The sequence below is a fragment of the Arvicola amphibius genome, chromosome 10 (genome assembly GCF_903992535.2).
Source record: "Arvicola amphibius chromosome 10, mArvAmp1.2, whole genome shotgun sequence".
NCBI lineage: Eukaryota > Metazoa > Chordata > Mammalia > Rodentia > Cricetidae > Arvicola > Arvicola amphibius.
Genome location: NC_052056.1, coordinates 78,121,614 through 78,265,792, shown reverse-complemented (window position 1 = coordinate 78,265,792; position 144,179 = coordinate 78,121,614). Strand labels below are relative to the sequence as shown.

At 47.0% G+C, this 144,179-nt stretch overlaps 1 protein-coding gene across 2 annotated transcripts; it reads left to right on the top strand.

Annotated features, from left to right (window-relative positions):
- Window positions 1-33,087: 33,087 nt before the first annotated feature.
- Window positions 33,088-121,481, top strand: Galnt9 (polypeptide N-acetylgalactosaminyltransferase 9). Of its 2 annotated transcripts, XM_042055881.1 has the most exons (11): window positions 33,088-33,328; window positions 79,660-79,840; window positions 89,176-89,342; window positions 90,741-90,915; window positions 94,144-94,341; window positions 102,349-102,466; window positions 114,080-114,265; window positions 115,827-115,964; window positions 118,267-118,362; window positions 119,428-119,595; window positions 120,605-121,481. In XM_042055881.1, exons 1-11 carry the CDS (start codon window positions 33,088-33,090, stop codon window positions 120,749-120,751), a joined length of 1,815 nt encoding a protein of 604 aa, XP_041911815.1. In that variant the 3' UTR covers window positions 120,752-121,481. The 2 variants fall into 2 exon arrangements, with proteins under 2 accessions (XP_041911815.1, XP_038201078.1); XM_038345150.1 differs by lacking the exons at window positions 33,088-33,328; window positions 79,660-79,840; window positions 89,176-89,342 and adding an exon at window positions 91,599-91,779 and having other exon boundaries at window positions 90,786-90,915.
- Window positions 121,482-144,179: the final 22,698 nt, after the last annotated feature.

The following is a 144,179-nucleotide window of genomic DNA, read 5'->3' as shown; positions in this document are numbered from 1 at the left end:
TATTGCCAGGTCAGAAGAGCATTTGATTTCAGTGAAGGCTGTGTTGGTGCTGGGTGGGCACTGGTTTCCATAGTGTGACTGTTCAGGCGGATGTTTGGGACAGTGTAGCAGACTTGAAAGTGATCTGATTACTGAGAGGGAGTACATTGAAGGGAAAGGCCATATGTTGAGTATCGACAGCAGGTCACAGTGAAGAATAAGCCATGTGGCTTTGTTTGGAGGTAAAAATCACACTACATACACATTTATGTAAGTGTGTGTGTGCACACGCTTATGTCTGTAAGGCCAGGAAAGAAATACCATAGGCAGCCAGCCACTGGTGATGCATGCCTTTAATCCCAGCAGTCGGGAGGCAGAGGCAGGCAGATTTTTGTAAGTTCTAGGCCAGCCTGGCCTACAGAGTGAGTCCCAGGACAGACTCCAAAGTTAAAGTTACATAGAGAAACTCAAAAAACCACACATGAATGCGAACACACACACACACACACACACACACACACACAGAGTACCTTGAAGAAAACATTCTTGGGAATAGCCATAAGTCATCACAACTAAATACAATCAATTACCCAAAGCCCACAACCCCCAAGACACCGTGAAGGATTTTCCTCTCTCACACTACCTGTGTGGACAGAGGGTCAGGAGGGATGTGATAGGTGGTTCCCTCTGGAGTCTCAGTCAGGGTATGGCTGGGGTGCTGTTGATTATGATAATCAAGCATTTCACAGGGCTGCTAAAGAAGCATCACTTCCTTGTCATGTGTACATCTCCACGGAGCTGCCTCTTGTTTTTGCTTGATCAGTTGCCCTATGATAGATGTACAGCCCCTGGTGGAGTTGGTCAGATGGATGGCTCACAAAATGCTAGACCACAACTCTGGTCAGTAAAATCCTTGCAGATTCCTGGTACTCTTTGAGAAAACTGTACCCCTCACTCTGAGTCAGATACCACTCCTGGCTCTGTAGAACCACAGTGTGATCCTCAGGGTCTCCTAGCAGGCTGGAACCCAGAGAAGGGTTATTGCTTTAGCTAAAATCCAAAGGACATTGGGAACTTCTGGTGGAGCGCTGAGACCTTATGATCTGGGCTATGTCCCTGGAGTGGAACCCGAGAGAATGCTTGGCTGCCAGGAACATAACTGCCAGGGTCTTCCAAGTTCTGTTCTTTAGGCAGGAGATTGGGGTGTGTTCGGAATATTCGACATCCTGCACCATGAACTAGAAGACAAGGCAAGCCTATTGTTGCTCCTTAGCTCATGGTGCTAGGCTTACATTACCAGGGCCACATGCTTTTGCTGTCTCTGACACTGGAGGCCTCTTCTCCAGAGTAACACACTCACTGGAGGTGGCTCTTCATCAGTCCTGCTGAGCAGCCTTTGGCAGGCTGCCTGGGAGCATCTACTGAACCAATGGCTTTAGTTTTAATTGAATGTGAAAATGTATTTCACCACAGAATAACTGTTATTATTTCGTGCCTGAATTTTGAGTAAAGTAAAAATAAAACTTCCCAGCACCAGCTTGACTGCAATCATGAATCTCGCCCCTGTTCCCCACATAGTGAGTTGTGTATTCACGGAGTGGTCACACTAATGGCTACAGGGCTGTGATTATATTGGTAATTGGATACATAGATTAGCTGTTTCTTTTGTGTGTAGGACTGCTCAGCTGATAGTGTTTGCCTAGCATGCATGAAGCTCTGGCTTTGACTCCTAGCATCATTTGGTGGTTCATGTAATCTGAGCACTCTGAGCATGGATGAAGAAGGAAGAGAAGTTCTGGGTAGGATTGGTGACCTGGCTCAGTGGATAAAGGAACTTAGCATTAGTGTGATCCCTGGAAAGAGGAGGACACACACTCCCTCAAGTTGTCCCTGACTTCCAGAGGAATACTGTGATATGTATATTCTACCTCCTAACAAATAAATAAATGTAATAAATGCAAAACCTTGCTCAACATTATCAGAAATTTTCAGGCCAGCCTAAGCTACATGAGACCCTTCTTCAAGAACAAAATAACTGGATACCTATAATTCCTGTACTCTTGAGGCAGAGACAGATGGCTTTATGTGAGTTCAAGGTCAGACGGGTATACACAGTGCGTTCCAGCACAGCCAGTGCTACATACTGTGATCCTGTCTCAACATGCAAAAAAAAAAATGAAGCAAATACAAATAAACAGAAAAAAAAATCAAGGTCATCTTCATCTACATAGAGATTTTGAGGCCAGCCTGGGCTACATAAAACTATCTCAAAAACAACAACAACAAAAATCAACTGTAGAGCTATACGACCCTGAACATGCCCAGTCTCATCTGACCTCAGGAACTAAGCAGGGCAGTACTTGGATGGGAGACTGACTGGGAATACTCAGTGCTGTGGACCTTAAAACAACAAACAACAATAACAACGAAAGGCCTGGAGAGATGGTTCCGTGGTTAAGAGTGCTTACCGCTCTTCCCGAGGACCCCAGTTCAGTTCCGAATATCCCTATCAGGTGGCTTACCACCTGGAACTTCAACTCCAAAGAATCTGATGCCCTCTTCTGGCCTCCAGAGATCCCCTTAGACCTCACACGTGGCATTCACTCACACATGAAGAATTAGTAGAACACACCTTTAATATCAGCACCTGAGAGGCTGAGGCAGGTGGAGCTCTCAGAATTCAAGGCTAGCCTGGTCTATGCATTGAGACCCTGTCTAAAAAAATAAGGGTCAGAGAGATGGCTCTGCAGGTAACAGGACTTAGGACCTGATACTCAGCATGCACATGGCAGCTCATAACTGTCTATAATTCTGTTTTCAAGGGATTCAGTACTATATTTTTTGGTTTCCACTGGCACCAGACACACACATTGTGCACATTCATATATGCAGAAAAAGATACATGCAACAGATAAAAATAAATCTTGAGTGAGGCGGTGGTGTCACATGTTTTAATCCCAGCACCTGGGGGGAAAAGGCAGGTAGATCTCTGAGTCTGAGGCCAGTTTGGTCTACAGAGTGAGTTCTAGAATAGCCAGGACTACACAGAGAAACCCTATCTAGAAAAAAAAAAAAACCCAAAATAATAAATCTTGGATGGTGTAAGAACTACATGTGCAAATGCATGCATAGGTGTGAAGATGAGTGTGGATAAGTGTGTATATGCAAGTATGTGTAAGAGCATTCTCTGCATGTGTGTATGAGCATGCATTTGTGCACATAAGCATGTATATGCATATGCATATCTGTATGCACATGCTGCACATGTTTGTGTATGTATGCATGTGTGTGCAGGTACCCACTCATGTAGTGGATATGCATTGACTGAAGCTCGCTCTTTAGCCCTGCTTACTCAAGATAGGGGAAACCCACAGCATGCTGAACATATGGGCTCTGGCTTGGCCTTCTGCTGCTGCAGAGGGTAGAATCTGGATGTGCTGGACATGCAGAGAAGGTGACTGGAAGATGGTTAACATCCACTGGAAGCATCTTCAGTTCTGGCCTTTTCGAGACAGTGTGACTAGGATGGTGTGGCTGGATACACCAGAAGGCTTCCTCAGAATTGTGGATCACTGTCATCCTGCCTGGTGGCCTTCTGTGGATTTTCCCTTCCTCCTTTCCATCACTGGGCTGTGTCTAGCAGAGCAGCTCAGGAGTTGTGGAGATGGTTGCTCGTTGCTGAGGCAACCAGGTCTACTGGGCTCCTTGACCTACCAAATGGCTCAACCAATTCTGGGGATCCACAGGCAGCAAGTGAGTGGAACTGGCCAGGCAGCCCAAACTCAGACAGAGTGACAGGGCTATAGAAATGGACCCCATCCCAGAAATAAACCCAGTTCATAGGTGATGTGAATATGGGCCACCGGAGCACTGGATGCTGCCTCAGGAAAAACTTTGAGGGCATAAACTTCCTGTCTCAGAAGCTGCATTCAGAACCCTTGGAGAAAGTAGCTAATCTATTCCTATAGCTCTAGGACAGTCAGTTGGGTTTTTGTTCCAGTGGAGAGTGTACAGGAATATTTGTGATTTTATACCCAGTCTGAATCAATGGTTGTTACCTAACAAGTAGAGTTTGTGCCTCTCAACTGTCTAGTTGCTCTGTGAAGGTGACGCTGCCTCATAGCATGACATGGGTAAATTTTCTTCCTCATCCCTTTTCAGGAGTGACCAGTGCTTCTGGCTAATGCTTTGGGAACCCATGAGATCCCTGCCCAAAGTGCTGGTGGCCTTTTCTCCAGCAGAGCTGCTTTGTTGCTCGGCAGGCAGCAACTGGGGATGTTCACACACCATTAAGGGTCAAGGCCCTGCTCACAGCCTCTGATCACTGTGTAAGCTGTGTACCTTGCATGCTTTTTTATTATTGGCCATTTTGGTGAGAGAGGGTACTCTACAGTGACTTTCAGAATGCCACAGAGAGTGCTAGAGAGATGGCTTAGTGGTTAAGGGAAAACTTGGCCCAGGCTCTCTGAAACTGTGGGCCAGCTCAGAAGCTCTCCCTTTTACATTGCTTCTCTAAGGCATTTGGTCACAGCAATAGAAAGTTAATCCATTGTACACATACAGAGGAAAAGAGAATGTTCTCTGAACCAAGTACTGGCACCATCATGCTACCAGAACAGGCAAGAAATCTGGAAACAGGTAGCTATGAGGTATCAGCCAGGAGAAAGGCATCATCTGGATGACATTGGCTAAGCTCCTCAGTCTTGATGTGCCTGACGTTCACACTACCCCTGAGCACCAGTGTACCCCTTTTCCCTGATTTTGCTCTTCCTAGTTGGGGTGTCTCTCCAAAGCTACTGAATGAGCCCTGACTATTGGAGAGACCATTCTTTTAAAATATTTTTAGAGTTATTTTTATTTTATGTGCATAAGCATAGATGTCTTGCCTCTGTGTGTGTGCCACAAGCATGCCTGGTGCTCCTCAAGTTCAGAAAAGGGTGTCAGATCCTTTAGAACTGGAGTTACCAATGGTTGTAAGCCACTGAGGGCCTTCACTGAGCGATTGATCTCTCTAGCCCCACAGACACAATTCTAATTAAAGCAAGTACATTTCTGAGAGGAAGATGCAGAGGCTTAGGGTTTCATGATTAATGCTGACCTAGCAAGCAAAATTCTGGCTGCCTAACTGTGTCTCTGTCCTACTGGAGGGTGGTAGACTGTAGCTCCATTCTGGGCTGTGGAAAGCCCTTTCCCAAAGCCATGGAGTGGCTGAGGCCACCCCGAAGTGCCAGTGAACTGAAGGAGATGGGAGGGCCTTCCTTCTTCAAGAAGCATCCTTGGAGCCTGTCTACAGCTGGACACTTTACTGAAGTCACCTTAGCAGAACTGGCCTCCAAGTATTAAGGTTGAGTTCTTTGTGGGCTGCTCTAACAAGAATCTGTCACCTGGAAAAGACCAGGAAGGCTGAGCCAGATATGTTCAGGATATGTTCTGGGGCCCAGCAGGGTGCTGAGAGGCAAAATATTCTGAGAAAATGTGAAGTTCCTTTTTCTTTAAATGAAGCGGATTAAGAGGAAGCAGGACTTGGCCACCATCTGTTGGTCCCATTTGCAGTGAGTGCCTACAGAGGAGCTCTGTCTGTTGCAGCCAGAGGAGAGGCAGGCTTAAGCTTGGGTACAGCCTCTCCATTTCTGCCTCAGATAGTCAGAAGTCTGCCATCTTCATGCTGCTCAACCAAGGGGTAGGAATCTAAGGCCAGGCGAGTAGGTGACCCACTTCCCTCCTCACGAACTGATTGAGGACCTCCTGAGATCCCCATCCCCATATCTCCACCCTCACCTCCATGGAGAGTTGCCATTGCTGGAAACCAGGCTTTCTCTGTAGGTTCTGGATTACTTGGAACTTCTAAGTATTTGGCATGAAGCCTGAGTAACTGGGGTATGTTGGTCAAGGTATGGAATTAGGGCTATCTTCTGTGAATCGTGATTGATGGATCTAAGGGAGTTGATCTCATTTGAGATTAAGTTCAGCTGTACCAAATAGAAACCCAAGTACAATAACTTAAACAAATGTGGGACAGACAGGCAATGTGGGGCTCAAAGGGCTGAGGGAGGTTGTTAACAAGAACTCAGACTTGCTTCCTGGGTCACTATCTTTAGACTTTAGACTTCATTGCTAAAAAATGTCTGCCACACCCTTACTGACAAAATCAAAATTCAAAATCGAAAGAAGAAAAAGGAAGCAATTTCTATGTCAGGACAAAGCTTTCCCAGAAATTCCCCCAAGATGTTTTCTTTCATGCCTTGGGGCTCAGACTCTGATGCATAATCTCATTTCAGGACACCAGGTAAATGTCATTATTTACGGTTGAACCATAGAAGCACAAAACATCAGACTAAGTTGGATTGTGTGAGGAGATGGAGACAGATTCAGTAGACAGCTGATGACTGACAGATCCAGGAGTTTTGTCTTGGTGCACAGAGCAGGAACCCTGCCATCTGCAAGAGGGAGCAGGTAGGTAGGAGACATAGCGTGAGGGGCTTGGGTACGGAATGGACAGTTGAGGTTGGTTTTAAAAAGTACCATAGTTTGTCTGTAGAGAGGAAACAGCAGAAAGCACAGTGGCCCCACTATTAACCCTCCGTGTGAGAAGAGATGCCACCATTGGTGGGCTACTAGTGAGTGATGTGTTGTTATGGGCCAAAGTTGATGTTCTCACAAGAACCACAGAAGGGCTGCTCTGTGTCATGTGCTGGGTGGTAGACAGACACATGGTGAAATGTATCTGCCATCATGTACCCTAGGTCAACTCGCAGCTCTAAAGCCAATGCTGGTTTTTTAGCCTTGCAAAGTCCAAGCTTTATTGTGCCCATCTTATTCAATGAAGCCCTGAGATGCTTATTACCTGGGTGCTAAGCAGTGATCGAGGAGCCATGCAGGAGTGAAGTGCAGTTCTGATAGGTCATCAGCAGGATCCGAGGACAGCTGGAGCAGGCAGCCTAGGAGCCTCGACCATAGAGAGGGGCCAGCCAGGGTTTCTTCTCGGTGTGACTCCTGCCTCCCCATGAGGACAGGCTTGCTGAGTGAACATGGAGCCAGTGAACTTTGTCTGTAATGAGTACACGCAGTCCAGGTGTAATTACTCATAATTTTGAATTTACCTTGCAATTTGCAGGAGCATCTTAGGTGGGTGCATTGTCTCTTGCTTACTGCAGAAACTGAGCCCTTGGAGGCTGTGTGTGGTACCCTTGTGTGAGGCATATGGTGCCAGCAGCTGATTGTCCAACCATCTGGGCCACTCTCTAAAATACCACTGGGATGAGGAGTTCTAGACAGTAGCCCTGCTGGGCCCTGTCTCAAAGGTCACCAGACTGAATTTGCCACTGGTTCCTGATGTCATGTGATCAGTCCAAGAGGACAGCCATGTTTGCAGAGAAAATTGCCAAGTTGTCTGTTGGAGGTAGAAGGACCATGGAAAAAGCCTCTGCAGCTGTTACATGAGAATATAGGATACATGGACTACAGTGAAGGTCTAACAGGACCACCCTCCAGAGTATGCAGGCTCCAGAACTCTCTGCTAGGGGGATCTGGTGTCTGCCCTGAGATGATCTTGAAGAGGATAGATGGATGAGTGGTCGGGATAGTAGAAGACTACATGGTACCTTCTTCAAGATGTGACCCACTAAATATCACAAATGACTTGTCTCCAAATCCAGAAATCCACATGGAAGACCGAGAAGGCAGTATGTGCCAGCACCTAGCCTGGCAACTTGTATTCTAGATGGTGCTGGTTTCCCCACCCCTGTGCTGAGCCCAAGCCCTGCCTGGCACATTTCTAGGCTTGTTTCTCCAGCACCAGTCTCTTCTCTAAGGTTCAGGATTAGCAGATCCCTGTGGCAGAACACATTTTGGCTTCTTTTCATTCCCTTTTCCGCCTCCTGCTCTTTCTCTCCCTCTCTCTTCTCCACCTCTCTTTCTTTTTCTCTTTCTTTTTCATGAGACAGCTCTCATACAGTTGAGGCTGTCCTCAAACTTTCTATAGCTGAAGACGATCTTAAACTACCTGTCTCCACTTTCTGAGTGCTTAGGTTACCGGTATGCAATACCACTCCTGGTTTATGCTATCCTAGGGATCACACTCAGATTTTATATACGATAGGTGTGCTGACATCTTGGAACTGGTCTCAGGCAGCTGGGTGGTCAGATGAAAGGATGAAGTCTGTAATAGTTTATCAGGTCCAGACAGGAGATGAGAGCTAAAAATCACATCCTTATTACTGCCACTTTATGGGCTGGCACTATGGGACAGTCCAAAGGTACAGTTTCATGGTGTGGCTCAGGCAACAAACTCATGGCAATCCTCCTGCCTCAACCTCCTATGTGCTGGGATCACAGGCATGAGCCACCATATTTAGCACTATGCTTTGCTAATTGATTTTCCTATTTTATTTTTAATTCCCAGAAATGCAGTTTATACAGAATCTTCCATGTAGTCTTTCTGTGTCGTAAAATTTAAATACAGAGATCTCCATGCATAGCTGTATCCAGGTGCTTCGATCACATTTGTTTGTTTGTTTGTTTTTTGAGACAAGGTTTCTCTGTAGCTTTCGAGGCTGTCCTGGAACTAGCTCTTGTAGACCAGGCTGGCCTCGAACTCACAGAGATCCGCTTACCCCTGCCTCCTGAGTGCTGGGATTAAAAGCGTGTGCCACCACCGCCCGGCCTCAATCTCATTTTAAGGCTCTCCTTCTCCTTCCTTCACCTTTGTCTTCTTTGTCCTGTTTCACCCACAAGCTGGATCTCCATGAGCTGACCGCCAGGGAACCCTCTTTTCAATAGCTAGAGCAAAAATCTGGTACTTGAACACCATCTTGCCTTGCTTGAACCTGCTCCCTTCCTGAGTCAGTCTGTGGAGTAGGGTAGAATGTGTTAGCTGGCCAGAATGGAAGCATATGGGTGCTGGGAGTTCAGGTGACTCCTGGAGATTTAGGGGAGGGAAACACTGTGTTTTGGGTAGATAATGGAAGCAAGTATCTAACACACCAACTAAACTCAGTGCCTTGGTGAGGGACAAGAAAAGAAACCCAGGAAGTTCACTTGGGGCTTCTCTTCCTGTTTTCCCCTCGGAGAAAGGAAGAGTCTGCCCAGTGTCCTCCCTATACAGATCCTCCCGAGCCTAGGCTTCTGCTTCTGGAGTGTTAACAGTGTTCAAGTGAGTCCCTGAGGGTGCCCTCAGCACCGTAGCTTCCCCCACCTCATCCTTCAGACCAAGTACTGAATAAAAGAACTGGAGGACAAGGAGGCAGGGTTTCTCCTTCATGAGCATGCTCATTAGGACCCGCTGCCCCGTCCTCTGTCTTTGAAAGGGAAGGTCAACAGCATGAATAGTCAAAGCTCAAAGATAATGAGAACAGCTGAGCTGCTTTGTCCTGGTGAAGGACCAGTGTCTGACATCCTTCCTTTCCCCCTAGGTCAGGCCTCCAAAATTACCCATAAGTAGCAGAGACAGCTATGATGAGGACCCAACTTCAGAATCCAACTTCAGAAGGGGACACTTCTAGGTAGCAGTGTCTGAGGTGGGTAAGAGGGACCGCACACGTTGTGCCCTCCCTCCATTTTGGTGTGCCTATGCTTTGGACAGATGTCTTTTCTCCAGGGCTTTTTGACCATTGGGAAGATAGCAATCAAATAAGGATGCCCATATTGCTATGGACATTGGTAAGTGTTACTCAAGACCATTTGGAAAAGAATAAGGGTCCTGATACATTCTGGGAGTAAGAGAGGCTGAGATGTACAAGATCAGCAGTTAGCTGATGGAAGGGAACTTCAGGGGAGTGCAGAATGCTGAGGAACATGGTGTACAAAGGCCTGAAAATGAGAGGAGGCTAGAGGACAGAAGTGCGAAGTGAGAAGGGAAGAGTGACGTGAGTGAGCTGGGAGAGGCCACAGGGGCAGGATGCATAACTTTTGGCAATACCAGTCTGTTCTACAAGCAGTCTGACAGGTGTCTCACAGTATCACTAGATACTGATAGGTGTCTCCCAGGGCAAATAGCTTCTCAGAGCAAGGGCAGTAGATCTGGGGGAGAACATGGGAGCCTGCTCTCATCCATGATAGCTGAGTGATAGCAGAAACACTAGACCTGTTTCTACCCATGATGGTTAGGTAAGCACTGGGCCTGTGCCCATCTGTTATATCTAGGTGAATATACTGGGCCTGCTTCCATCCATGATAGCTGGCCTCATGGATATCTTAGGGGATTCTGGACCCCTAGAAGATCTGTTGTCCAACACCAAAAGAGACAACTCCTAGGGGACTCACTAGTGAGATCTGCCATTTGGAGAGATTTGGAGCTGATGAGGGACTTGCTGAGACCTGGAGGTGGACCCTTTCCAGTGGCTACATGCCTGAGGGCTGCCTGCCCCTTTGGTGCCCTTTGAAGACAGAAGACATGTCACCTTGGCAAGAGAAATGATCACAAACAACTCCAGTAGGCTGAGGTGCTAAGAGTGGGCTGCTAGGACAGAGGCTCCACTGTGTGGAGAAGATGAGACCTGTGTAGGCTTAATGGTGCCCTAACAATTAGGCTCTCTGCAGGCTGGGGCATCTTCATCTGAGATGGCCATGTGACTGTTTGGAGTCTGGAGTGTTAGTCAGTGCTAACAGGGTCTGTCTCTGTTTTGTATATGACTGGCCTTTCTCTGGCCAGTGTGACCTTTTGGTTTTTGTTTTTTGGGGCAGGGTTTCTTTGTGTAGTGCTGGCCGTCCTGTGACTCACTCTGTAGATCAGGCTGGCCTTGAACTCAGAGATCTGCCTGCCTCTGCCTTCCAAGTGCTGGGATTAAAGGTGTATGCCATCTTTGCCCAACTCAGTGTGACCTCTCTAATCAGAATAGTTTTTATCTTTCATAAAACAGGCCTGTTCTTTTGGTTCTTGCTGCTTAGAGACACCAGGTTCTCATGTAGCCCCGATTTCCTGACACGGGAAGTGATCTTTGATTACCCTGACCCAAAAGAGGCCAACCAGAGTTGTGGGGTCTCTGAACTTGGAACCAGAGGACTGAAAGACAACATAGCCATACCCAAACCACTGGTCTTAGTAGCCCCATAGCCATTCATCCGAGAGTATCAGCTGGCTTGCCTTCCCTGCTCCATACCTGTCTCTCTCATGTACAGCAAGTGCTGGATGTTCTCCTCCAGAGATCTTATTCCCATTACAAGAGAGATTGACAAGGGTCCCCCATTTTGTACAGCCCACATTGGGGTCTACCACTATCTGGAGTGGGTACAGAAAGAATACAAGATACAAACATGCATGGAGTATAAGTCATGGAAGAAGAAGGTGAGGATGAGGTTGGCAGAGGGAGAGAATATCAAGATATCTGATGGAGAGCAGAGCTTACAGGGTCCCTGTTCTCAGTACCATCCTATGTCACTAAAGCTAGGATCTTCATTATACATTAGATTTCTATTGCAGCCCACAGACAGTGCAGACACTTGGGGACAGAGGACCAGTTAGTGCTCAGGCTTCCCTGCAGGAGCTGAAGACTCACTCTTTAGGTTCCCAGGGCTCACGACTCTAAGACACAAGTGTCACATCCCAGATCTCACCCAGCTTGTCTGCAGAGTCCCAGAAGATACAGGAAGTTTAGAGGGTACCCTTAATGGGACAATGCACCTGATCCTTTTTTTCCTGCATCTGCTGAGGCCTTCCCATCATGCCAGGCAGCAGTGACCCACCTTTCAGAGAGAGGTTCCTCCCTTTCTGGAGTCTCTAGGCTTCCTGCCTCGGTGGGGAAAGGGCTTGGAAAGCCTTTTTTATTTTTCCTTTCTGGTTTGTTTTTAAAGCACAGAGAGCAAGCTGTTCTGCGCCACTGGAACATATGAGAGGAAGCGCAGTTTCCCACACACACTTGCTTCCCATCTCAGACCCCAAGACTGAGAAGTTTTAGAATGTAAACACTGCAGATACAGCAGAGTGCCAGATGATGAAGGGCTAGAGCCAGCTCCTGGAGGCTGGAACATACATGCAGGGCTGGGAGCTCCTTGTCTCTCTCCTGCCTCTGCCTGTTCACATGTCCCTGGGGTTCAGTCATCTGTCTGCCCTGTGGTCTTCCACCACATAGTAACTTGCTCCAGCAAGCACATGAACCTCTGGGGAACACTACAGTGACATCCAGACTGTAGCAGACACTATGGGAACTAGCTACATTTTCTTTCTTTCTTTTTTTTTTCAAGACAGGGTTTCTCTGCAGCTTTTTTTAGAGCCTGTCCTGGACCTAGCTCTTGTAGACCAGGCTGGCCTCGAACTCACAGAGATCCGCCTGCCTCTGCCTCCCGAGTGCTGGGATTAAAGGCGTGCGCCACCACCGCCCGGCTGGGAACTAGCTACATTTTCTAAAGCTACATTTCACATTTATAACATAAAATTGATGAAACATTGACTGTCAGTGGGAAAATGATCACTACTGGTTAGTAGTGGCCCTTGAGGCCATTGGTGCAAGTGAGATGAAGGGATGCAAAGGCCTGGTGGATTCCCGTGGCTAGGTTAAGGGATCTATCCATCCACATTCTGCTTGCACAGGAAGGGTTGCTCTCGAGCATGGGGAAGTTGCTTTCTGAGACATAGATAAGGGGAGATGCTCTGGGTAAATGGGCGGTGTCAGACCCAGCTGTGAGCAGCTTCGGCTTTTCATAGTGTTCTTGCTGCAAGGGGTCATTGGAAGAGGCTGTTGGTGGAGGGCAGGAGGGCAGAGCCAGCTACAGGGCTCTACAGATGCTGAGTTCACTGAATTTCTCTCTCAGATTGGCTTTCTCTACAAATGGGAACCCTGCTCCATGTAGCCCTGCCTCAGAGCTCCTAGAATATTCTCAGAGGGGCTCATCATTGCTTCTATGGTGGACTCAAAAAGGGAGAGCTCTGGTTGGCCTGGCAGAGAAATCAGTGTGGGTTGCTAGAATGCAAAGAGGTGCTACCAAGGGCACTTCTGGGACATCCCCGCGCCCCCCAGCCAGGCCATGTCTCCCCTGCATAGAAGCCCATGTCACTCACTGCTCCTGTCACTGTGGAGATACCAGTGAAGAGGACCCTCTTTGCCTGGGGACACATCCTCTTCCACACTGTGTCAGAGGCCAGGACTCATTGTCCTTTGTTCTGGACAGTTCTGACTCCTGCTTTTTAGGCAGAGCCAAAAAAGCAGCCTTGGTGGAGGGAGCTGGGCAGGGAAAGTGCGGCAGAGTCCCTGCAGAGTCTGGTGGATCCCAACTATAGCTCAGGAACAGGGTCCTGGTGACTACATACTGAGCAGCCATGGCCTGGAGCATGGCAGTTCCCCTTGGGGACTCAGAGTAAAAAGTCAGTTTCTGGCTGTCTCATCTTATCTCCGGGCCCATCCTGCAGAGGAGGGGAGTATTCAGGAAGACCTGTCTTATTCATCTCTTCTGACTGCCTTCCTCCCCCATGTTGGGAAGGCAGGGCAGGAAGCATTTGGACCAGCGTGCTGGAAAAGAGAAGCATGTAATGTTGGCAGGAAGTGAGGGGCTTTAAATCCATCCACTTGAGAAATGTGCCTTTGAGAAGGAGCATATGGCTAAACTGAATTGAGGGCACCCGTTTTTGAGATCCCTTCCACCAGTAGCCCGATCTAGGGCTGGGGCCTGGAGATAGCATAGAGGAGTGTGACAAGGGCAATAGGTTGAAAGTTTTGCCAGGCTCCTGGTGTGTTCGAGGCAGTGGTGGTTCTGGCTTCTGGATTTGGGAACTAGAAATATGACCCTTTGGGTCAGGGGGCTCTTACCCATCCATGACTGGACAGGAAGCTCACCTAACCATTCACAGTGTCTGTAGGCCAATTTGTCTTTGGTGCCAGAAATTATCCAGAAGCTGCTATGATGATATCTGTCCCACTCTGTTTGGGAGATTGTGGCACTATGTGAGGAAGACTGTGACAAGTGCCCTTGAGATACCTGTGCAGCTCAGTGTTCTGTGTAGATTGAACACATAGGAGACAGATCCAAATAAAGTAAGACTGCCATGAGAAGGAGCCCAGGGTTGGGACTGGAGCTTCCATGTCCAGCAAAACACAAGTACAATCTAGTCCTCCGACCACAGAAAAGATGTTAAACTGCCATAGCCATGTCTAGCCCATGGTCAGCTGGAAGGGGCTCAGAGTATGTTCATATAATGAATGAGAGGTAGACTGTCCTTGGTATTCTGAGGTCCAGTGAGGAGCAACACTCCAAGGTAGGAACAACCTGGAGATAGAAAGAGAATAAGGAGCCATGTGTACGTTGAGTGTGTGTGTGTGTGTGTGTGCGTGTGTGTGTGTGTGTGTGTGTGTGTGTGTGTGTGTATGAATGCATCACCTCTCCCCATTTCCCTCCAGACTTCCCTGTGTCAGCTTTCACTGAAGAGACACCAAGCAGCTAAGGATCAGTTGAGACAGTGGAATGCCAGGCACCAGGGAGAAGTTCCTTCCAGTGGGCTGTTAACAGATGGAAAGAGCAGACATAGGACTGGATAAAGGGATCCTGAAGCAGTGGGGTGTGTGACTTGCCTAGACTGGACGCCTTCTATTTCTAGAATATTTTTCCATTGGATATTTTAATCACAAGCTCCTTTAATTAGTTAAGAAGCTATGAGTCAAACCTGGGGTCTTGGGTTTGATAAGTGCTGGAAGGAACCTCAGAGTCAGCACAGGACACCCCAAGACCAAGTTCTCAGCACAAAAGAGATGTATTTGCTCCAGAGGTAGAAGGCAGGGATAATGGACAAAGACAGGATAGATGAGGAAGGAGAAGGGGGAGGGAACAAGGGAGAGGGGAGAAGAGGAGTAAGGGGGGGCAGAAGGAGTGTTTGTCCTAGGTGGAGGGGACAAAGGATTGCTTCTGGATAGAGAGGAGACAGAGTGGCCCATAGGCAAGTGGCAGTTTATAAAGGTAAAGGGGATCCTATGTTAGGATGAGTAGTTTAATTTTAATTGGGCATGTTAATTAGGTGAGCCAAAGGTGGCTTCTGATTGCTGGACTTTAATACTTTAATAACTGGACCTTGGTAGTCAGTCTCAGGAGGAAGAAGTGTCCAAATACGGGAATAGACTTTGGGGACTAGCAACTTTTAGCAAGGCAGAGGGAATGGGGGAGAAAGATAAGCTTGTCGTTCTGCAGGCTCAAGAATATAGTACTAGCTCAATCACTTTCCATTTATATTCTGCCTCTTAAAATTCCTACCACCTTAATGCCCCCTTAGATTGGGGACCAAGCTTCCAGAACATGAGGTTTGAGGTAATGGAGCTGTATGAGGGGGATTCTGAGTGCTTATGGGAAAACTCCAAGAAACCAAGACAAGAGTTTTGTGACTTACTTTTTTTTTCAAAAATACAAAATGGTTGGGTGGTGGTGGTGCACACCTTTACTCCCAGCACTCATGAGGCAGAGGCAGGTGGATCTCTGTGAGTTCAAGACCAGCCTGGTCTACAAGAACTAGTTCCAGGACAGGCTCCAAAGCTACAGAGAAACCTTGTCTCAAAAAAACCCCCCAAAATCCCAAAACACAAAATGTTTCTTGGATTATGCTTTTGTGCCTCTCCCAGTATAGCAGATAGGAGTGAGTTTACTTCAGATTATTCATTACAACTGGCTATTGTTGTATGTTCATATACCTCTATGGAAAACATATTTTAGTCACATGTTGCTTGTCAGCCATGTGCAGCTTGCCCTGTGATTGTACATGTTATTCACGTGACTCCTTTTAACCCTCAAAGAATAAATTGTCTGATGCTTTGAATAAAGTGGACTATTGCATGAGACTTTAGTTTACCTCATTTATCAGCTACATACCCCCAGGTCCCACCACCTCAGTAAACATGGAGCACTCATGGAAACTGTAGTCAAACCACAACGCTGCTCAGTATATGCTGGGGAAGAGTGTCAGGCAGGACTTCTTGGCAGCAGAGCAGGAGTTGGAATGAGACCACAAAAGATTCAGGAGCCTGGAGGATTTGTTTGCCCAGAACACAAACAAGGAGCCCATGGCTCTTCAGATGCATTCCTGAGCAGCAGGCCCTAGGAATGGGACTAGACGTCTGAATAGACTGGTTGCTGTCAGGCTTGCGTCTCAAGGGACCAATGACTAGTCCCAGACTAAGTCCAGGAGACACTCTTCACTTATATCAAAATCTCAAAGGTTAGGTCTACTGGAGAGATAGGTGCCCAAACAATAGAGACTATAAGTCATTCTATTTTCAATAATTCCAATCACAGGGCTAGGTTGATGGACAGGCAAAGACCAGGCATTTGAGCATCCTCTTCTTCCCCATTCCAAAGAGGCTGTTAGGCTGACACAGCTTGTGCCTTAGCTGATAGAGGTGAAAACATTCATTTCACTTCAGGGAGAAGAGATTGAAAGTTAACAGGTTTTCAAGTGCTGCAGAAGTCAGCTTGGTGGGGACTTTCTCAGAAAAGTCTTCCACAGAGGATGAATGTGCCAAGACTCTTTTGACTGTACATGGCAGAGCTCAGCCAAACACATCAGAGCAAGTCCTTTGGTTGTACAGCCGCCTCAGGCACAGCTACCACAGGCTAGAATGCCTCCCAAGATCTCAACTGTCTCCTGCTACTCGCTCCTTCATCCAGCTTTCTATTGCTAGGGAATGCATACCCAGGAACTCTTTACTCATATTCCACATGGTCTACAAAACTAATGGTAAAAGGGTACATTTGGCAACTTCTAAAAAAGGCCAGGAAATAAGTCATGGCCTGACTTGGGCCATGGACTTTCCAAAAGCCAATACTTGGGCAAGGGCTGGGAAGAACTATGTTAATTGGCTGTGATGCATATATCATTCTTGGAACTGGGAATTGTTTATCGTTACCTCTACCAATGGGTTTAAAGAAATCTTATAGTTCAAGAAGAGGGGGATGAAGGGGTGTGGTTGATCGGTAGTTAGAATTAACCAGACCAGCTTAATATAATAGATTCAGGTTTAATAAAATGGAAAAAGGGAACTTACACAACCAGAGTTCCAGCAAACCAGGAGCGCAGGGAACAAAGAGACCAAGGCTAGTGCACCTGGATCTTTTTTTTTTTTTTTTTTTTTTGGTTTTTCGAGACAGGGTTTCTCTGTGGCTTTGGAGCCTGTCCTGGAACTAGCTCTTGTAGACCAGGCTGGTCTCGAACTCACAGAGATCCGCCTGCCTCTGCCTCCTGAGTGCTGGGATTAAAGGCGTGCGCCACCACCGCCTGGCTGCACCTGGATCTTTTATCTGTTTTTCTTGGCCTCAGGGGGACACAGCCTAAACAGAATGTGATTGGCTGAACTTCCCCATCATCTCCCCCTTTTGTCTAAACAAGATTGAACCAAACCCAATACAACTAAATACAGTAGGAACAGATACCAAATATAAAATTACAAACAACAAACAATATTAAGCAAGAAACATATAACAAAAGTTTTACTAAGCATTCTATTTCAAGGAGTCTAAATAATGTATTGAAATTAAGTTCAGCAAAATCATGAGAAGGATAACTACAATTATCTAATCTTCTACTCCATCAAAGATCTGAGAAGGGAAATAATATTACTTGAGCAACCAGGAAGTACAAACGAGAAACTTCCAAAATGTGCAACAAATGACAGAGACAACTGACTACCTGGGCAATCACCCAAAGTCTCATTTGCAATGTTGAGGCGACCAACTTTGGCTAAGGCCTAACATAACTGACATACCATTTTCAAAGGCAAGGAACTTTTTAGAACTATCTTACCCTGTCTTGGCAAGATAAGACAATCCTGTTTTTTTAAAATATTTATTTATTTATTTTGTATACAATATTCTGTCTGTGTGTATGTCTGCAGGCCAGAAGAGGTCACCAGATGGTTGTGAGCCACCATGTGGTTGCCGAGAATTGAACTCAGGACCTTTGGAAGAGCAGGCAATGCTCTTAACCACTGAGCCATCTCTCCAGCCCCCGACAATCCTGTTTTTATCCATTTATGGATACTCTGTATCACTGTCAGTGGTTGAGGTACGGGCTTTTCTTTGCCCAAAGGCCAGTTCTGCCAAGAAGAAGACAAGCTCCAAGTGGAGTGTCTTTGGTGCTCAACATTCTCTCGGGAGTAGAGCAGTGTTGCCAGGAGTGATTGTGTCTCACTAGCATGGAACTCTAGGTTAGATTAAAGACCATTTTCTACAGCTCTTTGAAGAGGTTGAAGATTATACTATCTATACTAAATATAATGTCTATGTATCTAAAGAACCTGATTAGCCTAAATATAAATATGACAAACATATATGACTATTGATTTATTATTCTCGATACTTATCTAACTTAAATACTAAGAGAATAAACAACTGTGCAATAAATGAGGACAATGACCTCCAAATGTAAACAATGTATATCATTACATAAATCTTAATCAGAGGTAGACATGTATACTGCAATATGGTAAATATATGTATATATATCAATACAATATATATATATATATCAATACAATATATAACAAATGTTTTAAACAGAGGTATAAGCATACTCATATACAATATCAATATACAAGAATCAATACCAATATAATTTTCTAAAAACAATAACTCACAAATACCAATATATTTTTGTCCCATCACCAATTAAGATGATGGGGAAGTTCAGCTAACCACATTCTAGTGCACATAGATCCAGGTGCACTAGCCTTGGTCTCTTTGTTCCCTGCACTCCTGGTTCGCTGGAACCCTGGTTGTGTAAGTTTCCTTTTTTTCCTTTTTATTAAAGCTGAATCTATTATATCAAGCTGGTCTGGTTAATTCTAACTACCGATCAACCACGCCCCTTCACTTGGTGCCCAACGTGGGGTCTTTAGAGCCCTTTAAGGCTCTAGATACGCTATTTCCCATGCTGTACTGCACTGCGGATTTGGGCTTTTCCCTGTTCACTCGCCCCTTCAGGGGAAAATGAATGCTTGCTAGCCAAATAATAGAGGTGACTTGAGTATAAGAAATGGCACAGGGGCTGGAGAGATGGCTCAGAGATTAAGAACACTAGCTAGACTTCCAGAAGTCCTGAGTTCAATTCCCAGCAACCACATGGTGGTTCACAACTGTAACCCCCGCTTGGCGGGTTAGCTATTCAGGGTCCTCTGAAGGGGCGCTAACCTGCAAGACATGATCTGGAGAGAATAAGGAAACCAAGCAAGATTCTATTGTCAAGGTCTCCGTTTATTGGGGTGAAAGTTACAGTTTATATACCCTTGAATGGGGTGGAGGTAGGTAGGCAGGAACTCTGCCGGGGTAACTGAAGGTCATTAGCCAGCACCTGGAGTAAGCCGAAGCATGTGATCTATTAATATTGGAGTAAGGGGCGGTTCAGTTAACAGACGTGGTCCATTAGCATTGGAGTAAGGGGTGGGTTCCATTAACAGATAGCTCTCAAGATAGTTGGGGTGAGGGGTGGGTTCTCCGTAAACATCCTTAGGGCAGTGACCTCTGCTATCCCTGTAAGGATGATGGTCCCTGACAAATCTATCCTTTAGGAAAATGGTCCCTGACACACAACCACCTACAATGAGATCTGGTGCCCTCTTCTGTCATGCAGGCACACATGCAGGCAGAACACTGTATACATAACAAACAAACAAACAAACCTACCTTAAAAATGGCATGGTCATTCTTTCTCAGCTAGATACACTGGCAACCTGGACACAGTGTGTGATCAAGTATCAATATCTTCAAAACTGTGCCAGCTTGACATTATTACCAACAGGTTTCAAACCTGCCTCCACTCCATCCACCTCTTCATGCCTCAACTCTGATCCAAACGTGTTACTATGGACTGACAATACTAGATATATTGAGGGGACTCTTATGGAGCCAGAGTTACCCAAATCAACCTGATGTAAGGAAAACTCCATTGTGTAGATGTGAGGATAATCATAATGATGATGATGACATGATTATGGTGATGAAAACACTACAGTGAAAAAGACCTAGTGTGGTGGCGCACGTCTTTAATCCCAGCACTTGGGAGGCAGAGGCAGGCAGATCTCTGTGAGTTCAAATCCTGGCCATCCTGATCTACAGAGTGGGGATAGTGAGTTATAGGACAACCAGGGCTATTAGGTAGGGCGGCTGTGTCTCAAAAACACAACACCGGAAATGAACGGAAAAAAAGAAAAAGAAATGACAGTGACAATAACAATGGTGATGGTGATCATGATGATGCTTGTGGTAATGGTAGTGAGATGGTGGGACCCATAGTAATGGAGGTTATGGAGATGACGGTGATAATGGCCATATGGTAATGACAGTGATGGTGGTGATGATAATGATTCTTCTGAAGATACTGATAATGGTTACATCACACTGTTACCAACCAGCCTAGGAGATTTGAAGATAAGTCAAGGGACCTCTACAAATACTACCCAAATTTGACCAAATGGTAGGGAGGAAAATAAATGGCCAAAGTGGGCTGAATAGGAGTTGTTGCAAGCTGAATTTGCACAAAGTTCTTTTAGAAGCAGCACCACTTGCTCAGGCCCACTTTGCCATATTACTGAACACTCACAGGAAAAACCAGAGATATTTTAGATGGGAATATACAAATATTAGGGCTAGGGAGATGACTTATTCAGTAAAGTGCTTGCCACAAAGGTCTGAGGACCGGGATTTGAATCCCCAGCAAGTCATGGTGTCACAAATTTGTAACCCCAGCACTGGGGAGACATACAGATTTCTGCGGCTCATTGGTAATCTGTTCTAGCAAGTTGGTGAGTACTGGGTACAAGGAGAGACACTGTCTCAAAGTATACGTGAAGAGTAATAGAGGAAGATACTTTATGTTGACCTCTGCCCTCTAGCTGTTTGCGCACACATGTGCAAATATACATGCATGTACATGATAAATACAATGTAAAAACACAAAAATGTTTTTTAGATATTGACAATTGACTTTTTAAAGAAGTGTTGATGGGCAGAAGGTTTGTCTTCTGGGAACAGTAGAACACTTTCTTTGTGATAAATGGGGTAATGGACAGACAGACTGAAAGCAGGGGCCCTTGAGATTCCCTCATTGTGAGTTCCTAGAAGTCCAGTCAAGATTTCAACCTCCAGCTGCTCCAAACCCTACCTCCTCAAATACATGTACCCATGTTTCCAAGCCTGGAGAATTCTGGGTCTTGGGGCACTATCTTGGAGAATGCAGGTGGGGGTTATTGAGATGGTAAGAAAGACCCCAACGGAAGAGAGACCCAGAGGGGATGGGGGTAACAGGACTGGGGAAGGCACTTCTTCCTCTCAGGGCCTGGCTCTGTGGGAATCGCAGCAGCCCTGCTGTGCAAAGTGTTTGATATTCAAATTAAAATGGTACTTGTTTGGGAAAACTCAGCTCCACAGAAGACTTTAATTGGTGCCTATGGGAACATTTACACTTATGGAAAATTAATGAAAACTTTGTGGCTGCATTTAAATAGAAATCTTGGGAATTTTACCACGAGCAGCAGGCACTCTGACATCCCATTTCTATACCTTCAAGAGAACAATGAAGGAGACAGAGCCACAGGCTGGCTCTCCATTGCTAGGCCCTGTAGGGAGTAAAATGCCCCCTTTTGGGCCTTGGTTATGGAATTCTGAGGCAGAACATGAAGCCAACAGGAGGGCTGGAAGGAGGAGTTTGTTCACACTCTGACCAACAGTAATAATGGCTGGCATCCGCTGAGGCCCATGTAGCAAGATGCTGTTATTCCTGATTGCATATGCTAATTCTGAAGTTCTCACATCAATCATCAATTAAGAAAATGCCCAAAGGCTAATCTGCTGGGGGGAACTCTTTAGTTGAGATTCCCTCTTCCCCAGTGACTTTGTGTCAAGATAACAAAAAACTAACCAGCACAGGCTATGCTCTAAAAAATGCTTCATCAGTTTCATTGCTTTGTGAATGAATATACAGTGTATGTAGACAAACTAAGATGGTTATGATAGCACTAGGTGATGTAATAATCATAGGTCCACTGCTATGTATGTAATTTGCTGTTGGCTGAAACATTTGTTTTTGGTACAACAAATGACTGAAACACACACATAGACTTGTGCATGGTACAACATACTCTATATATGCATAACAAGTCACACACAGTCACATATACACACATGCATGCAAAAAGACACAATTGCCAGTATATACACATGAAAACATACACATATAGGTATGCTCACATGTAGGAATACACAAACTCAGATACACATTCTAATATTAAGTTGGGGGCCTCACCTCAGGCCCTGGTATTCATCCTTGGGGTGCCAATGGAGCACCAATGGAGCAAAAAGCTCCATCTCAGCCGGGAGTTGCCTTGGGCCAGACTCTACCTCCAGGAAAGCCTGCCAAACGCTGACCCCTACCCAGGGAGGGTCAGGACCACTCCCACAGGCTATTTAGGCTTGCACTGGAAAAAAGAACACATGGTTTCAGGTTTTGTGGGTTTTGCATGTGCTCTCCCTCTCTGTCTTCCTCTCACCACGCTCCTGGTCACCTGAGAGCACTGCATTCATTAAATGTGGGCATTTTTGATTTGGTCTAATCTGTTCTAATTGAAGTTATTTTGCGTCAGCGGAGAGGGTCTTCTTAACACACATGAAAATGCATACGTGCAGGCACACACAAATAAATATACATACAGGTACACACACATTCAAGTTCACTTATGCCAACTCACCTATTCAGGCGCACAGTGTTGGAAAATGCACATGTGGGCACACCATATATGCAGGAGTACACATGCAAACATATATACATGAGTGTGCCTGCACATATGCCCCTGTATAAATGTGTGCCTATATGTATATTACTATATAAATGTATTCCTTCACTTTTGTGATTGTATGTATATTCTTTCATATACACACACATAGTGTGGGCTTATGTGCATGAGCAAGACAATGGAATGAAAATGCCTAGTACTACAGAACTGGACAGGGAGCCCCACTGCAATCATAAAGCTGTCTTCTGTCCATTGTGGAGCAATCAGCTGGGGTGTTCTGCATAGGAATGAACCATGGTGGAGTGTTCCTTAGAGCCGTTGGTGCCGCATGGCCAGGTAAGGAGGTTGCTGGTCCCTTTCCTGCCACCACATGTCCTGTTCTCTCAGGGTTCTCTGTTTCCTGCTCTGTGGGCACCCTAACCCGTCAGACATATGATGCCAAAAAGAAGCTGACCAGCCTGTCTGAACCTGCGTGTTATAATCAGTGCCCAGAAAGGTCATGCCTGCTCTAGGCCTTCCACTTTCTGTGGAAAGCGGCTGTGTCTGACTTTTTTTTAAATCTCATTTTGTCTTTTCAAGTCTGGTCTTTGTTCCCCTCAGATGATGCACTGTACCCACCCATAAACCTGGTTTCCACTCTAGTTGCTCAGGTCATTAGTTTCTGTTACCTGCTGTTGAAGGTCTTGGCAGGCTAAAGGCTCCTATACCTGTTATGCCCAAATCCGTGGGTACCCACAAAAGCCAACAAAGGAGACCAAGTCCCATATGTAAAAACAAAGAGCCTTTATTTTAATCAAGTTTGCAAACTCGGTCTCTCCACATGTCCAACATACTGGAATATCCAGAGAGCTCCGAGCTCAATTAGAATTGGGTTTTTATAGTAGTAAACGTGGGGGTGAGAAGTCTCTGAGGTTCAGGACCCCTGATTGGCTGACATTTGTCTAGGGGTGTCCTGGTGAAGTACTGGCAGGTGTTTTTATCTACAGTGCTTGGAATGCCAGGAATTTCCTTTGAATGGTCTGCTCTCGGGTGGGGGTCGGGTAATCTCGGCCTGCCAGGCATTGTCTCAGGGTAAACTATTGAGACTCCAGACTCCATTTATATTTATAGATGGCCAGAGTCCCAGGTGATAATGATTGGAAGTAAAGAACTTCCTTTCTTAGCTTTCATGGCTGGCCCCCACAAACCCAGGGAGTGGGCCTTGCCTTCCAGCCCTCTGATTGAGATTTTATAGGTTCCTCCCTCTGATGCTGTGACTTCTATAGACCAGGGATAGAGGCAGCAAGAATGCAAATATACTTTAAGATCATCCATGTTCAAGTCTTGGTCTTGAGCTTTTAGCATTATCAGGGAGATGAAGGAAACATTGGGACTCAGATCTTTGCTTCTTTTCTTTTTAAAAATAATCTATTCTTATTTTATGTGCTTTGGTGTTTTGCCTGTATGCATGTCAGTGCAAGGGTGTTAAGTCTTGGAGTTACAGACAGTTGTTAGCTGCAATATGGGTACTGGAAATTGAATCTGGGTCCTCTGGAAGAGTAGTCAGTGCTCTTAATGCTGAGCCATCTCTCCAACCCCCCCCCCTTTTTTTTTATTTTTCTATGCTGCTCTCTGCCTGCTACAAGGTGAGCAACCTCCTCTGTCCTGCTCTCCTACCATGGTGTGCTGCTCTCCACTGGTCCAAAGCAACTCGGCAAAGTAGCCATGGAATGAAATCTCTGAAATCATGAGCCAAGCCGACCTTTCTTCCTTGTATGTTATTTGTCCCAGGAATTGTCACAGTAGTAGAAGCTGATATTAGCACACGTGTTCTTCTGTCTGGGTACAGTGAGCCCAATCAGCCTGTAGGAGGAGGGTGCAGCATCTCAACTAAGGTTAGATAGTTCCAGAGGCATCAACAAAGCCACTCACTAAACACAGAAGGACCCTTGACAGTCACTTTAGCAAAGCCACATGTTCCCTTCATGCCTCTAATGTTGTCTGAGTGACTCTTCTTACCCAGTACAGCTGTAGGGTAAGCTGGCATGTAACTCAAGAGAACCATTATTTTCCTGTGGGGTCCCTTGGTGTTGAGAGGTGACCAAGGTGGCTGTGGGGTCTGACCACCAACAGACTGCCTCCTTTCCTGTGGGGCTCCTCTTCTGGGATCCCATGCTCCTAGGCATCTAAGAAAGAACGCTGGAGGCAACAGATCCCATGAGGCCAACAGCAGTCTCATGAGCAATTTCCTTTGATAAAGTTGTTAAGAAAATTATATGTAGTACTGAAATTATATAACTGTTATTATGAGTTGTTTAAAAATTATTTGGATTTAATTGATCAATTAGATTAAATTATATAGTAGTGAAAGCTGGCAAAGCTCCAGGCCAGCACTGGTGGAATTTGAACAGCACACAGTCCTGGTACAGGCGCCTGATATCAAGCATAATTTTTTTAGATTAAAAAAATTTTATTTATATGCCCATCCACGAGTGCATATGAATGCAGATACCTGTGGAGGCCAGAAGCATGTTGGAAGTCCTACCACTCAAGTTAGAGGCAGAGGTGTTGTGAGCCACCCATTGTCAGAGCTAGGTACTGATTTGAACTCTGGTCCTCTGCAAGAGTAGCAGGTTCTCTTAACCACTGTGCAATCCCTCCATCCTCTACATTAAAAAAATGAGATTGTGACATCTTAGTCTAATGGTTTGCAGCAGAGAACCAGGTGAGGTGGCTGTGACATTGGTTCATGAATCCTGGAGAGGACATGTATGACTGGGCCCATTCTGGTGTCTGCTTAGGATGCTGACTTACATGGTGATTGGTGGGAAGGGTGTTCCCAGCCTCGCCCACAATCTACTTTTGCTCACATTCTACCTATTCTTTCCAGTCAGGTTAGTGTATCTCACAGGTGACCAAGCCATAAAATACCAGAAAGCAGGGAAGGTTTAAGACAAAAGAAAACAGTCTCCTTGTGTTTTTATTTATGAGTAGAGCAACTTTACAAATAATGGCCCAGAGGGTTGGAGCACATCAGAGAATATATGTAAGTCACTTCAACAGAGCCTCAGCATATGAAAACCCAGATTAGCCCATTCCAATATAAATGTGGCCGGAGGGCTCATGTGTCTTCAAGGGTTTGTGCTGTGTCCTTATGTGTAGCTAAGGGCATATCAAGCCAAGGTGGGACCCTGGGTAGGTCTAGTCTTACCTCCAGTGCACCAATTTGGTCCCATCAAGCCCCACTGGGTAGCAGATATAGGAAACACAGAAATGGGGCTGGAGAGACAATTCAGGAGTTATGAGCACTTGCTACTTTTTCAGAGAACCTGAATTCAGTTCCCAACACCCTTGTCATGCTGCCTATAATTCTAGCTTTAGGAGATTCCATGTTCTCTTCTGTCTTCTCTGGGTACGTACACACATAGATGCATTAATGCACAAATAAAATAAATATGTATTTTTACTTTTTAATTAATTTTTTCCCACTTCCTCCCCTCCTCCCACTTCTCTCCTGTTCTCTCCCACTCCCTTCCCCTCCCCTTCCAGTCCTGAGAGAGGGCAAGGTACCCTGCCCTGTCCCCTCCATCCAGGCTTAGGAAGGTATGCATCCAAATAGAATAGGATCCCAAAAAGCCAGTACATGCAGTAGAGACAAATCCCAGTGCCATTATCATTGGCTTCTCAGTCTGGCCCAATTTTCAGCCACATTCAGAGGATCCAGTTTGATCCCATGCTAGTTCAGTCCCAGTCCAGCAGGATTTGGTGAGCTCCCATTAGCTCAGGCACACTGTCTCAGTGGGTGGACCAAACCCTCGTGGTTTTGACTTCCTTGCTCATATTCTCCCTCCTTCTGCTCTTCAACTGGACCTTGGGAGCTCAGTCTAGTGCTCCGATGTCGGTCTCTGTCTCTACCTCCATCTGTTGCCGGACAAGGTTCTATAGTGATATTCAAGATAGTCATCAGTCTGATTATGGGACAAGGCCAGTTCAGGAACCCTCTCCTCCACTGCCCAGAGTCCTAGCTGGGGACATCCCTGTGGACACCTGGGAACCCCTCTAGAGCCAAGCCTATTGCCAACCCCAAAATGGCTCCCTTAATTAAGATATCTCCTTCCCTGCTCCCATATCCGTCCTTCCTCCATCTCAACGATCCCATTCCCCCAAGCTCTCCCCAATCCTCCCCTTCTCCCTTCTCTCTCCTCCTCCCTTTCCCCCTACCCTACCCCCACTTCCATGCTTCCAACTTTTGCCTGAAGATCTTGTCTGCTTCCAATTTCCAGGAGGATCTATATGTTTTTCTTTGGGTTCACCTTATTACTTAGCTTCTCTAGGATCATGAACTATAGTTTCAATGTTCTTTGTTTATGGCTAGAATCTACTAATGAGTGAGTACAAACCATGTTCATATTTTGGGGGCATTTTTTACTTTTTAAAGACAAGGTCTTACTATGTAGTTCTGGCTGGTCTGGAACCAGACTTGCCTTGGACTCACAGAGATCCATCTGTCTCTGCCTTCCAAGTGCTGGGACTAAAGACATGTGCCACCACACACAGTATATAAAATAAATCTTTAAAAAGGTTTTCCTTTGATGGCACAAAAAACCTCTGATTTTCCCCCTAAAAATAGTTCATAGTATGAAGATAGTTTAGGAAAGGGATATCCTCCATTATCTTGTGGTTGATACGACACGTGAAGCCACCCCATTTCTCCCTATCCCCCTTTCCTTCCTCATTTTTTAAATTCCTCCCTCCTTTACTCCTTTTCTTTATTTTCCCCTCTATTCTTTCCCTTCCTTCCTTCCACACAGGTTCTCATGTAGCTTGAGCTGTCTTCAGACTCACTATGTAGCCCATGTATGCAGATGGTCTGGTAGTCTGGTGACCCTTTATCCCAGGGAAGGGTCAGCATCCATGACACAATCCTGTTTCTACACAAATGCCAGAATCACTGTCAGGGCACAGTTGATCACCTGGTCCCTGGCCTGTCCCTTAGTTCCTAATAAGGGGCAAGGTACAGGGATGTGATTCCTCTATCCCCATTGTGAAACACAGGCCTTAGGTTTCTACTCCCTCAATTGTTCCTAGGAAGATACCCAGCCTCTTTGAGAGCTACAAAGACACAGTAAATTGATTATGAAATTCAAAGACTTGTACTTCTCTATACACAGACATGTTGCACACAGTGAGTGCCGAGTGCCTCAGGGGCTGGAATCTAGTGCTGGAGAGCAGCCCTAGATGGTGAACAATAGTACCTGGGTCCTTCAAGTGCAGAGAAAGATGCTGACTTTCAGGGCCAGTCTCCATGAACTTCACAGGAAGCTACCAACTCTAGAATGCTATAGCTGAGCCATGTGGATGTAGACAGTGAGAGAATCCTGTGATCCTTATGTGAAGATGTTAGCCAGAAATTCCTATTCTCCAAAGTTCCTTCTCCCAGACACCCCTGATCCCTGATGCCCTGGCATGACAGCAGAGCTCTGAAGTGGGCATGCTGTCTCAGGCACTCGCTACCCACTCAAAGAGCAAGTCAAGGACACACCGAGGCAGGTGCTGCTGCTCCAAGCCAGCTGATTTATGAAGAATGCATAAATGTGATTCGGGACGAGCTTGCTCCTAGGTACTAAATAAAATGAAAAGACGGCACCGGGTGCAGTGTCTAAGAGCACCACACATATGCAGTCCAGCTATGAATCTTCCTTACGATAGCTGTGCTTTGTGGCTTATCTTTGGGGAGTTCTGTGAAGAAACCAGGGTTGAAAAGATTACCACCAGGAGGGGAGATGGAGGGAGGCAATGTGAATATCATTGTGCAGACAGAGAAAGATGGCCTGTGAGAGCCAGCTTAGCCTGTTGCTACTCTGCTATTCTCAGTGTCCCAATACGGCCCAGCCTAGGCAGTGGGCCTTATAATCCTTGCAAAGTCCATGAAAGTCCTTCTCTGATGCCTGGGGAGATCTCAGAAGAAAGATTCCCTCCCTCTACCTTCCACCTTCTGCTGACATTCTGGCTAAATTGGATTTGGAGTTAGTAAGGTAGATTTTATTAGTAAACAGCAGAAACTAAGCCCAAACTGGATTAATCAAAAGAGGAAATATATTGATTTATATAAAACCAGAAGTTGTATGATGAGTGGAGAGCTCTAGGCATATCTGGGTCCAGGAGCTGAAGTGATGGGGGAAGGGTCCTTAGGTGTGTGTCTGTGTGGGGGTATTCTCAGAATCCTCAGGAGTCATCTCTGTCATGCCCATAAGATGATTGATCTGGTGGAAACACAGGCTCCTTCAAGCCTCTGGTATGGTCTTTTCATCAACCTGCCATATGTGACCCTGGTTTGTGTATTTCTGTCTAATGACACATTTTTAGTACCTATTAGCTATTCTGATATGCTAATATACTAATGAATATCAGTACTGACCTCAAGCCTGAGTGTATGGCTACTCTAATAGCAGAAGGGGGTCCCTGGGACGCATAAGTTGTCTTTCTATATATGGTCAGCCCACCTGACTAGGTTTTGCAACCACCTACACACCACAGGTACAGAGTGCTGACACACATCCCCATCTGAATTAGCCAAGGCCCCCTCTGCGTTTTGAATCCACCCACAGGCCTAGAACACTGCTTTCCTGATGGAGGACTCTCATTGGTTAATAAAGAAACTGCCTTGGCTTTTTGATAGGGCAGGATTTAGATAGGTGGAATAGACAGAACAGAATGCTGGGAAGAAGGGAAGTTAGTGAGATGCCATACCTCTCCTCTCTGAGACAGATGCCATGAAGCCAGCTACCAGGTCAGACATGATGAATCTTTCCTGGTAAGCCACTATCTTGTGGTGCTACACACATTACTAAATATGGGTTAAAGCAAGATGTGAGAATTAGCTAATAAGAGGCTGAAACTAATGGGCCAGGCAGTGTTTAAATGAATACAGTTTGTGTTTTGTTATTTCGGGTGTAAAGCTAGATGTGCGGGAGCCGGGCGGGATAAAAGCAGGCCTGCCCGCCTCCTCACTGCACTTTTCCATGGCCCATGTAGGTTGGCCTGTGAGTGTTTTGGTGTAATTCTCAGTGGAGTTAGTAGCTTCCTTCCCATCTCAGCCTCTCTTGGGAGAAAGGGCAGCTTTGTAGGGAAGGATAAAGGGTTTCTCTGGGTGTGGCTCAGCTGTGACAGGGGCTGTGGCAAATGAGGAACTCAGCCTCACCTGAGTTGCACACAATCCTCCATGACCCATGTGACATCTGGCCTAAGTCGGGGGGCTCAGCTTATGTTTGCACATTTCCTGGCAAACCTCAGTAAAATACCACCATAGCAAGCACAAGCCAGTGGGAAACTTGGTGGGAGTGGCCCCAAGGCGCCCCAATAGTGTTGATCTTTAAGTCTAGAGATAGTCACATGGAATATAGGCTTGTAAACACCTGTGGAAGAACTGACAGAAGTAGACTACATTCCCATGTTAGCTCTGGTCTGTCATAGGTGTGGTGTGGGCAAATTGAGTGGGAACTCTTTGCTCTCCATGACCTACAAGAGCTGAGCTAGTGGCTCAGCTTCTGTGTGTGGCTCAGCAGAGAGCTGGCCTGCCAAGAGGTATCCAGTGCAAAATTGTGGGAGATGTCTGAGGCCAAGCACTCCACAGTGCCCCAACTCCCTGAGGATGACCCCACTGTCTCTCTAAGTACACCCTGAACTCCTACTGTCCTTTTCCCTGCAGCCTGTGCCCAAAGAGTGACTGTTGGGATTCTCCAGGTGATGTCTCCATGTGCAATAGTCACTGTGGCCCACAGAGACTTGGGAACTCAGGAAGCATTGCTTACTGAGTCAAGGCTACCAAGGACAGAGTTGGTATCATGGGAGACAGTGGAAGAGGGCACTGGGGAACAAGTGCATTTTCAGGCATTATGTCTCAAACAGGTCTCCCTGCACCCCAACAGTGCTGTCTTTGCATGCCCTGTGACCCCAGGCTGCATTCCACACTAAGCACTCAGCGTCTCTTCCAAAGTCAACCAACCCAGGCAGGCCCTTCCAACTAGTCTTTTACCTCCAGATTCTATATGCTCACACTGTCAATGGAATTCAGCCAAACACTGACTCAGGACCTGCTGTTCGGCATTTACACGAACAGCATTCCTATCACTTTCTATAAACATATAATGAAATGTTTTTGATTTTTTTAGTTGAATATCAGTGGCTAATAAATTTGATTCTGGAGCCAAGTTGTCTGGGCTTAAATCCAGACCAAGGATTCCCTGCCAGCATGACCTTGGGCACAGATCCATCTCCTTGGATCCTCAGTTTTCTCTGGTGGAAAGTTAGACTACACCATTTCTACCCCATTCAGTTACTGTTAGAAATAGCCTTTCAGTAGCCTTCCAGCTCCGAACAGCGCCTATACGCAGAGCTGGGTGAGTTCTGCTCTGTGGTTCAAAGGCTGCCCTTGTAAACTTGTAAATAACCAGACCCTGGTGTGTTACACACAAAACAACACATTACGTCAAATAAGGGACATGGGGTGACAATTTATGAAAAAGACCAGTGTCTGTGAGTCACTCTGAAGTGTGAGGTGTGTTGGGCTCCATCTTGGTAGGCATGATCTTTACAGTGAGTGACTGTGGAGTGCTGGCCTCAGTCCTAGGGTTTGGGCCTTCCTGTGACAGGAAGGAAGCAGTGTCACTTTCATCACTGCTACTGCCATGAAGAGGTAGAATGTCTCCAAGTTACACAGGGTGTGTTGGCCTGTGGAAAAGACAGTGTGGAGGAAAGAGCCGGAACCAGGACCCAGAGCCTCTGTCCATTCCCCCTGAATGTGGACACTCACACACAGAAGACACAACACACACATACATACACAGAAACTGCACACACATGAACACATAGGTGAGTACACACATATCACATACACATTACACATAAACATAATCATAAGGACACAGCATGTGCATGCACATATATATACACAATGCAGACACATCACATATTACTTGTGTGCATATACACCATGAAGACACCACATATATGCACAAACATGTGCAATACATAGAGATATGTTATAACCCTTTGTTCATGTGCACATTCACAAAGGAGACTCATGAACAAAGAAACACGTATACACAAACACAAGTACACATACATGAACACATATGCATGCCTATGCACAAACAAAGGTGCATACATAGACACATGGGCACATGCACACACAGCAGACATATAAACATGCATGCACATACATGAATATATGCACACACAACAGATACATTCATACACAAATACTCATATGCAGAACCAAGAGCTACAAAGTCCCAGAGGCCTTGTCTTTCTATGGGAAAGACCCACCACAAAGTTAAGTTCGTAATAAATGCTCCAGCATTTATTCATTCAGTAAATATTTGCTAAGCACCAGCTACGTGTCAGAAATCTTTTCAGGCATTGTCGATACAGTGGTAACCAAGCATACAGGAGCTCGCATTCTGTGACCCCGGTTAACAACCCATGCTGTGTGATTTCTGTCATCTCTCCTCTGATTCCAGTGGTCTTATCTACAGCTGCCTGTTTGGGGCTAAATTAGAGATGGAAAGGCAGGTGTTTGTTGTTGTTTTTCTTCTGGCCGAGGGTGCACCTGAGCTCTGAGGACTTGGGAAGCCTAGTCAAGATTTGTTTTCTTTTATTTGGTCCTGATGTTGCAATAGGATTGCTCCGTTTCCAGCCTCTTCCTTTCTTATCCCTGGTACCAGAGGAAGGCGGCCAATCAGATTAGGTTTGGCCGTAGGCAAATCAAGGTGGCTCTGACTCACTCCGTTGCGCACAAAGACACCCCACCACACCCCAGTGTGCACCCACAGCACAGTCCTGACCAGCGTTCCCTAAGGTTCTGTGTCACTAGGGGTCAAGAGTGTGTTTTATCCCCTGAGATAAGTCCGGGGTGTGGAAGGAGGTCCGAGGTTCTGCGTGGTGCGACGCTCTGAGCCTCGCTCCTGGCGGGCCTATCCTGGCCAGGGGTGGCGCGCGGGATCGGTTTGGGATGGCGGGCGGGGCTGCATGTTGATGAGCGCAGGCCGCGTCACTGCGCACCGGCGCCGTGGTTTCGGGGCGCGCAGGGGCCGGGCGCGCAGGAGCCAGCGGGGCGCGCAGGAGCGAGCGGGGCGCGCAGGAGAGGGACGCAGCAGCCAAGGCCTCGCGCCGCCTCCTGGCCCAGGAAGCTCCTGGGGGGCGGGCCCTGCTGACTACGCGGGCGGTGCCCCGAGCCCGCAGCCCCGGGAGGTTTCTGCGCGCTGGAGAAGAAGGTCGGGTCGCGGCAGCCTTGTGCGTGGAGCCCGCGTGGCGGTGCTGAAGGAACAGCTCCTGGCCTTCCCCGGCCCATGGTCCCCTTCGCGGCCGGTCGCGCTCAGGCTCGTGCGGCCCCGGAGCCCTGGGGATGCCCGGAGGGTGAGGCGGCCCGGTCTGAGCCGCGCTCATGGCGGTGGCCAGGAAGATCAAAACTTTGCTGACGGTCAACATCCTGGTGTTCGTGGGCATCATTCTCTTCTCTGTGTACTGCCGCCTTCAGGATCGTTCAGAGGCGCTGGTGCAGGTCGTGCGAGGCACGGACCGCCGGATGCGCAATCGGCTCTCCAAAGCGAGTGCTCTGGCCGACCGCGAGGCCATCCTGCAGCGCTTGGACCATTTGGAGGAGGTGGTCTATAATCAGCTGAATGGTGAGCCACGGGTACCCCGGGATGGAGGGGAGGCAGGGTCCTGTGTCAGAACATTACTGTGTCCAGGAGTGGCTGCTCACACCCATCCCACAGTATCTTCCAGGGTCCAGGGTAGAAGCTACTCTTGGTCCTGAGGAGGGAATGCAGGAGGTAAAAGGGAGCCTTGGAGGCCTTCATTGACAGAGGGCAGTGATAGAGTGACTACACTACCCACTCATCCTGTGGAACCGCCCCCTGCCTCTCCCACAATGACTCCAAACTTACTACCCAAGAGAAGTTGAACTTCTCAAGGAAGAGGCTCCAAGGAGCTGCCAGGAGGGCAGTGAGGGGCTCAGGCAATGCCTAGATCCACAGTGAGACATCCAAACAGTGACCAAGGGTACCTTACAAAGCTGTGAGGGTGGAGGTGACACTTGGGTTTACAGCAAGGACCCAGGGAATCTTTCCAAACTGTGGTTTTAGGTTGGTTCCCTCTTCCGTCCCTGAAGAAATGGCAGGAGGGGTGACTGCTGCTTCTCTACAGTGGCTGATGCCACCTTCCTCACTGCAGGGCCCAGAGGGTTTCCACCCACTGAAGTTGTGACCTCTAGCCTGGATAGCCCTCATTCAAGGATGCTCAGGGAACCTGCAGAAAGTTTTGTTGTGGGAGAAGTGTAAGACACCACTGGTGCTGTGTGGACAGATAGAGTCAAGTGTCTGGCAGGGATGTGTAGGAGCTAAGTGCTCACATGGACTGAAGTCAGTGCCTGGGAACCTCTGAGGCATGAAAGTGTCTGCTTCTGGAAGCATGAAAGTGTCTGCTTCTGGTGGCTGGCCTCTTTGCTTTTCTATGAGGAAAGGGGGAACTCAGCTGGGGCACTGTAGATGGGTGTCGCTGTTGGGACTAAACTAATTAGATGTTGGGTACAAGAAAATGCACCATCTTTGTCCCCAAGGACAGTTCTGTTAGGTTTCTGGAAAGAGACAGTTGGTACAAGCCTGCAGCTCCAGCAGGCTTCTCCTATTTTGTGTGGTTCTTGGCAGAAGCAGCCCCAGCAGACCTTTTTCTGCAAGTGCTAGGAACTGGCTTCAATAGGCAGTGCCTACTGGGCATCATCTTCAACAGGGCTCAGGTCATAGTTGCCTGTTTGCTGTGAAAGGTGTCACCTGGGAACTCCCTAGAGAACTGGATTCCAGGCATATCTCTGAGCACAACCTAGAGGGACCAGGTGCCATCTGGGGATATAGACAGCTCATGCATCCTCATGATAATGAAGCCCCAACTTCCCAAGGGCTTTTTCACCACCCACAGAACTTCTGGAACTCACGGCAGTCCTTGCCAGCTCTGTGGCTTCTCAGTCAGCCATTCAGCTGAAGGTACAGTGGAAAAAAGTTGAGTTGGAGCGGTAGCTTGGCCACACCGGCAGTGTGATTCATCTTCTGGAAGACGCTGGGCCCTGTAATAGCACGGAGCTTTATTGAAGTGTATTTGCCAGGGTGTTATGGTCTGTTTTATGGGGTGAACCAGAGGATTATATAAAAACATTGGCACCATTTGAGCTTGTGTAACAGCATGCTGGCGAGTCAGCCTCATGAGCTGTTTCTGTCTCCAGATCCCCAAGGACAAGAGGGGCCAGTATTTGGAGGAAGAAAACGTCAGGACCCTCAATGAACTTTCTTGACATTGACGTGGGCAGAATGAGTTCCTCCCTCTGGCCTCTTTCCTCCTTGCTCCTCGGCTCCTGCCAGCTTTTTCCTGCCTCTCTTCCCCTTTTATTTGCCTGTCATTTGTGCCTCTCCCTCTACCCTCAGTAAATCCCTTCCCTTTTCTCCTTGTCTCCTCCAGTTTCCCTTTCTCCTCTCTGTGCTGAGACAGCCTTGCCTTCCTTTCTGACTCCTGCTTAACAGAGTCTAAACCCAGTCGTCACTCAGTATTTGTCCTTGGAAATAAGCAAAACCCAAATTTAACATTGGTCTCAGGTGGGTGCCTTGCCGGTGGGGGAAACACAGGGTTTTCAGGGATTGTCTGTTTAAGTAAAGTCGTTTAGGCATCCTATTCCCCTCCTGGCTTGATTCAAAGTCTCTGATTGGAGGCATGGAGGAGAGCCATGAGCGCTTCCTGGAGGAGGCAGGTTGCTCTCCCTGTTGCGGCTTGTTTTATTTTAGATCCTAGAGATGTGGGCTTGATCCCCAAGGGTTTCTATCTGGAACTTACCTCAGATGCAGCTAAACACTAAGAGGGAGCAATTGCTTATTACATCTGCTCAGGCTGTCCCTTTGAACTCTCTCCTGGCTGGGGAGAGGACGAGAAGAGGGAATCCTGGGGAGTGAGGGATGTCTTCCTTTGAGCCAGGAGGCACACGAAGGTGCTTTGATATGGCAGGTATCTCCTCATTTTCTTTGGCCCCATGACCTCATGGCATGTCTTATTCACCCTGACAAAACACCCCTGTGTGGTGCAGACTCAGGCTCATAGGACTGGGAAGCATTTTGGGAGAAAGGGTGCATGGACTCTCTTATATGTGCTTGAGAATTGCTTCTAAATCCAGAACTCAATATAAGAAAAAATGTTTATGGGAAAAACTCATCCTCCGAATACCTTAAAGCCCAGTGCCCATGGGTGCATGAGCAGCTAGCTGGTCTAGGCTCTCAGGAGCAGTAAATTTGAAATCCTCCAGGCTTGGTGCTGCTTCCAATCTGATGCCAGGATTCAACCCTTTTCCCCTAGTGATTGGGGGGTGGGAGCTCAGGCTTTTGTGTTTTCTGGGTTTGCCCCTCTATGAGCTGGTGAAGCCCCAGTGGAGTGAAGGAACGGCCCTCTACTCTGCTTCTGGGAGGGAACCATGTGGCCCAGCATCTCACACCCTGTGTGTGGGGCTGGGCTCTGCCCTGAATTTAGAGGTGGTCCCCTTTCCCTATGTGTCTGGTGACCTGAGGAGGAAAGCAGCATGGAAGGTGGTTGCTCTTGAGGGGTCATTGCTAAAATCAGAGCACATGTGCTTGTTAATTCCCTCTGATTTGTGCTGCCCCAGGCCATGTGTTCACCATGCCTTACAGTTGGAAACATTCAAAGCTGTGGTTGGCCTTATGGTTAGGACAGAGAAACTAGGAGCCAGGAAGTGGAATGACTTGCCAGGGTTGTATAGGAAATTGGTGGCAGTGGCTGCTTGGAAAAAGAACAGGACCTACATTTCTGGTACTACCACAAATACACATTAAAAATGAACCAGAAGATTGTAGTGTGGGCCCCAGAGGCTGGCCCTGGCAATCCTGGCACAGATGGTGTCTGTTTCCTTTGTAAACACTTGCTTGCCCTGCTTGGTAACACTGATCTAGTTCTCCAGACTAAGTGCTGCCTGCCACTTCCACTGCCCCCTACTCCCCACCTCGGTGATTTAGAGACAGGGTCTCTCTGCTATGTTCTGTTTCTCTGTTGTGTACACAGTTCAAGGCTGGCCTTGAACTCTCAGAAAGCCACCTGCCTGCCCTCTACCTTCTGAGTGCTGGGATTAAAGGAGAGTGCCACCATGCCCAGCTCCTTTGTTTCCCTTTCCTTTTTTCTTTAAGATTTATTTATTTATTATATATACAGTGTTTTGTCTGCATGTCTACCTGCAGGCCAGAAAAGGCCACTGATCTTATTATAGATGGTTGTGAGCCACCATGTGGTTGCTGGGAATCAAACTCAGGACCTCTGGAAGAGCAGGCAGTGCTCTTAACCACTGAGCAATCTCTCCACCCCCTCCTTTGGTTACCTTTAAGTGAATAGTTTTGTCTGTGGTTCCATCTCTAAGGCCTGACACCCAGGCAAGGTGGCACACCCATGGATATTTGAATAACTGAGCATTTCTCTGAGCTACACATTGCTTTTGATAAAATAAGTTTGATTTTTTTTTTTTTAGATAGAGTCTCTTTCTGCATAGCACTGATCTCCTTGGAACTCTCTATATACCAGGCTGGCCTCAAACTCACAGAGCTCCACCTGCCTCTGCCTCCTGGGAATGACGTTATTTTAGGCATTGTGTTTCGCTGCCGTGCTTGTGGGCAGAAGTGCAGAGTGAGAAGGGTTGGGGAAGGTCTCACACTGGTGATAACTGTCTAGATTCAAAAGAAGCAGCATGAGTGGAGGGGATGCAGGGGATGTGGAGTGAACCATGCTTCAGGAGAAGGATTGTTCTCATGCTGTGATCCTGGGTACTCAGTTCTTGTCTGTTTCCTGCCAAGAAGTGTGTACTGCAGCCCAACCCCAGTGTGCACAGCTTTAGAAGTAGGCTTCAGAAGCCCTCGTCTAGGGTTAAGATAGGGGATGGAGGTCAGGTGGAGAACTGAGGCAATTGTCAAAGGACATGAGTTCTGAGTTGCCTGCATGGCAGCAAGGCCAGGATTGCAGATAAACACCAGTCCTCCCATCTTGTGATGGACACAATGAATTAGCATCTATAAAGGGCTTTGGGAGCTGGAACAGAGGTCAGAGGGAAGGAAGGGGTGACTAGGAAGAATGTAGAGCAATGGTGTGGCTTCTCCCTGTAACCTTTGGCTTCAGAGTAGTGAGGACTGAGCCTGAGGCAAGGTGTTAGAGTTAGGGATGGCTGTTGCTATGGCTGAAGAATGTGGCAGCTCCCCACCTCCTGCTGTATCAGGTGTGACAGGACAAGTCCCAGATATCTGTTCTACCAGTGGCTGGCCACATGCTTCAAGTGCAGCTTTATCCCCAAGTACAGTGAACTTAGCTCTTGGATGTCCTTACAAGGGGTGGCCCATCTCTGTTATGCAGGCGACCAAAAACAAGTGTCAACAGGCAGAGGAGCAAGAAGATGATGCAGTTGGAGGAGGGCATGGCGCTGAACCTGGGATTGGCTTCAGGCTCCATTGGCAGGCCAACCATACATCCCTTTTGAGCCTCTGGTTATGCAGGGGTCTTAGCTTCCAGAAAGTGGCTCCTTTGGAACTTCTCTGCACACTGGAGAAACATGAAGGATGTCCCACTTGCAGGGAGCATGATTGCTGGCAGAAGGGTTCTTGCTGCCCAGCAAGTTTTACTTCTCAAAATGGCTTGCTGCTGGTTCCAAATGACCTTCTCAGCTCAGGCCCATTGGTTTTTCTATGCTTCTCAGAGTCTGTGGTCCTGCATGGCCCACCCAAGTGGCAAGAGTGATAGCAGCTGGAAAAACAGCTACAATTGGTTGGATTGACTTGGCTCCACCCACTGTTCCCCCACTTACAGTCTACCTGCTATTGACAATAACTACAAAAAGTGACAAATCAGTGACTATCCCACTGGAGTGTGGCCCTGGCTCCATAATTGGGCAGGTCAAGTTACATAGTGGCTGACATTTTGTGTCATTTTGACATTTTGACATTTATGCTGTGCATAACTCTTAGAGTGACTTTTGTTATGTTTTTGGTTATAGTTTCCTCAGTGGGAAAAATTTGGCTCTACCTTGGAGGACCCAGATGGACTGCACAGTCTTCTGGATAGTGGTCTTCATCAGAGATACTGACTATACCTGACCACAGTTGTTTGGGGTCTCCTGAGCCTTCATATGACCAGCAACCCTATGATATGAAACTGAAACACACTGCTATGCTATTTCTCCATGAGCAGTGGACCTAGTCTGGCTGAATCTGGGGCTGCAATCTACAAAGACATGGGGCGGGGAGGAGGGGCAAACTTGTAGGAAAGCTCTCACAAGTGGTGGCCCCGATCTCAGGGTCTGCTGGGGTGGAATGATTATGTTTACAATCTGGCTTGCAATCAGCATATTTCAGTTCGTTACAGATAGACTACAGAATTGTAAAAGATGATTTATCATTCATCGGTTGGAAACTGGATAAAATAAGCCTGTGAATTCCTTTACCATATCTGCCTCCACAGATATGCACGCGAGGGCTGAAGTGGTTAAGAGTACTGACTGCTCTTCCAAAGTATCAGGATTTAATTTTCAGTAGCCATATGGCGACTCACAACCATCTGTAATTCCAGTTCCATGGCATCCATAGGCACTATAGGCATGTGGTACCCAGATATACATGCAGGTAAAACACAGATACACACTAAAGTAAAAACCCTCAAAGAAATGTAAGTGGGCTCTGGGTCTCAAGACCAGCTTATCAACCTCACTCTGTCTCAGAAAAGCAAAGATGCCCTAAGAGGGAAGAACAGGTGTAGCTACCAGCAGGAAGAGGTAAGGACTTCTGAGGGTGGCAGAAGTCAGCATCCTTCCACTTGCTCAGCAGGGTACTTTGTTACAGGGGGCTGCTTGGTCATTCCCAGCCACTTAGCCCTGAAATAACCACTCAGAAACTGTATTAATTAAAACACTGCTTGGCCCAATAGCTCTAGTTTTTTATTGGCTAATTCTTACATCTTAATTTAACCCATTTCCATTAATCTGTGCATCACCACGAGGTCGTGGCCTACCATGAACGTTTCAGCACGTCTATTTCTGGTGGCGGTGGGTCCATGGCATCCCTGACTCCACCCTTCTTTTTCTCAGCATTTAGGTTCTATCTTCCTTGCCTACCTAAGTTCTGCCCTATCAACAGGCCAAGGCAGTTTCTTCTTTTTTTTTTCTCATTTTTTTTTATTAAAAATTTCCATCTTCTCCCCTCCTCCTCCCCCTTCCCTCCCCTCCCTTTCACCCATACCCCTACTCCTCCCCTCTCCAAGACAAAGAGCCATCAGGGTTCCCTTCACTATGTTAAGTCCAAGGTCCTCCCAGCTCCCCCTAAGTCCAGGAAGGTGAGCAACCAAACTGACAAGTCTCACAGTGAGCCTGTCCATGCTGTAGAGTTCATGCTCATTGCCGTTGTCCTTGGTTTCTCAGTCCTCCTCCACCGTCAGCCACATTCAGAGAGTCCGGTTTGGTCCCCTGTTCCATCAGTCCCATTCCAACTGGACTTGGTGGTCTCCCGTTAGATCTGTCCCACCGTCTCAATGGGTAAACGCACTCCTCACGGTCCTGACTTCCTTGCTCATGATCTCCCTCCTTTTGCTCCTCATCAGGACCTTGGGAGCTCAGTCCGGTGCTCCTATGTGGGGCTCTGTCATTTTCTCCATCCAATGCCAAGTGAAGGTTCTATGGTGATATGCAAGATATTCATGAGTATGGCAGTAGGATCTGGACATTTCTGGCACCCTCTCCTCAGCTGCCCAAGGACCTAGCTGGGGCGTCTTCCTGGACACCTGGGAACCCCTCTAGAGTCAAGTCTCTGCCAACCCTAGAATGGCTCCCTTAACTAAGATATATAATTCCTTGTTCCCATATCCACCCTTCCTATATCCCAACCATCCTATTCCCCCAAGCTCTTCCCATCCTCCACTTCACACTTTTCTCTCCCCATCCCCCCATCCCCCCATCCCACCCCACCCCCATGTTCCCATTTTTTGTCCGGCAATCTTGTCTACTTCCAGTATCCAGGAGGATAACTATATGTTTTTCTTTGGGTTCACCTTCTTATATAGCTTCTCTAGGATTTTTTACAAATTATAGGCTCGATGTCCTTTATTTATGGCTAGAAACCAATTATGAGTGAGTACATCCCATGTTCATCTTTTTGGGCCTGGGTTACCTCACTCAGGATGGTGTTTTCTATTTCCCTCTATTTGCATGCAAAATTCAAGATGTCATTGTTTTTTACCGCCGAGTAGTACTCTAATATGTATATCATTAATTGTAATCACAGCATACAGAGAGACTCCAACATCAGTCCTTGACGTCTATGAAGGTGAGTGTGACAGTCCCTTTAAAACTTTTTCAGAAAGAGACTGGCTTTGAAAGTCATTTCAAAGGTTTTTTGGAGGAAGACGGCATTGTATCTAGTACGTGATAAAGTGGTCATTAGCACCATTCCCATGGTCTCTGCTGCCTCTTTTATGGAGTATCCTGGGATTGCTCAGTGGCTCTTATTCTGCAGCCCTTGCTGTCCAAGCAAAAAGATCCTTGTTCCAAGGGATATGCACACTGAGGAAGAACAGGGCACCCTGTGGAAATGTGTGAGGGGAGTACGTGAACACTTTTCCTGGGATCCCTCCAAGTTAGGGGCATTGTGAACCTACCCCATGCTGTCAGGGGCCTGGTGATACTCAAATCTGTGCTGAAAGTCTCCACACATTCAAAGTACAGCAGGCTCCACGTGTTCCACCTGCAGAAGGTAGTGCTCTTCTTGTGTACCTCTATGGCTGAACAGAGTGACCTTCCAGAAGGAGCCCAGGTAAAACTCCTTCAGCAGAGATGATCTGCAAAGGGAGTGAAGTGACAGAGCAAGTGGGTGGGTGAGGTACTTGATGTCTCATATGGGTTGAACTCTGTCCTCCAAAATTCACAAGGCCTTAGAATATGGCCTTATGTGGGGAGAGGGTCTTTGCAGATATTGAAGATGAAGTCATACTGTCTGGAGTGAGCCTAAGTTTAATGACATCTGTCTCTATGAGAAGAGGGAAAAGGGGGCTGGAGAGATGGCTCAGCAGTTAAGAGCATTGACTGCTCTTTCAGGTAACAGGAGTTTGGTTCCCAGTGCCTACATCAGGTGGCTCACAGTTGTCTGTAATTCCAGCTACATGGGATCTGATTCCTTTATCAGGCCTCTTGTGGGCACCTGCATGCAGGAAACAAGAGAAGACACAGGAAGTGGCTTATAAGGCCAGAGGCGGAGACAGAGCAGTATGGCCTCAAGTCAAAGAATTCTGGAATCTGCCAGGAACTGAGAAAGACAAGGTACTATCTTAGAACTTCCACAGGGACAGGACTCTGTTCATTATGCCCTGAATCTCAGATTTCTGCACTTCCAACTGGAGAGAAATCAAGAAATCCATGTCAGGCCCCCAGGTATGGTGCTGTGCTGTGTAGCTGAGGACTTTCACACAAAGGGACAGCCAGGGACTCTGTCGGTAAACATTTGAACTGAGATGTAAATGAAGGGAAGCGTGACCTAGGAGCATCCTGGAAAACAGTGGGTGTCAGCAGATGCAAAGGACCGATGGTGTCATGAGGGTCCTAGTGAATAGCGAGGGAGAGGAGAAGTATAAAGCATCTTGAAGGAGGCAGGCAGAGCCCATCTTGGCCTCCTCAGTAGCTTGTCAGATCTGCAGGTATCAGCTGTGCTTCTTGGCTTCCTGGAGGTTCTGGGAGATTCCTAGGAAGGGAGATGATAACAGAAGTGCTCTAAGGGATCCCTGATTCCTTCTTAAGAGAGAGAGAGAGAGAGAGAGAGAGAGAGAGAGAGAGAGAGAGAGAGAGAGAGAGAGAGAGAGTAACACGTGTGTGTGCATGCATGCTCAGTACCTGCAGATGCCAAAGAGGTCTTTGGATTTCCCGGAGCTGGAGTTACATGTGGATGTGAGCAGCCTGTCATGGATGCTAGGAACTGAACTTGGGTTCTCCGAAAGAGCAGAAAGTGCTCTTAACTACTGAGCCATTTCTTCAGGCCAGACACCTGGACTTTAGCTAGGGTGGTGTTTTTGCCTTCAGGGATGGTTTTAAAAAGCATCCATGCTTTCTCTTGAATGTTTTGGACCAGATGAACTTCACCTGTCTAGTGATGCTTTTGTTGATTAGCAGAGGGGAAAGAGCAAGGTTCTCAGGCAATCCAAGAGCTGGACTGTTCCTCCATCCATGCTGGAGGGTGTTTATCGGGCTCATACCTAGCCTGTGACCTGATCGAACCCAGGAGGACTTTTAAATTCAGTGCTCCAGCCACAGGGTATGACCAGCTTTCCCAGGTATCCTATGTGCCCAGTTTATTGATTTATGGATTGTGAGATATTGAATACTGTCCCTGATTTCACCATCTGCCAGAGGCAAGCCCTTCACAGCTACAGCTGTGTCCCAGGGAAGCCAGCCTAGCGGAGTGCTCCTATTTTCATTACAGTGTAGCCTTGACCAGCTGGTTCCTCTCCGGGACTACCCTTCCCTCTTGGCAGCATCTGCCTCTCAGAGACTCAGTTTCTTCATTTGTGAAGTGAATATGAGCCTTGTAGGGACTGGTAGAGTTACTGTAGGCAGGAGCCTTACCATGTTTTGTAGGGAAGGATTCTGTAACGTATGCACCCCTCATCTGTAGACAGGCAAGTGAATCTGAGTTACAGCATGGCCCTCCAACTTCCCAGACAGAGCCACTAACAGCACTGTGTAGCCTGTTGCAGTTTCCAAGTCTGGCTCCTTACTGACCTCCAAGAGGCCGTCCCCCGTGTGCCTGTGGTGTGTGTGTGTGTTTAGGTGTGGGGGTATGACTGACTATCATTGTTCTACTTCTTAATTTTCCATTTACTAATATTTTTGAAAAACAATACATGATGCATTTTTTTTGAGACCAGGTTTGTCTGTGTAGCCTTGGCTGTCCTGGAACTCACTCTGTAGATCAGGCTGGCCTTGAACTCCACTTGCCTCTGCCTCCCAAGTGCTGGGATTACAGGTGTGCACCACCACTGCCTGGAGCAGGTTGTCTTTCATTGGTAGAAATGCATACTTTTCTAAGAGACATTGATCAGGAAGTAGAGACCATAAATGGAGTTTGACTGAGAATTTGATTGTTTCCTGCTCTAGAAGAGGATGTGACCTGGGAGAATGTAGCTGATGGATGAGGTTGATAAAGTCCTATGCAATAGTCAACTTTATTCAGAGTATCAGACAGTTCATACTCTGAGGGTTAAGAGGAGTCACATGGGTGAAGTGTCCAACAACAGGGCAAGCTGCACTTGGCTGAGACAGGATTTTCCCTTGAGCCAAACAATAAGCAAACAATAAGCAGACAATAGGCAGTTGTAATGAATAATCTGAAGTGAACTCATTCCTATCTAATCCACCTGGGAGGGGCATGAAAACGTAATCCAAGAACAATTTTGTGTTTTTGAAGAAATTGGAGTTATAAGACTCTTGTCTTAGTTTCTTGGAGTTTTCTCACAAGTGCTCAGAAATTTTCACATACGACTCCATTCTTGAACTGTGTCCCAACATAGTTAATATTTAGCTGATATTCTAGTGTGAGCTTGCCTATTTTTGCCTATTCATTCACATTATTTACCAAAAATTAGGTCATCATGGTTGAGGTATATGTGATTTGCAAAGAAGTTGATCATATTTTTAGAAAGTATTTCATAAGAATGGTTGGAAACAAGTTTACTTACTTGGCTATACCCTTGACTTTTAAAATAGACAAATCTAGCAATTCAAAAGATGAGTCAGTTTCAGGCAATTTGCTGAATAATATAAACTTGACCAATTTGGAAAGACTATACAGAGGAAAGGAGGAAGGTAGAGTAGTGATCTTCGGCGCTTCAGCCTGGTTGTCCTCCCTGGACCATCAGTGTGAGCAGAGTTGGTAGAGAGAGAGAGACACCCAACTCTGGGTCTGGCTCCTGGCCAGAGCATCCTATGGCTCCCAGGCTGATGAAAACGAACAAATGAACAAACAAAGAAGGCTGTCTGGGCATTTGGATGCTCAGTGAGGGAGGCAGCACATATCAGAGTGTTACCTTATAGTTTAACCATGCTGGTGTAGGGAGGATGGTTGGCCGCTCTTCCTGATGGCTGGCTGGGCCTAGAGTCTACATTTTGGCAGAGTCCCTGTGGCCTAGATATTTACATGCAGTGTGAGTTCCCTGTGTACTGCCCTGGACTGATTGGGTATTATACTGCTAACCCTGTTGGTATTAGGGACTGGACCCTTGGGCCCAGGACTGGGTGGCTCTCAACTTTGTCACAGACCATAAAAGGAATGTGCAGCAACTGTCAGGCCCCACAGTGTCTCTTTCTGGGTCAGGGCCACCTGGAGCCTACCGCATGGATCCTGGAAGCTCTGACCAACTAAATCAGGCCACAGCCCTGGATCCAGCCCACAAGATCCTCTTGGATGCTTCAGCTGCTGGTGGTGTGTTTTAAAATACATATGTGAAGTACAAATGTCCTTCATAATGCTGCCCCAGGCCTTGGTGTTGTGCCAGGGAAATAATGAGGCCCTTGTCCCAGGACCTCCCAGATACCCCTCCAGGCTCCCTGCTCCATAGCCACGGAGCCCAGTGGCAGCTCCTTCCTCCTGGGTGTCCTGCCCTCCTTAGGAGGGGTCTGAGCTGCAGTACAGGAAGGTTGGGACAAGGCTGTACTTACGAGGACCAGATTCTCTTGAGGGCCTATCTGGTTCTAGGTCTTGGGGCCACATGGCTTTCAGCTTCTAGGAGGATAGAAGAAAGGAAGACTTTTCTCTCTCTTTCTCTATTTTGTTTGGTTTTTCAAACACATGGAAGCAGGTCCCCAGCCACAACATATAACTTCACGGTCCTCAGAGAGGAAGACGTTTTAATTTGAGTTTAGTAAAGCACCAGATCTGTGGCAGAGCATAGATACTATGCACTGAGTTATTGCTTTTGAAGATACACAGGACACAGCACTGTGCTCTTCATCACATGGTAATGGAGCCTGTGAGATCGCTGCATCTGCATTCTATACATGAATGCAAAGCTGTGTGATGGGGCACCCGCTACATACATGCATTGGTACCTCTCAGGCACTACTCACCATGAAGCTCATCTCTGGGAGCCTCCTGCTGTTTCTCTCTGAGCTCTTTAGGGTGGACCCTAGCATCCATTCTGGGGTTCAGTGTTACCCCTGAGCCAGCTCTTCCTGAGAGAGATGATGGGGAGGGCCACTCTGCCCATGTGCCAATGCTTATGAAAGGCAGGACTGAGAGAACAAGGCACATGGCAGAGACTGGCCCAGCAAGCACCCTGTGACTTCCAAATGGGACACTCTGCAGGTGTCAAATCTGATTGACTAGTGAGTCCATTTCTTCATGTAAATGTAATAAATTCTCTTTCAAATTTCTATACAATCAATCAGTAAATCCTGAGAGGATTCCTATAATATCTTGGTTGTAGTGTGGGCTCTGAGTATCCCTGGAAGATACATGCAGCAGGTCCACCAGTGTCTGGTCTGTCACCTTCTCACCTCCATCATGCCTCTGTGAGTGGCCCTACCCAGGTAAGTTCAATATTGAAGTGGTATACCTAGTCTTTGATCTTTCTATAATACTCCTGGCCATGTTGCAGGTGCAAGCTGCTGCCTTGAGGAAAGTATGCCAAGAGCTCCATGGTCCCCATGTCTTGGTAAGGGCCAGAGAAGCAGAGAGAGAAGAGGATGTGCTTCTTCTGTCTAGTGCCTGGTCTAGGCTCAGACCCAGGTGTGGAGGCCTTGGGGCTGGTCATTCTCCTGGGCCCTTGAGGTGCCACCTGCTTATCCTTACAGTCGGCAGCTTGCTGTCTCCATATACTATCCCATTCCACTTCCAAGGCCCCAGGATCACACTGGAACCCCAAGTCAGTTCAACCAAACATTTCACCCGTCTCCTCTGCCCTCTTTCTCTGTGAGTCATCTGCTCCCTTACCTCCAATGCCAAGTTTTGGGGTAAACATGCCCAGCTTTGGTGAGGGGCTGCTACTGTGTTGTCTAGTAAGCAACGTATGTAGGCTGCTCAGTGGTGCTCAGTGTTTAGAAGAAAGCAGAAGGCTGAAGTAGGGGTAGGAGGTCTTGACGTTTTCATTGGTGCCCAGATGTCATGAGGCAGCAGTGCCCAAGGAGTAGCCAGAAAAGGGCATGAAGTATGATCAGTGGGGACCAGATTGTGGGGACATTGAGACTGTATTTTCTTTCAAATGCTATTAGAGTCAGGGAGCATGTGGGACAGAGCAGAGTGTGAAACATAGTGCACGATATTTGTGTGCTGTTTGCTGTATGGAGGACTACATCCCTGGTAGATACTGATCCACTCATCCCTAGGATGTGAAAGCCCCACTGCTCTCCCTGACGAGAGATACTCCTCCTGAGAGCCAGTTCAGCATAGGTTAAAGTACTCATGCCTTTAAGATGGAAAGGGGCTGTATTACAAGATGCTGGCTGGGACTGCTGGGAGAGACCAGACATTTGACAAGACAAGAGGGCCCAGGATTCATGGACCTTGTACTTGAGTGGAGACAAGGCAAGGAGGGGGCAGGACTCTGTAACACCGTGGATAGCTCCCTGCTGGGAGGTCTTGGGGCAGAGCGCTGAAAACTTGGGCTTTCCAGGAAGATTTTCCATTTTCACAGGAAAGCAAGAACCAGGGGCTGAAGTTGTTAACTGTAAATTACTTTTCTCTCCTTCCTGCTCTCTCTATTTTTGAGGTACCTCTATGGTGCTAGACAGTTTGTTTGTTTTTTAAATTTTTATAATTTTTTTTTTACTTTCTTTTTTTGTTTTTTGTTTTGAAATAAAGTTTCTCTCTGTAACCTGGTGTCCTGGAACTCTGTAGACCAGGCTAACCTTTAACTCAGAAATCTGCCTCCCGAGTGCTAGGATTAAAAGCATTTGCCATTATGTCTGACTAGACAGTTTTGTTTGGTTTTGTTTTGTTTTGAGACAGAGTTTCTCTGTGTAACAGTCCTGGTTGTCCTGGAACTCACTTTGTAGACCTGGTTGGCCTCTAACTCAGAGATTCGCCTGCCTCTGCACCCTGAGTGCTGGGATTAAGGGCGTGTACCACCATGCCCAGCTTTATTTATTTTATTGGTGTTTTACTTGCATGTATATCTGTGTGAGAGTATTGGATCCCCTGGAACTATAGACAGTTGTGAGCTGCCATGTGGATTCTGGGAATTGAACCTGGGTCCTCTGGAAGAACAGTCAGTGCTCTAAACCACCAGGCTATCTTGTCAGCCTCCTATACTAGGCAGTTTTTTAAAGTATGTGTTTGAATGCATGTTTCCTTTCAAGTAGGAATGTTACAGAATGGGCAATATGCTCAGGTAGGAACATTGGATTTTATTGGATCGAGACCACCAGTCCTTGTCGATGGAGAAGTTGGTCTTTTTTTTAATTAATTTTTTAGTTTTTATTTTATGTGTATGGGTACTTTTTCGGTATGTATGTCCATAAATCATTTACATGCCTGGTGCCTGTGGATGCCAGAAGAGGGCATTGGCTTCCCTGGAATTAGAGTTATAGATGGTTGTGAGCTGCCATGTGGGTGCCAGGAATTGAACCAAGGTCTCCTGGTCTACTGGAAGAACAGTTAGTGTTCTTAACCACTGAGCCATTTCTCTAATGCAATGGTCAGTGCTTTGAAGCTGTGACACTACTTCCTTAAGGCCAGAATCTGGGGCTGCTGAATACCCAGACAAAGTGCAATCCTGAAGTGTTTTCTCATGCTCCACAGTGCTAGGCTCTGACACTACCAGGCCTTTTCTCAGATGGAGAAAGATGGAACCAAGGACTCAACAGATCTTAATAGTGAGGATGGCTGGGGTAGGTGGCTCCCTGGACACTATTCCCAGCATTCTCACTGTTGAGTGCTGGCCCCTTTGGAGAAAGTCTTAGGGTCAAACCAGCCTCACTTACCATGTTCCATTTCTCCCACCTCCTCTCAGTTCTGAATGAAGCCTCAGGGTTAAGGTTAATAGTAGATGGCACAAACAAAATCAAAAACCAAGCTACTGTAAACACAAAGTTTTGTGTGTGTGTATGTATGTTTGTGTGTATGTGTGTGTGTGTATGCATACATTCTTGGTCCCCACAGACAACTGTGATGACATTGGTCCTTTAACTTGTTTTACTCTAGAAGAGACCAAGACACAGGAGACTTCACAGATTAGTGATGGCAGATGTTGGATTTGAACCCAGGTATGACTTCCATACCTCACTGAACCTGGCCAAGGAAACATGACCTTGTTGGGTCAGAACTGGGTACCATATCTCCCACATAAAAAGAAAATTTTTAAAATTTTTATTATCTTAAAATTACACATATTTATTTCTTTTGTAAATATGTGTACATGCACATGCATATGGTCACTAATGTGCACACATGGAGGTCAAAGGACAACCTCTCTACAAAAGGAGTGGTTCTCTCCTTTTGCCATCTGGGTTTTGGCAGGTCAGGCTTAGCAGCAAATGCTTTTACCCACTAAGCCATCTCTCCAGCTTGGAACTGATTTTATTTTAATATACAATTCAGCCAGTCACTCTATGCATGCCCCAATCTAAAACCAAGCAAGTTTTGATTTTATTTTCAAGTAGGAAGATCATAGGCAGTACCTGAGCTGTGCATTCTGAGAAGGCTGTGGGGCGCCTGCCAGTACTTCAGTGCTCAAGCACTTGACAGTGCTTAGAGATGCTTTTGATTGGCGGGAGCAGAGTGCATGGTTCCCACAGGCTGAATAGTTGGACTGGCCCACCCCTGTGCTTGCACAGTCTCAATCACATGCCTGATGTCTTTTTCCTCAATGTCTTCCTCTGTCAAGGGAACAGTAGGTACGCACCTCTGGAAGGAGGCATGAGAATTTGGGAGCAGTGCCGGCATGAGGTATCTCCTGTCAGGAAAGGTCTGACTCTCGTGGGTTCTGGTTATCATTTCCTCAGTGCTGTCATATCTGCCATTCATGTGCCCTTCCCACCCAATTCCACAGGATCCACAGGATCCACTGCATTGTTCTTTAAAACAAGTTTTTAAAAGATAAATCTTGCTGGGTCATGGTGTCGCATACAGAGGCAGAGGCAGAGGCAGAGGCAGATCTCTGTGAGTTCGAGGCCAGCCTAGTCTACAAGAGCTAGTCCCAAGACAGGCTCTAAAACTACAGCAAAACCCTGTCTCGAAAAACCAAAAACAACAACAACAACAAGAACAACAACAACAAAAGATTTGTTTCTCTTAAGTATCTGTACAGTGCCTACAGAGGCCAGAAGAGGGTGTTGGATCTCCTGTAACCAGTGTTACAGACAGTTGTGAGCTGTCATATGGGTGCTGGAAACCAAACCCAGGTCCTCTGCAAGAGCAACCAGTGCTCTTAACCCTTGAGCCCCCTCTCCAGCCTGATGATGTTCTCTGATGCTCCCATGTAACCAAGTCATGTGTTTTGGTGGATATGAGCCCTGTGTGCCCTGAGCCCACGGGCAATGCTGAGTGTTGCAAACTGACTTTTCTGAGAGCCTCCAGTTAAGTATGAGAAGCAGTGGCCAGTGTCACTGTTCTCTGAGGGTGGTGCGCTATAAGAGACGTGAAAACCCATAAGAGCACAAGGGAGAGATGTTTTAATGACAAGTCAGATGGCTTCATGGAAAGGGAGGCATTCAAGATACACCTTTGGTGTTGGAATGATCTGGGCACACATTCCAATTGAATGACCTCAGGGAAGTTATTATCTCTCTTTGAACCTTGGTTTCCACATCTGTGAAATATGAGCTAATTCCTTGCGATAGGATCATTGAGATTAAATAAGATGCCTGTAGAGGGTTTGGCAAAGCCAAGTTGATCTTCAGAAATGTTAATGAAGATTTAAAGAAACAATTAAAATGAGGGAGAATGTGAATAAATGGGTAGGATAATGCTAGGCATGTAGTAAATAAATATTGCCTCTTGGGATGGGTGGATGGCTAAGTGGGTGAGAGATGGATAGATATTTGTGTGGATGGATTGATGAATAGGTGGACACATGAATAGATGGGTGGATATCTGTACTGTGATTTCTACCATGTCACTCAGGTGTCACTGTTGAGGTCACCCTAGACCACCCTGTTCTTGCTGCCAGTAATCATTAGACCTAACCTTGCTATATGGTGAAGCGGTGTGGCATCTGTGGGTTAATAGTGTAGGGAAGAGCTATGAAACCCTGTGTTCTAGGGATTCCAAGCCCCCCACATCTCCCCTGCTCTGCCCTCAAGTGCAGAAACTCCTTGGGAGAATTTATCAGTTATAGTCTCTGAGGGCATTTCCCAGTTACTGACATGCCTTGTAAAATGTTAGTGACCTCATCGTTTACAGATATTGGTCTATGATATTGACAACCTGTTATTAGTTCAGGTCCCCAGGGAATCTTAAAAGACCTAGCCATGATGAAACGAGCTCTTGTATTTGGAGTAGGTAAAATTGAAAGCGTATGAGAGAGACGTTATCCACATAGGCAAACTGGGGGCTGTCATTATTATCTGCTCTTTGTGATCATCAAAGTGAATAGCCAGGCACATTAAATCAGTCTGCACTTTTAGGGAGAGAGAGAGAGGAGAAAGGGGTGCTGGAGGAGTGTCATGTATGTCCCCAATCTTGTTGATCTACCCACATACTCTACAAGATTGGCAGCCAAGGTCTCAGAACCACGAGGGAACTTTGTATAGATGCAGAAGGTAACAGTGGTCATTTCCCCACTGTAGACAGTGAGGCCCTGCTCACTGAACAAATATGGAGACCACTGGTACTTTTGAGACCCAGGGGTAAGAAGAGGATAGCTATCTGAAATTGGCCTTCATTGCTCCTGTGGGACTCACTAACAGTATCTTGTCTGTGTATATGCCTTGTTAAATGGGCTCTGGACATTGTCATGAAATTTGATTGTAGGCATGTTTTGCAGAGACTGAGGATGGAGAAGATTCCCTTGGAGAGGACCAAGGTTGTTTCTCTGGACTCCTGAGGACTCTCCTGGGTGGTCCTTTGGTCCAGCCTCAAAGTCATTCAGGCCCAAACTGTTTCCATATATGTTTGGACATTGAGGTTCCACTCTTGCCTGGTTTTGGAGAGAGAAAATGATGCTGCTGATTTCTTCACTGGAAACGTCAGACTTGTACATTCAGATCCACCGTCAGGACAAAGTGCAAGTGCTAGCCAGTTCTGTCCCACACTTCTGCTGCCTTCTGCCTGGGTCTTTATTGTATTTATAGGTGTTTGTTCTGCATTTAAGTCTATGCACCCCATGTAAATGTCAGTGACAGCCTGTGGTCAGACTCACTCCTGGCTGCAAGGCCCTCTGGAAGTGAGTGACCCACCAGAACCATTCAGACCATTCTGTCAGAAGCCAACAGTGGGTTTGCTGGCAGGAGACGCAAGGGGGAGCAGAGGCTACCAGACATCACCACTGATCCCCCACCTGCTACTTCCTCTCTTTCTCTAATTTTTTATTTCCTGGAGCTGATATAACAAAGAGCAAGTCTGCAGGTCACTGAGTTGGAGGCACAGGTAGCTTTTCTTCCCCTGACCTTTCTCTTGATGGTTCTAGACATCCAGGGATCCTAGACTTGCCATTATGTTACTTCTTTGCCTTCTTGCTGTGCCTGTCATGAGGACACTGTCTACTGGAATTAGGACATCTTAATTCTGTACATTAATGGGCCCATGGAATCCAGGAGCTGATAGCAGATCCCCTGGAACTGGAGTTAGAGATGGTTGTGAGCTGCCATGTGGGTTCAGGGAACCAAACCTGGATCCTCTGGAAGAGTAGTCAGTGCTCTTAACCACTGAGCCACCTCTCCAGCCCTGTTTGTTGCTTTTTAGATGTTGATTCTGTTGTTTCTTACAACATTCTTGTTACATTCTTAGTTGTTTTCAGTGATCGTGTGTTGCTTTGCCCTACTGCTACTATGGGATCCTAGCTAACAATGAGTACTTTCTCTGGGCTTGTGATGGTTCTGAGTGTCATGGATGTTAACTGAATCATGGCAGGCTGAGGTCCCAACTAGGGGATGCTGCCCCTAAACCTGGTTGTCAAACCCTCCACCTTCATTTTCAAGGTCAACTACCCTTTTCCCCAGAGGTCTTCTCCTCTCGGCTTCTTCCTCTGTGTGCTCAAGGCTGCTTCCGCTCTCAGAACCTTGGCTGATGCTGCGTTGACAGATGGAAAGCACTGACAGAGAAGCAGAGAGCTCCAGAGCCACACAGCCTTCCAAGCTGGCAATCACAGCCACCCACGAGCCCCATGTACTCTGTGCGGAAGAGGTGGGCTGACCAAGTGTGAACTGACTTTACTGGAGGCAAAGATGTTTGCTGGGGCTTGGCGGGAGCTGACAGCACTTCTGTCCCTGCAGGGGCTCTTGCCTGGCCAAGAGACACTAGCCGAGTTCTTCTTGGCAGGGCTATTGATAAGTTGGCAGCCTGGATTTTCCTGTGCTGAGATCTTGTCTTCCTTTGCCTTTCTAAGGAGAGAATTCAGCCTCTGATGATCAGAGACTATGTGACTTGAGTTCTTTGTCTCACCACGCTTCACAACCACAGCTGAAGAGCATCCCTGCACTGGAATCTTTCTGTGGCTCATGGACTCCACAGGGAGGCAGGTGTCTTCCAGGGTAACCCCATGGAATCCCTGCCATGCATTGCATTTAATGCTCACTTCATGGCTGCTCCAGGCCCAAGCGTGGAGTCCTAGTTCCAAGCAGGAAAATAGGCACAGGGTGTGGATAGAAAGCAAAGCTCACGTGTTACAGTGGTAGGTATACTCTCTAGACATGTCTCTCAGAATGGCATTCAGCAGGCCCCATGTAAATGTCAGTGACAGCCTGTGGTCAGACTCACTCCTGGCTGCAAGGCCCTCTGGAAGTGAGTGACCCACCAGAACCATTCAGACCATTCTGTCAGAAGCCAACAGTGGGTTTGCTGGCAGGAGACGCAAGGGGGAGCAGAGGCTACCAGACATCACCACTGATCCCCCACCTGCTACTTCCTCTCTTTCTCTAATTTTTTATTTCCTGGAGCTGATATAACAAAGAGCAAGTCTGCAGGTCACTGAGTTGGAGGCACAGGTAGCTTTTCTTCCCCTGACCTTTCTCTTGATGGTTCTAGACATCCAGGGATCCTAGACTTGCCATTATGTTACTTCTTTGCCTTCTTGCTGTGCCTGTCATGAGGACACTGTCTACTGGAATTAGGACATCTTAATTCTGAACACTGTCATCTCCACAATCCCATTTAATGATATCAACAACCACCCATTTTACAGACAAGGCCACATTTGTAGTCTTTGAGGGTTACCGCTATAGTCTAAGGTACAACTTGGGCTCTCAAGAAACTACTGGGAGCTGCTTACTGTGGGTTTAGGTAATCCTCATGTAAGCTCACCACTTCCCTGTAGCAAGCAGATCCATGCTACAGATTACTGTGTCCCCTAAAGAGGCTGGATACTCATACTTAAACTGTGAACTTACAAGCCTTGAATATGGCAACCTTTGCAGCCATCATACACCAACACCTGGTGGATAGACCTTTCCATCCATGCAGCTCCCTCCAGAGTTGGCTGCTACTCTGTCACACTGCTTTCTCTGCAAGTCATTGCTGAAGTGATTGCTCTGAGGGTTCTCTTAGCCCCACACCAAAGTGCACAGACCCACAGAAGCAGAGGCAACAGCAGTAGTGTTGGCCACCATGCAGCCTGCAGCCACTATCTCTGCCGGCCAAGCCTACAGGAAGTGCTCCGCTCCCAAACACGCCAATCCTGGTGCAGGTGTCTGCATGTCTGGAAGTCCAATGGGAGGGACTGCAACCATCATACATGGGGGCTGAGCTTGAAGCTGTGGGCATTTGCTTGACCTTCCTGTTCTCGGGCTTGCAGAAACAAGCGACCACAAATGAAGGCCTGGAGTACAGAAGCCCAAAATGGCCTTCTCCGTACTAAAACCTTGTGTCTGGAAGCCGTGCTGCCTTCAGAGACTCTGGGTCTGGTCTCTTCGTGACCCTAGCAGTCTTGAAGAACCCACCACCATCCCAACCTCCCCAGTCATGGTTGTGTTGCTGCAGGGACTGCCTGGTTTACACATTCTCTCTGCTGTGTCAGATTTCACACTACCTATAACTTCATTCAGCCCCCACCCTGCTTCCCATGAAACAGATTTCTCGTCCCAACCTGCTGGACTTAATCATATCCACAAAGTTCCTCTGTATATAGTCACACATTGCTTTCCAGAGTCCAGGACCTAGCCAGCCAAACCCAGTCTGGTACAAAGACTTCCATGTTAGTCTGTTAATCATTTCTTGTAAACTATGCCTTGATAGCAGCCTATATATCAATGCTTCTCTTGAAATCTTAGGTCACCCGACACCCTGGATGCCAAGTCTGGCTGGCAGTATTTGGTTAGATCTTAGTGGCCCATAGTAACCATCAGCCCCAGTCATCCCTATCTCTTTAGTAGCAAGCATGATAGTGAATGGCATATTTATCCTAGAACTTCTGATAATTTTTCTCAGATTGCAGCTTGAGGATGTGTGTAGGAAACTGATTCAAATCACACCTCACCTCCTGAGTCATCCTTGCCTGCCATCCTGCTTCCAAACTGAATCAGCCCCTTATGTAAACAGTCTCATGCTCACCCCCTGGCAATGGTGCCACCCCCAGTGATCTCTTATAATTAAGGAAATGTGTTCCCTTCTACCAGGTCATGAGAAAAGACTTTGAATGATAATTCCATAAAGGAGGAATAGTGCTGGTTTTGCACATCACTGAAACATTGCCTTCTGTAACTGTTCTGTCTTTGGATTGGATCAGGATGGAGGCTCTCACACTAAGACTGCGTGCTGCTTCTGAACCAGATGAGGACCAGGGCTCTGAGCTAGAGCACTGGCATGGAGTAAGCTGCTGCCTGCTGTCATGTGACCTGTCCACATGGGAACAAGGAGAGGTGCAAGTGTGGACCTCCTGCTCTTGACTCTTGCTCTGGACACTTGCATCCCACAGCCAGGGACAGCTCATGCTCATTTGTACCCAGACACTGAATTGTTCCCCAGCCCCAGGACATGGTTTACTTCTGTATCAGGCTGGTCCATGCCGCCCAGCTCCAATCCACCTGCTAGGAGGTGACACTGGAGACTCAATGATACCTGATGGCCCAGAACACAGAACAACTCAAAATTCCTCTCCCGGTGCACTTATTTATTCATGAGAATGATTGGAGGGTGGATGGCCCAGGAATGGCAGGCCAAGTGAGCTTTGTTTCTGCTCCCTTAATTGCTAATCTGTAGTGAGTATTCCCAACACTTATCTTTTGCCAACATGTGGGTCACAAAGCCACACAGAGTCGGGCGTTTGGGGTTGTTGTGGGTGGTTGTCCGGACGGGAGGAGGAGGAGGAGGAGGAAAGAGGAGGAGGAGGAGGAGGAGGAGGAGGAAGGAGGAGGAGGAGGAGGAGGAGGAGGAGGAGGAAGAAGGAGAAGGAGAAGAAGAAGAAGAAGAAGAAGAAGAAGAAGAAGAAGAAAAAGAAAGAGACGAATTAGAAGATGGGAATGTTTGTTGATAAGAAGAGAGTCCTCCTCCTCCTCCTCCTCCTCCTCCTCCTCCTCCTCCTCCTCCTCCTCCTCCTCCTCCTTCTTTGTAATTTTAGAGCAGTTTATTTTAACTTACAGTTCCAGAGGGGTAAGGAGCCCATTATGGCAGGAGGAGATAACATCTGGACCTTAAACAGAGAGGGGGGGGGAGAACTGGGAATAGTGACAGTCTATAAGCTCTCAAAGCCCAACCCCAGTGACAGTACTTCCTCCAGCAAGACCACGCCTCCTAAACCTCCCCAAACAGCAACACAAATTTGGGGACCAAATGTTCAAATACCTTAACCATACGAGGAACATTTCTTATTCAAACCACCCCAAAAACCCTGTCTTAAATAATAAAATGAATAAATAAGGAACACTGGCTGACACATCTGCAGTTCTAGAACTTGGGATAGTGGAGGCAGGAAGATAAGGGATTTAAGGATATCCTTGGCTACATACTGAGTCAAAGTTAGCCTATGCTACATGAAACCCAGAGTCTTCTTGACACCCAACAAGGGAACTGAGTTCATAGACAGTTGTCTGGTAAGGCTCTACTAGTAGGGCCTAAGATGAGCTCCTGTCTCAATGGACAAAGTCATCCTGAGAAAGCAGCCTCTGTGGAAGTGACCAGGGTCACTTGACTCATACACATGGAAATGGCCCTCTAGGACATCAGCAGACTGTTTACTCAAAGAAGGGGAGGGCCAGCTCTGCCCCAGTGCTCCCCAGTCAGTGCAGAAGTGCTCAGGACATTTTCCCCTGCATCGCGGACCATACAGAATCCTCCCAGGACAAAAGGCCTCCTCTGAGGATTATTTAACATGGAAATTGGAATGTAGAAAGTGAGGAACGAGGGCTGGAGAGATGGCTCAGTGGTTAAAAGCATTGCCTGCTCTTCCAAAGGTCCTGAGTTCAATTCCCAGCAACCACATGGTGGCTCACAACCATCTGTAAAGAGGTCTGGTGCCCTCTTCTGGCCTTCAGGCATACACACAGACAGAATATTGTATACATAATAAATAAATAAATATTTAAGAAAAAGAAAGAAAGTGAGGAGTGTTGGCGGGTGTGGCTAAAGGGCACACCCATAGGAAGGATGATGGATGCGTTGAGAGATGCTCAACTGTTCTGAAATACTTAAAAAACTTAAAAGGATAAAAATCACGAGGAGATTATGTTATGAAAGGTGTTGGAGAATATTATTTTAAGGTGTGTTACCTTTGTTTATGTTGCATTTGTTTAACTTTATGAAACTGTGTTACTGTGCCTGTCTAAAACACCTGATGGTCTAATAAAAAGCTGAATGGCCAATAACAAAGCAGGAGAAAGGAATAGGCAGGGTTGGCAGTAAGAGAGGATAAATATGAGGAGAAATGTGGGAGAAAGAGATCTTGGAATGAGAGAGGAAGGAGGAGGACTTCAGGGGCCAGCCACTCAGCTGAAAAGACATCTAGGAATGGAGAAAAAAGCCCGAGGCCAAAAATAGATGGAATAATTTAAGTTAAGAAAAATTGACAAGAAACAAGCCAAGCTAAGGCGGGCACTCATAATTAAGAATAAGCCTCTGTGTGTAATTTATTTGGGAGCTGGGTGGTTGGCCTCTCAAAAAGTCGCCAAAGAATAAAAAAGCAAATCATCACACCACAGAAAAGAGAAAAATAGGTTAGAAAAATATATAAGAACACTGATGTAGTTGCAAGTTGGTTGAAAATTTGAGGTCAGCCCAGGCTACATAGAAACCTTGTCTCAACACACACACACACACACACACACACACACATATACATACACACACACAGATACATACATATACATACACACACACACACAAACACACACATTTGTGTATATATTTGTACAAAATTCCAAAGTTGAAATATATCAGCACTAAACTAAAGACTCAATGGCTGGATCACACAGAAAATTAGATAGTGCTAAAGAGAAGATGTAGTACCTGCAAGCTGTTCTCGAGAAAATAGCCACTGTTCAGTGAAGAAGAGAAAAGGGAGGATAGGGAGGAGAGTAAGGCACACATCTTGTTATGTTCCAGAAACAGAAAGGGACACACCACAGAAGAGCTGGAAGGTGGGGCATGGAAAATAAACCAGCCACACTCTGGACAATTTAAATTAACCCTTCATATACATCCTCGTAAAACTACAAACTGGTAGCCCTACCAGCAGGAAAACCCCTAAGCTCCTATTGAGAGTGTAGAGTGGGTTCAAAGGGATTATCACTGTGTGATGGTGGTCTGGAGGCTCCTGGGCGGCTGTGTGGATTGGTGAGGACATAACTTCCGGCCCTGGCACCACTACTTCCCCCTTCCTCCCTCCCTTTCTCCCTTTCTTCTTTTGTTCCTTCCTTGTCCTTCTTCACTATTAGCTGTAAAAGTTCAGCCATTTAATAAGAAAAGCTCCCCACCCTTACTCCATGACAGCATCCTGAGAATTATAGGCTTAGCCGTGTGCAGAAGGCCATGGAAAGTCAAGGAAAATGAAGAAGTCACATTCTTGGGAGTATGAACTGGGTTGGGCATGGAGGCCTCTTTGCCCAGACAGTGGCATGAACTCCGTGGAAGGCTAGGATATGCCCTGACTTCTGCACTTGACTCAGCCAAGAGGCCAAGACATGATCAGACTCAACAGTTAAGTCAGTAAGTTGTAACCCAAAAGTGTTAAGATAAAGGCATATTCAGAGGGAGAGGGGAAGGGGAGGCACTGTGAATAGATGTTGCTAACAGTCCCTAGGCTACAGCCTGCTTCTAAGGAAGGAGTGGGAAGTCTATGAACAAAGGTGCTGTTCAAGAGGCTACAGCCCCTGGCTGTTGAAGCAGAATTTAGGACAAGGGCCACTCTAGGGACCCAAAGCCCATTAGCCATTGCCTGCGGCACATACAGGCTTTGAGTTTATTCAGAGGAGAGTGGAGATAGTGATCCTAGGCAAGAGGAAAGCATGCCTGCAGAAAACTTAGCAGCTATCATTAAAAACAAAACAAAACAAAACAGTGCACAGGGAACGGAATAGGGCAAAGATGCTTCTAACAAAACCATGGTGGCAGGGAAGCACTGCAGTGTTCTCCACCATGCCTCCAAATATAAAGAAAGCATTGGAACTAAGAGAAGAAATGAGCCATCTCGGGAAACTGAGTTAGAGGGCACTGTCAACTCTGTCAGATCAAACAGTAAGAACTCAGCAAGAGGACTTGCATTTATTTATTTATTTATTTATTTATTTATTTATTTATTTATTTATTTGCTTTTTTAGACTTGAGCCTGCAGGGTCAACAGAATGGTTCAGCAGGTTGACTTGCTGTCAAGCCTAGAACTTGAGTTTGATCCCCAGTGCCCACATGTGGGAAGAGAGAACCTACTCTTGAAAATTATTCTGCCTTCCACATGTATGCTATGGCATGGGCATATATGTACAACAATGTAAAAAAAATTTCAAGGCATGGTTTTTCTGTGTGGCCCTGGCTATCTTGGAACTCACTGTAGACCAGGCTGGCCTTGAACTCAGAGATCCACCTGCCTTTGCCTCCCAAGTGCTGGGACTAAAAGCCTGTGCCATCACTGCCTAACCAAAAAAAAAATACTAGTCCAAGCTAGGTGTGGTGGCACATTTCTTTAATCCCAGCACATGGGAGGCAGAGACAGGGAGATCTCTGTGAGTTCAATGCCATCCTGGTGTACATAGTCATGACTGTGAACTCACTATGTAGAGAGACCCTATTGAAAAAAATCAAAACAACAACAAAAAACCTTGAGCCTCCACTAGGCCTCAGGTAAACCCACCCCATGGATCATGGCTTTCTGCCCAGAACACAGCTGGTAGAATCTGTAGAAGAGAGATGCCAGGAATTTATACATGCTCACTTAAAGCCATAACCAATGTCTCCTGTGAGCTGAAGGGGACATGGTATTGAATACAGAAACCAAATGATATAAAAATTGTTAGGTTCAGCCTGATCTGTATTTAGCTTTAATGTTTATGTTACTATACCAAAAACAACTAAGGTCAAAATGAATTATATTGCTTAAAATCATTAAATAAATTGGAGAGAAAGACAGTAAGTAGAAATTCGTGAAATAGAAATTAAACTGAGGAAATAGAGGGACCCGTAAAAGCTGTGAGGCTTTGCTACCCTGGCAACCTGAAGAGTTGGGTGGGTCCTGGTTATTGTCTCTAAATCTCCCAAATCTCCCTATGGACCCCGAGGTTGCCTCGGTCATTTGTATGGTGACTCAGAGTATCCTCCCTCTCCTGAGCAGAGCTGTCTGTCCTTCCATGCAGTTAAGTCTCAGAGTTAACCTAGACTCCAACCTCATTTAGCAAAGTCCCTCTGCCTTCCAGATGCTGCCTCCCAGGGACTTGAAAGTAACCCCACCTCAGCCCTCGTTTCCGGTGTCTTGCTTTGCCCTGCTGCCCCAGTTCTTCATGACACCACCATCCCTGCTCCCTATTCATCTGCCTTCTGTATAGTTCAGCTCAGTGACTGGACAGTCTCCTCCCCACTCTACCCAGGCACAGACCCTCTTGTAGCCCCTCTGCTGAGAATCAACCCCCCAAACTCCCCCTGTGCCCCCATCCCATCCAACCTTTCAAAGTCTTAAGAATACCCTCCGCTGGTCCACCATGCCCCTGATCTCTTCCCAGAATGCCTTGTTGCATCCCAGCCATCTCCCGGTACTGACCTCAAGTGTGGAGCTGCCACCCACAGCTGATGCTCACAGGCTGCTGTGGTCCATACCATACTTAGTTCCCCACCCTTGTCAAGTTTTCTAAAGACAGCATGTGCCTGCCCATTGGTATGCCTTTTGTCAGACTCTTCACACCTGATAAAATATAATTTTTACATGTGTGTGTAGATGTGTGTGCATGAGTGTGCACACATGCCATGTGCTTATGGGTTTCTGCCAGAGGAAGTCCTTGGATCTTCTGAAGCTGGAGTTACAGGTATTTGTGAGCCATTGGTTGTGGCCTTTGGAAGCAGATGGACAGAGAGATAAAAGGTACTGTTTCATACTGACTTCTTTTTTTTTTTTCATGGTTTATTTTTTTTTTATATTTAAAAATTTCCATCTCCTTCCCTCCTCCTCCCCCCTCCCTCCCCTCCTCCTCCCCCTTCCCTCCCCTCCCCTCCCCTCCACCCATACCTCCCCTCCCTCCTTCTCAAGGCCAAGGAGCCATCAGGGTTCCCCACTCTATGCTAAGACCAATGTCCTCCCAACTCCCCCCAGGTCCAGGAAGGTGATCGATCAAGCTGAGAAGGCTCCCACAGAGCCCGTTCATGCAGAAGAATCAGAGCCCAGAGCCATTGTCCTTTGCTTCTCAGTCAGCCCCCGCTGTTGGCCACATTCAGAGAGACGGGTTTGGTCGCATGATCCATCAGTCCCATTCCAACTGGAGTTGGTGATCTCCCATTAGTTCTGTCCCACCGTCTCCATGAGTGAACGCACCCCTCTCGTTCCTGACTTTCTCCCTCAAGTTCTCGCTCCTTCTGCTCCTCATCAGGACCTTGGGAGCTCAGTCCAGTGCTCCAATGTGGGGCTCAGTCACCTTCCCCATCTGTCGCCAGCTGGAGGTTCCCTCACGGTCCTGACTTTCTTTCTCATGTTCTCTCTCCTTCTGCTCCTCATCAGGACCTTGGGAGCTCAGTCCGGTGCTCCAATGTGGGGCTCTGTCATTTTCTTCATCTATCGTCAGGTGGAGGTTCTATGGTGATATGCAAGAAATTCATCAGTATGGCTATAGGAACTGGTCTTTTCAGGCTCCCTCTCCTCAGCTGCCCAAGGAACTAACTGGGGGCATCTCCCTGGAAACCTGGGAACCCCTCTAGGGTCAAGTCTCTTGACAACCCTCAGGTAGCTCCTTAAATTAAGATATATGCTTCCCTGCTCCCATATCCACCCTTCCTATATCCCAAGCACCCCATTCCTCCGAGCTCCCCCCGTTCTCCCCTTCACACTTTTCTCTCCCCATCTTCCCTTGGCCCAGTCTTGCCCAACCCTCAAGTTCCCAATTTTGCCTGGCGATCGTGTCTACTTCCAATATCCAGGAGGATTACTATATCTTTTTTTGGGAGTTCACCTTCTTATTATCTTCTCAAGGATCCCAAATTTATAGGCTCGATGCCCTTTAATTATGGCTAGAAACCGAATATGAGTGAGTACATCCCATGTTCATTTTTTGGGTCTGGGTTACCTCACTCAGAATAGTGTTTTCTATTTCCATCCATTTGCCTGCAAAATTCAAGATGTCATTGTTTTTTACCGCTGAGTAGTATTCTAGCATATATATATTCCACAGTTTCTTCATCCATTCTTCCACTGAAGGGCATCTAGGTTGTTTCCAGGATCTGGCTATTACACATAATGCTGCTATGAACATAGATGAGCATATGCTTTTGTTGTATGATTGGGCATCTCTTGGGTAGATTCCCAATAGTGGAATTGCTGGGTCCTGGGGTAGGTTGATCCCGAATTTCCTGAGAAACCGCCACACTGCTTTCCAAAGTGGTTGCACAAGTTTGCATTCCCACCAGCAATGGATGAGTGTATCCCTTACCCCACAACCTCTCCAGCAAAGGCTATCATTGGTGTTTTGGATTTTAGCCAATCTGACAGGTGTAAGATGATATCTCAAAGTTGTTTTGATTTGCATTTCCCTAATAGCTAGGGAGGTTGAGCATGACCTTAAGTGTCTTTTGGCCATTTGAACTTCTTCTGTTGAGAATTCTCTGTTCAGTTCATCGCCCCATTTTTTAATTGGGTTAATTAGCATTTTAAAGTCTAGTCTCTTGAGTTCCTTATATATTTTAGAGATCAGACCTTTGTCAGTTGCAGGGTTGGTGAAGATCTTTTCCCAGTCAGTAGGCTGCCTTTGTGTCTTAGCGACAATGTCCTTTGCTTTACAGAAGCTGCTCAACTTCAGGAGGTCCCATTTATTCAATGTTGCCCTTAAAGTCTGTGCAGCTGGGGTTATGCGTAGGAAACGGTTCCCTGTGCCCATTTGTTGTAGAGTACTTCCCACTTTCTCCTCTATCAAGCTCAATGTGTTCAAATTAATATTGAGGTCTTTAATCCATTTGGACTTGAGTTTTGTGCATGGTGATAGATATGGATCTACTTTCATTCTTCTACAGGTTGACATCCAGTTATGCCAGCACCATTTGTTGAAGATGCCCTCTTTCTTCCATTGTGTACTTTTGGCTCCTTTATCAAAAATCAGGTGTTCGTAGGTTTGTGGTTTAAGATCCGGGTCTTCTATACGATTCCATTGGTCAACTTCTCTGTTTTTATGCCAATACCAAGCCGTTTTCAATACTGTAGCTTTGTAATAGAGTTTGAAGTCAGGGATGGTAATGCCTCCAGAAGAACCTTTATTGTATAAGATTTTTTTGGCTATCCTGGGTTTCTTGTTTTTCCATATAAAGTTGATTATTGTCCTCTCAATCTCTGTGAAGAATTTTAATGGGACCTTGATTGGGATTGCATTGAATCTATAGATTGCTTTTGGTAGAATTGCCATTTTTACTATGTTGATCCTCCCAATCCACGAGCAGGGGAGATCCTTCCATTTTTGAAGAGGGTATCCTCTTCAATTTCTTTCTTCAAAGACTTAAAGTTCTTGTCAAATAAATCCTTCACTTCCTTGGTTAGAGATACTCCCAGATATCTTATGCTATTTGTGGCTATTGTGAAAGGTGATACTTCTCTGATTCCCTCTCTGCTTCCTTATCCTTTGTGTATAGGAGGGCGACTGATTTTTTGGAGTTGATCTTGTATCCTGCCATGTTACTAAAGGAGTTTATCAGCTGTAGGAGTTCTTTGGTGGAGTTTTTGGGGTCGCTTATGTATACTATCATATCATCTGCAAATAATGAAAGTTTAACTTCTTCCTTTCCAAATTGAATCCCCTTGATTCCCTTATGTTGTCTTATTGCTATTGCTAGAACTTCAAGCACTATATTGAAGAGATAAGGAGAGAGTGGACAGCCTTGTCGTGTTCCTGAATTTAGTGGGATAGCCTTGAGTTTCTCTCCGTTTAATTTTTTTTTTTTCTCATGGTTTATTTTTTTTTATATTTAAAAATTTCCATCTCCTTCCCTCCTCCTCCCCCCTCCCTCCCCTCCTTCTTCCCTTTCTCTCCCCTCCTTCTCCCCCTTCCCTCCCCTCCCCTCCACCCATACTTCCCCTCCCTCCCTCTCAAGGCCAAGGAGCCATCAGGGTTCCCCACTCTATGCTAAGACCAAGGTCCTCCCAACTCCCCCCAGGTCCAGGAAGGTGATCGACCAAGCTGAGAAGGCTCCCACAGAGCCCGTCCATGAAGAAGAATCAGAGCCCAGAGCCATTGTCCTTTGCTTCTCAGTCAGCCCCCGCTGTTGGCCACACTCAGAGAGACGGGTTTGGTCGCATGATCCATCAGTCCCATTCCAACTGGAGTTGGTGATCTCCCATTAGTTCTGTCCCACCGTCTCCATGAGTGAACGCACCCCTCTCGTTCCTGACTTTCTCCCTCATGTTCTCGCTCCTTCTGCTCCTCATCGGGACCTTGGGAGCTCAGTCCAGTGCTCCAATGTGGGGCTCAGTCACCTTCCCCATCTGTCGCCAGCTGGAGGTTCCCTCACGGTCCTGACTTTCTTTCTCATGTTCTCTCTCCTTCTGCTCCTCATCAGGACCTTGGGAGCTCAGTCCGGTGCTCCAAGGTGGGGCTCTGTCATTTTCTTCATCTATCGTCAGGTGGAGGTTCTATGGTGATATGCAAGAAATTCATCAGTATGGCTATAGGAACTGGCCTTTTCAGGCTCCCTCTCCTCAGCTGCCCAAGGAACTAACTGGGGGCGTCTCCCTGGAAACCTGGGAACCCCTCTAGGGTCAAGTCTCTTGACAACCCTCAGGTAGCTCCTTAAATTCAGATATATGCTTCACTGCTCTCATATCCACCCTTCCTATATCCCAAGCACCCCATTCCTCCGAGCTCCCCCCGCTCTCCCCTTCACACTTTTCTCTCCCCATCTTCCCTTGGCCCAGTCTTGCCCAACCCTCAAGTTCCCAATTTTGCCTGGCGATCGTGTCTACTTCCAATATCCAGGAGGATTACTATATCTTTTTTGGGAGTTCACCTTCTTATTATCTTCTCAAGGATCCCAAACTTATAGGCTCGATGTCCTATAATCATGGCTAGAAACCGAATATGAGTGAGTACATCCCATGTTCATCTTTATGGGTCTGGGTTACCTCACTCAGAATAGTGTTTTCTATTTCCATCCATTTGCCTGCAAAATTCAAGATGTCATTGTTTTTTACCGCTGAGTAGTATTCTAGCATGTATATATTCCACAGTTTCTTCATCCATTCTTCCACTGAAGGGCATCTAGGCTGTCTCCAGGATCTGGCTATTACAAATAATGCTGCTATGAACATAGATGAGCATATGCTTTTGTTGTATGATTGGGCATCTCTTGGGTAGATTCCCAATAGTGGAATTGCTGGGTCCTGGGGTAGGTTGATCCCGAATTTCCTGAGAAACCGCCACACTGCTTTCCAAAGTGGTTGCACAAGTTTGCATTCCCACCAGCAATGGATGAGTGTGCCCCTTACCCCACAACCTCTCCAGCAAAGGTTATTATTGGTGTTTTGGATTTTAGCCAATCTGACAGGTGTGAGATGATATCTCAAAGTTGTTTTGATTTGCATTTCCCTGATAGCTAGGGAGGTTGAGCATGACCTTAAGTGTCTTTTGGCCATTCGAACTTCTTCTGTTGAGAATTCTCTGTTCAGTTCATCGCCCCATTTTTTAATTGGGTTAATTGGCATTTTACCGTCTAGTCTCTTGAGTTCCTTATATATTTTAGAGATCAGACCTTTGTCAGTTGCAGGGTTGGTGAAGATCTTTTCCCAGTCAGTAGGCTGCCTTTGTGTCTTAGTGACAATGTCCTTTGCTTTACAGAAGCTGCTCAACTTCAGGAGGTCCCATTTATTCAATGTTGCCCTTAAAGTCTGTGCAGCTGGGGTTATGCATAGGAAACGGTTCCCTGTGCCCATTTGTTGTAGAGTACTTCCCACTTTCTCCTCTATCAATCTCAATGTGTTCAAATTAATATTGAGGTCTTTAATCCATTTGGACTTGAGTTTTGTGCATGGTGATAGATATGGATCTACTTTCATTCTTCTACAGGTTGACATCCAGTTATGCCAGCACCATTTGTTGAAGATGCCCTCTTTTTTCCATTGTGTACTTTTGGCTCCTTTATCAAAAATCAGGTGTTCATAGGTTTGTGGTTTAAGATCCGGGTCTTCTATACGATTCCATTGGTCAACTTCTCTGTTCTTATGCCAATACCAAGCCGTTTTCAATACTGTAGCTCTGTAATAGAGTTTGAAGTCAGGGATGGTAATGCCTCCAGAAGTACCTTTATTGTATAAGATTTTTTTGGCTATCCTGGGTTTCTTGTTTTTCCATATAAAGTTGATTATTGTCTTCTCAATCTCTGTGAAGAATTTTAATGGGACCTTGATTGGGATTGCATTGAATCTATAGATTGCTTTTGGTAGAATTGCCATTTTTACTATGTTGATCCTCCCAATCCACGAGCAGGGGAGATCCTTCCATTTTCTGGTATCCTCTTCAATTTCTTTCTTCAAAGACTTAAAGTTCTTGTCATATAAATCCTTCACTTCCTTGGTTAGCGATACTCCCAGATATCTTATGCTATTTGTGGCTATTGTGAAAGGTGATACTTCTCTGATTTCCCTCTCTGCTTCCTTATCCTTTGTGTATAGGAGGGCGACTGATTTATTGGAGTTGATCTTGTATCCTGCCACGTTACTGAAGGAGTTTATCAGCTGTAGGAGTTCTTTGGTGGAGTTTTTGGGGTCGCTTATGTATACTATCATATCATCTGCAAATAATGAAAGTTTAACTTCTTCCTTTCCAAATTGGATCCCCTTGATTCCCTTATGTTGTCTTATTGCTATTGCTAGAACTTCAAGCACTATATTGAAGAGATAAGGAGAGAGTGGACAGCCTTGTCGTGTTCCTGAATTTAGTGGGATAGCCTTGAGTTTCTCTCCGTTTAATTTGATGTTAGCTGTCGGCTTGCTGTAAATAGCTTTTATTATATTTAGGAATGACCCTTGTATCCCTAATCTCTCCAAGACCTTTATCATAAAAGGGTGCTGAATTTTGTCAAATGCTTTTTCAGCATCTAATGAGATGACCATATGGTTTTTTTCCTTCAGTTTGTTTATATGATGAATTACATTAATAGATTTTCGTATGTTGAACCAGCCCTGCATCTCTGGGATGAAGCCTACTTGATCGTAATGGATAATTTTTCTAATGTGTTCTTGGATTCGGTTTGCCAGTATTTTATTGAGAATTTTTGCGTCCATGTTCATGAGTGAGATTGGCCTGTAATTCTCTTTCTTGGTTGAGTCTTTGTGTGGTTTAGGTATCAGGGTAACTGTAGCTTCATAGAAGGAATTTGGCAGTGTCTCTTGTGTTTCTATATTATGAAATACCTTAAGGAGTATAGGTATTAGGTCTTCTTGGAAGTTCTGGTAGAATTCCGCATTGAACCCATCAGGTCCTGGGCTCTTTTTGGTAGGGAGGTTTCTGATAACAGTTTCTAATTCTTCGCGACTAACAGGACGATTTAGAGCATTTACCTGGTCCTGGTTTAACTTTGGTATATGGTATTTATCTAAAAAACTGTCCATTTCTTTTACATTTTCCAATTTTGTGGCATACAGGCTTTTGTAGTAAGATCTAATGATTTTCTGAATTTCCTCTGTGTCTGTGGTTATGTCCCCCTTTTCATTTCTGATCTTATTAATTTGCGTGTTCTCCCTCTGCCGTTTGATTAGTTTGGCTAAGGGTTTGTCAATCCTGTTGATTTTCTCCAAGAACCAGCTTCTTGTTTCATTGATTCTTTGGATTGTTTTCTGTGTTTCTATTTTGTTGATTTCTGCCCTCAATTTGATTATTTCCAGTCTTCTACTTCTCCTAGGTGAGTCTGCTTCTTTTTTTTCCAGAGCTTTCAGGTGTGCTGTTAAGTCACCAATGAGCGCTTTCTCCGTTTTTTTTAAGTGGGCACTTAGTGCTATGAACTTTCCTCTTAGCACTGCTTTCATTGTGTCCCATAGGTTTGAGTATGTTGTGTCTTTGTTTTCATTAAATTCAAGAAAGACTTTAATTTCTTTCTTTATTTCTTCCTTGACCCAGGTGTGGGTCAGTAGTTGACTGTTCAGTTTCCATGAGTTTGTGGGCTTTCTGGGGGTAGCATTGTTGTTGATTTCTAATTTTAATCCATGGTGATCCGATAAGACACAGGTGGTTACTAATATTTTTTTGTAACTGTGGAAGTTTGCTTTGTTACCAAGTATATGGTCAATTTTCGAAAAGGTTCCATGAGCCGCAGAGAAGAAGGTATATTCTTTCCTATTTGGGTGGAATGTTCTATAGATGTCTGTTAAGTCCATTTGGTTCATTACCTCCATTAAGTCTTTCAATTCTCTGTTAGATTTCTGTCTGATTGACCTGTCCATTGGTGAGAGAGGAGTGTTGAAGTCTCCAACTATTAGTGTGTGTGGTTTGATGGCTGCCTTGAGTTCTAGAAGTGTTTCTTTTACATAAGTGGGAGCTTTTATATTAGGGGCATAGATATTCAGGATTGAGACTTCATTCTGATGGATTTTTCCTGTTATGAGTATAAAGTGTCCCTTTCCATCTCTTCTGATTGATTTTAGTTTGAAGTCAACTTTGTTGGAAATTAGAATGGCCACACCCGCTTGTTTCTTAGGGCCATTTGCTTGATAAACCTTTTCCCAACCCTTTACTCTGAGTAGATGTCTGTCTTTGTGGTTGAGGTGTGTTTCTTGTAAACAGCAAAATGTTGGATTCTGTTTTCGTATCCAGTCTCTTAGCCTGTGCCTTTTTATAGGTGAATTGAGTCCATTGATATTAAGTGATATTAATGACCAGTGGTTGTTAACTTCAGTCATTTTTAGTAGTAGAGTTTGTGTGTTTCCCTTCTTCTAGTTGTGCTGGTGAAGGGTCGCTAGATGCCTGAGTTATTGTGGGCGTTGTTGGACTCCTTGGTTTGTGATTTTCCTTCTATTACTTTCTGCAAGGCTGGATTTGTGGCTGCGTATTGTTTAAATCTGTTTTTGTCCTGGAATATCTTGTTTTCTCCATCAATGGTGAATGCAAGCTTTGCTGGGTATAATAGTCTAGGCTTGCATCCATGTTCCCTTAGTGTCTGTAGTACATCTGTCCAAGCTCTTCTGGCTTTCATGGTTTCCATTGAGAAATCAGGTGTAATTCTGATAGGTTTCCCTTTATATGTTACTTGACCTTTTTCCTTTGCAGCTCTTAATATCTGTTCTTTATTCTGTATGTTTTGTGTTTTGATTATTATATGGCGTGGGGATGCTTTCTTTTGATCCAGTCTATTTGGTGTTCTGTAGGCTTCTTGTACCTTCATAGGAACCTCCTTCTTTAGGTTGGGGAAGTTTTCTTCTATAATTTTGTTGAATATGTTTTCTGGGCCTTTGAGTTGTAATTCTTCTCCTTCTTCTACCCCAATTATTCTTAGGTTTGGTCTTTTCATGGTGTCCCAGATTTCCTGAATGTTTTGTGTTAAGAATTTGTTAGATTTGTTTAGTTCTTTAATCTGTGAGTTTATTTCCTCTATAGTATCTTCAGAGTCCGAGATTCTTTCTTCCATCTCTTGTATTCGGTTGGAAATACTTGTCTCTGAAGTTTCTGTTCGTTTACTCAGAGTTTCCATTTCCCGTCGTCCCTCAGATTGTGTTTTCTTCAATACCTCCATTTCATTTATCAGGTCTTGTACTGTTTCCCTTACCTGTTTGATTGCTTTTTTTTGTTTTTCTTGTTTTTCTTGGGTATCTTTGAGAGATTTATTTATTTCGTCTACCTTTTTGTTTGTCATCTCCATTTCTTTATGGCAGTTTTTTACCTCCTGTTTAAGGTCCTCTATTATTTTCATAAAGTTCTGTTTAAGGTCGGTTTCTTCTATATCTTCTGGGGTAGGGTGTTCAATTCTTGTTGTTTCGGGATGTCTGGCTTGTGGTGATGTCATGTTGCCTTTCATGTTGTTGGAGGAGCTCCTGCTTTGGCGCCTGCCCATCTTTTCCTTCAAAGGGAGCCCGGAGGCGTTTGGTGTCCTAGACCAATCTTTGCTGTGACTGAAACTGGTTGGATCTCCCCAGTGCCAGAGGAGGACCTATTCCTTGCGACACAATCTGAAGAAGCCCGCACTCCCTTGCAGGAATCCTCAGACCTGCCTGGAGGCCCGTGTCTGACCCCTTTGGGTGGATGGCCTTAGAACAGGAGCAGGATACCTGAGAATACTAGGGAAAGCTTGGGAGACCCAGGGACGGGAGAAACAGACACAAGCCTGCAGAGGGAAGTGGGGGTAGGGGGTCTGTGCTCTCTTCCAGGGCAGGTTGCCCCAGGGTCTGCCTTCACTCACCAGTTCAGATGGAATGTCAGTGCACAGGATCAGGGATTCAGCCCAGGGTCGCAGCCCAGACAAAAGGGCCAAAGTGGGGTCAGGGCGGGATGGAATACCACACAGCGAACCTGGCAGCACAATCTGAAGGAGCCCGCACCCCTCTGCAGGAATCCTCAGACCTGCCTGGAGGCCAGAGTCTGACCCCTTTGGGTGGATGGCCTTAGAACTGGAGCAGGACACCCCAAAGAATGATGGATCCTCTGGCAGACTGTCAGGTCCTCTTGCAGGCCAAGCAGCTCTCAGACAAAGGCTTACCTTGCCCCGGGCAGTCAAATGAAGGAGGGGACCTCCCACCGGTCTGGGTGCACTCAATTCCAGGTCCCCAGAGCCCAAACAGGCTGAGCTGTGGGATTTTGTGGCCCCAAAGACGGGAGGATGAGGCAGGGGGAGGGGGGGAGGATTCTGGGTGCAAGCTGGGAAGGGACAGGGAGAGAGAGGCGGTGTCCGGGGAGAATAACCCCTGCAGGAAGAGCATGAAGTGTGCTGGAGGTAGGGGGAGTTGTGGAGTGTCTGTGGTCCCTCTCCGGGCAGCTGCCACGGTTCGGGCACTCACTCCTCACTCACCCCAAAGAATGATGGATCCTCTGGCAGACTGTCAGGTCCCCTTGCAGGCCAAGCAGCTCTCAGACAAAGGCCTACCTTGCCCCGGGCAGTCAAATGAAGGAGGGGACCTCCCACTGGCCTGGGTGCACTCAATTCCAGGTCCCCAGAGCCCAAACAGGCTGAGCTGTGGGATTTTGTGGCCCCAAAGACGGGAGGATGAGGCAGGGGGAGGGGGGGAGGATTCTGGGTGCAAGCTGGGAAGGGACAGGGAGAGAGAGGCGGTATCCGGGGAGAATAACCCCTGCAGGAAGAGCATGAAGTGTGCTGGTGGCAGGGGGAGTTGTGGAGTGTCTGTGGTCCCTCTCTGGGCAGCTGCCGCGGTTCGGGCACTCACTCCTCACTCACCCCAAAGAATGATGGATCCTCTGGCAGACTGTCAGGTCCCCTTGCAGGCCAAGCAGCTCTCAGACAAAGGCCTACCTTGCCCCGGGCAGTCAAATGAAGGAGGGGACCTCCCACTGGCCTGGGTGCACTCAATTCCAGGTCCCCAGAGCCCAAACAGGCTGAGCTGTGGGATTTTGTGGCCCCAAAGACGGGAGGATGAGGCAGGGGGAGGGGGGGAGGATTCTGGGTGCAAGCTGGGAAGGGACAGGGAGAGAGAGGCGGTGTCCGGGGAGAATAACCCCTGCAGGAAGAGCATGAAGTGTGCTGGAGGCAGGGGGAGTTGTGGAGTGTCTGTGGTCCCTCTCCGGGCAGCTGCCACGGTTCGGGCACTCACTCCTCACTCACCCCAAAGAATGATGGATCCTCTGGCAGACTGTCAGGTCCCCTTGCAGGCCAAGCAGCTCTCAGACAAAGGCCTACCTTGCCCCGGGCAGTCAAATGAAGGAGGGGACCTCCCACTGGCCTGGGTGCACTCAATTCCAGGTCCCCAGAGCCCAAACAGGCTGAGCTGTGGGATTTTGTGGCCCCAAAGACGGGAGGATGAGGCAGGGGGAGGGGGGGAGGATTCTGGGTGCAAGCTGGGAAGGGACAGGGAGAGAGAGGTGGTATCCGGGGAGAATAACCCCTGCAGGAAGAGCAGGAAGTGTGCTGGTGGCAGGGGGAGTTGTGGAGTGTCTGTGGTCCCTCTCCAGGCAGCTGCCGCGGTTCGGGCACTCACTCCTCACTCACCCCAAAGAATAATGGATCCTCTGGCAGACTGTCAGGTCCCCTTGCAGGCCAAGTAGCTCTCAGACAAAGGCTTACCTTGTCCCGGGCAGTCAAATGAAGGAGGGGACTTCCCACCCGTCTGGGTGCACTCAATTCCAGGTTCCCAGAGCCCAAACAGGCTGAGCTGTGGGATTTTGTGGCCCCAAAGACAGGTGGAGGAGGCAGGGGGAGGGGGGGGAGGATTCTGGGTGCAAGCTGGGAAGGGACAGGGTCATACTGACTTCTTACGTTTATGGTTATCCAAGGGAAGTTTTAATGGATTCTTCCATGGCGGGAAAGTGCTAGGGTAGAGTGAGGAGGGCAAACTGTGAGCTTAGTCTGTCCCTTGTGTTCACCATGGCCATAGTCTTGTAGAAATAATGGGGGGCACTGACCTATTTTTCTCTCTGTGGTGAGACCCTTGACTTCCTGCTAATATGAAGGGAATGTGGTAATCATCCCCCAGGAGTGTTTGCCATAAAAGCTGACTTCTTCTTCAAGGTTATCTCTCTCTCTTGATTGGCCTCATGGAATTAAAGACACTACATGTTGCTTGATTCTTTGCCTATTGGAATGAGGTGCTGGTGATCTGTCCTCTGCTGAGGACATTTGTGCCTGGGTGACTGGTTGGACTCATTATACGATGGTGTTGGACATTGAGTGGCCCCATCTTTTTCAGCAGGGCACCAGATCCCTGGAAGGTGACCCTGGATTGAGTATGGGGAGCCAGCTCTTGGATATGTACAGGATGTTGGTTTCTGTTTGTTTTCTAGGAGAGATGTGGGAAGATGTTTTAAAACGGAGTTAAGAAATGTAGATTTCCCATTGTTCTTCCAGTCAGGCCATCAGGACTGCAGCTCAAGCTGTAGCATTGTTCAGCTAGGGGAGATTTGGAACTGGAAACTAGAAAGCACTCCTTCTTTGCTTCTCCAGGAACTGCTGTGCTTTAAGAAACCATGTCTCTGCCTTCTCACAGGAGCTAAGGCAGATAAACCCCCTGGAATGGACCCATACTGGGTCACCCCATGTGAGGAACAGAATCTTCTGCCCCAAGACCAGCAGAGCTGGGTCGGGTCCAGGTGACAGTGTGTGGTACGGCTGTAGCTGTGTGGCAAACAATGACAGGCTTTGAAGTCATAGAGTCTGCAAGTTCCATCTCTCATGGTTTCAGGAAAAGCCTTCCCACTCTTGCCAGCTGCTGAAAGTTCCAGATATCCCTGGCTTGTGGTCCCAACTTGATCTGTGCCTTGTACACAGATGCCCTTCTCTGTGGGTAGACAAATCCTCGGTTCTGAGGACAGCAGCCACGCTACACTTGGGATCTAGACTCATCCTGTGGGACTTCATTTTACTGTGGTTGCATACTATTTCCAAACTGCGCCACATTCATGATTTTTTTTCGAGACAGGGTTTTTCTCTGTAGCTTTTGGAGCCTGTCCTGGAACTAGCTCTTGTAGACCAGGCTGGCTTCGACCTCACAGAGATCCACCTGCCTTTGCTTCCCGAGTGCTGGGATTAAAGGTGTGCGTCACCACCGCCTGGTGCACATTCATGATTCTTAACATCAGGGCTCAAACAAATTCACCATAAGCATATTTGAAAGATGCAGTTCAGTCTGCAGTAGTGTTTGTAGTCTGGTCTCATGTGCTTTGTGGGTGTAACACTTGTCCTGCTCCCTGTAACTGGGGATCCTGAGAACCAGAAAGGAATGAAACAGCAACATTCTCTACTTTCTAACCAAGCCCATGTGCCCCTCCTGCCCAGTCTGTACTGTGCCTGGAACTTAGGCTACAGTGAATACAGGGCCGCAGTGGAGAGAGTGAGAGAGGGGATTCCACAGCTGATGCCCAGAAGTCTGGGCAGAAGGGGCTGCCCGGCTCAGTATGGATTTTGTCAGAGCCTCAGTGTGTGGGTGGCCGTGTAGACTATTAATGTGATAAAATAGGCCTTATGACTTTTCTATCATGGGGAGGTCATCTTGGTGTCCTTCCAGGCTTGCCCTCATTTCCTGGTGAGATCAAGCAATTGTATCTCTACAAGAAATCTTTGTGAAATAGGATCTGAGCTTATACAGGGAGAGTGCAGAAAGATGAGAGGCCAGAATCCTGGCAGGGAGGTGCCAGAGTGACCTTCCTTAAAGGCAAAATTCAATTTGGAGTTTTCAGTCAGTGTAGCTGGTACAGATTCCCACTCCTGAGGACTGAGGGGAGCTGAGGCCCACCCAGGTGACTCTGACGTCAGACCCCACCTCCCAGGCTGGTTTTGGAGATTTGCTTTGCTCCTGCTGACCCCTCTCTGCTGGTGGCCCCCGACCAGAGCCTCCCAGCCTCAGAGGTGAGTCTGTGTGGAACCCACTTGTGAATTTTCCCAGGAACTTTTCCTGTCCCACATCTTTTGATAGGACTCTACAGAGCCTTGTGAATAGCAAGGAACAGGTCTGTCCTTAAGACTGATGAACATGTACCACTTAGAGCTCCTCCTTTGGCCCTTGGGCACACTTTAAAAACAGGGTGATTGTTAGTGCTGTTTATCAACTTAGATGTTAGAGTTAAGGAGATAGAGCCCCAGGCTTGTCTGTGAAAGAGTTTCTAGGTTGGGTTAATTAAGATGGAAGACTCACCCTCATGAGTGGTAACTTTTCCTGGGCTGGGGTCTTGGACTGAACAAAAAAGAGAAGCAGATTGAGCACCAGAGGCCATCACTCTCAGCTTCCTGACTGGATACAGAGTGACCTCATGCTTCTCCCACCTTGATGAACTGTACCCTCAAACTGTCCTTCCTTCCTTAAGTTGCTCTTGTTAGGAACTTTGTCCCAGCAATGAGTGTTGTTAAAGACTTAGTAGCTGGGCAGCTGCGCGTAGCTGCGTGGAGACTCGCGGAACCCGTGTGACAGAATTTTATTCTTAAAGACTTAGTAGCTGGGCAGCTGCGCGTAGCTGCGCGGAGACTCACAGAACCCGTGTGACCAGGGCAGCGGGTGAACAGGCGGTGCAGCGGCGGGTTAACGGCACAGACACAGAAAATAGACATAAAGCTTTATTAAAGGAGAGAGGGAGAGAGGGAGAGAGAGGGAGGGGGGCGCGTGTGCACACGCAAAAGGGGGGCAGTGAGAAGAGAGAGAGGGAAGAGAGAAGATTCAGGATGACTCCAAGAGACCAGAGGTCGCTGGGAGTGGGCGTGGAAAGGGGCGGGGACCAAAAGAATAACAATGAGAAAAATGATTAATATACAAAACTTCTCTGAGGAAAGTCAGATGTATAGTATGTTCTGTGGGGTCAGACGCTAGGAAGAGTGGTGGGGGCCAGATGTGGACCAGCAGAACACCAGGAATCTGCTTTGATTTGTCACAGTGGAGGTTCCTAAGCAGGAGCCTAGCCTGGGCCCTGGATCTGCCACCTCCACTGAACAGCAGGAGGCAGGCATTGTCTGGGCTCTTTTGTAAAACTGAGTCTATTTTCTCACCTGTTCTCCAAAGGGTTGGGGAGGTCATGCCCTGGAGCTTTGGGAGTACAGATAGATCTCCAAGGGCAGGAGTCTGCTTGTTCAGCAACCAGCAGAAAGCCAGGGTGTCATCCTCAGAAGGCAGAGAACAAAGACCACAATACTGTAACAAGAAAGAATCCCATAGGTGGACTCGTTAACCTTGAGGACGTGACAAGGGATCAAACTGGTGGTCTGAAAAGTCTCAGAGAATGAAAACAAAGGCGTCAGCAGAAGGAAGAGGCCTCAGGAGGAGGAATCTTCATTTAAAGGAAGTTCCAGGACTGGGGCCTCAGTGGCGAAGGACCCAAGCTATGTTCCAAGCTCCCATATCCAGTGGTTCACAACCACCCATAACTCCAGCTCCAGAGGACTGATGCCCTCTGTTGGCCTCCACTAGTACCTGTACACATGTGGTATTCATTCTCACATATACATGTACACATAGATACAAATAAAATAAAATATAAAAATATTTTTAAAAGGTAAATATTTAAAGGAAGTTACAGAAGAACAAGTTGAAAAGCAGACAGAAATATAATCTCATAGTTAACAGAACACATTACCCTGAATGAAATATTTCCTGAAGATTGAACATGACCATAATAAACTCTAGATGGGAGAGCCAGCCAGCCAGCCAGCCAGAGGAAAGGCAGGGAGACAAAGACAGAGATGACAGGGAGGTAGAGACAGGCAGCAGCAGAGAGTATGAATGAGAAGGAATACCTGTAGAAGGAAAAGGTTCTCTTGTGCTGGAACTCAGTCCTGGGACTGGGCGAACAGGAGAAGCTTAGGAACTCGGTGTCCAGCAAAGTTATCTGCTGCTCCTAAGGAGGAAAAAAAAAGTTTTCCAGTTACCTTGTAGCTTAGAAAATTCTCTTTCCATACAATCATTCTGAAATACGATTTGGTAATATTTTTCAGCCAAGTAAAAAGCAAGTCCCAGACCTAAGGAGATGTGGAATTCACAAAATCAGAGCGCCTCTCCAGGCTGAGCACAAGAAGGGTTCCAAGGATGGTGGCTAGGAAAGACAGTACAACTTAGTCGGGAGTAAAAGGGTCCCTAGATGAGGGTACTGAGACCGGCCTATGATTCTACCACTTTCCCCACTCTGCAGTGAGAAAGGCTGGAGTCTACTCCACACTCACCTTGTTAAGAAGCCTGGGATACAGCATGGAGACCAGCTGTTTCCAGCGATGTTGCCTGAGCGTGGTCATGTGACCTTGAATGTGTTATTTAACTCTTTACACCTCAGTTTCCTCATCTGCAGGTTGAAGTGCCTCATAGACTGACCTCCTAGGAAGTGGACATGTCTACAGAGAATGTGCCAACAAAGACTGTTACTGCCACACTTGCATGCCATGACAGAACAAGACCCAACTTAAAATAACCAAAGTGTGCATGGTTCTGAAAACTTAGAACATTGGTGATAAAAGTCAATATAGCCTTGATATTTTAAAATTCTTCCTTCTGTAGCCTGAGGTTGGTTAGGGATGAAATTACATTCTGGTCCTGGCGTGGTCCTTAGTGCTAGGCTTCCCAATGAGTTCTGTTCATGTAATTTCACAGGATAAATACTGATCCATTTCTTGTTTTGAAATCTCATGGAATCTTGCCTTCATTTGCAGAGCATGATAGGGCTTTTGCAGAAAACCTTGGGGGACACTGTGGAGCCATGGGCAAGAAGCCTGTATCCCCCTCATCTTACACATTGGGCATTGAGAGACATGGCGAGAGTTGGTGCTCCTAGAAACAGAGCCTTCAGCGTTCCTCTTGAAGTCACAAAGGCAACCATCAGAATCGCTAAAAATACAACAGAGCTGAGAAAAATCGGGGAAGGCAGTGCATGGGAGGGGGTGTAGGTGGAGGGTGAAACAGACTCCACTAATTTTTCTCACTGAGTAGCCTTGGGACATGTCTCTGGTTTACAAAGTAAGAACCAGATCCATATAGCTATCACAGCTACAATGCTGTGTATTGGCTACAATATGGAAAAAATGCAGCAGACCAAGAGGCAAGTATTTTGAAGAGGGGGTTTGCAGACTAGTGAGCTCAGGTGATGTATTCTGAATTGACTGGATAGTTCATCAAGTGTATATTTTGCATTTACAAATGAGTCCCCAAAGTTGGATACTGGCACCCCCTGCACAGCCTCTAGCCAGGCAGCAGGATCTGAGGTCCAGGGCTCCGAGGGTGTCAGGGCTGTTCTGCCAGTTTGGAAGCTGCTTTGTGTCTGCCCCTGAGAGTTGCCTGTTTTTTCCCTTTCAAAATGAATGACACAAAGTGTTGCATGTTTAAAAATAGTAGGGTTTTTTTCAGATGTGGTGGTGAGACATTCAGGGCTACATAGTGAGTTCTAGGCCATCCTGGGCTACAGGAGAGCCTATATATAAAGCATGATTTTTAGATATGTTGCAATATTAAGATAAAAATAAGCAAGTAAAATAATGTGTCTCATAACTTTTCAATTTTATATTCAGTGCATATCCTTCAGTCCTATACAAACATCAACTCTATGTTTGGTGGAATATTCCAAAACACACAGCAGTCCAGGACTGAGTAGAAATCCCCCTACTGACTATTTGAAGTATGGAGGTTTACACCTCATATTACCTAGCTGGATCTCCGCCAAGGAGAGCAAAGTATATTGTCTCTACATATGGTTGTTGCCCCGGACTACAGCTCCACTAGGAGGGATGCTCTGATGTTATGACTCCAGTGACCGCTGAGAACTTGCCTAACTGGTGTCCCCTGGTTCCATAGCCCCTGCCCCATCTAAGATTCTGAGCAGAGCAGGTTCTGCCCTAGCTTTCTGGAGAGTCCTGGCTTCTCTCCTCCACTGCCTTGTTTCCTCTGTTCTGTAAGTTGTCACCTGTGTCCTCAGACTGAAACTCTATGTGGCAGCATTTTGCAATTGGTCTGCAAGACAACCACTACCCTTTCCCAGGCTGGGGACAATGACTCTGCATTAAAAAAGTTTATTTTAGTTCTTTACAATTAAGATTTTTATATACTGATTAACTTTAATCTTTGTTTCAGATATTATTACATTGTGTGTATGTGCATGTTTATGTATGCCACAATATGCAGGTGGAATTCAGAGGACCATTTTCAGGATTCTGGGAATTGAACTCAGGTCATCAGGCTTGGTGGCAAATATCCTTAACCTCTGAGCCATCTTGCTGGACCTGATTTACCCTTTTTACCAGCTTTAGGATTAAGGAAAGAGTGCAGAGTCCAGAGAGGTCACAGTCTTGGCCTCTGCATCTCCTCTGATGGCATCGTAGTCAGTGCAATGATCTTTTACAATGGTGAATTGATAATGGCACTGGACTCGTGACTGAGGTTAAGGGTCCTACTGGACCTTTCTATGCCACCAAGGTTCTGTTGTGAATGTATAATGACTAAGTCTCACCATCATGGTGTCACATGGAGTAACCACACTTACGCAAACCTTGTCCAGCCTCCCAGTGTCTGCTGACTCTACAGTCAGACTTTCCCTGACCATGCTGGACTGGGGTGGGTGCTGGGAGCAACGCCAAGGATCTGCTGACCTGTCCTTTCTTGTCTTCTCCAGGCCTCGCAAAGCCCATTGGGCTGGTGGAGGGGCCAGGTGGCCTGGGCCAGGGAGGAGTGGCTGCCACTCTGCAGGATGGTAGCCAAGAGACCGAGGGCAAGTTCGAGGAGTTTGGGTACAATGCACAGCTCAGTGACCGCATCTCCCTGGATAGGACCATACCGGACTATAGGCCCAAGAGGTGAGCAACTGAGGCCTGGAGGTGGAATTCTGCTGCACAGAGGTACAAGGTTGCAGATGTACCCTTGGTCTCTTTGTGTCTCTGTCTCCCTCGACCCCTCTGTCTCTCTGTGTCTCTTCTCTCAATCTCTCTAAGTTTCTGTCTCTCTCTCTTTCTCTGTCTCCATCTCCCTCGATCTCTCTCACTCTGTTTCTTTCTGTCTCTCTTGCCCCTCTGCTGTCTGCTGTATTCGTCCTTTTGATACCCAACCACTTCATCAGTCCCCTTTCCCTTTGGACTCCGAGGCTGGCAGGCTGGAAGTGGCTGAGCTATCTATGTGAGTCCAGCTATGACTGTGCATATACATATATGTGCACAGAAACTCAGATGTACTTGGACACCTGAGCTAGAGGTTTTGGTCACTGCTCAGCATGGTCACCTCACTGACTTTTGCAGCTATTACTGTCATCGCTTGGTGAGCCCCAAGTGTCTGAAAGTCCTTCAGAGGCTGTGACCATCTTGTTTCTCCCAAAAAACAAAGAAGTAAAAGATTCAAAAGAGTTGCCTTCCTCATTGCTATGACCTTGCTTGTGTCCCCGAGGACTGGGTTCTTATCCTTGTTTATTATCTCCTTCCAAAAGCACAGAGGGACCTGACCATAGCTGAACTTGAACAAACACCTTCATAGGAGGCCAACCATCCATTAAAGCATCAAAGCTTTGAGTTGGTAGTAGCAAGCTGGCTGCCCTTGGACTCCATTACAGACTATCAGGACTGGAGACCTAGACAGGGAAACTCAGCAGCTTTTTGATGTCTGAGCTCAGGGCTCAGCATGCTGCTAGAGTGCCTCTTGGGGCCTGGTGAGGGTGGATGAGTGGTGAGTTTGTTTGCAGTTTCTCTGCCTCCCAGTGGACCAAGACTAGAACTCTGTCAAGGAGCTTTCTGAGGAGGCCGGGGCCAGGAGAAGATGGAGCAGGAAGCTCAGGGAGGTGACTCATCAGAGTAGTTATCACAGTGATGGAGAAAAAAAGGAATGGACCACCTACACCACCCACCAGGTTCCTCCGAGTCCCAGTCTTCAGGTTGCTTTAAAACTTCATCATCTCCACCTCCACCTTGCTCTGCGCATGAGCTTAGGTAGGAAGATGGCCAAAGCCCAGAGTCTCAGGTGGCTGTGAAGGCCCAGAATCTGGAACACTTCTATGGGGCTGTACTTGAACCAGCTCCCAGAATGGTGCCTGGGCTTGGGTGATGCTCCAAACATGGAGCAGAGACTGCAGCTCCAGGGACATCCTAGCAGCTGTGCTATTTTTTTAAGTCCCAAAATAGCCTGTATTTTTCATGCCTGATTCTTTTATTTTGGGGCATTTTTTTGAAATTCAGAAGTTGAATTATTTACATCATGAGACAGGGAGATAGTTGCTGCCTTCAAATTTTGGGTTGCACAAAGGTCTCTGACATACTTTGATGGACCCTGGTGAGACCTGTTATATTCTTTCTTAAAGCCTCCTGACCTAGGTAGGGAGGGTAGAGAGGAGGTATGGAGAGTGTAGGTGGGGTCATGACATGGACAGTCTCTTGCCAAGGAGCAATGAGCTCTCCCTGCTGGACATGCCCCTTCCCAGTGAGTAAACAAGGACAGGTGTCTTCAGCATCCCATCACTCAGATCTTAGACCTTTTCTCCTCATGTCTAGTTTCATGTGGTATGGCAGAAGCTCCACTTTAGGTGACCATGTGTAACAGGCCTGGCCAATGAGAGCATAAGCATGATGGGAACCAGCCCAGGGAGACTGAACCAGGAACGTGTTGGAGCTGTTGAGAAGCAGAAAAGGGCATCCAAGCTTGTAGTCCGATTGGCAAAGTGAAGTAGGCAGACTCTGAGATGATGCTTGGAGACACCAATACCTCCTAGGAGCCCCCATGTAGCTGTACCACATGATAGTCTCCAACCTGGAATCTTTGTAGTGGCCTCCAAATTCCTGCCCTCCAGAACCATAGCAAGAAATGGCTATTGTATTGAGTCATTAGCATAGAAGCTGTTGTGTGCAGTCAGCAATAGGACATCTGGCGAAGAATGCCAAGGTGAACTCATGGGCAGTGATGCCAGTGGTGTCTGTGAGCACTGTTTAGTCAGCAAACACCTGCCATTTAGTGCCAGGTGTCTGTGGATAAATAAGCGGGAAAACTGATCATTGCAAGCTCAGTCGGCTCTCTCAAAGCTATCTTGCTGTGATCTACTCAAGGGCTTCACCCCCATTATAGCCAGAACCTGCCTGCAGGATTGGCAGACATGGCCATTAGAAGCTGGACTACGAGAGAGAGAGAGAGAGAGAGAGAGAGAGAGAGAGAGAGGGAGGGAGGGAGGGAGGGAGGGAGGGAGGGAGGGAGGGAGGGAGGGAGAGAGAGAGAGAGAGAGAGAGAGAGAGAGAGAGAGAACGCATATGCACATGTGAGGGTGTCCCAGCACCCACAGGCAGCACCATACATTCAATGTCTCTTCATGCTTCCTTCTCAGAGCCATCTTTGGACCCCTCTTGTCTGGGGGTGGACAGCTTTTCTAATTAAGCGGCAGCTTTAATTATGGCACAAAGTGTATCACATAGATGATTACTAAGCCTGCCCCTGGGATGATGAAAGGAAGCTGGCAAATCTAAATTAAATAGTGTCATCAAAACGAACAGCCTTCCCCAGCAGCCTCAGCCATGATGTCCCTTGTCTCCTGTCTGCAGTCTCCATGCATGCATATTCATCATCTGAGCTAGGAGCAGCTTGACTGTCAGCTCTGATATGTGCAGACTGAGTGCATGGCAAACGGAAGGCTGAGTTAGCTTCTTGGATCCAAGATGTTAGATACATCTGCACGGGACAAACCATGCCCCCATCCCCTTGTGCTTTTGGTCACAGAGGAAAGCAGGAGTTTTGGACACTGAAGATCTCAGGGAAACTGGGGTTTCTTGAAGACATGACCCGTGTTCTGGTGCCATTGTTTTTTCCAGTTTGTTTTGTTTTGGTGTTGGTTTTCTGGAGGGTCTCCTCATGTTGTCCAGGCTGGCCTGATAGTCACACTCCTCTTGCCTCAGCCTCCTGAGTTCTGGGATGACAGGTTTGTGCCACCACTCCTGGCCCCAGCTTTTTACTAGATGTAGCGCTGTGGACAGCAAGGCCTTGTCCTGGCTGCACAACTAGTCCTTACCAGTTCTCTCCTCTTAGGTCTACACTCCCATAGGGGCATCTAGGACAGCTAGAAGTTCCTGCAGAGGAACCGCCCCGCAACTGTTTTTCTAGTGCTCCAGACCTGTCCCTGGTACCACAGATTGAAACCTAACCTGACAGTGAAGGTCACTGTCCTTGCATCCTTAAATGTGGACCACTGGAGCTGGGGGGGGGGGCACAGAGCACAGGACTGGCCCTAGGCCTCTCAGTAGGCAGAACTGGACACGGTACATTAGCCATGGTATCCCCTCAACCTTTATATGCCTACAATTCAGCTTTCCCCCTCTCTTGCTGTGTGGCTTCTGACCAGGGTCCACTGAGCATCCACAGCCCCTGTAGAGGGTCCTTGGCCAAGACAGCACAGAAGCCTAGCACAGCTGCTCAAAGTCAGCAGAGGACACCAAGAGCTGAGCTGGCCCAGAGCATAATGTGTCACCTAGACCTGGGAGATCTGCCAGCACCTGTGACCCAGGAATGGTTTGAAGATTGTCACTACCTGGAGGACAGGGGACATAGATACAGCCCTGTGGGGCTAGGGGAGTCTGTCTGTCTCCAAGTGGCTAGTTCACTCAGGTGGTAACCCTCTGACAAGTTTGAGGTCCCTTCCTATCACCCTTTGAGAGCTGTTAGCTTGAGAGGGCCCTGCATGTGTCTATGTACATTTGTGTGTCTTGCTTCTGACATGTGGTTGAGGTGTATCTATGTCTCCAAAAGGGAGTTGGCATCACTTTTCTGGCCTGTGAGTAGAGGGCTGGTGGGGCTTGCCTTCAGCTTTTGGTTCTTAGGGCTTTTAAGCTTTGAACATGAAAGTGTGTCTTTGGAATATTTGTGTTCATAACTCTAGGGACAGGCACTGTGTAAACGTATGTGCCTCCACAGGTCAGTCACATGACAACTGAAGGTGTCTGTGAGATGTGTCTGGGCATGTGTGAATGTGGATGTGCATATGTGGAAGTGTGCACATGTATATGCTCATTTGTGCAAATGTGTGTGTATGCATATGTGTGGGTATATTGCCGGGCAGTCTTGCCTCCAGCAACATGGATGGATGGATGGATAGATGGATTCAGTGTGTGAAAGACAATTTGGTAGAGGAGGGACATCCTAGTTTCTGGATCCTTAGTGTCTTCTGGCTTTGGCTAATGTCAGTCACTGCTCTCCTGCTTCTTAGATGATAGTGGGAAGGCAGGCGCACAAGTGACTGCCTAGTTGAGGATTTTGAATTCATGCGTGTGCCTTGCATAGATGTACATGTTTCACAGCAAGGCAGGATGCTGGCGTGCAGCATGGCAGCAGCACTGTCCCCAAGGACCTGCCTGCTAACAACCTCCCCATACAATATTCCCAAAAATAAAGGCATAGTTTCCAAATAAGCAACTTTCTGTCTGCTGAGGCTCAGCTCAGCATGAGACATGTGTCCTGTCGCCTTGCAGCGAGTGACTCTCAGGAACATGCCACCACTTCACTTCCTGTCCTTGCACACTTATCTTTCCAGGGCACAAAGGGCAGACCATGCATTTCCATTAGCACCAATGATCTGGGCATCTGAGGAGAGGTGCTCAGGTTCTTGGCAAATGTGCTACTCCTGCTATCTCTGTGACGGGATTCCCTTATCTCCCTATTGTGAGCAGGAACCTCTGCAGCATGCAGTCCCTTTAGTGCACTTCCCAGACTCAACCTCAACCCCCCTCATGCAGCTCATACTCAGCCATGGGTTTACAGAAACACCACTGTATGTCAGCAATAGGAAGGGACACTGTACTCAGTTAACCCACATGTGCCCAATATGTGTTCCCATATGTGTTGGGAAGCACTGGTTGGCTGATTGCTGCCTATCAGAACTCATGGTTGAACATACTGCTTTATTCTGCGTGGAGACATGACTACACTCTGCCCAGGCTTGGGAACAAGGCATAGCAACTACATCCTCGTGCACGGCAAGCCAGAAAGCGAGCGTGGCCAGCCATAAGAAAACCTGAGTGGCTTATTCCTCTCTGACAGACATGATGCATGGTATTGGTGTTGGGAGGAAGCACACTGAGTTACTCTGGGGCCGTGAAGTAGCAGTTTATTCTTTTCCTCTGTGATAATGGGGTCCTGGGGTTTTGAACGGCTGGGAGAGTTAGCACCTCCAAGGCTAGGAGGGGTACAGGGTGGCCTGAGATATTACCTCATGAACACTTCTGCCCAGAGTACTACACTTGACTCCATATTGTAAAGTCATCATTTGTCTGAAGAGGGACAAGGTACGTCACAGACACATAACGTAACACACAGAGAGTAGCAAGGATATTTGTCAGGCCTACATCAGAGCCCCTAAGGAGGGGGCAGAACTGGGGGTAGAATGGCCTCTGCTCTGTGTCAAATCTAAGCTTGCTGGGGAGGACATCCTATCACCTTTTTAGTGGAAAAAAAAAAAAAAAACAAAAACAACAAAAAAAAAACAAACAAAAACCACCTGAATTCAAAATGGGCTAGGGAAGCCGGGAGACAAAGAGCCAAAGCTCAGGGTGTGTGAGGAAGGTGTGAGGTATAAGCCGGCAGTCACTCGTTTCTGTATTTGTTAGTGCACAACTCTTCTGTCTGTCTCTATCTCTGTGTGTATCTCTTTAGTTAGTTGGTCTTTATCTCTAACTCTGTCTTTATTGGGTATAATTATGAATGAAGCTATTTCCCACCCTCTTGCCTGGGCTTTCCTAACCATGATGCTAAGTTCTAGTGGATGGAAGCACTCACTGTCTTCTGCAGTCTCACTCTCTGCTTCTGCTGGTCAGACCCTGATATTTCTGGGGAGGGGCCATTACTCCTCCACTCCTGGGAGACCCTGGCTCTTCTACAGGTGATCAGGAGTTCAGTGGCCTGTGCCCACTTCCCAGACCAGTGGACGGTGAGTGTGAGAAAAGCCTGGCCTTCTCAGTGAAGGCCATGTAAGAGTAAGGTTGCTATAACCAGTAAGGGAAAGCAACCAATATGCCCAAGGGAAGGCAGTGAGCAAAGGCTGAGCCATGAGTACCGGCAATGGGGGATGAAGGAGCGATCCCTCTCAACAGCCCTTGCCAGCCTGAGGGCCAGAGACAGGGCACTCTCAAAGCACACACCCCAGTGAACCAGTTCTTGCTGGTGGAAGGTTCTTTGGAACAAGTGCATGTGCCCAGTGACCAAGTCCATGGGCTTCTGGCCAACTCACCCAGAAACAGAAGGAGAATTGGTACAGTCCTTCCTAACCCAGCTAGCCGCTGCCTCTTGATAGCACATGCAGTGATACACAGATACTCAAATGGTATTTGGCTTATATGTCCACCATCATCCTTTTATGAAGGACTAGTGGAGAGAAGATCCTGACAGAGGATGCAGGTGAGGGCCGTGGACATGAGGTCCATGTGCTGGGTGAGTGTTATACATAACTATCCCCAGAGCAAACCAACCACCATCTCACTTGCAAAAGATCATCCCAGCTGGGCGTGTTGGTTGTTTATATCCCTCATGGGGGGGGGTAGGAATGACTACAAGATGGTCACCTGAGTATCTAGTTTCTCCCTGCCATCTGTTTTATGCAACTCTGCTTTAATTGCACGTGGTCCCGGGTAAGGGCTAAAGTGTAGTATATAGGACAGGGCAGGCTAGGAGGGGCTTCATCTGTGAAGCTGTGGGAAAATCAGCATTCCTGGGGGCTAAAGATTCTCTGGTGTGGCCTTTGGAGGGCAGCACTCACACCCCTACGTAACTCCTCTGGAAGAAAGCCCAATTGGTTTCCCAGAGTGAACTTTGGTGGAATTGTGCCTGTTTGTTGTTGGGCCTTAGGAGGGGAAGTTTTGTATCCCATTCCCCCTTCAGACAGTAACTTCAGCAACAATAGGAGTAAATCATGGATAAAGGTCTCTAATGACAGACTCAGCAGGGAACAGCTGCACTCCTCCCCCACAGAGGTATGGGGTCCCTTCTGTGTGGCTGTAGCTCCTGCAAGCCTGCTGATGTTTTCTGTTTTACATGCTTTGCAAGTTCATGAAATTGTACGTTTCAACTTTTTCTCTCCATGAATAAATGGACTGAGGTCTTCTTGTCAGGAAGTGTTTGTCTGAGTGATGAAGTCTCCATGGCTACCCACACGCAGTCCATATCAATGTGGTGCTATGCAGCAGTTGTCCCTTGAAAGTCACGCGGGCAGCTCAGGAAGTATGCAGCCTAGCCACGAAGGGACGACTGCTGGGGGAGGCTGAGGCCTTAACCGTGCCAGGTACAGGACATCCAGCCCATGCTCCGCTCCTGATGCTGCTGACTTGGGTTTGAATTGCTGGAGCTTAGAGAAAGGGTCCTCATCTCTAATAGAGGTATTTGGGAACTCTTGAGCTGAAAAGACTGAGTCCACGAAGAGTGGATGGTGAGCAAATGCTGTTGTCCCTGTTCCCAAGAGACATATCAACCCCTTGGGCTGTAACTCAGTCCAAATGTGAAATGAGCATTACTGTTCCTAGCGTCACAGACTGATCTATGTCCCCAAAATTCATTTTGAAATTTTCACCCACAGGACTTCAGATGCTTCATTTGAAAGCAGAGTTACTATGGCTGTGATTAGTTAGGGAGGGAACCTCAAAACCCCATGTGGAAAACCCCATGGAGAGGAGGAGGCAGAGGCTGGGTAGGAGGCCACCATTTTGTGCACCCCTGTCATTTTCTTATATATTCAAAATCTTAAATTATATTATTTATTTGTCTGTCTGTTGACTGGTGGGCTTGAGCATGTGAGGATACATGTCTGGAAGTCAGTGGACAACTTGCAAAAATCGTTTCTTCCCTTCTACTTTGTAGGTCCTGGGGATTGAACGCATGTTATCAGGCTTGTCAAGTGCCTTTAGCTGTTGAGCATTAGAACAAAATAGAAACATCCCCTGGAAGCATTAGGGGCACGAGTAATTCTGCAGACTCCTGCCCCCATCCCCAGTGCTGTACTGGATGATGATGCTCTTCTCTAGCCTCTGCCCCCTTGCTAATAAAGGCTTGTAACTGTTTGTTTCCCTCAGTATTATTATCTACCCTCACACCCAGTGTTGTCCCACCTCTGTCTGCCTTTGCTACTCGTTCACACGCCTACTTCTGAAGGGGTCAGGTGGTATCCACCCAGTATATCCCTCCTGTAGCATTCTGTGTTGCACAAAGTAGGTGTGTTTAACTAAACAACTTTTTCCATTTTGAGGAAGAAAACTTTAGTTACTTTGGTACAGCATCCAATAGCTTTCAGTGGGTCTCATCCCTTATTTTCACCTAATTACCTGAGTTTCATTTTCTCTTTTATCCATTTTTTCTTTGTTGTTTTGAGATAGAGTCTCAATCTATCCCAGGTTGATATGGAACTCACTATGTATCCAGACTAGCCTCAAATTTATAGTGATCCTCCTGCCTCATCCTCCTGAGTACTGGGATTACAAGTCTAAGCTACTGGACCAGCCGGCCTCCTTTCCCTTTCTCTCCCTCCCTCCCTTCCTCCTTCCCTGCCTCCTTCCATTTCTTAATTGGATTTTATTTTATGTGTATGGATGTTTTGCCTGCATATGCATGTATATATGTATATGTCTATGAGCCACATGCATTCCTGGTATTTTTGAAGTCCAGAAGAGGGTGTCAGATCCTCTGGAATTAGATGGTTGTGTGTAATGTGAATTCTAATTGATCTTAATAAAAATCCAGAGTTGGATATAGGGGTTAATGCTGAAAGATCAGAGAAGCAGAGCTGACAGCCACTGGTTCTTACTTCTACTGAATCCTTAGACCAAAGGGGTGATCCTGTATTTATGAAACCTCAGACTGAATCCTGAGCTCCTGTCTTTTCCTGTCTTACATTCCTCTCTCCACCCAGCCATATCACTTCCATTGGGAGCCACCATGTGGATTCTGGGAATCGAAACTGGGTCCTCTGGAAAAACAGTCAATGCTCTTAACTACTGAGACATCTCTCCAGCCCCTGGGTTGGATTTTTGAGACAGGATTTTACATATTCCTGTTTCTTAGAGTTTCTGTTGCTGTGATCAAAAGTACTTAGCAGGGAGAGTTTATTTCATCTTACGCTTCCAGGTAATAGCCCAACACTGAGGGACACCCCAATCCCAGCTGCCTACTACACCTCCTGATGACCACCATGCCTCCACAGGTGCAAACAGATAACACACTCTGAAGACCTTCCCCAGATCTCTGTGGTCTTCATCTTTGTCAATGAGGCACTTTCAGTTATCCTGCGCTCTGTGCACAGCGTGGTCAACCATACACCTTCCCAGCTCCTGAAAGAAGTCATTTTGGTGGATGACAGCAGCGACAATGGTGAGTGGGGACCACGCCTCAAGGGTGGTAACATTGAGCACACAGCTTTGGAACTGTGGACCAGCAGCTCTCAGGATGTATTGACTCTTGTGGCTGCCCCAGCCAACGGCTTCTAAGCTTAAAGCCATAGAGTTGGCTTGCTAAGCTTTGAGGCAACAGCCTGGAGGTGTGGCCAGGGAAAGCACCTGGCTAAGCAGCCTCTCATCTTCTGCTGATGGCAGCAACATGTGGGGTTCTTGGCTGAAACCTTTTACTCTGACTTTGTGTTATTGGGATGCAGTTCTTTGTGCCACTTCTCAAAGCCACCACGAATTGGCCTGCATTAGTTACTTATATCGGAGAGAATCAGTTTAAGGAAGGGTCTGTTTTGGTCCCCAGGTTGAAGGTATAGTCCATCATGGCGGGAAGGCATGGCAGAAGCATCATGAGACAGCTGGTCACATCCATATCCAGAAAGCAGAGAGAAACAGATGTTGGTGTTCAGCTCAATTTCTCCTGTTTTATTTAGTTCAGGACTCCTGCCCAGGAGTACTGCCACCCACAGTTAGGACAGGCCTTCCACCTCAGCTAACCCAATCTAGAAGCTCCCTCACTTACCATTTTAACCATTTTCAAGTATGTGGCTCAATGATATTAGGATATCCATGTTGGGCAACCACTATCTCTACCTCATAACTTTTGGGGGGGGGTGTCTTTTGAGACTCATCCTGTAGCCCAGCCTAGCTTGGGACTTCTTATGTAGCCTACGCTGATCTTAGACTCACAGAGATCCTCCTGCCTCACCTGCTTGAATTTTGGTATCACAGGCATGAGCCAACGTGTTCTCACAGGAACCAAATCTTTACCTGTCCCAGCCACCAGTACCTTCCTACTGTCCCTCTGGATTTGACACCTATAGGCATTTCATGAAGACAGTCAAACTGCATTTACCTGTTAGTGGCTGATATGTGTCACTTAGAACTATGTTACAGTCCTCCATGTTGTGGCAGTATCAGAGTATCCCTATCTCATTATGACCAAGTGGCTCCCTATTGTGGAGGAACCTGTGCTGCACAGGACTTCATTCCTGTGTGTACAGACTTGGGTGGACATTCCTTCACCTGTACAGGGTCTTCGTTCTTGGTTATAGCTCGGTGGCCTATAGCTGTAGCTGCCTACACTGCCTCTATCACTTTGGTCTTTATTTTCCCTTTGCTACCTTTCTCACCAGAATAGCAGCTTCCTAGTATTGGGGTTTTGTCCTCCCATAGTCTTGCTAGATGTTGGATCTCATCCAACCTAATGTTGCTTCACAGTACCTTTTTGAAACTCCAAGTTAGGAGCAGGACTCAAACGTCCCAGTCGTGATCTGGGCTCTTGCCAGTGTAGCATGCTAACACACTTATCTTTCTCCTTCAGTGGAACTCAAGTTCAACCTGGACCAGTACGTTCACAAAAGGTACCCAGGCCTCGTGAAGGTGGTGCGCAACAGCCGTCGGGAAGGTCTGATTCGTGCCCGGCTTCAGGGCTGGAAGGTGGCCACGGCTCCTGTTGTTGGCTTCTTTGATGCCCACGTGGAGTTCAACACTGGCTGGTAAGGGCTGGGGTTCCTGAATACATGGAAATCTTGTGGGCATTCAGATCAGAGAGCACATAAGGACAGGTCAGGCTGTGGCTCTGGAGCTTTCCAGAGATGAGCTCTGCTGATAGGCTAAGCCATTTGGCATAAGAAGGAGAATTTTCTTGACCTTGTAGGAAACTCTAGATCAAGAAATTCTAGATACTACTTCTTATTCAGGGGAAGGATTGGGCTCAAATGAAAAAACCAAGGGGACTCTGTGACCAGAAGGTGAAGAAGTACCCCCATCTGTGGCCACAGACCAGCAGGTATGCAGGACATCCATTGCAGGAGCAACCTATCTATCTCTATAGGATAGATTAGGATCCTGTGGTCCCTGGAGACAGGGACCTGTCCCTACTTGCTTCTTAGACCAGGGTAGGCCTGTGTAAGCGTAAGATATCCACAAGGGTTGAGTGCCCCTGGAGTTTCTCATGCTTGTTCAGCAAAGGATGCCTTGGAAGACAGTATCTTTTTCCAGCAAGTGGCCCATGCTGGGGAAGCCATGTCAGAGCTAGCTTCTTGTCCCATGCTGCTGAGAAAGATTATGTCCTCCTTGCTGACCCTGGGCAGGGGTTGGGCAAAGGAGCAGGGAGCTTCCTGCTTCAGCAAAGTCCTCTTTGGATGACCAGGATCCTTAGGGTGTGCTGTTCCTGCAGGTATGTTTGGCAGTGATCACCTATGGTCTTTGTTTCTCATATGGAAAAGGGGGCACTAGAGACCCTACTTGTGGCTCTACTCTGGGACGCAGTGCCTCTGTGTTTATCAAGATTGCAGCAGAGTGACACCTGCCATCACATATGCGCATGTCACATGAGCAACTGGGACCTTACGACATGGGTAGGCCAAGGTGTTGTGGGAAGTGAGAGTGGGCACCAGAGGGTGCAGAAAACAGAGTAGGGCAGAGAAAAGGTGTCCTGGAATAGTACTTCCCTGGGCCACTGTGACCAAAGCCCCTCACTAGCTACTGGCAATAGCTGGGATTTGTCCTCTACCAACTCAGGCACCTAGATCAAGGTGCTTTGGGGCTGCACCCTCTGAGGTTCTAGAGAGGGTCTTTCTCTCTCTCTGCTCCTGGTGGCCAGGTATCCCTCAGCGTGTGGCTGCACTTCTCTGCTGGCCTTCATAAATGGCCTCCTGTCCCTTATTGGAACCCTGGTTACTGGCTCGGCCAGGAAGCTCCTGTTCCAAACCTGTTGAGATTACTGGGGTATCCCTTAGTTGTGCAAGAAAAACTGCATCTAAGCCACACCTGTCTGAGAGGCCGAACAAGCTGAACCAGGAAATGTACAACAACCAGGAGTTCAGAGGCACCTTGAACTAACGAGTGGGCAATTGCACACAGTTGTGCGTGGAGACCCTTTGTAACACCCAGTCCCCCAATTCCCAGTTGACACCATGACAAACTTTTGAAAAATGAGCTGGTGGGCTGGTGAGATGGCTGGAGGGTAGAGGCTCTTGCTGCCAAGCCTGGCTCTGATCCCTGAGACCCACATGGCAGGAGGGAATCAGTTACTCTAAGTTGTCCTCTGATCTCCACATATATGTTAGGGCTTGCTCGCTCGTGCGCTAATGTGTGTGTGTGATTTAAATTTCCTTTAAAGAGGTGGGAGAAGTGATACAAAAATTCTGAGTTATAGTCTCTCTTGAAAATGGGGCAGAACAGGTAACTGGATGTTCTCTGGTGACCTGACCCTGGGGCGGGCCCTCACTGTGGACCCTGAGAGGCTCTGTGAATACCTTCCATGGGCTCGGGATGCTGGTTGTGCTCAACAGGTGTATGACAGACCTGGCTTCCTTCTGCTCCTTGTACTCCCATGCCTCCCTTCTCTGTCGCTCTGTGACAAGACTTCTTTTTCCATTTTTCTGTCACCTCCTTGAATCCTGTATTATTCATTATGTGTCATCATGTATCCTCCCACCAGAATCACCTCCTACTGTGGCATGGGTTGTGCACTGCGCAGTTCACACTCTCTCTACCATCAGTTCCCTAAGGGATAGTGGACACTTAGGAGAGCTGAATTTATCAGTCAGAATGAAATTCTTTAACCTGTATAACTCTCATTTCATTCAACTGGAAACCCCATTTCTGTGAACGGCACCTTCCTGGCATAGCCTTTATTGGCAGATCCTGCACGCTAGCAGACATGGCATTTGCAGTCTCTCTAGTGTGCTTTGTGCATTCATCCATTGATGAGGCAGTAGGTCAGTAGAGGCTCCCAGAGGGATGAGGTTACGGGCTGGTCCCTCTCCATATTGCCCCGACTCTTGATCCTTTCATCTCTGAGGCACACAGACCCTCAGCCCACTAGTCACCTCAATCTCAGATATTACCTGAACCTCAGTTTGGATGCAGTTCTCTAAACAGAACCTTATCCTCTGGTAGACAATGCAAGGCCTGTCCATGCTACCTCCAAGATGCTGATGCCATCGAGAGAAAGCCTGCTCTTTTGGCCCTTCATCTCTGACTTTAGAGTCTCTCTTGCCAGTCTCTCCCATGGCCTGCTGATCCCCTACCCCCATGCACATGGGTCATGTGCCAATGACTGGTGAAACTGCTCTCTCAGTGTAGACTTCCATCCCCACACCCTAGTGTCCTCCCACTCAGTGCCCAGAGCACTGCACACTGGATCCCATCTAGAGCTGCAGAGCTCACCCCACTCACTACTTCCTGCTTTCCATGGTGCCTTTCACCTCCCACACATCCTCTACTCAACTCATTCCCCTTAACCATGGCCTGTTATGTAGGCTGTGCATTGTGTACAGCATATGTAAGCACCATGAGGCATGGATATTTTTTTTCTTATGAATGCAATCTGTTACAGCAAGGTGGCCCACAATAGGTCTTCAGTTAACTCTTGCAAATGAATGTACCTAGAGGTACAGGACTAGAGAGAAGAGTAGGATTAGGCTAAGAAAGTTCTCTGTACAATCCCAGGGCCCTGGCTGACCTATGAAGAACATTCAGATGTCCCTTTGCTTAGCACTGACCAGTCAAAAAGGTCCAGGCTTTGGTCAGGTTAGTGTTGTGGGTTAACCATTCTTAGTAGTCCAAAACTGCCATAACTGGGTCCTGTGCACAGCAGATGGGGGCCAACCAAGCTTAGATACCAGGCTTAGCTGCACTCTTGGCCAGTGGAGCTCCTTCCTTGGGTTGCTGAGGGTTCTGGGATGGCTCTTGTTTATGGCCAATACCTTCTGCAGGGCTGAGCCTGCCCTTGCGCGGATCCAGGAAGACCGTCGGCGCATCGTCCTGCCAGCCATTGACAACATCAAGTATAGCACATTTGAGGTACAGCAATATGCCAGCGCTGCCCACGGCTACAACTGGGGTTTGTGGTGCATGTACATCATCCCTCCGCAGGACTGGCTGGACCGTGGTGATGAGTCAGCACCCATCAGGTGAGCAAGGATCAATGTGAGGGTGGGAAGTGCCACCAAAGATGGTTCAGGACCAGAGGGAGGGTCATTTCCTTCAAGAAGCTCCAGCCTGGCCTCAGATGAAAAATGTGCACCTTACAGGGGTTATAGGGACTGCCAGGACTACAGAGTACCATGACTGGGGACAGGGCTAGCTCAGATCCAAGTCCAGAATGATGACCAAGTCAGAGCAGGTTACACAACCTGGTTGTGTGAGGTTGGAAGAAGGAGAGGCAGAGACACAGAGGAGAGAGACTAAAAGAGACAGCAATGGGGGAGGTCAAAGACAGAGAGACAGGGGTAGGTTGAATGAGTGACAGAGACTGAGACAGCAACAGAAAGACAAGACAAACTGTGAGACAGTGGCAGAAGGAGACAGAAAGACTGATACATAAAGGCTAAAGGCTTTGTATAAACAAAGACAGAAGCAGAGAGAGAGATAGAGTCTAAGGAGGAGACAGAGGCAGACAGGAAAGAGATTGAGAGAGATAAAGAGATGGGAAGAAAAATATAGAGACAGGCGGAGAGCAGGGGAGGCAGCATGGGTCAAGAGGCAGCCCATGGCTGTGAACTGTGTTAGTACTCTGGCCCCACATTGCCCCGTGGAACATTTACTTTCAGTTTGAATTGGTTCCTTAGACTTGAGGAGAGGAGATTTGAGCATTTGAAAATACATGATGCCAGCATTTCATGAGATCTGGGAGCCCCATTCATCCAAAAGAATTACAGGCTCTGTCCAGAAGGGGCTCTGGGAGCTCATTTGTGGGAGACCCTGCCACTATCTGTCACCCTGTTGAATGTTGATGTCATCACACTTAATTAATTTTCTTTGACCTGCCTGTGTTGCCACTCCCATGTTTCTGCAGTTTTCACACCCTTCCCCAGAATCCCCCTCCCACCACATCATCTGATGAGCCCCTGGGGAATCTGTGCCTTCACATCTGGTAGTTTGTTCCACTTTCTCCTGGGGACCAGCCTGGCTTTGAAATTTGTCTTTGGAATGAATGAGTATCTCCAGGTGCTGCTGGGCCCAGGGTGCTGCTGGTTACCTTGCAGTGGGTCTTGGTGGGACCACCTCCTTGCCTCCCAATGAAAATGTTGCATTCTGGCTAGAATGCTGCAAAGTAGCTTCAGTCCCTTGGACCAGTCTCTCCTATAGGAGGGTGTCCTGGAGGCCTTCCAGGCTAGTGCACAGCTCAACCCTGAAGACTGTAGAACTAGTTGGTTGAAGTGCCCTGCTCATCTCCTCTGGCAAACAGCTATTGGCAGTAAATCCAGATGAAATCATTTGGCACAGAAAGGGAAAAAATTCATCCCAGAAGAAAAAATGATTTCACAATGCTAAGATGAAGGAGCTTCCAAATTTGGCAAAGCACCATCTCTCCATACCTCCTAGCTCCACATGGCTCTTTTCTTAGAGATGGACCATGAGTCTTGGAGTTGGGGCAGCCTGCAGTGATTGAATAGGGGGTCTGTGCTCTGGACTTTGCAACAAGGCCAGAGGGTGGAGCTTCCCGAAGCACAAGGCTCACAGATGGCTCCCAAGGGGCTCATTGAAGCAGAGAGTGACAGTCTGAAGGTTATTTTTCTTCATTTGAGATTCATTTCATGATACTGATTAGTAGCAAGATAAATGCTTGTATGTGGCATTTTAGAAATCTGTGGAAGTCAGAAGCCCCAAAGGAGGTATCCCCCACAGTTTGTGGCAGGCTCTGGATATCCATGAGACAGTGGAGCACAAGCTTGCAGGCCTAAGTCTGGTGGGATGGTGGTTCCCAAGCACATTCTTTAGAATCACCCAGGAATTGTTAACCTTGCTGCCAGAAACCAGCTAACTAGTGGGGCTGACTTAACAGATGCTCATAAAAAGGATGTGCATGTGGTTAAACACTGGGAAGATGCTGGACAGAAACCCCAATGGAAAACTCACTAGTTGAACCCTTGCAGAGATACCACTGTGTGTACTCAAGAGGATGGCTGAAACAGAGATTGACAATACTTTTAGTGGGTGGAGCACACAGAAGCTCATGTCTGGCTGGTGGAGGCCACTTTGGAGAACTGGAAATCTCTTGTAAATACATGAGAACTTTGTATAATCTGGACACTATTCCTGGCAGGTTTTGTTTTGTTTTCTTTTTTTTTTTAAGTCCTAATAGCTAGAATATTGTTTATTTGAATGTACTTTGATTCCAGCTTTGTTCACGTTTTGACATGTTTTAATATTTTATCTACATCTTTACTCTTGCATGAGTTTCTAAGAATGGCTGTGCTTTAGGTTATATATTGCTTAGTTAGGTTTTATTTTCCAATCTGTGTTTCTTTTTTATTTATTGATTTTTGAGCTCTACATTTTTCTCTGCCCCCCCCCTGCCTCTCTCCTCCCCTTCAACCATCTCTCAAGGTCCCTATGTTCCCATTTTACTCAAGAGATCTTGTCTTTTTATGCTTCTCATGTAGATTAGATCTCTCTTAGAGATTAGATCTCTCTTAGAGTCCTCATTGTTGTCTAGGTTCTTTGGGATTGTGATTTGTAGGCTGGTTTTCTTTGTTTTATGTCTAAAAGCCACTTATGAGTGTGATAATTGTCTTTCTGGGTCTGGATTACCTCACTCAAAGTGATGTTTTCCAGCTCCATCCATTTGCCTGCGAATTTCAAGATGTCATTTTTTTCTGCTGTGTAGTACTCCATAGTGTAAATTACCACATTTTCCTTATTCATTCTTCGGCCAAGGGGCATTTAGGCTGTTTCCATGTTCTGGCTATGACAAACAATACTGCTATGAACATAGTTGAGCACATGTCCTTGTGGCACGGTTGAGTATCCTTTGGATATATACCCAAAAGTGGTATTGCTGGGTCTTGAGGAAGGTTGATTCCTAATTTTTTGAGAAATTGCCATACTGATATCCAAAAGATTGCACTCCCACGAGCAATGCAGGAGTGTTCCCTTTACCCCACATCCTCTCCAGCATAAGCTGTCATCAGTGTTTTTGATCTTGGCCATTCTTACAGGTATAGATGGAATCTCAGAGTTGTTTTGATTTGCATTTCTCTGATGACTAAGATGTTGAGCATTTCCTTAAGTGTCTTTCAGCCATTTTAGATTCCTCTGTTGAGAGTTCTCTGTTTAAGTCTGTACTCCATTTTTTATTGAATTATTTGTTCTTTTGATGACCAATTTCTTGAGTTCTTTGTATATTTTGGAAATCAGACCTCTGTCTGATGTGGAGTTAGTGAAGATCTTTTCCTGTTCTGTAGGCTGTCATTTTGTCTTGTTGACCGTGTCCTTTGCTTTACAAAATCCTTTATGTTTCAGGAAGTCCCATTTATTAATTGTTTCTCTCAGTATCTGTGCTACTGGGGTTATATTTAGGAAGTGGTTTCCTGTGCCAATGCGTTCAAGTGTACTTCTCACTTTCTCTTCTATGAGGTTCAGTGTAGCTGTCTTTATGTTGAGGTCTTTGATCCATTTAGACTTGAGTTTTCTGCATGGTGATAGATATGGATCTATTTTCATTCTTTTACATGTTGATATCCAGTTTTGCCTGGAAGGTTTTTCAAAATGAATAAAAGCACAGTCCATTAAAAGTTTTATATACAAGTGCCTGTAATGGCAATTTTTAAAATAACAGACTCAATGTAGAAACAAGCCAAATGTTTTGACCAGGTGAGTCCTGCATGACATGGCTTCCCTCACTGTGAAGGACCAGGAGTCACAGAGGAGATCCTGACAGACATAGATAACCTCCCTCCTAGATTTACCCTAGGAGGTGGTTTTATAGACTGGTGTACATCACTGTCTTGGTATTGCTGTCTCTCCTGCCTGAGAGTCTAAAGGAGAATCTAGTCAGACATCAACTCTGGCGCACTAGGAACAAGGAGGGTGGGAATTTCATCATTGCCTCCCCACCTCTGATGCATGAGGAGAGAATGCAATCCTATATCACCTCTCTTGCTCTGGAGTACGAGGAATGTTGGGTGAGCCCTGTCAGATGTCACTTCCCTCACAGTTTTGGATGAGGAACAATAAGAGGGAATCCTGTCAATCAGAAACAAGCATGGATCTAATTTACATGAGAAGTAGAAAAAGACAAGATCTCCTGAGTAAATTGGGAGAATGGGGACCTTCGGAGATGGTTGAAGGGGAGGGGAGAGGCAGGAAGGGGAGCAGAGAAAAATGTAGAGCTCAATAAAAATCAATAAAAAAGGAAGATGAAAGACTTACCTGTTATACATTAGGATTGTATCTTAACCAATCACGTTTTTGCTGTTAAAAGTCAGAGTGCTATTAAAATTTTGTTACTATTAGCTTTGTGAACAAAAAATGTACCGACAGTTGCTTTTTAATACCATGGTGTTCTCAGCTGATTCACTGCTGCCTTCCAGCCAGTGGAAGCAGAATGCTTCTGTTCAGCTCGATGCAGACCAATGTCTCTTGATTTTTTTTTATTGGAAAGACTTGAGCCTGCAGAAGGCCAGGGACGGGAGCCCTTTGTGTCCTCTACTGACTTCACCATCAGGAGCTGTGGAAGACCATGACAAGTCCCTCAGAGTCCTGTGGCCTGGGAGAGGCTAAGCTCTGAATGTCAAGGGATGCCTTTGTTCTGAGACAGAATCTTCTTTTTTTTCCTATTCAACATAGTTATTTTTTATTACTTTATAAATAATACCAATCAAAATTTCTACTTCCTCTCCTCCTCCCACTTCCCTTCTTCTCCCCCCATACCCTCTTCCCTCCCCCTCCAGTCCTGAGAGAGGGCAGGGAATCTTGCCCTGTGGGAAGTCTAAGGCCCTACCTCCAGGCTTAGGAAGGTATGCATCCAAATAGAATAGGATCCCAAAAAGCCAGTACATGCAGTAGAAACAAATCCCAGTGCCATTATCATTGGCTTCTCAGTCTGGCCCAATTGTCAGCCACATTCAGAGGGTCCAGTTTGATCCCATGCTGGTTCAGTCCCAGTCCAGAGGATTTGGTGAGCTCCCATTAGCTCAGGCACACTGTCTCAGTGGGTGGACCAAACCCTCGTGGTCTTGACTTCCTTGCTCATATTCTATCTCCTTCTGCTCTTCAACTGGACCTTGGGAGTTCAGTCCAGTGCTCCGATGTGGGTCTCTGTCTCTATCTCCATCTGATGAAGGTTCTATGGTGATATTCAAGATAGTCATCAGTCTGACTACGGGACAAGGCCAGTTCAGGAACCCTCTCCTCCACTGCCCAGGGTCATCCCCGTGGACTCCTGGGAACCCCTCCAGAGCCCAGCATTTTGCCAACCCCAAAATGGCTCCCTTAATAAATATATCTCCTTCCTTGCTCCCATATCCGTCCTTCCTCCATCTCAACCATCTCACACCCCCAAGCTCTCCCAACCCTCCCCTTCTCCCTTCTCTCTCCCCACTCTCCCCTTCCCCCTACCCCACCCACCCCCATGCTCCTAACTTTTGTCTGGCGGTCTAGTCTGCTTCCAATTTCCAGAAGGATCTATATATGTTTTTCTTTGGGTTCACCTTATTACTTAGCTTCTCTAGGATTGCGAACTATAGGCTCAATGTCCTTTGTTTATGGCTAGAATCCACTAATGAGTGAGTACATACCATATTCATATTTTTGGGTCTGGGTTATTTCACTCAGGATAGTGTTTTCTATTTCCATTCATTTGCATGCAAAATTCAAGATGTCTTTTTTTTTTTCCCACTGAGTAGTACTCTAATGTGTAGATGTGCCACACTTTCTTTAACCATTTTTCCATTGAGTGGCATCTAGGTTGTTTCCAGGTTCTGGCTATTACAAATAATGCTGCTATGAACATAGTTGAACAAATGCTTTTGTAGTATGATAGGGCATCTCTTGGGTATATTTCCAAGAGTGGTATTGCTGGATCCTGAGGTAGGTTGACTTCCAATTTTCTGAGAAACCGCCACACTGATTTCCAAAGTGGTTGCACAAGTTTGCATTCCCACCAGCAATGGATGAGTGTTCCCCTTACTCCACATCCTCTCCAGCATAGGTTATCATTGGTGTTTTTTATTCCAATGGAATTGAATTGAAGATCCAGATATTAATACACAAACCTATGAACACCTGATTTTTGACAAAGAAGCTAAAATTATACAATAGAAGAAAGAAAGCATCTTTAACAAATGGTGCTGGCATAACTGGATGTCAACCTGTAGAAGAATGAAGCTAGATCCATATCTATCACCATGCACAAAACTCAAGTCCAAATGGATTAAAGACCTCAATAAAAATCCGACCACACTGAACCTGAAAGAAGAGAAAGTGGGAAATAGCCTGCAATACATGGGCACAGGAGACCACTTCATACATATAACCCTAGTAGCACAGACAATAAGAGCAACAATGAATAAATGGGATCTCCTGAAACTGAGACGCTTCTGTAAGGCAAAGGACACAGTCATGAAGACAAAAAGGCAACCTACTGAATGGGAGAAGATCTTCACCAACCTCACATCAGACAAAGGTCTGATCTCCAAAATATATAAAGAACTGAAGAAACTAGACATTAAAATTCTAAATAACCCAATTTAAAAATGAGATACTGAACTGAACAGAGAATTCTCAACAAGAATTTCAAATGGACAAAAGATACTTAAGGACATGTTCAACTTCCTTAGCTATCAGGGAAATGCAAATCAAAACAACTTTGAGATACCATCCTTCATCTGAGACAGAATCTGCTATGCAAAGCCTAGAATGTCAAAGTGTGGCGAGTGGCTCCCAGTCCCCATTTGTCTTGTACTCTCTACATTGGTACTGCCTTTTCTTCATCTTTTCAGTCGTTTTCATCCTGCCTGGCAGACTTAGCATACTCCACCCTGTGCCAATCCATTCACACTTACGAAGTGTCTTCAGGACGGTGGCCACTCACTCTCCACCGCCACCTGGTCCTTTATTAGTCTTTGCCTTTCCATGTTACCTCTTCCCAGGGGTATGCACATTGATGGATTGTTTTGTTTAGTTTTTGTTTTTTGTTTTTAGAGACAGGGTTTTTCTGTGTAGCCTTGGTTTTCCTGGAACTTGCTCTCTAGACCAGACTGGCCTCAAACTCAGAAATCCACCTGCCTCGGCCACCCAAGTGCTGCTGGGATTAAAGGTGTGCACCATCATTGCCTTGTTGACATTTATGGATTTTTGGTACCTAGATAATTAGCATATCCATTCATGATTTCAACAAAATGCCAAAAGGTTTTTTGCTGCCATTTTTAAGTGTGTGGGTTTGAAATATTACACGGCAGCTGGTAGTTGTAGTGAGGGGCTGCAGGCAGGCCTGCTTTTCATCCTGCCCGGCTCTCAGCCGCCTGGCTAGCTTATGCCCCAAAATAACAACACACAAGTTGTATTCTTTTAAACACTGTCGGCCCATTAGTTTTAGCCCCTTACTCACATCTTGACAAGCCATCTACCTCACTTCCTTCTTCCTGTTCTATCTACTCCACCCACATAAGGGCTGGCCAAGGCAGTTTCTTTATTAACGAATGAAATCAACACAAACAGAAGACTCTCCCACATCAGGTAGTCTGTTGACTACAGCTGCGTAGCTGTTGACTCTGTAACTTCAGAGCCTGTCATTCAGACTGATGTCAGTCAAGGTTCATGAAGCTGAGTAGTGTACAACTTCCACAACTGCCCCATGTATTCCTGAAGTTTTATACACTAACAAGACGAGACATTGAAGGAAGAAGACTAGGGGCACGGCATGTGGAAAACAGTGGCCAAACCCACTCTGGTCTGTACTGTTTTGCCAGGGCTTACGGTATACAAGGACAGGTCCATGTCAGCGGCAGGGCTTACGGTATACAAGGACAGACCCATGGCAGCTGAAGAAATGACCTTTTCACTATACTCTTGGATGTCTGTGGGAACAAGAAGCATGGGGATATGAAGGTGCAGACTCAGCTTGGTCTCACAGGCAGACTGGGCTCTGGGCGGCACCATAATGATGCCCTCACTCGGTATCTCTTCTTTCCCAGGACACCTGCCATGATTGGCTGCTCGTTTGTGGTGGATCGGAAGTATTTCAGGGACATTGGCCTGCTGGACCCAGGCATGGAGGTGTACGGCGCAGAGAACATTGAATTGGGAATGAGGGTGAGTGGGCACAAGACTGGCATGCTCTGGGGTAGCCAAGACTGCTTACAAGGATGGGCCCAAGACCCCATGCTGCTTGGAAGATTTTGTTAGCCCAGATAAGACAAAGGCCTAGTGGGAGTCCTTGCCAACAGTTTTAAGAGTGAAGTTCTGCCTGTGAGCCAATCAAAGCAGATGGAGCATGTGTTATCCACATGGGCTGGTGGGGTTGCATGGGAAAATCTCATCCTCAGAGTAGGAGCCCCAGGTGAACACAGTGGGGAACACAATGGTCCTCATGCTAATTGGACATAGTTCAACATACCTACCACCTTGGTTAGAGCGGGAAGGCAGAGCAGCCACAGAAGGCATCGATGCTTCTATGAGGGGAGCTTGGGAACAGCCTGCAGTGGAAGTTGACAAGCAGAACTGGGCACATGGGCCTTTCTGCAGAGCATGGACCTTGACCTCAAGCAGAGAGATTGTAGGATGAGATTAAACAATCACGAACCCTTATTCAACCCCTGTTAGTGAGATGTGGGCACAGTCCTTACCCTGAGCCTTTGCCTCTGTATCCCTAGGACACTGGGCCTCTTGGAACCATTAGTAACAGATGTGCTAAACACCTCATATCTGGGATTTATGGCTACAGAAGGAACAGGAGAGGATAACCAGCCTTCCCAAATCTTGGCTTCTAGAGAAGGAAATGACTAGAGAAAAGAAATAGTGTCCCTTAGAGGAGAGGACAGAGTAGGAGATGAAGCAGGGAGACGAGATGGGGGCACTACTTACAATGAAGACATTTAGGGAAATACTCTAGTGAGCTACAGTAATCTGGACAGCAGGGCAGGGTATGGCAAGTAAGGACTGGCCCATGCAAGGCTCTGAGGCAGCATGGATGCCCCAAGAGCTGTGTGGCCTTACCTCAGAGATGGGAAGGTACACACCTAGGCCGTGAAGTAGGACATGGAGCACCAGACTTCTAGCTATCTTCTCTAGGGTCCCTCTGACTTGTGCCATGGGAGAGAATAGACAGCGAAGACAAGGCATAGTTGAGAGAATTGAGAAGGAGATAGGGATGGAGGCAGTGGGCAGTGGGCAGAGGGGAGGAACGCAGCTTTCCTGCCATATTGGTCTTGCACATCATCTCGGAGGTGTGGGGCTATTTGTGCCTCCCACCAGATCCTGAAGTCTAAATTCAGCACCCACATAGCCAGTCTTTTCACTTTGAGAAAGACCTCGCTACAGCCAAAGGCCAAGCCAGGAGGGCCTGGTTCTCAGCCTTGTTCCAAGCCAGTGTTTTGTAGAGAAAACAGGTGTTCAATGCTTTGTTTTATCCTGAAAAAGAAAAAAAAAACAGGTTGGATTTGAAGAGTGGCAGTCAGACAGAGTTCTGCTTGAGATAGCAAAGGGCCAGGGGGGCAGGGCAGAGGCTGTGTGTGGCAGCCTATCTAGGCGCTTGGTCTCCTGGAGGACAAAGAAAACTCAGGTGAAAGCTTGAGGTTAATCTAGGATTTAGCAGAAAAACCCAAGAACAGGTGAGCCGTGAGCTTTACAGCTGGTGGAAGAGGAGAATGGAGAAGATGAGCAGGCATGGAGGTCAAGGTCAGCCACATGGTGGCAAGCAGCCAGGCTGTGGGGATAGCAGTGTTAGAAAGAGAGGCCAAAGACTGCACTGGGGAGTTAAACTCTAACCAGCATCCCAGATAAAAAGAAGGGAATCATTGAATCTTCCTGAGTAGGCAGACAGAGATGGGCAGACCCAGGAGAACCTCATGGCTCCTAGGGACTGCACTAAGGACTGATATTCTGGGAAGGGATGTCGTAGAAATAATAGTCCTTTCATTGAGAAATCTCTCTGCACACTGAGAGATGAAGGAAAGTCTCTTTATTAAGCACCCGGTCAAGCTGGGGCTAAGGGCCACATACGGGTCGGCTGCTAGTAGAAGACTTTACCAGCTTGGTGAAGCTTAGGCTCATGCACCTTACAGAAGGATGCCGCCATCCTTCCCTCCCTGTGAGGTGCTGGCCCCAGGTCACACGTGTAACAATTTAGTGGTGGCAGGAAGGAGAGCGCAAGTATGACACTTGGGCAAGTGGGAGACTTGCGGAGCAAAGATTTCGCCAGGATAATTCCTTAAAATTATTCAACCAGTGTTGTTCTTTTCAAGTAAATGTTACCTAGGTTCATCTTATCCATCTGGCAGAATTATGCTTTTCTCAAGAAGAGAACTGGGGGTTTTATGGCAGGCCAGGAATTAACATTGCTTGTGGCCCTGCACGGCCCCCTTGAACATGTCAAAGGCATGCTCTTTGGAGATTAGTCTAATGGCTGGTCCATCTTTGTGAACAAGCATTTATATCCTAGCGTTGTTAATTTATTTATCTCTAACAGGCCTGGTTAGTATGCTACTTACCTTTGAAATATTTGGGGGCAGCACCCCCTTAACTAAATTCTATTTTGTGTAATTTTATGTCACCTAAGCAAATCTATTTACAAATCCTTTATAACAGCAATTCTATTACTTTGGGTTTTTTTCTACATCAGGAAAAGTACATTTTCTTAAGGTAAACCCACCTTCCTAGGGGTGGTCCTGACTTGCCCCACAGGATTAATCCTTAAGGGACCAGGTAAGGGCATGGCTCCACCTAAAAGTAGCTCTTATTCTTTGCAGAGACTTGCACACAGAATTCAAGAGGGTGTAACATGCATGTCCCTCATGTGTGTGAAACACGAGTGAGCCTAACGTGTACATTCTGTTTTTATTTATGACTGCATTTAGGGGAGCTTGCATTGAAACAGACAGTCTCAGAAATGTAAAATAAATCATAAAAGAGGGAAGAAGGGGAAATGGCATCGAAGGAAGGGAAGATGAGCTAACACAGCCTACTTACAAAACCCTGCGGAGCTGGACAGGAGGAAGGCCAGCACTCCTCCGAGCCAGGCTTCCCCGCTCAACCCTAAGGCTCTGGAGGCTGAGCCAAGATCCTCTGCTCTCATTGTTTTTTGTTTCTTTGTTTGTTTTTGGTTTTTTGAGACAGGGTTTCTCTGTAGCTTTTGGAGCCTGTCCTGGAACTAGCTCTTGTAGACCAGGCTGTCCTCAAACTCACAGAGATCAGCTTGCCTCTGCCTTCCGAGTGCTGGGATTAAAGGCATGTGCCACCACTGCCCGGCCTCTGCTCTCATTGTTAAAAATCGAAATCTGAATTCCAAAAGGCTCCTGCAGGGATGAACTCCACTTATCCAGGGACCCAGAGTACTGGGGGAACCCCCAAACCAGGAGCCTACAGGACAGGCCTCTCCAGATCTGGCCTATGGCAAGGAACCAAGGTGACCTTCCCTCCCCCAAGTACCCAATTTGATTCCTCTGACACCTGTGTGACTCCAGGTCCCTTTAACTGTGGGGGCAGCCCCTTACTGGGCACCTTTTCTTAGAGAATCCACAGGAATCTCTGTTCTTCCCAAATGTCAGTGTTCCCTAGTATTAAAGCATGGCTCTTGTATTAAAAAGTAATCCGTGTAAGATGGCTCCTCCAAGAGCCCTCCATGTGGTGTGGTTCTAGAAATTGCCAGAGAAAGGATATCTCTGCAGTCATTAGTAATCATGGAAGATGTTTTGCCTGATCAGTGTCATTCTAGCTGACCCTTCAGGCTATCCTCCTGTTCCCCACAATGGTGCTGGACTGACCACTAGGTCCAGCACATAAGTGTAAACAAAAGGAACTTGCAAGCAGGGAGAATCAGGGCACCCTGGGTTTGGGCAGCTGCAGTCCATCACCACCCCCACTCAGTGCCTGGATGGTCTGGAAACAAGGAATATGTACCAAGCCAAACCCGAGACAGCAGAAGACAGGTGGGATGACAGTGGTGGCAAGCCATCGCTGCTGGCTGTCACTTTACAGGGTACCTGTGGCCTTGACTGAAGGGGACAGATGGCACAGGGATGGTTAAGAGGGGACAGAGTGGCTGTTGGGGAACTGCCTGTGGGGTGAAGGTCATGGTCTTCTAAATTTCTTCATTCTTTAAGCAGGTGGCTATAGAGCAAGTTTCTCAGGAGAGACAGCTGTTACTGACAAAGGCAGTTAGGAGCAAGGAGGGAGGTAACCAGGTCTGGAACCCATCTCCATGATGACTCAGGAGAGCAGCTGCCATGTCCAGGTCTCTGGGTTTGGTGGACTCACACACCGTGTCCCTGTGTCACTAGTCTCTGGTCTTAGTCACTCTTCTTACTGCTGTGACTGAATGCCTGATAAAAACAACTTACGGACAGAAGAAAGAAAGGTTTATTTTGGTCAGTAGTTTGAAAGTGCTCCCTATCACGGCATGGAAGTCACAGAAACAGGAACATGAGGCAGTTGATCCCACTGTGTCCATGGTCAGAAAGAGGAGAGAGGACACTGGTGCTCAGCTGATTTCTTTTCTATTCTGGACCCTCAACCCATGGAATGGTGTTGCCCACATTCAAAGTAGATTGTCCCTCCTCACCTAACCCAATCTAGAAACGTCCTTACAACAGGCCCAGAGGTGTTTCCATGGTAATTCTAAGTCTTACTGAGTTGACAATCCAAATTAACCATCGCACCCCTTCCCCAAGTCCCAGAGCCTACCCCACTGGATGACTGACACCTCTGCCTGTTCCAGGACCCATGCCCCCACCCACTGTGAGAACTTGGGTGTGGCTATGGTGTCCCCAAGGACCTATTTATCCTGTCACAGCTAATGTATTCATGGTCTCTGGTGTGTCTGATCACTGAAGCTGAGATCCATGCTGGGGAGGGTTTTAATAACTCATAATTGAAATGCTTGCCTAACCTTATATTTCAACCCTGTCCTGAGAGACAATGGGGGAACTTGTGCCTGTGTGCACACAGAGGGGAAACGTTCAGTGTTACCACCAGCTGGTTGGGTCCTTCTGCTCTACCCAGATAGGAATTCTGAGCCGCAAAGAGATGCTCCTCCAGGGCTGGCAGTTCTAGGCCTGGGACTGGGCTAGCAGACCCAGAAGCCTCTGGCTCCAGACCGTTCAGAAGGCAGAATGGAACTGTTCTGGACACTCCAGATGGAGGCTCTGGACACTCCAGATGGAGGCTCATTGCCCTGGGCGTTAAAATGCCAACAGCCCAAACACTTGGCAGTTCCTGTGATCCTCAGCTTCAGAGAGCCACAGAGAAGCTGAAAGTGTCAACTTCTAGTGACACAGCTCTCGAGAAAGCCTTAGGTGTAGTGTGAAGCGGCAGGGCTGCGTCCCGCCACCCGCCACCCGGCCGCCGGCTAGCTTTACACCCGAAATAATTACACGGAAACTGTATTCTTTTAAACACTGCCTGGCCCATAGTTTCAGCCTCTTATTGGCTAATTCTCACATCTTCCTTTAACCCATATTTAGTAATCTGTGTAGCACCACGAGGTGTGGCTTACCAGGAGAGATCTTAACCTGCGTCCATCTCGGAGAGGAGCAGCATGGAGACTCCCTATGGAGACTGCCTGAAGCGTCTCCCCAACTCTACTTCCTTGTTCCCACAATTCTGTTCTGTCTACTCCACCTACCTAATTTTCTGTCTCTTAAAGGGCCAAGGCAGTTTTCTTTATTAATTAACCAATGAAAGAAACATAGACAGATAACTCTCCTCCATCACTTAGGTGCTGGGACCCTTTGATCTAGGGTGACAAGAGTCCCAGCACTCCAGCTTTGGAAGTCAGGATCTTTTAGCCCTTGAGGCTTTACCGCTCTCTGCATTCTTCCAGCAACTAGGGCCCATTCTTCAGCATCTATGGCTCTCTTCTTTCTTCTTCTTTCTTCCTTTATCCAATCTCAACTCTCTTCCTCTGCTCCCCTGTATTGTTTCTGCTCCCTGTTACTTTGCCCCATCCCTCCATGGAACTCTTGCTGCCTCTTGTCACAGCTGCAATCTAAACTGCCTCTGCTGTCCCACTACCACAGATAGTCTTCTCTTAATGTGTCGCCTGGTCAGCCTGTTGCTATCATGTCTTGGGGTCAGCACAGGAAGGGAGTCTCCCAATGACTTTTATAGACAGCTGGCTTTTATAGACAGAAAGTGGGTGTGGCCGGTGTGTTTGTACCAATTAACTTCAGTCCTTTGTGCAAACTGAGGCAATGTGTTTCCTCCATTTACGGCGAAACTCCTGTAGCAGCCATCTACTATGCGGATGGATAAAGATGCTCGCCCCATCCCCTTCCTTCTTGTACCGTGCTCTCAATCACTGAGCAGTCTCACCAGCCCCTAGAGCACACTTTTTGGAAGTGGCTCTACAAAATAAGAACAGGGTCTCAAGTCTCTTCTTTGTTTTTCCTTGTAAAAATCCGTTTCAAGCAAGGCCCCATGCGGTGGGCCCTGGGCTAGCTGTGATTCTCAGTAGATGACGGAAAGCATATCAAGCTTCAGGCAAGTTTATCATGTGGGAGCAAGTGTTTGAGTTTCCTCTCTGCAGCTGGCTTTCCAGACCAGACTTTGTTAGATTTTTGTCCTGACCTTTATTAAACCTAATGGATGAGACAGAGTCTTTTCCCCCTAATTGGCTCCAGGACTTTCCTCATTAGGGGATGTGCAGATGGCATCCCTACAATCACAGGGATGAAAATTGTCCTCGAGACCACAGTTTCTCTAATTGGGTTGAGTTGGTTAGGAAGGCTATGTGGGTCATCATATTAATTACAGGTCAGCAGCAGTGGAAACAGGGAGTGGCTAGTAGAGCATGAGCCTGTGACTGCAGCCAGCATCCTGAACAGGTACCTACCCCAAATACTGCTGACCCTCTACCAGGGACACTTTACCCCACAGGCCTCATAGCTTGACTGGCTCCCACTGCCCCTTCATGTCTCTCTGTTCAGGTGTCACCCTCAGAGTCCCCCATCTTCCCAGCCTTCCTCACGGAGAACCCTCAGCCCCTCGGTGCTCCATGGTGGCACCAAGGACCTTTAGACTTGGGAGATGCAAATGTTCTACACTGAGCTGTGTCTTCAGGCTTCTGAGAACAAAATCTAGTAAAACAGGGAGGAGAGGAGACAGGACATTAAAACTGATCAGTTAATATGATGAGCACTAATAAGGTGTATGTCTGAGGCAGGGAGCAGGCCATTCCCCAGGATGATATTTTAGGCCCAAGAGGATATCTGCTCTGAGTTCAAGGTGAGTTGTGTATTAGATGTGAGGTCATTAACACACTAATGTTACTTATATTGGGGTGTCTTAACTGCCCCTTGCCAATGGGTAGCCTAGAAGCAGCCTACTTCCAACAGCTCCGCTGTTAACTGCTGTAGGCTGCCAAGAGCTTTTCTAAGGGCACTGGCTACACAGCCCAAGCAACTCTACCAGGCAAGCAGCAGGGCTGGCCTGGGCACATCTGATGGACCACAGTAGCTCAGTGAGAATGCCGGTGTGAGACAGAGCAGAGGGGTCCCTTGCTTTCTGGGTGTTGGACAAGAGTGGCCACAAGCTGAGCCTTCTTACCTGGAGGAAGAGGATGGATGGTACCGGCTGCCTCATGCACAGAAGCAGCATCACAGGCAGTGTGTCTTCACAGATCCCTGAGACTTGCCTTCAGGCTTGCCTCTGCTTGCTCTCTGTCTCAGCCTCAGTTTCCCCATCCATTATAGAGGAGCACATGAGAACTAACTCCTGGAATTGTGTATGCAGTGGGAGCTCACGGTGGCTGCGAGAGGCGCTCACCTGCCTTCTTACCCACTGCTTTACTCCCTTTATGAAATTGTCCTGCTGTGAATGGGGATGGGTGGAACACATTGGCTCAAATAGAATTGAAATTGCACACAGTTTGTCAGTGTCAGGTGTGCCCCTGCTCAGAGCCTGCTTGTGGCTATGTGTGTGCACATGCGTGTAATAGGTCATGTGTTGAGCATTGCCATGTGTTATTTATGTCTGTGCCTTGGCTGTGGTCCTGCAGATATCCTTGAGGTGACCTGCTGGAGCTGCAAGTCTGCTGCACACATGTACCATAAGTTCTTCATCTTCATCTCTCATTTTTTGGCTTTGGTTTTTCAAGACAGGGTTTCTTTGTAGCTTTGGCTCTTGTCCTAGAACTAGCTCTTATAGACCAGGCTGGCCTTGAACTCACAGAGATCCACCTGCCTCTGCCTCCCAAGAACTGGGATTAAAGGCGTGCACCACCACCTCTTGGCCTTCATCTTCGTTTACATCCTCAGAATCACGGGCTCTGGTAACTACCTGGCAGGCACTTGTGGCTTCTCTGTGTCATCAGACATGAAGTGATGGCTTGGTCAGACTACCTACATAGCTCTGGAAACGGAGTCTACCAGTGAGACGAGGCTTGTGTTTATACAGCTTTTGATACAAATGCTAGGCCTTTTTCCTCCCCTCAAAAGGATATATATGTGTGGTATATTTCAGTGTGAGTATATGTATGTGTGTATCTGTGAGTGCATATATATTAATATGGTGTGTGGTACATGCATATGTGTGTGCATATATGTCTGTGTATGTATATGTGTGGTGTATATATGTACACATGTATGTAAATATATAATCTATATGTCTATTGAGTATGGTGTATGCATGTGTGGGATGAGTGTAGTATGTGTATACATATGTGTTGTGTGTATACATGTGTGGTATGTATGTATATGTGTGCATATATATGGTGTATAGTGTGGTCTTTGTGCATCTGTGTATGTATGCGATATGTGTGTATGTATGTATGTATATATATGTAATACGAGTGTGGTATGTGCACATGTGTATGATATATGTGTGTGTACATGTGTGATATTGTGTACATGTGTGCAATGTGTTATGGGTGCATGTTTGTGTAGTTTCTGTAAGTGTGTATATGTGAGTATAGTGTATGTGGACTTTTTTTTGTCAGTGATGCCTGAGAGAGGTCATTGTCCAGGCCTTGTGGCATGCGGGGGCTGATCAACTGTCTTTTTTTAATTTCTGCAAATATAACAGACACTAAGGATGTAGCTCTGTGGTTTTGAATGAGTGTGAATGCTGTGTGCATGTGTTTACCATATGTTTTTCTCTCCCTGCCTGGCTTTTCTTACTTGCCGCTCCTTCTCTGGCTGGTTGAAGAGCTGTTCTGCCCTCAGGGATATTAGCTCCCTGTGTGGTTGGGAAGCCCCTTCCTGTGGCATCTGGCTGTCATTCTAGGCACAGGGCTTTTCTTGGTGTTTTCTGTTGGTGGCACAATGTTTCCACTCCAAGATCTTGGTCAGTGTAGAGTGCGTGCTTATAAAGAAATGACCTCGTAATTGCCTCTACACAGCTGTAAAACAGAGGTCCCTCCAATCTTTGTCACAAGAACAACAGCCTCTGTCATGTACTATGTGTGTGTGTGTGTGTGTGCATGCAAGTGTGTGTTGATTGTGTACTTATGTGTCAGTGTGTGTTGATGTGTTGTGTGTATGCATGCATTGTTGTGTGAGTAGTATGAACATATATATGTGTGTGTATGTATGTATGTATATGTGTGTGGTACATGTGTATGTTTGTGTATATATGTGTGTGTCTATATATATGTAGTTCTTGTTTTGAGCTTTCTACTTTCAACCGTTACCTCATTTTAAAGTATTTTGTAAAATACTTTATGTCTAGTAACTAATTATGGCCTCATTATCTGTCTAGAATGTCTTGGCTATTCTCTTGTTTTCATTCCTGTGTCATGGTTTGAAAATGGAATGTCCCCAAAGGTTTGTATATCAAAGACTTGATACCCAGCTAGTGGTGCTATTTGGAGAGGTAGGAACTTTAGGTCATGAGGCGGGGCCATGATGGAGGAAATAGGTCACAGGAAACAGATCTTTGCCAGAAGGCACATCATGCCCTAGGCACCTTCCTGTGTCTCCCTGTTCATAAAGCAAGCAACATTATTCCCGGTGTGCTGCTCAGCCTCACTGAGCTCAGGCCCTCAGCAGTGGAGGTGAATGACTGAGGCCGTGGGTGATGAGCACACCTTCTCCTTCAAGGTGATGAGCCCATCTTTTTCTTCAAGGTGATGAGCACACCTTCTCCTTCAAGGTGATGAGCCCATCTTTTTCTTCAAGGTGATGAGCACACATTCTCCTTCAAGGTGATGAGTACACCTCCTTCAAGGTACTTCTCTCAGGCATTGTCACTATGCCTGTGAAACTTGTTATTTAAAAAAAAACTCCATTATGTTGGGCATGGTGATGCACATCTTTAATCCCAGCACTGGGGAAGTAGAAGCAGATACAGATTTGTGAATTTGAAATTCTGGTCTACAAAGAGAGCTCCAGGATAGAATAGTTACACAGAGAAGCCCTGTCTCAAATAAAAATTACAATCCCCTTGCATCTCTTGTGGTTGAATTCAGGTGATGTTATGCGTTTGTGTGGGTCACAGAACACTATTTTGATGGGAGCAAGTACTGGCACAGGACAAAAAGGGGATTGACCAGAATTCTCCAGAGAAACAGACCAGCAAGACCTAGGTGGACCTAGGAATCCACTCACAGTTATGGATACCGAGAAGCCCCAAGGTCCATGTCAGGGATCTACGGGTGCAAGTCCCAGTTCAAAATGTTGACATGATGCGGAGCAGCCCTAGGGACAGGCTGAGCATGAACTCCTCTCCCAGTCTGCATCTTCTTTGGCCTACTTACCGTGCCGGAGAATCAGAGCTCTTACCCAGGACACTCCAGTAACACTTGGTCAAACATCCCATTCCTGGGCAGAGAGAAGGCACTGAGCCACTCGCTATCTCATGGAGATTTGCCCTATAGCTGGGGAGAGCTAAACATAATTGAAATGGCTGGAGCAAAGCCTGTGCTTGGGAACCAGAGTGTGAAATCAATTTCTACTGCAGAGCCACAGATGAGGGGCTTCAGTGTTTGTTTTCTGAGAAAGCAAGCTATTCTACTTTCTACTGGGATCATGCGTTTGCGTAGGGTACCAGAGGCTGCGTGTGTTCTTCGCTTCTCTGTGACTTAAGCCTCCAATAACAGCTAAAGCAAGGAGACATTTACCTGGGTTTGCGGTTTTAAGAGTCTCAGTCTGCCATGGCTGCGAAGGAATGGCAGCAGAAGCAGGTGCGTCTGTGGTAGAAACATGAGGTGGTTGTTCCCACCATGCCTGACTAGGAAGCAGAGTGCAACAGGAAGCAGCCTTCACCCTAGTGACTTACTTCCTGTAGCCCAGTCCCCTCGCCTAGTATTTTCAAAGGCTATCAAAATAACACCAGATACTGGGAAGAAAGCGTCTAAAAATGAGCCGGGGTCAGGGGTTGGAGGTTCCAATTCAGTTGATGTTGGGTCCTTTTTTTAGTCAACCCAAATCAACTATAGGTTGACTCTGGCAACTGGGATAGGGAGATGGTTGAGAATCACTACCCAGAGCTCTGAGTGGGGTAGGTGGCATTCAAATCCACAATCATATATCATGGAAGAGAAATCAGGCATGACAGGAAATCCCAAAGGGGAGGCAGCCTCTTGCCCAAGTCCTGGTGGATACAGCCCCTAGTCCATGCTTCTTCTTAGACACCTTCCTCTGAGAAACCCAAAATATCCAGGCCCCTAGGAGCTCCAGACTCGACTGGACCAATTGTCCTCCTGTGGTATGGGTTAACTGGCATGTCAGGTGGGCTCCTCGGCTCTAACCAGGTCCAATCCTCTCACCCCAGGTGTGGCAGTGTGGCGGCAGCATGGAGGTACTCCCGTGCTCCCGTGTGGCCCACATTGAGCGTACCAAGAAGCCATACAACAATGACATTGACTACTATGCCAAGCGTAATGCGCTGAGGGCTGCCGAGGTGTGGATGGATGATTTCAAGTCCCATGTGTACATGGCATGGAATATCCCTATGACAGTAAGGCGGGTACCTGGTGGGGTGGGCAGATACAGGGAAGCTCGTAGACCCCAGGGAGGGAATTGGAGTGAGGGACTCTGGAACACTGGGCCATTTCCAGGCAGCCTCCCCTGCATGGTGGGTCACGTAGGAAAGGACTTCTCACTGATCCAGCCACAGCGGCCACACCCTTCGCCTCACCATAGGTAATTTACAGGTAGCTACCAAAAGGTTGTCAGTAAACGTCAGGTGTGCCCTAACCTCCACCCGAGTGCTGCTTTCTCCAGCTGGTCCAGCCTTTTGCAAATAGCCTCTTTTTTCTCTTGTCCCTTATATCCTGATTCAGGGCACATGTGTGATTTCTTGTATTAATATGTTCATTTTAAATGGGGTCTCATTCTGCAGCTCCAGTTGGCCTTGACTCACAATAGTCTTCCTCTTCCTCCTTTGTGCTTGGGTCACTGATGCCTGGCCAACTTAGACTTTTTACATGCCTCTCTTCATCATCCTGAATTGGCTCTCTGCCACTAAGCCTGCACACCTGGCCTTTAGATAAGCATGTGGAGCATCGGGACCAGACCACCTCCCTTCCTTACAACCCTGCTGAGATGCACAAGACTGACCACCTTAACTCAGGACCTGCAAAGTCCCCTTCCAGGCTTCCCTCCAGCCTCACGATTCAGGACCCCATTAGATGGATAGTAGTGTAGAGGCAAAACCTGAGACTCCTGTTGTCTATCCAGAACTATACCTCTGTTAACATTGCAAAGGAACATCGGACATCACAGCTGGCCACAGGGGCCACACATGGGGTTCACCAGCCCCAGATCCACTCAGTGGAGGGAAATACATGTTCCTCAGTCAGGAGTACTACAACTAATTTAATCCTCAAAACAAGGCTAGCAGTGAGGTTAGGAGACTGTTCCAAGACCTCACATGGAAAGTGTCAGGTCTCAAACTAGCTCAGGCCTGAGCCTGCTCTACCCCTAGACCTGTGGGGAGATGGAGCATCAGAGGGCCATGGATGGGGTAGTTCCCAATCCACCTCATATTCTGATGGCTCGGGCCTACATAGGGCACTAAACTCCACAGCAACTCAGGTTTCACAATTCTCTAGAAAGACCATGAACTCTGCAGTGTAGGCTTAGCCAGGGTGGAGATCCATGTGGTCCCCTTCTGAGCCTCCCTAGTATTAACACATGACATTCTACCAAGGGTAGCTGTCCTCATAGCTTGCTGAAATTCTGTGTCTGGGGCTCAGTCATGGCGACAACCCCCTAGAAATCAAACTCAGTTTGTCACTGAAGCAAGGCAAATCCAACACAGATCAGGCAGGAAGAACAGAGCACAGGTCTCTTTCCCAGAGTAGGGCAGCTGTGGACAGGCCATATCTGTACCCACAGCCAGAACCTTCTGTGAGTTCCAGGTCAGGAGGTCAAGATGAGACCATGGTGGCCCAAGGCTGCAGCCAGGGCCACGCTTAGGGATGGTGAACCCAGGCCCCTGGAATCCCTGACATGGGAAACCATAGGGTAGCATGGATCCGCAACACTTACACTCTCCTGCATGCTGTACCCCACAGAACCCAGGAGTGGACTTTGGGGATGTGTCTGAGAGACTGGCCCTGCGCCAGAAGTTAAAATGCCGCAGCTTTAAATGGTATCTGGAGAACGTGTATCCTGAGATGAGGATCTACAACAACACGCTCACGTACGGAGAGGTACCGCCTCTACACCAGGGCCCTGCTGGGCTTGGGACCTTCTTGCCCAGCACCCCAGCACCTGTCTCCTAACTCCAGGAACTCACCTGCATAAATGTTTATATTATCAGGCACATTCTTGGACACTGAGGTTCCAAATGACATGGGTATACTTGTGTTTATGAGAAGCACCACTATTGGGTTCACATGGAAACATACCTGCACATTTGCATGCAGGAATATACCCAAATAAATGGATCAGCGAGATGGCTCAGCAGAGGAAGATGCTTGCTGCTAAGCCTGAGGACTTGAGTTTGATCCCTGGGACCCACATGGTAGGAGCAGAAAACCAATCTCCCTCAGTTGTCCTCTGACTTCCACGTGCACTCCACGACAAGTATACAGCTACACACAAGATAAATACTAATTAATTAATTGGGTTTCTTGGTGACAGAGTCCCTAGCTATTCTGTAGACATTTTGATGTAGACCATACTGGTATCAAAATTACAGAGATCCTCCTGCTGGGATTAAAAGTGTGCACCACTTCATCTATCAAAAATACATAAATTATAAAAAGAAATATTCCAAAATAGATATACACACATGTATAAACAGACATTCACACATGCTTACACATGCATATGTAGACATGCAATCACACACATGCTGACAAATGCATAAACTCACAGGCCCATCACACATTCACACATCTGCACACATCTGTGTGCATGAATGCATTATTACACATGAATGTGTATTCATACATGGATGAATACATGAATTTATGTGTATACATGCATGTATCTTGTGCTCATTCATCAGAGGCCATACAAATACATACTGAAGCATGTCTGCTTCTATGGGTATATGTGCACACACAGGTCACAGGTGTATACTGTTACTGTTCACATACACGGAGCTCCCCAAACACTCACTTTCACCCATGTGAAAAAGTTTCCATCCAACATGGAATTGCACACATTTGTGCACTAATGCCACATAGCTACATTCCCACCACAATGCATGCATTCTAAGCATATGCAGAAGCACGAGCACTTGAGACAGCAACTGTCTTCTGAGCTCAGTATGTGTTGCCCTAAGTTCCAGAGTGCACATCTGTGCACAAAGCCCTCTCTAAAACCAGGGAGAAGGCCCTGTGTTCTGACTTTGGCCCAGGTCTGGAATCTGAGGTATCCCACCACAGAAGAGGGGAGGGCATATCCCTTTTGTCCCAGCTTCTCAACCACATGAGGACAGCCCAGCTTCCCTAGAGAAGGAGGTGGTATACATACTGCCCTAGAACAGCACCCAGGGTATGGCCAAGGGGCCTTGTGGGTAGTCCTTGCAGACCCATCCATCCCTAGAGCGGGGTCACCCCTTAGTCAGATCCAGTTTGTGCGCACAGAGCTTTCCCAGAAGTGGTTGGAGAGGGAAGCGGCTGTCCTCTCTGTTCTGCTGTATTGTCCCTGCTACTTCTGCCCACTGTGGGATTCATACTCAACTCTAGATGCTGTGACCCTAGGACTTTTCCTGTCCTTTTAGGGGTGTGTGCTCTGTGATTGACTTATTGAAAACTCCACAGCCTGAAACCCAGTAGGATAAAACAGAATATAACTCTGGAGTTAGAGTCTAAGTTCACCACTGCTCCTGGGGGGCTGCAAAGTGGGTGCCCTGGCTTGTTACATAGATTAGAGATGATTTGGCTGATGATTGGGTCATATCACTCCTCCACCAGCTGGGAACTGGAGTGAGGGACCCAATGTGTACTTTGGGGGGGACCAGTAACTGTCTCCTGAGCTCAGTATACACAATCACTTTTATTTCAGTCCTTGGCCAAAGTGTGTTGGAGACAAAACAGTCTCTGAATCTGCATGGGAGGAGATACTAGCACAGAATGTCCCTAAGCTAGTAACACAGCCATCCTATTGACCAAATCCAGCCTCGCCTGCTGGAGGCCAGATAGCTTTCCATATACTCACAGAATGTCTGTGGGACGAGCATAGTCATCTCTTCCCAGGCTGCTAGGGAACTAGACTCCCTTCACTTGGTCATCTTTTCCACCTCCTCCCCCTTGCACCCACACTACACCGTACTTCCTGCCCTGCCCCAGGCAGATGCCAAACCCCAGGGTTTTATCCCAAGTGGGGAATTCTGGATGTGAAGTTCATACCTGTCTCATTACAGGTAGCCCACAGCCAGCTACCAAGTGGTCACCTCTGCTCCTGAGTGGGAGACAGAGTGGGAGAGTTCTTGGGAGTTTTCCCTCCAGCCTTGGGATCCTCCTTAGTGACCTGCAGTTTCTCTGTTGCTTCTGGATATAGGTGAGAAACAGTAAAGCCAGTGGCTATTGCTTGGACCAGGGGGCAGAAGATGATGACCGGGCCATCCTTTACCCCTGCCATGGCATGTCCTCACAGGTAGGCAGCACCTAGACCTCCCAAAGTAAAGGGAGGATAGGCATTGGGATGGGTCATGGAGAATCCCTTGGCTGTTGGGACCAAGTTTAAAAGAGTATGAAGCAGCTTGGGACTCTGAAGGCAGTTGGTGCCATTAAGTTAAAAACAAGCCCGTTGGGTCAAATGGGCCTTGGCAAGTCATGAACTGGCCCCATGCCTTGGTTTCTGGATTAGTTAAATGGGATAGAGGCAGCATGTCTTTTCTCAGGTGGTCCTGTAAATTAGTGGAAGTCATGATAAAGTGTTGTCTGGTCTAGACACGATGGAGGAAAAGGTTGTTTTCCATTCTGTTCTTGTTAGCCATGCTTGCAAGCCTGGGTCATTTTGAGACAGTATTGCCAGATTTAAGTGCCCTTTGCAGTTTAGGGCTGGGGTTGTTCATTTCTCTATGTGGCTAATCCCAGCCACAAGTGCATCCCATTCTCTGCTATTGATAATGTTACCTCCCCAGCAAGTGCTGAGCTCCGTAGATCTATCTTCTCTGAACCTGAGCGTCGTTTATGAACATACATCTGGGTAGACCTGGACTTCTGTGAGTCCATGGTTTTGCTGCCTTCAACATGGATAGAGAGAGCGAGTATCTGCTGGGTGCTTCTTAATTTCAGGCTGCAAGGTACCTGCTTTGTCACAGTGGCCCAGTGAGTAGGAGATTACTGTCCCCGTGCCACCCATTGTAGTGGCCCCTGGGAGAGTTAAGCTTTTCTGGCCTTTCCCGGTTGGTTTTCAGCATAATGACCTCCGACTGAGGGCAGAGGGGGCTATCAGTGGAATTGTAAATGCTTTCCCTCCTATCTTGTCAACACTTGTGACTCAGTTCCTGGCTTGCACCTTTTTCTCAGGTCCAAGATGAGTGAGTGTGTGCTAGTGGGTCCTGAATCTGACAAAGTGCTCATGTCATGGTGGACATGACTGCAGCAGCGCCACATTCTCCTGCTAGTGAGGAACTTTGTGGGCCAGGGCACAGACAGGATGTGTTACCTTGAGCTTGAACCTCAGTTATACTCACAGCTCCCACTGTCTCCCCAGCTGGTGCGCTACAGTGCTGACGGCCTCCTGCAGCTAGGCCCCCTGGGCTCTACCGCCTTTCTGCCAGACTCCAAGTGTCTGGTAGATGATGGCCAGGGGCGCATGCCCACCCTGAAGAAGTGTGAGGATGTAGCCAGGCCTACACAGAGGCTATGGGACTTTACTCAGGTCAGTAATGGGCTGACAGCCCTGGAAAGTCAGACTTCATGGCTGTGGCAAAGACCGAGAGAAACAGCTGAAAGGAAAGACTTAACTTGTGCTTATGATTTCAGAAGATTTGCCATAGGGCAGCTCACACAGTGATAGGAGGAAGGGAGAAACCTATGCCAACTGACTTCTTCCTTTCCCTCTATTATTCCATCTTCACCCCCAGCCCATGGGATGGGTATATGCTGGCTGCCCTTGTCCCCAAATACCCTCATAGGCACACCCAGAGGCATGCACTTCTAGGCACTTTTCAGTGAAATCCTGTTGATAGTCAGGAATGACCACCTCATGTCCTGTGGCACAGAAAGCTGATAAGAATGGACTAGAGTCACACAGGAAGAGAAAGGAAGGCACAGCCTTGCCTGCTCCCGCACTGGACTCAGGCAGAGAGGATGGAGTAAGACTAGCCCTGGCCACTGGAGCTCCTCGGGGTTCTGAAGCTGACCATTGCCCTGCTCCCCCTCACTTACCAAAACCCCACTCCTATGGGAGTCTGGGTCCCCAATCCACTCAGCAGCCTATGGATCACATATTCTCTGATCTTCTCCTGGCCTCTAGCCTCCAGGGATCCCACACAGAGGGGCAATTTGTAGGAAGAGTGGGTTCTAGCTACTCTGGCTGTAAGGATGATGTAAGAACCTGCTGAAATGGCTCCAAAGTCACCAGGCTTGAGCCAAGGCCCATAAGGTTTGGGGATCACAGATATACCAAATAATTAAGGGGGCCAAAAAGAACCTAGAAAAAACAGTCTTAGAGGCCCTAGATACATTCGTGGGACCTCTTTGAAACCCAGAGAATTGAACAGAACTGCTAGCCCACCTGAAGTGGGCAAGAGGAAATTCACATAATCTAAGGAGACAGGTCCCTAGGTCTTCATGGTGATAGTGTAAGGACCAGAGTGGGCTGGGATCACCCCCATCAGGAATACATCCTGGACTCCCAAGCTAACTCTGTTTCTCCTGTCCTACAGAGTGGTCCCATTGTGAGCCGAGACACAGGCCGGTGTCTGGAGGTAGAGATGTCTAAAGATGCTAACTTTGGGCTGCGGTTGGTGGTGCAGCGCTGCTCAGGGCAGAAGTGGATGATTCGAAACTGGATCAAACATACCAGGCACTGACCTCTGCCCCACCCCACCTCCACACACTCGGGCCCATGGACTCTTGAGTGCTACAGGACTCAGGGGATCCTGGACTGGAGCCAGGATGGAAACTTCTCGCCCACCCCCACAGACCCAGAGCAATGTGGGCCCTGTACACCTCAGGGCTGGGCCCTGCCACCTGAAACAGCAGAGGAGGCCTGGGAGCAACAGCTTCAGTTTGCTTTAGGAACCAGACTTTGGGACAGGTAGCTCTGCCTGAGGGAGGACATCTGAGGACAGAGCACACCCATACCAAATCACGTGCCTTTTCTACAGTGTTCCCCAACTGACTGCGAGGACAGCCTCCACGCATGTACTAACCCTGTACATAACCCAAATGTAAAGAGTGCTGAAGGCAGGTGCATCCTCATGCCAAGCACCCTGTCCTCCTAGCAGGTTCAGCCAGTCCTCCTAGCCCAGCCGCCCCACACTCACCTGCTCAACCTCAACATAATCTAAGGAAAATTCAGAGAGTGGCTCCTTGTGCTTTGGTAACGAGGCAATGGGAGAGATCACATGGACAGACAGACCCAGTAAACAACACCTGCACCTTTCTTCCTGAGGATCAGCCTGGCAGTCATGGGGCATGAGTCTCAGTCTGGGAAGTAAGTGTCTTGTTGCTCTACCAAGTATGCAGTGGGCATCATCAGATGATCCTCCTGGCCCTTCCTTTGTTTTATAAATAAAGTTTTGTCAGCGTACAGCCATACCTGTTGTCTGAGACCATCTGTGGCTACAGTGTTTGAGCTGCAGCACAGAGTGCAGGCCACGCTGCATAGCTAGCAAAGCCAAACACTCTTAATATCTTGAATTTTAGGAAACACTTCAGGCATCCTTGCTAGTACAGGAGGGCTGGCCTCACTGTGTTGTGGCACAGCTGGCGAGGGGGAAGATAGATGTGGAGTCACTGGCCTTCAGAATTGTTTGCCTCTGTTATCATCCCTGGTGGTCAGAGCTGGAAAATGTGGCCTATCACTGGGTAGCTGTACTTGCAGCTGAAAGCCAAAGTTTCTAAGACACAAGTCAGGGGAGTTGTATGAACATGGCCAATGTCTTCACAGACATTGTGGCCTCAGGACACAGTGACTCATCTTACTCTATAGAGGTAGAACTATAGGCCACTGTTGGCTCCCTATGTCCCTCTGTACAGTCAGCAGGAAAGAATTTCTATTCAACAGAATAGAAATTGTCACAGCCTTCTTCACACTTATTTCAGCTGAGCAGTTCAGACTTCAGAGGGGCCATGGGCCTGGCATTCCCTTTCCTAACATGCTTCTTTCCAGGAGGTCACCACCTCACCCTGCTCAGGACACCAGATTCAGGAAGGAAACTGCTACAAGGGCCAGAAGACAGCAGGACACCTCTCACTGCCCGATGTGAGCCAAGTTCCACAGTCCAGGCTCCTGGCCTCTTGGAGGAAGATACAGAGAGCTATTACCAGCAGAACACCATGATGCTCTCTTACTATGGGGAAGACACGGGACACGTGTTCCCATCCTCCTTCCAAAGCTGGAACCTCAGTACCTCCCCTCCTGTATCTGGGAGAAGCTTCACATGGAAAACATTACAGGCTCATAAGCATGGAGCTGTCTTGAAGTATACCCACTGGGCAAACTGGCAGTCAGATGAGGCTGCCAAACCATAACCTCATAGAATCTCACCTAAAATCATCCTCAAACCTTGGCAAACCATACACCTGTCTTCCTCAGCATCTTCCAGGCCTGGGAGGGGCTGTGAGGTAGGGGCCAAGACTTCCATGTCCCTTGTCTGAGGCCCTCCATTTGCTATGGTACAGGCATAATAGAGCACCTGCTTTGTGAGATACGCTCATCCCACACCGTCCTCACCTCCTCACAAGTGGGTACACACTCCTCCAAAACCTACCTGCCCAGGAATGCCAAAGATGGAGAAGAGTGTTTGGGAGGGTCTCCTGTAGAGTTTAGTGCTTCCTGCTTGTGCTGTTGGCAATACTGCCCATGGCCAGCAGGATGTACTTGCTTGTCTAGATACTGTCTGTCTCAGAGACGGTCTATGCTGGGACCAGTTTTCAAATCTTGAATTCATGGTGACACGTGGCATGCATGTATGTTGATATAAGTCTTGGGCTCAGAATAACATCTAATACCATTGTGGGCAGTGCTAAAGCCAGCAAAGGGAGGGAATGAAGAGAGAAAAAAGGAGGAAGAGGAGAGACAAAGAGAAAGAACACTATTTATATTGATGAGAGATTCAGTTCTTTATATGCATTAAAGTAGTGTTGAGAACATCTGACCATACTTTATAGCTGGCCAAACAGAGGCCCAGAGGAAGAAAGTGACTGTGTATAAAATGATCACAGTCACAGGGTTTGTGGGGTACACTTCTCCATGCCTTAACTGGGTTCTTTCCACCCTGCCTGGCTGTCTCACATAGTCTCTCTCTCTCTCTCTCTCTCTCTCTCTCTCTCTCTCTCTCTCTCTCTCTCTCTCTCTCTCTCTCTCTCTCTCTCTCTCTCTCTCTCTCTCTGTGTGTGTGTGTGTGTGTCTGTCTGCCTGTCTCTGTCTCTCTCTGACAATAATCATATTAGAATTGAATAAGACTGAATGAGTCTGTTTCTTTCATTAATTCAATTCTAAACTGGCTTCACGTCCAATGTAGAAGAATCCATGTCATTTGGGCAGAAAACAGCTCGTTTGTAGCCAGAGTTCTGGCTGCTCTGGGAGACAGAACTGGGAGGACTCCCTGGGGAGTTCTTCCATGCGGGGTGCTGTTGCTTTCTTCTCTGGTAGACACAATGCATCAGAACTTAATGCTGCCTAATAAAAATGTTCAACTTGCCAACAAAGATTCTTTGATGGCTCAGACTGTGTTTGAGGCTGGGCCCCATGGGAAGCAACCAAACAGGGTGAGCATAAGGGAATGGCAGCGACAAATCCCACCTGGCATCTGGCACTTAGGTGGCACCCAGGTGGCATGTGGACTTCCCAGGAGGAATCTCTTGGTTTCCATCTTGTGCCTTGCAATCTATATACCACACATTTCTCTCCCACGTGGGCCAATTCAAAAGCCTCCATGCCTGCTTCCTGCACTGGTATCCTGGGTCTGCCACAGAAAGGTCCACCCACTGTGGAATCAAAGCAACACGAATATGGCCTCTCCCTGTCCCAAAGGCCAAGAGCCTACTCAGGGATGGAAAGGACAAAGTGCTACTAGAGGCCTCAGGCAGCATCCTCCCACCTCTTCCTACCTCCAGAGGTCATGGACCCTCTTGGCTGGTGGTGCTCCAGGCTCTGTCTCCATCATCATGTCTCTCTCTGTCTCCCTGGGGCCTGTGTCCTCTCCTGTCATAAGGACATCAACCCCTAGCTCTCTTGCATTCATATCACATTTAAAAGATCCTATTTCTAAGTAAGGTCTTATCCAGAGGTGCTAGAGAACAGTTTGAGGAAGACAGCAAGAAATCTTCCTGATCCCAAGAGGAACCAAGTAGTAGCAGATGGAGTGGAGTGGCTTCATACTCTGGTCCTGGTATCCCAAGTCTGTACCCCAACTTCCAAGGAGACTGAGGTAGAATGATGGAAGTCCGAGGCCAACTTGGGCAACTTAGTGAGACTCTTGTCTTAAAAGGAAGGCTGTAGCCAGGCAGTAGTGGCACGCACCTTTAATCCCAGCACTCGGGAGGCAATGGCAGGTGGATCTCTGTGCGTTCAAGGCCAGCCTGGTCTACAGAGTAAGTTTCAGGACAGCCAAGGGCTACACAGAGAAACCCTGTCTCAAACAAGCAAATAAGACCAGTCTCCATGACTGTGTGACCTCTGGTGACCATAGACTTGCAGGAACCCCGTGTATCCCCAAGAGCATCTATTTCCACTACTGTGGTATTCACAGTGACTCTAGAGTGTGTCCTCGCTGCTGACAGTGAGGAACCAGTTAGTGAACAACAATACACCTCCCCGAGAGGGCCAGCCTGGGAGCACGGTCACTGCCCAGCTTTGAGAGATAGAAGGCTCCATGGTGAACAGAGACTGGAACCTGAACCCCAGGCTGCATGGAAGAAGTTCCCAGACAGACCTGAGCTATGCTTCTCCATGCAGAGGACCGGGTCTCACAAGTTTAAAGAAACATGGTGGCGTTTCCTAAGCCTGGGGCTCCCAAAAAACTTAAGGCTGGGGACTGACAATTACGCATTTGGGTTTCACAGCAGCGTTCAGAGCCAGAACCCAGGAACCCGAGAGTGGAGCTGGGAAGAAGCAATGCCAGGCTTCCCCAAAAGCCTCAACTATGCCTAGAGAAGCTGCCGGCACAGGCATCTTAGGACTTAGTGCCTGCCAGTGGTGTGGCCTCCTCATGCAGCCGGGGACTGCTTCCACATGGCCAGAGTTAATTAAGTTCACAATCTTGCTAAGTCCTTCAGTTAACTGCCTGGGGAAAAATAAGATGAGAAGGCTTGTTTGTTATTTCTTTTTTCTCTTTTAAGCACCCCACAGTCAGTTTTAAAATTAAATTAAATAGCTTATCTGTACTAACACAAATCGACAGGCCATCTTTCTTCAGCGGCTGAGTGGTGCTGGCTGGCTATGACTAGAACATGCCTCATGGAGGCACACTTGTCCAGGCCATGTTTACCGGCTTTGATGACAAATTCCAAATCCAGTTCATTTCTCCCTTCAAAGGTCACAGTTCTGAGGGATGACATTTTCTCCTCTCAGCCTTCCATAGGGTGGTTCCATAACATGGCAGCAAGTCTGCTCTATGTAGAGAATGTGAGCGTAAGATAAGGAAGAGAGTCACTGCAGTGGGTCCCCCCCCCAAAACTTAGTAATTTATTAGGACAAAGACAACCAAATCTGAACCATTTATTACAGACGACGAGGACAAAGGAGAGGGAAGAAAGCATCATTTAATACATTGCAATGACTGATTGATTCGAAAAACAACTCAAGTATGAATCTCTAATAGAAACTAAAAGATCTGGCAACATTGAATCCATGATGAGTCTCTCTAAAGACTGGTAAAATTCTCCCTAGCAGATTGCTTTTTGGAGTTGTTAACTTTGGCAGTAGGGATTTTCAAAGGCCCCCTTTGAAGCTTGCCGGGGTCAGTGCAGCAGGACGCCAGAAGTATGAAGGGCTTTGCAGGACTGTGGCTGCGCTGTCACCAAGGGTCGCCCTCGCTTTCCTGCAAGGGTGAATCTGGCAGCTTCGCACCCAGGCACCTCTTCCTGCGGATCGCCGGCCTAAGAAGCCCTCTCCTCACAGACCCCACACCTTCCTCAGACTATACCAGCCATGGCCGCCACGTTCCTATGTGCACGCAGCACTCACATAGAATTCAAGGGAGGCAGGTGGGAGGGGTCGCAAGGGACGGAGGGCAGTGTGCTTAGTGCGTTTTGGTGACTGAAACCAGCAGTCTCAGTGACCCAGAAGCAGTTTTCAGCGTGGTTTGCATTGACTGCTCCCTGACCCCATTCCGTGTACTCCAGCTAGTAAATGTAGCCTGCACTGCTAGGCCAGGCCACATTTTAGGTGCCTGTTGAGGGGCTAGGACAGTGTGGTCGGGGGCACATTTCACTTCAGGTTTTATTGTCCTCACTACAGTGATTTGAATCCTCTTCAGCAAAGGAAAAGGAGAGAGAGAGAGAGAGAGAGAGAGAGAGAGAGAGAGAGAGAGAGAGAGAGAGAGAGAGAGAGAGAGAGAGAGGGAGGGAGGGAGGAAGGAAGGGAGGGAAGTTAGGGGACACTGACAAAAGACAGAGGAAGAACCAGGCTGGAAGAAAACACACCCCACAGAAGTGAAGAAATACCTTTGGAGAACTTGTGTGGGTATAATTCTGAAAAAGAATTCAGAGGATGAGATAAAAACAGGTTGCAGGGTTAAAGAAATGATTCTCAAACTATTCAAACTAAAACATAAAGCTAAGGAGATGGCTCAACCAATACAGAGCTAGGCCTGCCTTTGGAGTCTCAGAATCACACATGAAAGTCAGGCATGGAAGCTGTGCTGGCTAATTTTATGTCAACTTGAGGCAGGCTAGAATCATCTGAGAGGAGGGAATCCCAATTGAGAAAAAAATATCTTCAAAAGATTGAGCTGTAGGCAAGCCTGTAGAACATTTTTTTGACTAATTATTGATGTTGGAGGGCCTAGCTCATTGTGGGTGGTGCCATCCCTGGGTTGGTGGTCCTACTTTCTATCAGAAAGCCGGCTGAGCAAGCCATGAGGAACAAGCCAGTAAGCAGCACCCCTCCATGGCCTCTGCATCAGCTCCTGCCTCCACGCTCTGCCCTGTTTGAGTCCCTGTCCTGGCTTCCTTCAGTGATGGACAATGAGTGGTATGTTGTAAATCAAATAAACCCTTTTCTCCCCAAGCTGCTTTGCCCATGGTATTTTATTATAGTAATAGGAACCCTAACTAAGACAAGTTGGTACCAGGATATTACCTGGCATTGCTGTGACAGACTTGACCATGCTGCTTTGGGGGGATTGTGGAAAGATTTTGCAACTTTGGAATGAGTGTTGAGAGCTCAGTGGGCTGTTCTGTAGGTTCTTGGAAGATAAGATTGTTGAGAGCAGTGCAGAGGATGGAGGCCCGGCTTATGAGGTTTCAGAGGGAAGCAAAGACTCTACTAGGCCATTTGTGCAATGAATCTGTGGTGTCTGGTCAGGAGTCCAAGAGAGGATATAGGTGAAAGTTCAGTAGGAGACCCAGTTGCCACAGAGACCTCAGCATTTTGGAGAACACAGTACCACGGGATGACCACCAAGAACAGCAGCGGTGGCGGAAAGGAGCAGACCAGAGCTTAGAAGCCAGCTGTGTGCTGCAGACAGTGGAGCCGGAGCAGTGACCCATGCCTCTGGGAGGAGGCCAGATGATCCCAAATACTGAATACTGAATTCTTTACACTGCTGGGATACAAGCATACACTACTGTATGCTTGGTTTGGATTGTTGCTGTGCTATGGCTCTTCCCTCTTGAAGTATGAAAGTTTTTTTTTTTTTTAATTTTATAGGAGCCTACAGTTGAGAGACTTTGAATTTTTAAAAGAGATTTTGGATTTTAAAGGAAATTTTGGATATTTTTCTTTTTTCAAGACATGGTTTCTCTGTGTAACAGCCCTGGCTGTTCTGGAACTCACTCGGTAAAACAGGCAAGCCTCAAACACAGAGACATCCACCTTCCCCAGTCTCCCGAGAGCAGAGATTAAAGGTGTGCGACACTTTGCTTTTAAAGTGTTTGATTTGGCAAAGACTGTGGGACTTTTAAGTTTGCAATATGTTTTACATTTGTGATATATATTAATCTGAGATCTTGGGGATGAACCAAAACAGTAAAGGTTATGTTTTTTAAAAAATGTTCCGTGTAAAGTTGACAAGAAGCTAATGTGCTGGCTGATTTTAAGTCAGCTTGACACAGGCTAGAATCATCTATGAGGACAGAACCCCAGATGAGAAAATACCTCTATAAGATTGGGCTGTATGCAAACCAGTAGAACATTTTTCTTGATTAGTGATTGAGGGGGAAAAGCCCAGCTATAGTGGGTGGAGCCATCCCTGTGCTCTATAAGCAAGCAGGCTGAGCAAGCCATGGGGAGCAAGCCAGTAAGCAACACCCCTTCATGGCCTCTGCAACAGCTCCTGTCTCCAGGTTCCTGACCTGCCTGAGTCCCTGTCCTGACTTCCTTCAGTATGGTGTGGAAATGTAAGCTAATAAACCCTTTCTTCTGCAACTTGCTTTTGGTCATGGTGTTTCATTGCAACAATAAAAACCCTAAGTAGGAAAATAATTTTAAATTTTTAATCCCAGTCCTGAGAAGGTAGAGACAGGAGGATCCCTGAGGCTTACTGGCTGGCTAGACAGTCAGTGACCTTCAGGCCACTGAAAGAGCTTATCTCAAAAATGTCTCCGGAGAGTGTCATTACACTTAAGGCTGTCCTTGGGCTTCCACACAAATATGCATAAATGCACACGCACACATACCTTCAGGGAGAACAAAAATATCTTAAGGGGCTATATCAGTGTTTTTCTAAAGGAACATGAATGATAAAATGAATTTATCTAGTCAGGAGGTGGTTCTGCACACCTTTAATCCCAGCACCTAGAAGGCAGAGGCAGGTGATCTCAGTTCAGGGTTAGCCTGGTCTACAGAGTGAGTTCCAGGACAGCCAGAGCTACATAAAGAGATCCTGTCTCAAAAACAACAAAAGAATTTATGTATTATGTATCTGAATATACCTGTAGATGTCTATCTATTTAAGGACAGGTCTATATTAAAAGGGATTTTTCTAATTTGTTCTAGTGACTTACAGACTGTGTTCCAGGTAGTCCAACAGTGGCTGTCTCTGGAGAGCAAAACTAAGAATCCAACAATTGTTCAGTCCACAAGACCGAATGTCTCAGCAGTCCCAATCTGGTGCTGGGGTCCAAGAGAACCCCAGAGAGCTGCTGGTCTCCTGTCTACACTGGGATCCTGAAGGAGCGGGCTCTAATAATGAGTGAAGGAACACCTCAGCAATAGCATAGATGGGCTTGCCAGTGACTGTGGCAATCAGGCAATAAGCTTCCTTCTTCCGTACCAGAAAACAGGGCCCAGACTTGGGGAGGCCTTCCTTTCCACAGGTGTGCTCAACTGTTTGGATTTTAATTGATTCCGGATGTACGCAAGCTGACAACTAAGATTAGCCATCACAGGCGCCCACAAGATGACTGAGCAGGTAAGGCATTTGCCTCTGAATTCAACAACCTGAGTTCAAATCCCTGGCATCCACATGGTAGAGGTACTCTATGTGGTATCAATCATTGAAAACGAGGACTATCAAAAAGCTGAGACAAAATTAGAGCACATTTATTATATGTAAGTCTTGCCTGCAGGTTTGCTTAAAACATACACAAAGAATGACAGCACATCATAAATGAAGCGTGTCATGCATGTGTGGAGAAGGTTTGGGACCAACCTCTTGGGCATGCCTCCCTTGTGACTTTCCCAGAGATTTCTCACAGCGTCATTTTGCTTCTATGATTTCTGTAATAAGGAGAAGGAATTCTATCACTGTCCCACAATTAGGATTCTCATTGTCATCAGTAATGACATAATAGTGTCATTAGCAACTGTCATAGTCATTCTCGTGCTAGAATCACACCTTACATGGTTATTCTGGAATAAGAATACATTTTATAATGAGAAGTTGCTTAGGCTAGGGTGGTGTTCTGGAGAGTGCTTTCCTAGCGAGAAACTCTAGGCCCAATCCTCAGCACAGGATGTGGTGATATATATTTAGTAAGGCAGGAGAGTCATAGCTCAAGACCCTTCTCTGCTGCATAGTGTGTTCAAGGCCAGCCCTGGAACATGAGATGCTACCCACACCCCCCAAAAACCTGAACTAAACCAAATATGAAAGAAATGATTATGTCAGGCAGTGGTAGCCCAAAACTTTAGTCCCAACACTTGGGGGGCAGAGGCAGGTGGATCTCTATGAGTTCGACGCCAGCCTGATCTACAGAGAGAGTTCGGGAATAGCCAGGACTACACAATCAAACCCTTTCTCGGAAAAAAAAAAATAATTTGGCATGATGGCTTATCAGCATTTAAGAGGCTGAGGCAGGATGGTTGCTATGAGTTTGGGGTCAGTCTGAACTACAGCATTAGTTTGAAGCCAGACTGATTTACATAGTGAGGTATAAGCCTGGGCTACCTAGCAAGACCCTACCTTAAGAAAAGAGAGTCCAAAAGAGTGAGGGTGGGAGGAGTTTTAAAGTAATGATGAGTCGAGTAAAGTCCTAGAATCTCTACTGGGCTGAAGGATGTCTAGAAAGCACCCAGGACCCATCAGGACAGGTTTCTGGGTGCAGGACGCCTCTCTTTGAATCCTATTGATATCTACCTTGTTTTTTTTTAATGTATACAATATTCTGTCTGTGTGTATGTCTGCAGGCCAGAAGAGGGCACCAGACGTCATTACAGATGGTTGTGAGCCACCATGTGGTTGCCAGGAATTGAACTCAGGACCTTTGGAAGAGCAGGCAATGCTCTTAACCTCTGAGCCATCTCTCCAGCCCCTCCACCTTGGTTTTTAATGCTCACCTACCAAGTGTCAGGAAAGCTTGGGCTTTGGGAATTGACTACCTGTCCAGAGGTTCAGAGGGCAGAGCTAAGTCCTGAAAGGAACACCCTGTTGGAACTGGAAAGATGGCTTAGTAGCTAAGAGCACTTGTTTTTGCAATGCATCTGGGCTCAGTACCCAGCACCCACGTAGTGGCTTACAGCTGTCCATAGCTCCAGTTCTAGGGGAGCCAACACTTTCTTCTGGTTTCTACATACACGGAAGCAAATAATCACACACAAAATAAAGAATAAATAAATCTAAAACCAACAACAATAAAAACAAAACCCTGTTGTCCTCACTCCTGACCCCGTTCTAGCCAGAGGCCATGCAGACGAACTCATTGGTCCTAATGAGGTAAAGGCCATGCTGTGACCCTCCTAGTAAACTCTCTGCTGGTATTAAGTGTGCTCCTCTGAAACTCAGCAGCTCTTCCTCCCTGCTCTGGCCAGCCTCTTCCCGCTATGCTCTGATTTAATTCCCCGTCCAACATGGATTATAACTGCATTAGGAAATTCTATACTTACAGTAAGGGTGAGTTTTAACATCTGCCAACACCCAGTTCCAGACAAATACTGCTATACAACCCATTGTGCCAAGTGCATGGTGTGCAGCCCTGAAGCAGGGTTGGGGTCATATGGGGTAGGAGGAAAGTAGGACTGTATGGGAACATGTCCTGCTAGGCTAGGTGGAGACAGACATACAAAGGAGCTTTGTAGAGTTGTGACTGGCTCCAGAGCTTATTCCTAAGAACCTGTGCTAGCCAGTTCTGTGTCAATTTGACACACGCTAGAGTCATTTTGAAAGAACGAACCTCAATTGAGAAAATGCCTCCACCAGAGAGTCCTGTGGCCAAGTCTGTGTACATTTTTTTGATTGTTGATCAATGTGGGAAGGCCCAACTCTGTGGGCAGTGCCGCATCTGGGCTGATGCTCCTAAAAGTACTATAAGAAAGCAGGTTGAGCGAGTCACAGGAACCAAGCCATAAGCAACGCTCCTCCATGGCCTCTACTTTAGGTCCTGCCTCCAGGTTCCTGTCCTCCTTGAGTTCCATCTCTGAGTGCCTTCGGTGATGAAATGTGATATAGAACTATAAACTGAACTAAATCCTTTCTGCCGCAAGTTGCTTTTGATCATGGTATTTTTTCACTGCAACAGAAACCAAGACAGAGTCTTTATCAGAAGAATGCAGGCTCTGTTAATGCCTAGGGCAACCAAACTTCTAAGGTGTGTGGTTCAACTAGTATAATGCATGCTTGAGGCCCTGGGTTACATCCTAAGCACCACAAAGAAAAACTAATATTAAACTATGGAGAGCCATCAGAGGTGAGGTAGCCTGACAAAAGAGACACTGTGATAGATGTCTGTTATCATTTATAAACTTGACCTGAGGCTGGTCCCACGAGGGGCGGCAGTCCCAAGAGAGAGCTGGAGAGTTATTTAGTGGATTATGGAGGGGGAGGGGGAGGGGAGAAGGGGAAAGTGGAAAATGGGAAGGGAGAGAGGCAGAAGTTGCCTCTTCAGAAGAAGGGGGGAGGGAGGGAGGGAGGGAGGGAGGGAGGGAGGGAGGGAGGGAGAGAGAGAGAGAACTGGCTAGGAGGTGGGATACCAGCTTGCTTTGGTGGAAAGGTTGGGGTTGGGAGTGGGCGGAACTTGTCTCTTAAAGGGACAGGGTATCCAGGTGACAGGTCAGGCCAGCAGATTACAACCGAAGTGTTACCGGCTTTGAGGATGGAAGATGGACCCAAGCTCAGGAATGTCAGACCTCTAGAACTGGAAAGGAGGGGACAGACTGTCCCTTGGATCTCCATAAGGAACTAGTTGCTAGCCCACCATGGACTGCTGAATTACAGGACAGAGTACTAACTGCGATTTTTTTTTTTAAAAAAACAGAATTATTTTTATTTGCTCGTGTGTGTGTGTGTGTGTGTGTGTGTGTGTGTGCATGTATTCGGAGACAATAAGAGGGTGTCAGATGCCCTGTGCCCTAGAGCTGAAGTTATAAGCTGTTGTGAGCCACTTCACAGGATTGCTGGGAACCCCACTCTGGTTCCTCGCAAGCACAGCAAATGCTCTTAACTGCTGAGCTATCCAGCCCCAACTATGATGTTTTAAGTAGTGAAGGAACTGGCCTTCAAAGTTGGTTTGTGTTAAGAATATTTCCTAACGTGAGCTCTCTGCCAATGCAAAATTCCCAATCAAGCCAAATCAAAAAATATCCAGGTTTAATGGGAGTTCTGCACTTTCGGGTGGTCCCGAGGGGCCGCGAATGTGACCACTGAGAGGAAGGAAAAGGGACCACGTGTTCCTCTTTTGGGAGCTCATTTAAATACCCTGGGGAGTGGTCCTGACCCCATCCCCAGGGAGGGGTCAGGACCTGGCCTGCTGGGATTTGGAGTCCAGACCAGGCCTGGGGGCTGGGATAGATGCGAGGGTCTGGGCCCTACGCTCCCAACTTGACATTCCAGACCCTTTGGATATAGGGGTGACAGAAAATTGGAGTGGTAATCATGACAAACATTTAGTCTCTCTTTGGAAAAAAGGGAGTAGACTCAAATCTGGCTGCTTCCTGTGGGCACGGGGGCAACGTGGGGAAGGGGAGAGCTAGGTGTCCACGTTCAGCGAAAGGTGTGGCTGGAGAGACATTCTATGAACTGTCATCCCCAAGACGGCAGGCATCTGTTCCTTGGGGAAGATGAGAAGGCAGGTGTCTAGGGAAAAAAATGTTATCACTAAAAATGAGTGTTCCAGAATGAGGAACAAGTAGGTCCTTCATTGTGGCATTCTGAAAAACCAGAGGGTGGAAGGTCCTGTCTGCTGGACAGACCAAGTGTCTTGTGTAGGTGCCTGCTTGAGCCTGGAGAGATGGTACCAGCATTGGTGTCCCAAGAGCTTGGCAGCCGAGGGGGTGGTGAGGATTACCGTGTGATGTACTGTCCATCGAGGTTCAAGAGACCTAGGAGTTAACTGTTTGAGGAGTACTCTGTCCCCTGGGGAGAGTGGGGCAGGTTTAGGGGGACTAGGGTTCACTGGTGTGATGGCAGGAAGACAACTGTCAGCTTGTGAACTGAGAAGGGACCTTAAAAGGGAGAGGTAGGGTAGGTACCCCCCAGTGGAGGAGTTTGAACTGGGAGGTGATGGTTAAGGAGAAAGGGCCTGCCATAAAGTAGCTCAAAAGGGCTCAGGCCTGCGAGTAAGGGCAATGGGGAGAAGGGAGGGCCAAGATAACCTGAGTTCAATGGAGATTAGTTGTTTGATGAGTTCCATTGTCCAGGAGATATTGAGAGCACGATATGATCTCCATGACCCTGAGCAACCACATCTGTTTTCCTGGAGACCGGAAACGCTTCTATCCATCCTGTAAAAGTGTCCACAAGTGTTAAGAGATAACGAAGTTTTTTTATGAGTAGGCATACAAGTGAAATCAACCTGCCAATCTTCATCCAGTTGGTGTCCGCGAAGCTGGTGTAGACTGACGTATGTGGAGAGCCCCTTGTGGGTTGGCCTGGGCACATGTCTGGCAGCAGCAGTGAACCTGTAAAATAGAATCTTGGAGATGACTGCGGTTAAAAGGGGCTCCAAGAAGCGGAACAAAGCTTTGGGGAAGCGACTAAGAGTATCTCCACCCAGTAAATGTGCTGGGCAAGCCGGTATTGCTAAGAAAGAATGAGAGAAAAATTGTCCTGCAAGAATGCTGGGCAGTGTTGCAAAGTTTTAAGTGGGGAGGAACCGGTCCCATCTACCCCCATAGCTGAAATTGGTGAGAGAAACTTAAGGCCCGAATGAGAATAAAAGTAATGGACTTACCCACCATTTGCAGCTTTACCTTAGGCTTGGATAGGCTTATGGGATAAACCAAGTCTGGGCAGTGTCAATCCTCTGCAAGGCTGAGACATTCGAGGGCTGGCACAGTTTCACTTGCCGATGGTGATGAGGCTGGACCTCTGTGGCTTGGCATAGAGGACAAGCCCGCTCAGGGGCATTGTGATTTCCAGTGTCCAGGTTGCTGGCAGATAGGGCACAACCTCGGAGCAGGTGTAGTGCAATATCATGCCATGTGACCATTTAGGCCACACTTGAAATAGTTTGCCTGGGCAAACTTAGACTGGGCTCCACCAGGGTAGAGCCTTGTGGTTGGCTTCCCTTGTTCCCCTTCCTGTGACCTTAGGGCGGCTGCTAAGGCCTGGGCCTGTAGGTTAGCTGCCTGCTGTAGCCTTGTCTGTCGGGAAGACTCAGCTGATTTTTCTAGGGCATTAAAAACTTGAAAGGCTATTTTTACCAATTCCCATATAGGAGTTTGGGGACCATCCTCAACCTTTCTTAACTCTTTACTAATATCTGGTACTGACTGAGGAAAAAATGGGTAATCAGAAGGATTAGTAGAAAAGGAACCTAGCTGCTTTCCGATCTGAGAGAGATTTGGAAGAGAAAAGGGAGCATGGGAGGGGCTAGCCCATTGCACAGAGGGGGTCCAGGAGTGGAGCGGCGAGGTTGGAGGGGGAGGGGAAGATGGAAATTGACCTTGAACCTCCAAATTGGGAAGGGAGGGGAAAGAATGTTGCTCCACAGGAGGGTGTTGGGAAGTGTGGGCTTGAGGGAGTGGGGGAGGGGCCAGAGCCTCTGGCAGCATGGTGCTGTGAGACACTGGCTACTGAGTGGGGGGGGGGCGAGAGTGCAGAGCCCCCAAACCATGGACATATGTAAGCTCTGTCCATTTGTCCTTACGGTGACCAAATTTTTCTAGGTCCCGGAGGACGGTAAGCTCAAGGCTTCCCTCTGGTGGCCAACGTGTCCCATTGTCAAGGTCGTATTGAGGCCAAATCTTAGAGCACAGGGAAATCAGCTGTTAGGGACAAATTGTGTCATCGTGTCGGTTAAGCCCAGTTTAAAGAGATTTTGTAGAAGGCATCCTAGGGGAGACTGCGGATTCAGTTTTGAACCGTAAGTACCCATTTTAGAGTCTGTGCCCAACTACGTGACCTAAGTCCACTCCAGCGTATCGCCAAAATGGCTCTTAGGTCCAAATGGGGCCACGGAGATTGAATGCCTGGCGTCCCAAAACAAACAGATCTCTGCCTCAGCCAAGTCCAGTCCCGCAGGTCTGACCACCGCTGGGAATCAAACCCCTGGCATAAGCTCACGACTTCAGCAGGAATCTGAAAAACGACAAAAATAAGTACGAATGGGTTCCCCCAAACCCTATAGCATAGACAAGAAAAGGGACTCACAAAACGCAGCAGCTGTTGCCCAGGTGCTGGTAAGCGTGATGTAGAGAACTCGAATTGTAGACTTTTAACATGTAGTCTAGGACCGCATGGAAAGGGCCTGCCCTATCTTGGCGGAACCTCCAAAATGTTAGGAATATTTCCTAACATGAGCTCTCTGCCGACGCAAAATTCCCAATCAAGCCAAATCAAAACAAGCCAAATTAAGAAATATCCAGGTTTAATGGGAGTTCTGCACTCTCGGGTGGCCCTAAGGGGGCCACAAACGTGACCACTGGGAGGAAGGAAAAGGGACCACATGTTCCTCTTTTGGGAGCTCATTTAAATACCCCGGGGAGTGGGATTTGGAGTCCAGACCAGGCCTGGGGACTGGGATAGATGTGAGAGGCTGGGACCTACACTCCAACTTGACAGTTTGTGTTCCAGGCATTGAGAGAACCTGGCCACCAGATCAGGAAAAGAAGGGTACAGTGGGGATGGGAAGGGCCTTAGCCTTCAGGATAAAATGGTCCAGATCCATGTCTGTGCCTCTGCTCCTAGAAGGATGGATCCCCGTTTGCAGGTAGGGGAAATCAGACCAAGGAATTGATCTCCTGAAAGGTTGGGTTACTTACTTACCTACTCATTAGGTCAATAAACTGCATTTTATATAATTCCACCATTGATTGTGAAACTCTGGGTGGTTTGGGAGGCAGGGAGCACAAAGCAGAGAAAACAAGGAAATAGATGGTCAGCTAAAAATTCCTATAATTATCAAGAAGGCCAATTAATGGTACTTGGAGGTAGTATGGGAAAGGGTGAGAGCTCTGTGAACAGCAAGGACGCAGTGGCAGAGGGGGCCTTGGTCATTTTTTTTTGTCTAACTAGGACTTGTTTCCACCTTTAGACCTAGATGAAAGAAAAATACAATCTGAAATCAAGTTTATAGCAAGGGCTGAGTAAGGTTGACACCACCAACTTATACTGAAAGATAATCTCACCGCTGGAGTTGTCCATAACTGGGGTCCCTCCATCAGGGTGGTCGAAATTCTCAGAAATGGGAGGCACAAGCAGTCTGGACAGCCAGGCCTTCCCACCCACTCTCAGGAAGTCTGGTCCCACCCATTCCTGTTTCCACCAATAACCCAGACGCAGTAAACCAGTGACCATCATTTCCAGGATAAGATGGTGACATCATAGATACCTGGGCTTCATCCTGCCTCTTGGCCACTGTCCCCACTCCTCTGCCTCATGTGGCATCAGCTCTCGGACCTATCATGGGATGACCCCAATCAGAGCCCAGAAGAAGTATCAGCAGGAATAGAAGTCTCAGCAAATACTGTTCACCCATCACACCCACAAGAAGCAGGACTTATATATGTCCTAAGAATCAAAGCTCCCCTCCTAACCTTACGTCTCCTCTGTCCCATAGAAAGCACTTCAGGGTAGGACAAAGAATCATGGAGTTGCTGATAAAATGAATGTTCTCTGCTTTTAGGTGGAGGTAATACAGTATCTCAGTATGCAGCCTAGCCTGGCCTCAAACTTGCAGCAATCGTCCTGCTTCATTCTCAAAAGTGCAAGATTCTGACATAGTTCCAATCAGGTCTAGAGAAAGCAGCTCCAAGGCCAGGAGCTAACCTGCTGCTGCAGGAGCTCCTTTAAGATACCAGCCCACTTGGGTGTGGCTCTTATACTGTAAATGCCAATCTAAAGCTCCCACTCATTCTCTTTCGGCTGCTGGATTCAGTTTCTATTCTCCGTTTGTGCAGAGGACTGTGATCTGTGAGTCTACCCCTAAGTAAATAACCCTTTACTATACTCAGTTCTGAGCTTGTGTGGGATTTCTTTTTAGCATCCATCTTCACCCTGCCTATATTTTTCTTTTTTAAAAAATCATACATTGATGTACATGTTTGTATGTATTTATGGTGTGTGTGGGTAGATGTAGGTGCTACAGTTTAACTGTGGTGGTCAGCCAACTTTTCTAGGCAGATGTAAAAGAAATTCTCTGGGCAATTGCCCAGTCAGAGAATGACACAGCCCAGCTTGGCAAATGTAAAAAAGTAAATGTGACAGGGTAAAGGACAGCTACAATTGCTGCACTCTCCCCAAGTCACCAATTTCTCACACGGATCAAGTTCCTGTTTTGTTTTTATTTATAAAGGTCCTAGGACTACTGAAAATTGAGGCAGACCTGAGTTTAGAGAGCCACCTAGTGTTCGGAAAGCAGAAGTGACTCAATGTGACGTGAACTCCAAGTCAACCAGTACTACATGTGTTAACACTACTGTGTTAACACTGCACACCATTTTCTCTGTGTATTTCTGTGCTCTTGCTTCAGCTCCATTTATCCTCCTGGCTATCTTCTTGACAGTTGATCCCACTGCTTGAGGTGTGATTTGAAATTGGCCATGATCTAGTTGTTTTGTTCTCTCTCTCTCTCTCTCTCTCTCTCTCTCTCTCTCTCTCTCTCTCCCCCCCTCTGTGTGTGCAATGCTTATATCTTTGCACATGCTTCAGTATGTGTGAACACACATGTGTAAGTATGTGTGTATGTATGTCTGTGTTCATTCATATGTGTGGTGTGAGCATATGTAGCCATGTGTACGTGTGTGAATGCATGTTTGTGTTCATGTGGTGTCCATGTGGGTCGTAGCAGGAGTATGGCATCATGTGTCTTCCTTAATCCCTCTACTCTTAGTTTTCATTGAGCCACATTCTCTCTGAATGCAGTGCTCACTGATTGACAAGATTTAGGGACTGTGAGCTCTGGGACCCTGCTGTCTCCTAGGGTATCTTTGCCTTCTTTTTTCTCGCTGTGATAGAATACTGACCAAAAACAACTTCAGAGAAGCAGGCATTTATTTTATCTGCAGGTTACAGTCCATAAGGAAGGGGAGCCCGGCCAGAAACTCAGGCAGGACCTGGGGACAGGGATTGAAGCAGGGGCCATGGAGCAACACTGCTGAGTGGCTTGATCCCCATGGCTTGCTCACCTTGATTTCATATACCACCTCAAACACCAGTGCAGGGGTGGCACTGCCCACAGTGAGCTGAACCTTTCCACACAGAGCAGTAATCAAGAAAATGCTCCACAGACTTGCTACAGGCCAGTCTGAGGGAGGCATTTTCTCAACTAATGTTCTTCTTCCCTATTGTCCCTACCTTGTATCAAGTTGAAAACAACAAAAACAAAATACCGGCACATGGGGGTATCATCTGCATATGACCGTATCATTTTTATGTGAATGCTGGAGATCAAAACCAGGTCCCTGCGCTTTCCCAGCAGGGAGCATACTGACAGCCATCTCCCTATGCCCGATCTGTATTGTTTTGTTGGTATTTGAAACTGCCTAAAGACATTGACTAAACATTCCCACTTCTATCCACAGAGATGACATGGGATATGCAGACGGAGTACCATCTCACCTATTTAAAAAGTTATGGTCCTTTAACTCACGAACCTGGCATTTCTGCATCTGTTGGCTTTCCTTGGTTTTTAACTACATCCTTCAATTTCTTACCCATTGTTTACATTTCTTTCAATATTTCTGGAGAGAACTTAGGTACACTGTGGAGAGCCAGGGACAAGACAGTAACAGGATCGATGGCTATTTGAATGACTGCATTACTCACTTTCCTGCTGATGCGCTATTGAGTGGATGCTCTTATCTGGAGTCCTCCCTGTGCATGGCTGGTGTGCTGCTGTGTGGCGAGTTCATTTTCTGTGATGTGTGTTAGTGTTTCCTTTGTGACTTTGCTGAATTAATTTCCTAACTCTAATACTGGTCTGTGGATTCTTCAAGATCCTTTGCACACATTGATAATGAGTAGCCCACTTTCCTCATGTATAGGGATGACAGCTAACCACTGCAGCCATCACTTCTGTGTACTGTCTCCTCTTTGTTATGTGATATGTGTGTTTGTTCAGTTGGAAAGACTGTCCCTAACCTGCAGCCTGGTTGGGGTTTCTCTCAACCTGCCTAATGCAGCCCTGGATCACTGGCTCCCAGAACCATTGGACACTTAACTCTGGTGACTAGATAACATGAACAACTCACTTTTTTGTCTTTATGAGATAAGGTTTCTCTGTGTAGCCTTGGCTAACCTGAAACTCACTCTGTAGAAGAGGCTGACCTCAAATTCACAGAGATCTGCCTGCCTTTGCCTCCCCAGTGCTGGGATCAAAGGCCTGCGCCACCATTACTTGGGTAACAGCTCACATCTTGATGAGACATGGACTAACCTGATGTATATAACCTTTCCCAAAGCCAAATGCCTAAGTGGGCAGTGATGTGTGTGTGTGGCTCCTCCTTCGTCAGAGCCCAAGTGAGCTGCCTTACACCCTGAAAGGGTCACTGAAAACACTCAGTATCCTCAAATTAGTAAGTGGCAGCTCACCTGCCCAGGATGAGGACTGCAGTGAGCTATTTTGATGGTGATCTCTAGTTGTGTCCTGTGGAGGGTTTCCTGTACACAATGAACAGTGAGACTGCATCCAGTCCATTTGCACAGACAAACGTGTAAAATGTCCATGGGCTCAGCTGTGCCACTTGCTCACCACCCCCAGAACTGTGGGAAAGCCTGGCAGTGCTTTATGCTACCCATCTGTTTGAACCTTCGCTGAGGTGCGGTAAGTGTGCGGACAGCACTGGGCTCAGGGTTGGTGAGAATGATGAGCACCATGACAGTTAAGCTGACCTCTTCCTTCTCTGCATGGCTCCGCTGACCAGTTCGACAGAGCAGAAGCCCATGGAGAAGCCTCTGTGCTGGAGCCCCACTACTATATCAGAGCTCAGAGTCTGTGTCCCTAAGTGTTAGGTACACCACCGGGCACAAGACTGCCAGTTCACAGTCATATATTCCTCGCCACTGTTGGCATTTGCCCATTTTCTGCCACACAAACTGCTTGTTTTTCCCTGCTTCTAAGATGGCCTGCCAGGGTCCCCCTTCCATGACTCACATGTTTGGCTCAGAGCTGCCATCCACAATTAGACATGAGTAGATTGTACCACATGGGAAACAGACACGACGCCCCTGAACCATATAATTTAAAATGACTAAACAATACATTTTATTAATATTAAACCTTAAATAACAACACAATGAAAATAAAATTAAACAAAATTAAAGGCAATCTCAACAATGCAAATAGTAATAAAAGTAAATTAAACAAAATTAAAGGTGATATTAACAATGAAAACTAATAAAAATGAATTAAACAAAATTAAAGGTGATATTTACAAGGAAAACAATAAAAAATTAAAGAAAATTAAAGGCAGTATTAACAATGCAAACAAAATTAAAGGTGATATTAACAGTGAAAGCAACAACAGAAAGGAAGTGATGGAAACAAATACAAGACCACAGTGAAGTCTAGGGCCGAGCTTCAGGCGATCAGTCCAAGAGAGGGGATTAGCCATATATGAGCAAAGGCATCAACACCTGGTGGTGATATCCACAGAGACAGTTGACCTGAGCTAGTGAGAGCTCATTGCCTCTGGACTGATAGTGGGGGAACCTGCATAGGACCATACTAGGTCCTATGTGGGGAACAGTTGTGAGGATTGGGCAGTCTGTGGAGCCACTGGCAGTGGGGCCAGGATATATCCCTAGTGCTCATACTGGCATCTTGGAGCACATTCTCTTTGGAGGGATACTTTGCTCAGACTAGATACAGGGATAAGGGCTATGGTCCTTCCTTGAAGTAATGTTTCAGACTATGTTGACTCCCCATAGGAAGCTTTACCCTCAATGAAAAATGGATGGGGGGTGGGTTGGGGGAAAGAGTTGGGCAGAAGGGGAGAGAGTGGGAACGGGGATAGCTATGTAAAATGAGAAAAGATTATATTAAAAAAGAATTTAAAAATATTAAAGGAGATATTAATAATAGACCAATAAAGATTTAAACAAAATTAAAAGTGATATTAACAATAAAAACAAGAAAAAGAATTAAACAGAATTAAAGGTAATATTAACAATGAAAACATAATTAAAAGGGATATTAACAATGAAAACAACAATATGAAAGAAACAAAATAAAAGGATATGTTTTCTCTAAAAAAGGGAAGGGCAGCTGACATGTGAACTGTTTCTGGGTGGCACTCAGCAGGTATTTCTACTACCTATGAAATTACAGGCACGAGGACAGATCATGAGACACACAAGGGAACTGACTTTAAGAGTTTATCGAGAGATAGAAAGACACGTGTGAAGGCCTGAAGAAGTTGGTGCAGGAAGAGTGCTTAAAATAGGCGTGTCTAGCATTTAAAGGCTGCCTAGCACATGTGCATAGGTCTTATGTAGCTGTGCCACACATAGATCACATGACCATACTGCACATAGATCACAGAGGGCTTGAGGACCCTGGGTGGTTATGGAAGTTGCCTGACTACTTGATGGCACATGCATGGCCCTGGAAACAGGAAGTATCAGTGCTTGAGGTGGCTAGACATTTGCCAAAGCACTGCATGATGAAAATGATAAAAACCTAACTAAATGACAACACCAGGAAGAGGGGAAACAGGCTCTGGGTCACCTAATTGCACACCAGCAGCTAGAAATAAGTGCAGCCACATCTAGTGTATTGGATAATATGCGGGCAGACACTGATCGAAATTCAGAAACTGTACTGGCCCATCTACTGGCACAATTAGTTCCCAAACTGCTGGGTTTTCTAGGGGTTTCAGATCTCCTTGTGGCCCTGCTGCAGAAGCTGGTCTCAGAGGCAGCATCTTTTGTATTTCTTAGGCATCCAGCATTGGGGCTTCTGGTGTTGTTGACCTGATGATCGCACAATCTAAGACAGAAAGAAATGGACCATTATTGGAGGTACCCTAGAAGTTTCTAGTATGGGGTAAGCTTCCCAGAGATGGCCTTGCTGGTCAAACTAGGTCTGTTAATGTCAGAAAATGCCCAGTCCCCTCTCCCCACATCAGGACATCTCACCCAACAGGGGTCCAGCTCTGGTTCCAGGGGTCAGGGCATCTAGAGAATTCCTTGGTGCAACCCGTCACCAAAACCACCTCCTGCCTTCCCAGGCACCTGCCCCAGGCCTCCTCACCCATTTTGGACTCCTGCTTTTCCAGCATTGATAGGAGCGCCTCAGTTTGCATTGCAACCTCTGTGGATGGTGCGTTTAGCCTTATGGAGTCCACCAGCCTCTTCACAGTGACCACGACTGGATAGTCACAGAAGTCCTGGGGGTGTTTTCTGAGCCATAGACAGAAACCATAACATGGCACTACAAGAAGGAGCAGGTTGGTGGGAACTAGAATCAGAAGCCTGGCCTTTCCTCATCAGTACAACACTGACCCCTCAGATGAGGAAATGCTGAGCAGCCCACTTGTTCCTGGGCATGATGGTCAGGAGTGAGGGGCTGTATGGAGAAGGCTCCAGATACTTTCTGTATCTTAGAGGACTGACTGTGCAAACTTGGCTGAGCTGTGGTGGGAATGAATTTCCCTAGAGCCCTTTAAGTTTCATCCATCCTTATGTTCCTCAGAACCAAAGGGATCATTGGCGATCTCTGTTTTTCTCCACCTACACATGAAGTCTCTCATACCATCCTCTCTGGGGATCCCAAGAGGAGGGTGACTGGTATTGGTTTAGCTCTCAACACTAGCCACACAAACATCCCACTCCACAGATGATTTTTTACCTCCCTCTTCACCTAAGCACACTCACATCTTTTTTTCCTGATCCTGCACACAGTCAGGGTGGAAAGATCCATACCTATGGCATTCATGAGGGTGTCACTAAGTTAATGTGTCCCCAACCCACCAAGAGATCTAGAGGGAAGAGAAGCCAGGAAAGGGATGAAAGTGCTGAGGGCTCTTTCCACTGTTTTGACTTCAACACTAAGGGTCTAGGAATGAGCCTCTAGTCACAGCTATTCAAGGATCTCCACACAATAGGTAGAACCTAAGCTGCTCCCTGCTAGGTTTCTTGGTTTCTAGTTTTCCCTGCTAGGACTTCTTGGGTGCCCTCTGGGACTCTTGCCTGACTCCATTCATCCCATTAAACCTAGATAGTGTCTAGAACCTTTGATACAAATGGGGAAAAAGAATTTCTCATTTCCTCTTTAAGAGTTTCAAACATTCTCTTGAAGTTATTTTTTAGG

What these genes read in the sequence shown, in the direction of transcription:
- Galnt9 (XM_042055881.1), top strand. Translation starts at nt 33,088, where the DNA reads ATGGCGGTGGCCAGGAAGATCAAAACTTTGCTGACGGTCAACATCCTG. An exon ending in CCGGACTATAGGCCCAAGAG is followed by an intron (nt 79,841 to 89,175) that starts GTGAGCAACTGA and finishes ATGCCTCCACAG; the next exon opens with GTGCAAACAGATAACACACT. An exon ending in GATGAGTCAGCACCCATCAG is followed by an intron (nt 94,342 to 102,348) that starts GTGAGCAAGGAT and finishes CTTCTTTCCCAG; the next exon opens with GACACCTGCCATGATTGGCT.